Source organism: Mugil cephalus, chromosome 15 (genome assembly GCF_022458985.1).
Source record: "Mugil cephalus isolate CIBA_MC_2020 chromosome 15, CIBA_Mcephalus_1.1, whole genome shotgun sequence".
In the NCBI taxonomy this organism is placed as follows: Eukaryota; Metazoa; Chordata; class Actinopteri; order Mugiliformes; family Mugilidae; genus Mugil; species Mugil cephalus.
Window position 1 is genome coordinate 1,893,844 of NC_061784.1, and position 123,933 is coordinate 2,017,776.

General features: G+C 40.0%; 6 protein-coding genes across 9 annotated transcripts; 3 read left to right on the plus strand and 3 right to left on the minus strand.

Moving 5' to 3' along the window:
• Positions 1-1,334: 1,334 nt before the first annotated feature.
• Positions 1,335-32,252, plus strand: LOC125020984 (serine/threonine-protein kinase PAK 3). 2 transcript variants are annotated; one of them, XM_047606699.1, is made up of 16 exons: positions 1,335-1,521; positions 18,666-18,859; positions 18,982-19,082; positions 20,393-20,546; positions 21,495-21,532; positions 24,423-24,485; positions 25,742-25,897; positions 25,979-26,153; positions 26,717-26,780; positions 27,732-27,780; positions 27,877-27,989; positions 28,795-28,912; positions 29,057-29,156; positions 29,340-29,536; positions 29,661-29,798; positions 30,108-32,252. In XM_047606699.1, exons 2-16 carry the CDS (start codon positions 18,688-18,690, stop codon positions 30,195-30,197), a joined length of 1,728 nt encoding a protein of 575 aa, XP_047462655.1. In that variant the 5' UTR covers positions 1,335-1,521; positions 18,666-18,687; the 3' UTR covers positions 30,198-32,252. The 2 variants fall into 2 exon arrangements, with proteins under 2 accessions (XP_047462655.1, XP_047462656.1); XM_047606700.1 differs by lacking the exon at positions 24,423-24,485.
• Positions 32,253-32,990: 738 nt separating this feature from the next.
• On the minus strand, positions 32,991-42,507 carry LOC125020983 (calpain-5-like). The gene is made up of 12 exons (XM_047606698.1): positions 42,260-42,507; positions 40,496-40,684; positions 40,183-40,314; positions 39,159-39,367; positions 38,662-38,854; positions 38,379-38,569; positions 37,660-37,933; positions 37,456-37,578; positions 35,080-35,282; positions 34,502-34,623; positions 34,270-34,406; positions 32,991-33,748 (listed from the first exon to the last, which is right to left on the minus strand). The coding sequence occupies exons 2-12, from the start codon at positions 40,658-40,660 to the stop codon at positions 33,566-33,568; spliced, it is 1,932 nt and encodes a 643-aa protein (XP_047462654.1). The 5' UTR covers positions 40,661-40,684; positions 42,260-42,507; the 3' UTR covers positions 32,991-33,565.
• Positions 42,508-46,935: 4,428 nt separating this feature from the next.
• Positions 46,936-55,239, plus strand: LOC125021757 (apoptosis regulator BAX-like). The gene is made up of 6 exons (XM_047607926.1): positions 46,936-47,213; positions 47,380-47,410; positions 49,714-49,878; positions 49,998-50,136; positions 51,657-51,761; positions 52,385-55,239. Exons 1-6 carry the CDS (start codon positions 47,186-47,188, stop codon positions 52,526-52,528), a joined length of 612 nt encoding a protein of 203 aa, XP_047463882.1. The 5' UTR covers positions 46,936-47,185; the 3' UTR covers positions 52,529-55,239.
• A 4,919-nt stretch (positions 55,240-60,158) lies between these two features.
• On the minus strand, positions 60,159-84,716 carry LOC125021124 (neuronal migration protein doublecortin-like). Its single transcript, XM_047607019.1, has 7 exons — positions 84,566-84,716; positions 80,664-81,092; positions 77,488-77,828; positions 69,029-69,131; positions 66,034-66,123; positions 63,232-63,329; positions 60,159-63,122 (listed from the first exon to the last, which is right to left on the minus strand). Exons 2-7 carry the CDS (start codon positions 81,025-81,027, stop codon positions 63,066-63,068), a joined length of 1,053 nt encoding a protein of 350 aa, XP_047462975.1. The 5' UTR covers positions 81,028-81,092; positions 84,566-84,716; the 3' UTR covers positions 60,159-63,065.
• A 7,841-nt stretch (positions 84,717-92,557) lies between these two features.
• LOC125021684 (transmembrane protein 47-like) lies at positions 92,558-100,521 on the plus strand. The gene is made up of 3 exons (XM_047607820.1): positions 92,558-92,901; positions 95,536-95,676; positions 99,649-100,521. The coding sequence occupies exons 1-3, from the start codon at positions 92,685-92,687 to the stop codon at positions 99,828-99,830; spliced, it is 540 nt and encodes a 179-aa protein (XP_047463776.1). The 5' UTR covers positions 92,558-92,684; the 3' UTR covers positions 99,831-100,521.
• Positions 100,522-107,437: 6,916 nt separating this feature from the next.
• On the minus strand, positions 107,438-116,022 carry il13ra2 (interleukin 13 receptor, alpha 2). Of its 3 annotated transcripts, none has more exons than XM_047606093.1 (10): positions 115,859-116,022; positions 115,573-115,676; positions 115,088-115,239; positions 113,982-114,138; positions 113,726-113,846; positions 113,074-113,258; positions 112,770-112,921; positions 112,353-112,494; positions 109,509-109,617; positions 107,438-109,288 (listed from the first exon to the last, which is right to left on the minus strand). In XM_047606093.1, the coding sequence occupies exons 2-10, from the start codon at positions 115,655-115,657 to the stop codon at positions 109,201-109,203; spliced, it is 1,191 nt and encodes a 396-aa protein (XP_047462049.1). In that variant the 5' UTR covers positions 115,658-115,676; positions 115,859-116,022; the 3' UTR covers positions 107,438-109,200. The 3 variants fall into 3 exon arrangements, with proteins under 3 accessions (XP_047462049.1, XP_047462048.1, XP_047462051.1); XM_047606092.1 differs by having other exon boundaries at positions 115,851-116,021; XM_047606095.1 differs by lacking the exons at positions 107,438-109,288; positions 109,509-109,617 and adding exons at positions 109,993-111,751; positions 112,045-112,121 and having other exon boundaries at positions 115,851-116,021.
• Between the last annotated feature and the right edge of the window lie 7,911 nt (positions 116,023-123,933).

The following is a 123,933-nucleotide window of genomic DNA, read 5'->3' on the forward strand; positions in this document are numbered from 1 at the left end:
AAAAAAAAACATACTTCCACAGTAACATCCACATGAATGCCAAGTCCAAAGGTTTCCCAGCAGAACATTTGTCACAAGATGGTCAATGTTATTTACTTTGCCTGTCACTGGTTTTAATTATGTTGCTGATCAGTGCATATACCTCATATGATTTAAGGATAACAGTCTTATATGACTGTTATGACAAACTTTGCATGTGTAACATTAATCATACTCTGTAGTCTAAGCCAAATGATTCATTTCAACAATATTTCCATATAATACTATTGTAGATATCTAGAATAGTTCTATAGTTTCTTAGAAAATGTTATTTCAATTTATTTTGAAAATTCACAAAACCCACTATCTGAAGTGAATGAAAAGGACACTGTGTTCCTGTGATCATCAGGTTCTCCATTTGGGAGAACAGTGTCACAGAACAGCCATATTACTCTCCAACAAGGAATCGACATTACAGGGGTTGTCAGGACAACCAGCCATGATTCACAGAGCCTCAGATAGGACTCCACCTTGGGCTACGAGCACTAGCCATGAGCCTGAGCAGATGCTGTGTCTGTCAGCCAATCACAGGTGCGATAGAGGAAAAAGATGACATCATAGGCAAATTAGGGCAAATGCAGTGAGCATTTTGGTTGCTATGTCCGCCTGCTTATAAAGTCAGTCACTCAGGGAAAAAAGGAGAAAGAAACCTGTGACTGTTGTGCAGATTAATGTTGATATTTCTGGAACATATTTATTTTGTGATTTACAAACGGAAAAAAATAATAAACAGAAAAACACACGTGTCAATGAAACATTTTATCACAAATGTAAACAGCACCGTCTATAATATTTGAATTCAAGGCCTTGAATGTTTGTATTTATTTTAGTAATCATTTAACTGGATTGACCATTTAAATTCTTTATGAGGAACATGCACATGTATATTTTGAGAATGCAATTAATTATGCTTTTTGTGTAGCAAATTATATGCTATTACTATCTATCTGTACTTTGGTCTACATGTTCTTTGTGATCCATATGCGAACTGCCAAATAGTAGAGGTTTTGTCAGTTCAGCCTTTTTGACCCTGCAGCAGCCATACTTGTAGTCTTAAGAGGTTAGAAACAGAAACCACTGCCTCGCACGTTTGCTCAAGATAAACCCCTGAGCTGGACATTGAGTATAACGCCGTCCTCTCGCGTTTCTCACTCGGCAGGTTTGGTCTGTTAAACTGAAAACCAACCGTCTCTGCCCGTTGGTTGTCTCCTCCCCTAGACCTGCTGCCCGCATGAATATTCAGCCTCTCGGCCAATCAGCGGAGCTGGGTGGATGACATCATGGGCTAGGGAACAGTGAGCAGCCAGTGAAGCATCCAGCCTGCCGAACAAGCTTGCTTTTGGGGTCAGGAACTGGTCTGACAAGAGAATGGCAACCCTGCCTTTAAACTGTCATTAGGACTGTACGGTTGACGATGAATCTACCAGCACTCCAGGCCCAAAGGCGAAACATTGAGCAAGAGAATGTGAAGACATATTTCAGGTAATTCCCTCGGTGTGTGTGTGTGTGTGTGCAGTAAGGGATGTGGAAGGGGGAGGCTGAGGAGGGAGGAGAGGAGAGGAGAGGAGAGGAGGAGGAGGCTGTGTATGTAGGGGTGCTTTGTAGCCTTTTTTTCCCCTCCTTCCTCCACTCTGCATTCTGCCCTGCTAAGGAGGCAGCTGTTTCATCAGTAGTCTTTACGCAGGATGGAAATGGATGCCTGCATCAGATGGGCTGGACATGTTTTATATCATCACAAACCATCCTCTGCATCACATCGCCTCTGTATACACTCCCTTGTTCCTCACAAGTAGCATCTGTATTGATGGGGAAGCGTTGGTGTCGGTGGTGGCATTAGTGCAGGCCTCATCTGTGTGTGTCTGTGTGTGTCAGTCCTGGAGAAATGCAGCAGCTGCAGTGGCAACACTGGAACAAAAAAGAAGCAATGCTATTTTGAGATCTGTAAACCCGAGGATGGATCCGAGCTGTATGCTGTGGATGGGGAGGGGTGGGGTGGGGGGGTGGGGGGGTTGATGGATGGTTAATATGCTGATGGATGCTCTTTTGTTATCTCTGCACCGCCTCACGTATGGCCTTCCTTGGAGTGGGCTTCGAGAAGACATAGCTTCTTGTTCCATCTCTGCTTTCTTTCATTGGCCACTAACACTCACACAGCAGAGACATGCCCCTGAGTCCCGGCTTTAACATGGATGTGTGCAGCAGCTTCATGGCGGCTGTAGTGACAGGGAGAGATATACAACATCTAGTCACCTGACTTCATTGGGGATCGGAGTGGGGGTTGGGGCCGGTCCTCTGAAAGCTGAGCTATTCTACCTCGGATTCTTCCACAGCCATCAGTGGTAGGGGAGGATGGAAGAATTACAGTGTGAGCTGATCCCGTGCCTCCCCCCGTCACCTCTGCTTGTTTCAGTTGTGGCAGAAGGGCTGAGAGGTTTCCGCTCCCGGGAAGCGCAGTCATCCTGCGAGGAGCAGGCCTGATGGGAGACCTGTTGTCTGGCTGTTGTGTGGACTGGGATGTCAGGGAGTTGTGTCATTGATTGAGTGAGGGTGAGATGACTGTAGAGAGAAATTGGGGGATGGGTTACTAAAGGTGTGTCTCCCTGTGTGGACGGATCTCTCGCATAGATATAGATGTGATAAATGCCCTTCCATTTACCTTGACTCTATCTGTCCAAACAGAACAGCCTCCTTACATTATTTTTCACTGTGTTCATCATGTTTGTATTATAGTGATGCCTACTGCTGCAATTTGCATGGACATACTGAAACGTAAACTGCACCTTAGCACCTGCATCAACATGGTAACACATGCATTTGTCCCTTTTAAATAAGTAGCTCCTGTACCTCACATTAGCCAGCACGGTGGTTGGTAGAAAAGAGCCCAGAACAACTCAATGCAGCATTACAGTCAGAAGGCAGGGGTACTGTGTTACACCATCAGAGTAGAAGGGTTTGGTATATAAACGTCCTGCTGTTCCACTGATTTGACAAACTGTCTCTAATCAGTCGACATTTCTCTCTTGCTTCACATGCCACATAGATAGATAGATAGATAGATAGATAGATAGATAGATAGATAGATAGATAGATAGATAGAGAAAACATACAACACACAGAACCAGATATATGAAAAATATTTGTTGTATATACAGTTTGCATCATATATTCATCATGGTGTTGTATATACACACATCTTTCACAGGTGAATAGACAATTAATAGTGCTGCATTTTGTGTCCATTTTGCATGGATCTGTGTAAGTCCACCAAAAAATATGTGCATCTGTCTGTGTGTAGGCTGCAGGCACCTCTTATATTTGCATGCAGAGGGGGTTGCCAGTCAAACTAACTGGTCTTACACTCTCAGTGTACTGTACGTTCTGTATTACCAAAATAAAAGAAAACTGCGCCCTCCGGCATACTGTTTGTCATGTAAGCACGAATTGTGTGGGCAAAATCGAAGCTTATTTTCACAACCTGACAACCAAACGCACCTTTTACCTTTGCTACTTATGTAGTTTCACCTGAACAACACCCAAATTTGATCAAATTATCTCAGAGTGAAACACTGAGAGACAACAATTCATTAAGTCATCACAGAATGGAAACGTCCACATTTCAAATCCATCCTTTAGATTATTATTGGCAGTATTTTTAAGTTGCTGTATGCAGTGTAATAAACAAGGGTAATGATTGTCCTGGTTCATCAGATATGTGTGAAATTTTGCTTAAATAATGAAGTATTTTATTCTAGCTGGATTTGTCAGGCAGGTACTGTTGTGTGCAACCTTTTGCACAAATACCTGTTTGAGATGTTTGAAGTTTGGGGAGTCTACCTTGTCGTTCGAAACTAATAATAAAAACTGCACTTCATTTGTCTCACATTTTTCCATATGCGTGTTTGTCTCCATGTATATTACTGCGCTGTTCTGGGGTTCCCCGTGTTTTTTTCCATTGGCCCGTGTAACCCAACACACACGGCTTCTCTTACCCCACCACAGCTAACAAAAGCAGTAGACACAGAGCCTCGTCTTGGCCTGTAGCCTGGCTAACCGGGCTGCCTGAAATATGATAGTTGAACACACAATACATACAAGTAGGCCTCCATCTGTTGAGGACTTTGTCTGAGTGAGTTATGCTGCTATTGTTAAGTCACTGCTGGGGGGTGGCCTCATGTTGACAGTTTATGCGGAATGGCCTCATGTGTGGGGTGGTTGTGCACGCGTGTGTGTAAGGGCATAGATGGTCTAGAGTGGAGCAGTAGTCTTGTGGTAGGTGTGTCAGGGCTACAGTCTGTGTGTTGTGGATTAGCATGTAGGATTGGAAGCCATCTGGCCGTTTTGTCTCAGAAAGGGGAGGGGGAGTAAGTTAGAGAGATGGGTGGAGGGAGACATAGGAAACACACTGACACATTGACACAGCTCCCTGTGTAATCTCCCTACTTGATGTCTGTTGCTGCTTAGAATAGGGTCGCTTTTATGTGTGTCTGTGTTTGTCTGTTGTGTGTCTGTGTACAGCTCAAATATAGAAACTCCTCATGACTTAATTTGCTCCAAACTGCAAAATTTGGGGCTTTGGGACAGTCAGAGAAAGAACTTGAGAGGATTCCAGAAAGTAAGAGGCGCTAAAGCCTTGACAGTAAGATGGATATTCCAGATGGATGGAGAGTGTGACAAGTAAAGGGTTGAAATGTTGCAGACATGGAAGACGGTTCAAGGGGGTTAAGAGATTAAGAAGTTTCACTAGGTCAAGAGTTGGCAGAGAGTTGCAGGGGGTAGTTTTATCTTGAATTAGTGTGAAGATGAACAAGCTGGAGATTGGAAAATGTTGCTGGCCGGATGGGAAGAGTTTTTACAGAATGGAAAGATGGCAAATCACCTGCAGATGTTGGACATGCAAGATTTTGTATTCAGTTTGGTTCAATTCAGTTTTATTTATATGCCACCAACAACAATCCAAATTGTCTAAAGACGGTTTACACAACCCAGAGCCTGAATCCCCCAGAGTGATCACTAAGGCGACGGTGGCAAGGAAAAAAATCCCTTTTAACAGGGAAAACCCTGCTCATATGGGGTGACCCATCTGCTTAAGGCTGGCCGGCTAGAGAGACAAGCCATCCAGCTAGATGACTATAAATTCACATTTCTCTCTTTTTGTGATGGATTTCAAATCTGTTTTGTATTTCCTGAGGTGAGATCTTCACATCTGCTATATCCAACCCAAATACTTTCATTTTAGCTGGCGTTCAGAGGCAGTATGCCTGGTGTTTGGTTAGGATTTCTCAGTAAAATAATACAATTAATATATCCGAGATCCTTCCGAGAGTGTGTTTGCCAAAAAAATGAGTTTTTGATCAAAACCCCAGGCACAACTTTGTTGCAGAACAGCTGTAGTTGCGTGCACTTGATCCGAGTTTGGTAACTTCAGCTAGAAAGGATTTACTCATCTGTCATGAATAAATAATACATCCAAACTGAAGATCATCCACAGCAGTGCGGACGCACTGTAGTTTGCCTCCAAATAAACTAGCCATGTTTTTTCTCAACTGCATGGAGATGCAGCTGTCTTGTGTGGCGACATGATGTCTGGGTCGATTCACTTGTAAACATGAATAGGCTACTGTTTGTCCATGCAAAAGTAGCTTCATTTATTTGGTAGGAAGAAATGCTCTCAAAGACTGATGCACAGCCACCTGATGATGAGTCAAAATGTTATGTGCAGAATTTGTGGATCAGGGGTGTCAAACTCATTTTAGTTCGTAGGCCACATACAGCCCCATTTGGTGTCAAGCTGGCCAGATGAGTAGCATATAAGAATATATAAAATAAATAGCCACAACTACAGATTTTTTTTTAATTAGTTTTAGCACAAAGAAGAACAGATAAATTAGAAGAATGTTTGCATTTAATAAACTATCCATCAAAAAAATAAAATAAACAGTGCAAATTGGGCACATTGCTGTATGTTTGACATCTGGGTTCTAGATGTAGAGATTATTTTTCTTATCCTTCCATTATGTACATTACACTTTCATATTTTAGTGACATCTTGGTGATCTAGTATTAGTATTATTTCTGCAAATATTGTTGTTGTTGGTAACATTATGTTTCTTCAAGCTGTTTTCACTCTTCCCATTGTACATTACAATGGGTGCGTTTTAACTCTTTCAACTTGACTCAGAGCAGGTGCACCAGCTGGCATGGCGGGAGGGGGTTCCACTCCTCGCTCTCTGCCTCCAGCTGGCACTCATACATGCACACCAATGCAACACTAACACACACTTTGGTACCTTTAAGCCGGCAAGACAAAATGAGTGGTACTCACCCATGATTGAATATCCCCAAGGTGAGGAAAAAAAACAGAGTTGCAGAAAGCATTCCCAATTGACCTTTCGCAAAAGCTCCGCCCCCTAGTTACTGTTGCTAGCCTGTCACGCACCTAGTGTCCGACTTACATATGACATGGGCACACAGCTTCACCATTTTGCTTGGCAGAGGTCAGCAGCTTGACAGACCTTGTTTACATAGTAATGGTTACTAGGATGAACGACTGGACAATGAGTGTTTGGGGGCGGAGTTTTGCGAAAGGTCAGTTCAGTACTGTGTGGTTAAAAATGAAAATAAAATTTGAATTGCTGTAAGTTTAGCTTAATTTTTGGTACTATGAAACGGAACCTCATTCTGTAGGTTTATCTAATTGCTGAGTCCTCATTGTGTGAGTTTAAGAGATTCTCACTGTAAGGGCCATCTGAGAATGTGTCAGTCTGAAGGACAATCGAATCAATGCTTAACTGTGTCTCCTGTTCACCTTGAGGAGTGATATACCTTATGGCTCTTTGCTGTGTGATTATCTTTCCGTTTTCTGCACGCCTCCACACACACTGCTCTCAGCAATCATATACTAAATACTGTACGCCTGTATCCATCTCATGTCCTAATGTGAGACCCCAAATCAATTCATAGTTACATGTCAAGAAACATTCAATACAAGTTCAAAAGTAGAACAGTATAAAATGTCATCAGTCTGTACCTGCTTCCTCATATGAAAGATGCAGAATATATGAATCTACACATATCTGACGTGCCTTTTACCAGTTAATTCATTCATTTATTTCCCTTCTGGATCATTAAAGTCTGTCTAAGTCTAAGTACTGGGGTGAATTTGTTTTATATTTCATGTCTTGATTTAAAGTGTGCACAAATAAATTGTGTACCCACTTTAAGTGACAGGTGCTGTGCCTCGAGGGTGTTAGCTGTCTGCTTATGCATGACCTGCCTGCCTCTGCTCCACTCAGTCTCGACCTCTTTGATCATATTTGAATCAGCCAGAGGAGTTAAGAGGATCCAGACAATGCCAAGATAGCAACAGCTGGGGACACTTTTGAGGAAACCTTGATGCTTTTTGGGGTTCAGTCAAAGGCTTAAGTGAAATCCTGATCACATATTAATTCATTTTTAAAATATGTTTTTAAAATATATATAGTATATATACATTTTAAAGAAAACTTTCCAGTTTCACCAGATCTTCTAGTGTCAGAAGATAGATGCTTAACTAATACTGCGCTCTGCTGTGCCTCCACCACCTACAAAGAAATGTTGGATTGTACACTGCACGTATTTGTCTTTCCAATTCTCGCGGTCTGCGGGACGGCTTCACAGAGCAGTTTACATGGCAACTTGTAGTCATCATGATGTAACTACGACAACTACTAATAACTAACTTACATGAAACTTACAGAAAATGGACACTTGAGTTTTCATCAGAATTATATTAACTACCCAAAATGTCAGAAACCGTCCTTGAAAGTTAATTGTTGTTGTAGTGTTTTAGTTTGGCCAAACCGCTAACATGGAGCGGGTGGAGTTTATGACTTATACTGCAGCCAGACACTAGGGGGAGCTTTACTTCCTTTGTCTTCACATTTTAGGAGCTGTTCCGTCGTCCATCTTTATACTATATTTTGTACGGTGACGCAGTTATGCTGGGGTAGGGCCTTTAAGCACCTAGACTGGACCTCTGCGCAGATCTGTCTGTCAATCCAGCCGTTTGGGCTGGCTTTATGCACTCATTGACAGAAGTCATACACCTTATCGGAGAGCCAATCAGTTGACTTTATTTACAACAAAATGGCTGCTGTTAGAGAAGGGAGATATTAAGATTGCAACGTTGCGTCTGCTGTAAAAGATATTGACAGTGCAATACAAGGAACAGCACTTAACACTCTCTTTAGTGAGACTCAAATACCTTGTTACCAGACTTACTTTCTGATAAGAATCGAGTTTGGCTACAACAGGCTTTGTTCAAATGTTCTTGAAAATGAGAAATGAGGAAGCTCGTTCTACAGATAACTGATAAATGGTCTCTGTCAGGAAGGAAATGCACTACAAGCCAACAGAATGTGAATTCAATCAAACCAGATCTGTTAGGAAGGAATAATCTCACACAGAAGCACACTTTGAAATAAATCAGCTAATGTTGTTGTTTGTCACTTTTTAGCTCATTTAGTCCGATTTCGTTGAAATAAACCTCATGACATAATAAACAGCATCAACTAAAAAGCACTGGTTGCTTTTCCAGTGAGAGCAGCTGAACAGAACTTTTATCAGCGCTCACATTTCACGTTTAACTTAATGTTAACTGTTCACACAGCTAATAAAATTACAACAAAAACACTTAATGTGTGTGTATAATAATCTGATGAAAATGACACAACCAACACAACAGGTTTAAGAACTAGGGTATGTGAGCGAGTCTGGATACATGTGCATGAAAGAGCAGCACTAGAGCAGGTTTACCAGAACTAAATATTAAATGAGAGAGCCAGCTCTCCAGCCTCCCCACTGAGGGAGTTTGGGGAAGGATGATGCCTGGTAAAACAAGAGTCATGGCGGAGCGTAGGCTGTGGGGATTAAATGGGCCTTGAGTGTGGACTGATGTGTTTTTATTCTGCTCCGTTTTTGAATATGAGGAACAATATGCCATGGCCTGAGAGTAGAGGCTTGTTTAATAGAAACTAAGTCAACTAGGGGGATATTGTGTGGTAAAACCACGTAATCCTTTGAATGTAGAGGGTAATTAGCTACTGAAGAGAAAATGAAAGCATCATTCCAATCTCATTAGTGTTGGGCTAATTAGCATTGGATGAGATCAATGTAGAACCGTAACATCCAAACAAAAGGTGCATTGCAGTGATCTACTGCAGATTAAATGACTGAGAATAATGGGTAATCTTGATTTACAGTCTATTACTGGAAATACAACATCTCAATTACATAACCTGAGATATTCAAAGTTTTGATTTTGACCTAAAGAGTTTTCATGTTAAGAAGATTTTTCCATTTTTGAACAATAAAAGTAGAACCTTATAATGTAATATGTACAGTTTCGAGACATTTGCAATGATAAAAATTTTCATTTTACTCCACTTTACTACTTTTGAGAAAGAAATGACTGGTCTATCTGTTCTATTACACTTAGCCTTCTTTTTTTCTCTCATCTCGTGACAAAACTAAATTCTTGACAGTTTCAATATGTCAGTCCTCAACATTGTCGGTATCAAAGTCAACTAATAACAGAGAATGTGTTCAAAACTAAACAAAAAATAAATAAACCATCATCAAATTAATATTTAGTACTCCTGCCATTATCACATCATCAAATTAATATTTAGTACTCCTGCCATTAGCATGCAGTAGAGCTCTAACCCTGGCTGGCATGTTCCCTACAAGCCTTTCCCACTGCTGAGTAATCTTGTCCCATTCTTCTTTATTTACCATTACTACTTTTAATTCTACTAAATTCTTTGGTTTGCGCTTTGAAACAGATCCACCACAGATTTTCAGTGGGACTCAGGGATTGAGCTGGCCACTCTAAGACCTGGATACTGTGCTCCTGCAACATTATCTTTTTGAAACATCCAGGACCTCAGCGGAACAGTGCATGTGCAGAAGGGAGCATGTGGGTTTGGAGAATGCCACAATATTTGGCAGAGTTCAATGTGCCATCACAGACGGTGAGATGACCAACACCAGCAGCATTCCTTCATCCCCAAACCATGATACTGAAGTACTTTCAGATTTACTCACCTGATATGGACATGAAGCACAGCAACAGAAACATGTGTCTTTTAATAAAAGACACGCCCTTCATCAGTGGATCTCTGGAACCAAAATGACCTAATACTCAAAATTTCTTATGTATTTTTATGGAACCAATCAATTTTAAGATTTTAATGGCAGTTATAGAATTTCTTTAGTATTTTGTCTGTGACTGTACCAAAAGAAATTGCACTGGAATTCCTAAGAGTGATTCTTAATGCAATATTTCACAAATGGGGTAGGTGTAGTAGAGTATTTTAGCAATGCAGTACTGGTACTTTTACTTAAGTAAAGGATTGGAATTTTTCTTCTAACAGACATGTAGGATAAATAAAGTCTAAGTATGTGTACTCTGGTTTGTTTAAGATAAGCTGTATGACAGTCTGAAAAACAAAAGCCATGATGAAGTGAACATAAGATCAGAGAGAGACATCTGAGAGCTGGCTAACGCATCACTGACTGTTTATTGGAAATGTTCAGTTAACTGTTTCTGTGTGTAAAATAAATACTACAATGGACTGAAAAGTCTTTGTCAGGATCTGTCTTGAAACATAATCTCGATGGGAAATTGCATGTGAATCAGCATTTTTTCTGATCTCCAGTGAATGGAATGGTTCAGTGGAAGTGGATATGTAAAAAGCAGCCATCTCATTCATTTAGGTTTGCCTTTGATATTGGGTAATCATGCCCCAGTTGGCATATTGTGAACGGGTATTATAAGCCTTTTGTACCAGCGTGATTAAAAGACGTTCACAGCTTTCCCCCAAGGCGTGTGTATTCTCTTAAAATAGATGCTGGAACAAAACATTTGAGTTTTAAATTTGGTTTGTTTGATGAAAGGGAAATGTGGGATTTTACTGCTGTGGTGCAGTAAACAAGAAATTATCTCACACTTTACGGATGGTGACAACTGAATCAATATTTACTACTAAGTAATGAAGCTGTTATGTCAGAAGCCCTCTTTCTGACATCATTAATACGATATTAAGTTTATATTAGCTCTTATATATTTGTTTAAAGAAGTTGCATTCCTCCATGGGGGAAAAAATTGGCACCTGTGGAGTAGGGGGCATCAAACCAAAGATCAGTTATAGTAGATTCATGATTCTAGTCATCAGTTATTTTCAACAGTATCTCACCTTTGATATGCTCACATCTCAAAATCCCATTTTTTTCCATTATATTACAGAGAAGATAACATTGCAGAGCTCAGTGGAGATAACACACTAAAATATGGCAATTTGTTAGCTTCAGAGGTGTTGAAGCTGTATGCAAATTATGGTTCCTTTGGTCTGAGCCAAGCTAGCTGTTTCCCCTGTCTTTCAATGCTTTTGCTGAGCTAAGCTACGTGCTGACAGTCGCTTCATATTTCAACTTACTGCATGTCTCCTGCAATGTCACATTGTCAGACAGTGCTAATATTGTTGACAGTTCTGCAAAAACTTTGCTTTATTTTTAACATGAAGTGCCAATGAAAGAAGTAATGCATTGTTAGGGAAATGCTTCAACATATTAGCCTGGCGTAGCCATGCTCACTTCTTAATAAGCCCGTAAAAAAGTCTGGTAAATCATAATTTGGAAATGTTGTATTATCCACTGTACCTACTCTCACTGTCCCATGAGGCCGCTTCACGGAGTGGTTGGCATGGAAACTGGTAGTCATCATGATGTCACATTGACAAACAACAAACGACTAACTAAAACGCAACTTGTAAGAAATTAAAAATCGACACTTGAACATGCATCAGAATTATATTAACTATGTCAAATGACAGAATACATCCTTGAGAAAACAAATAATTCGATGTGTGTTTTAATTTTAGTTTAGCACTTTTAAGTTTGTGTAGCATAATGTCAGTAACACTTCAATAATATTGTGTGAGGCTATTGGACTATTGGGGTTTATTTAATAGAGAACCACAAGCGACACAAGTCCCTGACTGTGACAGCGTGTTGCTGTGTTAGCCTCTGCTAGCAACCGAGGTTAACTTAGCCTAGCTTGGTCTTAGCTAGCTGGTAGCAGCGAGTTTGGTGGGTTCTATAACTGCTTGTCCTCTGGGGGGGCTGGAGCCTACCCACACAGGGTACATCCTGGACAGGTCTCCAGTCTATCATAAGGCTAACACAGAGAGACACACAACTATTCACACTCACACACTCTCATTTAGAATCACCAGTGAACCTAACTAGCATGTCTTTGGACTATGGGAAGAAGCCGGAGTACCCAGAGAGAACCCACAGGGAGAACATGCAGAAAGGCCCCAGTTGGCTTGGATTTGAACCCCTAACCTTCTGTGAGCTGTGAGGCATCAGAGCCAATCACCACACTGCTGTGCCAGCCCCAGACTGAAATTGCCACAAAGAAATTTTGTGGGTAAAATTTCAGAAGTGAAAAATACCCCTTTATTTTGCTTTGTGTAATGACTAAATGTTTGACCACAAATATTCTTTGCATTTCTCTCGAAAATGGAGTCCTCTTTAACAGAAGTGAACACCTCCTCCCCCAGCCCCCATTCCAAGGCATCTGCACTGGGACTGGTTTATTCTGACCTTGAGAGGCCAGTCATATCAGAGTGTTTGTGTAGTACCATTTTGACATCAGTGCCTGCATCTGTAATTCAGGTTTTCTTTGTGTTGCGTGTGGTCAGTGTGGTCAACAGCAGTGGTCAGTGAGAGAAATGTAAGGACATCACCAAGATGAAGAGGGTAACAATGGTAAACCGTGGGTTTGAAGTATCCCTCCTTATCCTTTCAATGTCCTCTAGCCGCCCATCCCATCCAAGTAATCAGCATCCTTCAAAGAAGCGCAGCCAACGCTAAAGCCAAGTCAGACAGAGAGTGCGTCCTAATCAGGGGCATGGAGAGCCGAGCTTATGGAGCCCTCCCCCACTGCAAGGCCATTACTGGGCTGCCATGGGCTCAAGATTAGAGCCTCTCCGTGTGTTAGCCATTCAAATTCAGCATTAATGTTTGAAAGAGCAGAGAAAATGCTCTTCATGCATAGATTAATATTTTATGGGAGAGAAATGTGAAAACATATCCAGTAATATCTGAGTTGAACTAGCATGTCTGTGGTGGTATTCAGACACGTGCTCATTTCTATATCGCTGTCAGAGTGTCATATTGTACCGAAGCAAGCCAAACAGAAAGAAGCTGGGGGTGTCATTTCTAAAAAAGATTTGCATACTGTGGATCAGTGTTACAGCTACAGTTTAGCTGTTATACATTTTTACAGTCGCTCATGACTCTGTCTGAAATCATTTTTGTGTGTGGAATAGTTCAGCCTCATAGGAAAAGGCGAAAGGAAGGCTTACAGTTGATTTATGATGTCAAGGGACTAGCCTATGTGTGTTTCTGAAATAGTATCTTCTTGTTTCAGGGACAGCATGCTCACTGACTGCCTGCCTGTCCGTCAGTCAGTCTGCACAGTAAATAGGTCAGTGTTTTTATGTGAGTGAAGAATCAGCGATGTCTGAGCCTTGGTGAATCTGCCCTCTTTGGCTGTCTGACTGCTCAGTAGAGCTGCTCCAGTGGCCAGCAGGCAGCTGATTAGCCAAACCCAGTTAGAGATTTGTATTATAAAATCATTCAGGTCTTGGTTGTATTCTTCAGCGAGTGACATAGATTCTAACTGCTGCCCGATATAGAAATGATCCCAGTCAGACATTCTCCAACTACACTGCTCTCCAAAGGCAGTTTATTTCTGAAATGATTGTATACACGAGCGTGCTTCTTGCTCACCTTTGATGCCTTTTATGCAAGTGTTTTCTGTGTTGCATGCTGCCACAGGGAGGCCATGAGAATCAGTGAAGCAGTACAGTATGACTCACCAGACAAACCTCAAAAGATTTTATGTTTAAAGGTCAGTTTTCACCAAGTTTACATAAGTCTTACATGTCCTCAGAATGTCTCTTTCAAGTTTCACCTAAATAGATTGTTCATGCCTATTCCTGTGTCTTTGCTCTTTTCCAAATGGGCTGTTTCAGTGTCTATTACTTTAAATGCTACCAATACTGAAACGATTCCTTCATGAATGAGCTGCTGCTGCCTGTGCCCATACCAGGCGTGGGTTGTGTTTTGTGTGTTTTGCTGAAGACATCGATACGACATGGTAATCAAAGTAAGAGATCCAATATGACTTGTAATGAAAACACAAAAGTGAGGTGAACAGTGAAGCCAAGGCATAAGTGCCAGATACCGCAAGTTCTTTAAATGGCCACTTGAGGCTGACTCCAGAACTGAATCACATTTCAATAGACCTCCATGTAAAATCTCTTTACAGCACAAATTTCATTTTTATTGATCTTCGTGACCTGCAAGATTTACTTTTTATATAACTCACCTGTTCAAATTATATAAATGCTTAAAATTATGTAAAAAAAAAAAAAAAAAAAAATGGGTGTAGCCCCTTGAGTGGATGGTGTCACGGGTTGCTAGCAGTCTATAGAGAGACTCCGCCTCTTTTGAGGCACGCTAAACTAAGCTGGAGTCAGGCAGTGCCACCATGCTGAAGCTCGGTAATAACACACCAAAACAAAACTGCACTTCATGTAACTTGATGTTCATCTTTATGTACAGTCAGTGTTTTGAACCAGCTGGGGGAGTTGCTTAGCTCTTTGTGACGCAAGGACATGAAAACCTGAGCAACCTGTCCTGATGTGCTATCTTTGATAGGAGGAGTAAGGAAAGGAATTAGGGGGAGGTGTTTTCTTATACTTTATAGGCCTGCAGACACAACCATGTGTTCAAAACAATAAAAAAAGTGTCTTGTGCTTCATATGTCCCCTCTAAATTATTCAAACCCTCCTATCACCTCATTATTATTTGATGTTCAGCCCGTGATATTTTCCACTGTATCTGCTGACCAGATAGTGACGTGACAGATTAGATCCCCCTGCTTGTGTTATGTGTGCATGTTGCTGAATCCCCTTCTGAGCATGACTGTAAAAGCTGTATGGTATACTATAGCTAGCAAGGCAGTCCACAAGATTATGTTAATGGATTAACAGAGGCATCAGTCACAGCTGCATTAGTCTCAGTGGGACAGCAGCACTCGTGCGTGTCTTTGTAATGAAAGCTAAACGAAGTGGATATACAGTATGTAAGGGATTATGCACCACAGTGTGTACTTTCTAAATGCTATTTTATGATGCCGAATCCCCGAACACCATCTTTTTCTATATGAATTCACAAAGGATTGTGTTTTGTGTCTATATACTGTGAGTTATTTTAATGGCAAAGCTAATAAACCGTTTATTATGGGTGGTTTATTAATAATCCACAACTGGCATGTTAATTAAAACAATTTGAAGTAATTGTCAGCATGGAGAAATCTGAATGCTCTAATATTGCTTAGATGCTCACAGTGTTTTCTCACTTAGGCGTGGCAGTAGAAAAATAAGCCATATTTCTGAATAATCCCTGTGATCCTTTAACTACATTCGGGCTTGTGTCATGTCAGGTGGTATGCAAAGCTTCTACGAAAATCCCCCCGCGACTTCCTTGTTGCCTCGATGGCCACATTGTCCTCTGCTGCTTCAGTGTGTCAACACTGTGACATTCCTTTGGAAACAGCAGAGTTTTGCTGGGTTTTGTTAGTGACACGCCTAAGCTCCGACCTAAGCAAACCAGTTTTCTGTTGTTGTCTGGACTCTCACCTGGAAGTCACCTAGAAAGTACCAGTACAATGCACCCCAACCCCACCAGTTAGTGTCATAAAACACTGGAACAAAGCTGAACAGTAATAGTAAAGATGTACTGGTGCTTTAAAATAGTGTTCCTCTGTAGCTACCGGATTATTTAAAAATAGTGGCCCCTCCAGCTAAGCAGTGTCACTTTAGTTAACCCAGCTGTCAGGCGTGACTCACTGTTTTCATGAATCTGTCTTGGTAAAAGCTTATTCAGTTTCACATAGGTGATGTAACTGCTATGTGGAATGTCTGCTATGACTTTATTTTTATCATGTTATACACTTGTTGTTGCCGCTTAAGCTTTTTCAGTGTGTTTCATGTGTCCTCTTTTTGCTGCACCTCAGCTCAGATCAGAATATCTGTCCGCAGTGTCTGCGTTGTAAGCCAGCAGTGTATGGGCTGATATCTACCAAATAATTTCCTGTAGTCACTGCTGAATAGTTTTATTGAGCTGAAAGCATCACAATGCCATTTTTGCAAAGCAATTCCTGATCCTATCAATAGCAGAAGAATTAGAAAACATCAAGATTATTCTGGTAATTCAATGGCTGTAAATGAATAAAGCATCACCTGATTGCATATTGCTAATGGTAACATTCAAAACTGCTGCATTAATTGAGGAACTGTTCCTCCACTTTAGAGATATAATTGAATGTACTTATAGACTAATAATTTCTCCCGCATCAGTAAATAATTGTATGGTTTTGTGACTGATTACCTTTTTATCAGTGCAGTGCAGAGTTACAAATACAATGAATGTACACTGTGAGATACATGTTTCTGTTTTCCTGCCTCAACATGTTTATAAGGAAATGGCACATTACTGACAAAAATGTTTCACAAGAAAACACTTGTGCTGCAGTAGGGGATTCACAGAGGTCTTGTGCAATAATGCGGTCAGTGTTGACATGTGTGATTAAATCATGGCTTCTTCTTATCATGTTAGAGCCTTCCGCTCACCTAATTCAAAACCGGTTCTTTTGGAAAGTTAACAAAGACTACAGTTAGACCTGTCAGATTTTGTGGAGGTGGTTATGTAAAGGCCACTGTGAAGCCACATGTGTAATTTGTCAGAGACAGTTGCACACTGTGCAAGGCCCGAGGAGTGCGTCTTTGTTGGCTAATATAGGTCTCCACTAAGGGGGCAGCCTGGATGGCCCGCTTTCTGGGACGGCTGTGCTACACATCACATGATGGGCTTGGCCTCAGGGCGAGGCAGTGAATGGTAGTGGGATGGGTAGATGGAAGATGACGAGAGGATGAGGGATTGAAGCATTTACTCTTGCCAGATTCTCTTAGAGTCAACTCCTGGTTACAGTTTTCACAGCTGAATGGACTCACTGGACTCAAATAGGATAATAGATTTTAATATTGTGTAATTTCTTCTCTGAGTGAATTGTGAAAAGTATCACGTGTTTGCATGAAATTTGTCATTTATGATTTTGTAAGAATTGTTCAGATTTGTCGCAATAACTTGTTTCCTCATGTTTTGTAGCCAAAAATAAATAAATAAAAATGTTTTCATTTGAAGAAACATGTCCATAGATAATAACTGTCAAGAATTAAGGCATTGTTCTGAAACTGGGAGCATATGTCATGTGCTCGTGTGTTAGAGCATGTCAGAACTTTGTCTAAATTGTTTTGTCTCTATTACAACATGTTTTATCATGTAACTATCTGAATCGGAATGAAATATGGGTGTCGGATTTACACACAGAACTTTGAAACTGTAACAAGATGCCTTCTGTAAGTTATTAGTTCAGATCTGGCATGAACGTGAGTCTCTGAACAACTCTTCTTTAATGGAGACTGTAGTTGAGCAGTGCTGTTTTATTGTGTGTCTGTAAAGTTACTATTTATTGATCTCAACCCAGACATCAGCTGGACCTGCACAAGACTCAGATAATAACTCTGGAAGTTTTTATACACAGCGTAATCTGATAATAAAGATAAATAAAGACAATTATGACACTAACATGACAGCATCAATAATTAACACAGAATCACACTCATCTACTCATATTACATTTTGTAAATTCTTACTTTTGTAGTTAGTTAACAGCAACCAGGACAGAACTTTAAAAGGTTTTCATTAGTAATGAACAGACATCACTTATGGTGCTTCTTCCTGTTAAAGTGATCATTTATAACAACATTTTTTTCTGAATGAATGAGGCGAAACTGTCATTCCGACACGTGGACACATGTGGCCTAGACAACCTCCAAAGATGGAGCATCTCTCAGATGTGATCTCAGTGCATCCTAGCGTTCACACCTGTCTTTTATGTGATTGGATCGTTATGCACAGTCTGAACAGGCCCATAGAGTAATAAAAAAAAGGGGACTGCAGCCTAAAATAATCAGTTGATAAGTCCATCACTTTTAATGTACAAGTAATTGTAGAAATCATTGTTTAGGCAATGTATCCACTATGTTCAATAAATATGAACATCTGCGGTTGTTCTTTTACCCCTTTTGAGTGGCATCACCTTGTGTCACATTATCTTCTGACATTTTATAGATATTTTATTATTCACCAAATGAAACTATAATGTATTTTTTTCTGCTGTCAAGCAGCTTGCAAATACTACCTCACCGAGATTGACCTCCGTTGCTTACAGCCGAGCTCAATATTGGCAAAATCATTTTGCAAAAATTGACAAAGCACTCTTGTATTTCTGAGTCTAGTCTCTTGATATTATTGTATTTTGTACACTCACTCCGGCTAAGAACTCATCATAATGATTAAGATTTGTGCTTCCAGAGTCATTTTGTAACGTTTTTCACATGACCCCTCAATGCAAACACTTTTTTGACACCTCATCTCTTTCTCTTTCACAGGACATTGTGAGTGCTACTAAAGATGTCTGATAGTGTTGATATTGAAGAGAAACCACCAGCCCCTCCCTTGAGAATGAACAGTAGTTCCCGAGACTCTTCATCAGTGAATCACGCATCTAAACCGCTTCCAATGGCTCCTGAAGAGAAAAACAAGAAAGTCCGCCTGCGCTCCATCTTCCCCGGGGGAGACAAGAGTGAGTATCCTTCATGTCACCTTCACGCTCTGCCCCTCATTGATTCATGTGGTTTACTTGTTTCTGGTTTATAAAGCATTAGAAATCAGCCTGTAATCAGCATTTGTATTCTTCGCCTGTAGCAAACAAGAAGAAGGAGAAGGAACGTCCTGAGATTTCCCTACCTTCAGACTTTGAACACACCATTCATGTGGGCTTTGATGCTGTAACAGGAGAATTCACAGTGAGTATCTTTCACCTGACGATCAGGCTTCAAAATGGGGACTGATGTGCTTCTAAAAATTTACCTCCCCTCTGAAAATGCCAGACAGGCAACTGTAAAATCACAATTCCCTGAAGAAAAAGAGTCACCTAATACATTCATTTTCCTCCACATATAGTCAGAATTTGACAACTGACATTCCCTTTTTCTTCCCATATCCAGTGAAAAATGGGCTGGGCTTCCTTTGGCGTTTCTTGGTGATTTACATTTTAGCTACAGTTTCAGTAAATGTTCTTACACAAACCTCAATATATGAAACCATGAAACAGAATTTTCTTCTTCTTTTATTCACGTTGTTTAACATGCAAATGTCAGTTGTTTCTAAGCTTATGTAGTGCTAGAAATGCAATGATCCAACACCATGGACTCTTCAGTTTGACGTGATCTAGCCCCCAAACAAAGTGTATAAACCCTTTTTCCTCATATATTCATCTCTATTTGATTATAGAGGTATCCATGCATGTACAAGAATATGCAGGGGACAGTAAACCTATTTTTTCCTATGTATTTGAATAGCTTTTTTTGCAGATGATTTCCATAGTGGACACATTTTCATTCTATTGTTCTGCACACTGTTTAAGGTTATTGGTTATTCTTGATGCAAATAAACACATAGATGTTCTGTATGGATTTAGTTAAGTCATGAAACTGAATATTAATAAGGAGTATGAACATAAACCCTAAAATGGTGACAATAAATATCTTTATTTATTTCTAATAAAATATTTCAGCAAGATTTCAAGTCTTATCTTCTCTGAGGAACATGTGCTTTCTGGTCTATTTGACATTCAAATGTACAGTGCTGTGTCCTGTCCAGTCCACGGTGACAAAAAGTTCCTTGTTCATCTGAAAAGATACATGCCTGTAGCACATAGAGCCCCAATTAAAACAGTTTTAAACCAAGCATTTTGCTTTGGGCCGTATCATAGTTTTGTGGGTGAAAAGACATTACTGTTGATTTGACCTTTGACACTGGCTCGAGTGTCATTTTATCTTCTCCTGTAAAACACTAGACTATTTATCAGGAGCATGGAGATTTGCCTAAAGATGTAGTTCTTTTAACTCAAAGACAGCATTTGCAGCCAAAAACACATTTATTTTTGTCTACCTAAACACTGTAGATTCAGGGTTATTAGCGGGTGTCTTGCAACAAAAGCACAAAATGTGATTTAAACACAATAAACAACCTCACACTCTTTCCTCAAGACAAAAGGTGATTTCATCTTAAAAGTCGATTTTCTTCAAAATGTGACTTCTGTGTGATTGTGCAGGGTATACCAGAGCAGTGGGCGCGGCTCCTACAGACCTCGAACATCACAAAGCTAGAGCAGAAGAAGAACCCACAGGCCGTGTTGGACGTCTTAAAGTTCTACGACTCCAAAGAGACCGTCAACAACCAGAAATACATGAGCTTCACCTCGGGAGGTAGGTACTAACAGAATAAAATAGGGTCTCGTATTAGTTTTTAAGTGTCTTAACGGCCTTGGGCCTTCTTATCTATCTCACCTGCTTTTATCTTATCAGCCTGAGGTCCCCCGGTCTTTTAACTGTTCCCAATGTTAGAACCAAAACCTATGGTGACGCCTCATTTTATTATTACGTCCCAATGCCAGAGGGCCTCAGGGCTTCTGAGACTGTTGATGTTTTTAAGGGCAGGCTCAAGATGAACCTTTTTAACTTAGCTTTCAGCTTAGTTTCCCTTTAGTATTTTTAGTAACACATTATATATCTACTTATTTATGGATGCTGATTTTACTGTTTTACTGCTTTTAATTTTGTGTTTACTCTTTTTATTATGTTTTTTTTTTCGTCTTTTTTATTAATTCCTTTTAGTATTGTTCATATGTAGGTGTTTCCAGTGTTTTCCTTATAGGGGCCCTCCACACCAGGAGATGTGTCTCTGTCCAGGGGGCTGGCCTGGTCTGGATGGTTGGGGGTCCTGCTCCAGGGCTTTATGGCCACGGTGTGGGACCCTGTCTGTCTGGGTCAGAGTGGTCTCTGTGGCAGCGGCCTCTGTTGCCGTGGGCTGTGACACCTCTAGATGTGGATGGCTCCTAAAACAATGGTGTTTCCTCACTTGGTCCCTCAGTGTCCAGTCATATTCTATATGTTATATTAGGGCAGGTTAGGGTGACACGGGGTGTATGCTTGAGGACTATGTATGTGTGTCATGTGTGTATGTGTGTGCATGAATGAGGGTCTGGGGCCTCGGGGGTTTGGGGCGTTTGTTTTTAATGTAAAGTGCTGTATAAATAAAGTTCTTTTGACTGATTGATTGATTGATAAAAGCCCAATGTTTTCATACTTCATCTCTTCTTATGTCTAATACAAGAGATTTTCAGCCTCTATAAGGATGTTGTCTTTCTGTTTCAGACAAGTCAGCACATGGGTACATAGCAGCAAACACTCTGGTGAGTACTTTCATATCTATATTTTTTTGGTTAGTATAACACAGCTGATAGAAAGCACTATAAAATCATAATATATGTCAGTTGGAGGCTCCTCTGGAATCTGGTTACTATTTTCACATGCTTGGACTACTTTACAAATCAACCTAACCTCTGGTCCTTAGCCACAGCTGCTGTCTCTGTAGTATTATATTGCTTTAGACAATCTCTTAGTAATATATAGAGGCAAATATATTTCTTCACGGTTTTTATGAGAGTGAAATAACTTAACAGGTAAGTTGCAATAATATGTGGCTTTATTTCTTGGTATTTAACCTCAGAGAAATCATGCCTCTCAGTAAATCTTTCTCACTTTACTGCCTCTTTCTTGAAATTTCTGGACCATGACTGGATTGTTACTTTCAGCTACATTCTTTACGCACAGAGTTCTTCCCCAGTGAGCGATGTGCGTGTTCGCCTTGTAGAGGCCCATATTGCGCTCATAACCGTGCATTATTCTCTGGATTTTTCGTACATGCCAAACAGTCGTGCATCTCCTGCAGAGAAACGGTGACTGCTGTGAGAGCTACTGCTGCTCATTGTTTGTTTTTCCAATCTACTTAACCAGATTTTGAAACACCCATAGACAGGCTTCATTGGAGGCTTGACTACATGTAGAAGGACTCCCGCTGTGCTGACCTCATTCCTGGCTTTGACCAGAGTAATCTATGCTTTGAATGCCTTGGCCTGTACACACTGGGTGGAGAAATGGAATCCAAGTCTGCCCTGGGCAAACTACACTGGGATGTCTTAATGCAGAACTATTGCTTGAAGGAGCTCTTTGCCGTTGAAAGACGAGAGAGTGGGTCAGGCAGTTTGCGTGAGCCCAGTGAGGGTGTTTAGGAGTATCTAAGTGGAGCGTTGCATTGTGTAGCATGCAAAGGTGACTCGGTTACTGGCTACAGTGCCAAAGATTTTACCTAAAGTTAGGACAGCGTTGGCCTGGGCCGACTGCTCAACAGGAAATGTGCCAATAACAGGTCTCATGTCAGGGAGTCATCATGTCAGAGGACTTTGAATGGCAGCTCTACTGACCTGCATTGCAGGTAAACATTCAAAAGCTGATGTGTGGCTAACTGTAAGCAACTCACATCACATCCACATTCTCACCTGCTACAGTCCATGTCTGCCCCACAGTAATCTTATCTTCTCAAGGATTCATTTGAGACAGAACCATGTGAATCATTTTTCTGTCGCTTTGCTTAAATAGAAAATATATTTGAAATTGTGAGAAATGTCAGATTTTCATTTGACCTCTTTGACCAATAATTTGAGTCGTCTGAGGTTCATATTTAAGATAAAATGCCTCACCTTGGTATAAGGTCACATATTGGCATTCTACTGACAGTCCACCAGAACTACAGCTGACAAACACTAAGGTTTATATCAAACTGAAATGAGTGAAAAAGTCAAAATAATAAGGTAACACTGGCATTGCTTATGACTGGCTTAGTGGCTTCTTTGTTTGTGCTAAGTATTGATAACTTGTTTTCATTTTTTTTTCTGTCCTGTCATGAGAGGATTGTCTCAGTTTATATTGGCTTCCATGTGGCAGTCAGACCACACATCTGTCAGCCAATACAGACATCTTTCCATAAAACTATATTCACTGCATTAACAGTATAAGACTGTGTGATTTACTATACACCTGTATGTTGATGGTATTACTGTTCAACTCCACACGATCGGTGCATGGATCTGTTATAGTATTGATCATTTCTGGAAATGGATTTTAAGAGAAATATTTCAGCCTGGTTCGTTTTGCTCCAAGAATACATGGCATCTTATGTCTCTCATGAACACAAGAACTAAAAATCAGAGGAGCAGCTAAATAATTATTAATAATAATAATACTTAATAATGTCACTATTGATATCCCTGTGTTCCAGGACAGTAGGATTTGCCAGATCAAATCACATGTCAGGCGTAAAAGGCAGGCGGCTCAGACATTATTAGTCCCACTATTTAGCCTGTCAGCAGTTTTCATTTTTGTAAGACAAAATGGTGCAATTCAATACCCACATTAATAATTCGAAAGAAATGAAGAGGTACCAACAACTTCAAGGACAGAGGTAAAGTCTAGAAAAGTTCACATTGCTATAATTTTTATTCACAACATGGCTGCGAGTAGGATTTTATAATATGACAGAATAGAGTATGAAGCAATAGCTGTTGGAGCAGCCATTTAATTAAGAAAGGAGTTTTTATCCATCGTCAGTGAACCTTCCTCAGTAACGGTTATTCTCAGCTATTCATCGACTGCACTTCATCGAATGCTGCAGTGATAAATAGCACAGTATTTGAGCTCAGTGTAAATACTGCAACTTAGGTTTAAATAACAATGCCCTCCTGCCAGCTAATGCAAGGTATTAGTGAAACATAGTGATCTCAGTTTTCTAGCTAAAAGTGATTTGTATTTGTCTATGACAGATGTTTGTTTAGCTCGTTCCTCCTGCTATTCTGTTCTCTCTCTTTTTAAAAAAGGAATGTGATTTCTTTTTATTAGTTTCATTACCTTTTCATCAGGAAATTATAAATAAAAAACAAATAAAATCGATTATCCGTGTTGTAGATTCCAAATAACAGGTGAAACAACGTTTTTTATAAGGAATCCAAAGAGAAGTGGAGGGAGAATGTTGTTCTAGGCTCGTGCCGAGGACAATCCTCAGGTGGCGTGATTTGACTCTCATATCGAGTCCCGTTGCTGTGTGTTCAGGGATCATCTATGGACTTAATGTCCATCCCTCAGTAGCATACCCCTGCCCTCCCCCCTCTCACCTGAAGTGCACTTAGTCTTACACACTGTGTGGGTTTGTTTTGAGTAAATCCTCCCATTTTCAACCTTCACATTCAGAACCGACTGCTGTCATCTGGGCCTCCTGTCAGCCTTAGAACCTGCAGCGCATTATTTGACAAGGTAACTCCTCCACATTACTTTCCATATGATGTATCTCTGCATTGGCCTTGAAGCCAAGATCCACCATTGGCTCTCCTACTATTTATTATGCCATCTGGCTGATGCTAAATGCATAGAACCACTTGACTTTAGAGGCATCATCACTCTCTGTATTGAAATTCCATGGGGGGATTATTGGATCTGTTGTTTTTTGATGTTGTAGATGTATTTATTATCTACCACACGAGCACCCTTTGATCTTTTTTTTTGTCTGTTTCCTATGAGCCATGTCTTATATGGCAGGGCAGTGGCACATGCCACAGAGGGTTGTGATGACTGTTAAACCACTGCATGTATGAGCTCATGTTCCTAACAATTTGATCCACATTGCCAAAATGCGCCTGTAACTTCATCATCATCGTAGACATTACCGCATGGCTCTGTGAAAAACACATGCTGGCTAACTGCTCACAGTTAGTCAGACCCACATTTCTGTCTGCAGTCTTGGCCGAGCCCTCCTCAGAGCAGGTCAGAGGCCCACTATGTCTGAATGAGGGGCTGGGATTTTTCCTCAGCCAGACACTTTCCCTTTAATCACTGGAACTAAGCTGCACTGCTTCATTTATGCATGACGAGACTGGAAATGGATGTTTCCATTCCATAAGAGGAAGATGATCCAAGGCAAGTAGTGTTTTTGGATGGGGTAAAGAAAAAAAAAGGCTGAGCATATGGCCTATTAACTATGCCTGTGGTTTATTAATCATGTGTTAAAAGGATCTTCCATATCATCAGAATGTCTGCTGTTCATCACCATATTGCATGCTGCAGTGTTGCAGTATGATATCTCCTACAGCACAGTTAAATGCAGAACAGATCATTCTCATCACTGGTTCTTGGCACACCGTCACAGACCCCGCAGCACAGATCCCTTCAGATAAACGGCCTTGAATGCTACCTCACGCACCTTAGCTTCCACTTGACTCATAAGTCTTTCCTTTGCTATTAACAGCTTTTTTTCCCTGACAGATAACACTATTTTGTTGTTGTTTTTTCGGACAAGAGTTTTATTTATATGTAAATGACAAGCTGTATTTTTACTTTCAGTCAGAAACCTTGTGAACCTCAACTTGCCAAAACTCAAACTGGCTGGTTTGGGGTTTGCAGTCTGTTTACAACCGATGATAACTACTCAAAACAGATAAAATGTGTTTTATTAGTGGAAGAATCAGAGGAACATGTCACATATACATCGACTCACTTACATCTCTACCCTCCAGGGTGCCAAAACGTCAACAACAGAACCCCCAATTGCTCCACCTGTGTCAGAGGAGGAGGATGAAGAGGAAGAGGAGGAAGAAGAGGAAGAGGAAGAGGAGGAGGACGACGATGAAGTGCCCCCTGTCATTGCACCCCGACCTGAACACACCAAATCTGTGAGTCTGCGGGCCACAGTTTGTCCAGTCAGTGGAATGGAAAGCCCTTTGCATCCCTTTGACACATTTCTCCTTTTGCAGATCTACACACGCTCTGTCATGGATCCACCAAAGCCTCCCACCCCCGTGAAAGAGGTGCTGACTCCACCAGAGTCTCAGGTTCAGCCGGAGAACACATCCAACACAATGTATCGTCACACTGACCGGCAGAGGAAGAAGTCCAAAATGACAGATGAGGAGATCTTGGAGAGACTCAGTATGTGTATTAAGAGTTTCACGTCTTTTCACACTTAAGCTGGTGATGTAATGAACTCCTCTTCCTCACTTCCACAAACAATTTGGTGGAGAATCCCTTAGTTTTGTGAACTTTCTGTTTAGCTAAAACTACTCAAGTTAAAGAGACTGTGAGTCTGAAAATAATCATCGTGCAAACGAAATAATAGGCCGTGGATAATTAAAACAACACTGAGCACATGATCTCTGTCTCCTCAGCTCGTGTTCTGATGAATAAGTTAATTAGAGATTGTGTGTGTGGCCCACATTATTCAGCGTAGGGTTTCAGTTTGGTTTAGAGTCATTGTTTAGAGCAGTTATGCAGTTGTGCGAGCACAGCGAGAAATAAATTTGGACAAAGAAATATCTTTTTTCATTGATGTGGCCTTCTCTCTCTGCAGTCTATCCCCACCTCAGTTTACAAAACTGCACATGAAGAAGAGAGACACATACTCAGACCAGCTATCTAGAATAGAAAGACTGTAATGTGTTCTGTCTGTGTGCCTGTGTGATCGTGTCATACTGTCTGTGTTCTCTCTGACTCAGGGAGCATTGTGAGTGTGGGGGATCCCAAAAAGAAGTACACACGCTTCGAGAAAATAGGACAAGGGTAAGTCTCAGTTATTGAAATGAAGCAATTTCAGGAGCGGTTAGGCTCTACTGGAGATATGGAGCTGTAGTGACCACTTTGGGGAGGCAGAGTTAGAGGGAGGTTGAATGACTGGGAGGAAAATAAGTCTACAGGAAATGAGAAGCGTGTCCTGAAAAGGCCAAGAGGCAGATTAGCTCAGCTCTCATCTCTCTCTCTCTCCCTCTCTCTTTCTTTTTTTTCTAAGGCCGTAGCTTTTCGGCCTGTCCCTCTTTGCACAACACATCTGAATAGATAAAAACAGTATGGTCGTTCTGTCCTCCGACACGCTCACAATTTCCATATTTGATCAGGAAGCTGAACAGTAGATAACTGTGTGTTTGCTCCCTGCTCTGTTATCTTTAACTTATTAGTACCAGGAACTGGGCTGCATTATTCATAGCGTCTGACAGCACACAGGTGTAGCTGACAGAAAGAGAGAGAGGAAAAGCTGAAAAAAAAGAAACTGTTCTTTTTGTGTCGTGACTTATACTTCCAGACCAGCTGCATACCATTCCTTTGGTTACTGTGAGACCATTCCTCAGATATTTGTGTTCATCACAGAGCAGGCCTGGTAATAACTGGTAGCAGTTTCATGAAATTCATTTTAGTGAGTGATGTTTGTTAAATCAAATGATCTCCTCTTATCCCAGAAGCTTTCATTTCTCCTTTTAATTTATTATCAGTCATATGGTTGTTGTCTGAATCTAAATGGATCGTACTGTGTTTGAAAACTGTTCTTTAAACAGTCAACTGTCCCTGTTATTGTTGCTGCAGAACAAGATTAACCTAATTTTCTTCAAGTATATTCCATAACTTTAAACATTTCCAAAAAAAAAAACAAAAAAACTGGGACATATGTTGAGGGTTGTCAGTTTTTATGAGTTCTTTTAAAACTTCTGTATTACTGACGTGATTTGTGTTTTTTACCAGAGCGTCTGGCACTGTGTACACCGCTATCGACATAGCAACTGGCCAAGAGGTAAGTACCTCTGCTTTTGCAACATTCAACATTTCCTCACCAAGCCAACCAGGGAAAGCGTATTCTAAGCTATATCTATCTTGTCTGTTTTCCCAGGTGGCCATTAAACAGATGAACCTGCAACAGCAGCCCAAGAAAGAGCTGATCATCAATGAGATTTTGGTGATGAGGGAAAACAAAAACTCCAACATAGTGAACTACCTGGACAGGTCAGTTGGATAGTTTATAGTTGTATAAATATTTATTTTTTCTGAAGAAGATAGTAGGATCCTTCAAAATAGGAGTTGAAGAATTTTATATTTTTGCATAGCCTGCGTGATATCTACATTTTATAATCCAATGAGAAATAAATTCAAAAGACATTCAGTTTGCTGTTATGTAAAAGAGAAAAAAATGGCAACCCTCACATTTCTGTGACAAGCAAACATGCAGAATTTATGCATCTGCACTAAACATATTTACCTGACATAGGAAACTGTTATAACAAGGAACATTAGCATGTGCATGGTGCACTTACTGCAGTTTATGTTAAATTATAGTTTTTTTTGTTTGTTTGTTTGTTTTTTTGATGGTCCACACATAAACTGACGCAGCAGTCTGAATGTATCGCAGCAAGGTCAATGCATCCTGTCCTGTTGACAGTAGGATGCTGAACTGTGAAACTATTTGGGATTAGTATGGTTGTTAATGTGATGACATTGAGGGATCGTCTCAACCCCCTTTTCCGATCTTTCTTCTTCTGCCACGGCCTTCTTCTTCTTCATTTTGCCTTTTAATGGTAGTCTACTTTCATCTAAAGGCGCATTACTGCCACCTACTGTTAAAAAAATTTAAACAAAAAAGATTTTAACAGCATTCACTTTAAATCCTGTTGATCTGATTTCACATTTTCTGTACATGTGTCAGCTAATATCCTGAGACTATTCATTTTTCAAAGCAACACCTAAACCCCAGTTAAATTACATGTAAATTTCTCACTATACTTACATTTCTTTCTCTCCCTTGCTTTATCAGTTACTTGGTAGGAGATGAGCTCTGGGTGGTGATGGAGTACTTGGCCGGAGGGTCGTTGACAGATGTAGTGACTGAAACCTGCATGGACGAGGGCCAGATCGCTGCAGTCTGCAGAGAGGTGAGAAGCCAAGTTTAGACATTAGCAATGTCAGCCTCTACATCAGTAGATGTACCAACTCAATGATGAGTTGGTTCTTATATTTATTTTAAACACATTTAAACCTTTTACATAGTACTTTTTTTCCTCTCTCTCTCTTTGTAGTGTCTTCAAGCTTTGGACTTCCTGCACTCTAACCAAGTGATCCATAGAGATATAAAAAGTGACAACATTCTCTTGGGCATGGACGGATCTGTAAAACTCAGTAAGTTTTTCCTAGTAAAATGTGCCTTTCGCTTTGGTTTGGTAGTATTGAAAGCTAAAACAAAAGTGGTTTAGCTTTGGGTTAAGAGACAAGGTTTTGTATAAAACGACACAGTGCTTGAGTGAAATATAGATAAATCCAGTAAAACAAAATAAAAACTACCATATCACTCTCTCCCTGCAGCCGACTTCGGCTTCTGTGCCCAGATCACTCCAGAGCAGAACAAGCGCAGCACAATGGTTGGAACCCCCTACTGGATGGCACCAGAGGTGGTGACCCGGAAGGCTTATGGCCCAAAAGTGGACATTTGGTCTCTGGGAATCATGGCGATAGAGATGGTAGAGGGAGAACCACCTTACCTGAACGAGAATCCACTCAGGGTGAGACACACAATGCAGCAACAACATACGTCACAGTGCATTAGCTTTTTAGTGGGAATTAAGTGTACGCGGGGATAAATTATTCAGATTTTATTTTTATCTCTCTATGCTTATCTATATCCAGGCGCTGTACCTGATAGCAACCAACGGGACTCCTGAGCTGCAGAACCCAGAGAGGCTGTCATCTGTGTTCAGAGACTTCCTCAACCGCTGTCTGGAGATGGATGTGGACCGCAGAGGCTCTGCCAAGGAGCTGCTTCAGGTAAACTAGAGGCTCAACCTTAATACATTTGTATGATTGTACTGGGCCATATTTAATGGCAACATTTAATGTAAGATACTGATAAGATAAGATAAGATAAGATAAGATAAGATAAGATAAGATAAGATAAGATAAGATAAGATAAGATAAGATAAGATAAGATAAAGCAAGACAAGACAAGCAATAGCACAAGGTAGACAGGAGAAAAACTATATATAAAAAAGTAAATATATTGCACCAAAAAAATATTTACATACTGCATCTGGTTTCAGACCCTATCACCCCTGTTTTTATCATTTCTCTCCACAGCATTCCTTCCTCAAGCTGGCGAAGCCTCTTTCCAGTCTGACACCCCTGATTGTAGCTGCGAAGGAAGCCATAAAGAATAGCAGTCGCTAGGGTGTGCTCTCTGTCCACACCCAAGGCTGGAACCCTGTCTGTGACGTGTTGCGCTCATGGCGGCAGGGGCTTGGGTGTATGGGTGGTGGGTGACATGACAGCGACAGCACAAGGAGGGGTTTGTGTGACTTATCATGTCCGCACAAGGACAAAAGACCCCCGGGCCTCATATGTAGGACGGACGGACACCTGGCCTTGCAGCCTCTTGGCCCATGCTGCTGAAAAGACCTTGTCTCCTCGTTTACTTCTCCAGCACTCTGTACATGTAGAGCAGTCCATCACTATTATGTGAGTGTGTGTGAGTGTGTGTGTGTGTGTGTGTGTGTGTGTGTGTGTGTGTGTGTGTGTGTGTGCGTGCGTGTGTGTGTGTGCACATGTCCTTGTGTCATGTGTCTTGGTTGGGAGGCCGTCGCCGCCCAATCCCCCCCAAACCGAAAAAAAAAAAAAATAATAATGATAATTGAAAGGAAAGTGTGCTCATTTTCAAGCAGAACAAGAAGAATCTATAGAGGAGGGGACAAAACACAAAACTGAAGAGCCTGTGATTCCTTCCTCTAGTCATTTCACGGGTCAGGTCACACCTGCGCCTGCAGTGGCCGGGCTGATGTGCGAGAGTGACTCTGGACCCAACCTTTGCCTGCATGACTATGGCTGTGTGGAGCAACATTGCAACTCCTTTGCAGATTGTCAGATTTTGTGTACGTGCTCGTGTGAATGTGAGTAGGGGGGTGCAGCTACAGGGAAACAAGTCAGGAGGAATTTCAAATAACCCATGCCAGCTTTGAACATCCTTCAACAATCCACTTCATACCTGTGAACAGTGTCTCCTATTTAAACTGAACACATGCCGGTTTGCTGCAGTTAATGCATGGGTTTCCTCTGTGAAATGGAACATCATAACACAGCTTCTGGTTTTTCTGTTTCCTGTTTAGTCACTGTCTGTTTGTACATGGTGCAACACATATTTAAATCAATCTCTGAATACATCCGTGGCAGAAGTGATTAGAATGACTAAAAGCTTTTTCTTTTTAATCTACAGTAAGTTGGAAGTCCAGTGCCCAAAACATCTGTGTGTTTGCAGCCTTAAGTATCATACAAAAAGACAACAACATGCTTCTCTTTAATAGAAAAATAATAATGAAAAGTTAAAATGCTTTGTAAGTGAGTCTGTTAAATACCAGTCATTAAAATGCAGAAACTGCACAACATGGAGGAGGAATGCATGATATGCCTTTCACTATACGTGTGGATTGAATGGAAGGCCGTCAAAGATCTGGTCTGCCTGTTCAGTTCAGTACTACAACGGTATCACAGGACATGCCGCTCCCCTCTTCCCCCTTTAAACTGCTGCTCATTCAAGCTTTCTTCTGAACTGTGTCTTATTTCTTTTTTGTCTTTTATTTATTTATTTTTTCCAAACTGGCCCTTTACATTTTGTAGTTAGCTTTTGGACGATTGAAGAGAAGGAATGTTATCCAGTGAGTGAAGTAGAGAGCGCCACTTTATGATTGTACCTTGCCCTGTGTGAGCGCTGAAAGCAGAGGCACGTTGTTCTCTAACATTCCTTCCGTACCTGGTCAGAGTTTGAAGTGTACACAAGTTGTCTTTTAGTTTCAGTGTCTTGTAGCTCAGTCAGGCCTTTCCCGTGTAGCGTTCCCCTGTGTGTGAGTGAGTGTGATCGGTGTTGTGTGTGTGTGTGTGGGGGGGAGGGCTACCTCAGTCTGCACTAGAAGACGCCTCACTCGTGTTGTCCACCTTGACTCCGAGGTGCTGGGTAGCTGCTTAGTCATATCGTACCTCCATTGTACAGCAAATGTACAGAAGATGAAGGAGTGGTGTTAGACAGGAGGATGCAACAGAACTCATGCATGTAAAACAAACTATACACTGTATCTCATCTTCAAATAGGTTAAGATTGTTAGGATATGTATGTATGTATGTAAATATGATGGGAAACCCCTCTTTTTTCAGAACTGTGTAACTTAAAATGACAATATTCAGGTTGCTCTATGGTATGTATCAATAAATGTTTTGCACCCTGGAAACGAAAAAAGAGAAAAACAAACACACGCTGTCTCCACGCTCCTGGATCCACCTCTCCTGTTCGGGCTTTATCGGACACTCCTCCATCTGGACAGAGAGCCCATGAATGCAGCACTCTGTGTGCAGGCCCACACAGTCTGTCCTGAGTACCACTGCTGGGTGTTAGTATGTGTGTGTGCGGTATAGGTGTGGGTGGCCTGTCAGGAAACTGTGCCGGCCCTGAGACATTTGGCCACCGACCCCCATGTACAGGTCTGAACTATATGAGCACAAAGGTGAATTTCGGGATGAGAGACACCGCTGACGTGCCCCCTTTTCTGTGGTTGCTCCTGTACATTCCTATCTTCTGAATGTGTAAACCTGTACACGTGGTGTGAAAATTCCTCTATTAATGTGTATCAAGAGAATGGAACAAAGACAAAAAATGTTACTTTTTAAATTATTATTATTATTATCTTTATTATTATTATTACACTTATTATTGTCTAGCTTTGTAAAAACTGCTGATCCATCGGGCATACCTCAGCAGGCCTTTCCCCATCTTTGAAAAATGACAAATGAGCGACGGGGACATGAGGTTTTGGATAAACTATTTTTAATTGTGGTTGAAGCAATAGACTTTTTGAACTTTGAATTGTGCATGGCTGTGTCTTGAGTGTAAAAAAAAAAAGAAACAAAAAAACAACAAAATATTGCAGTTTGGGAACTGGACTGAAATAAAAAAGAAGAAAACCAGAGTTGTTGCTTGAGTGCTTGGTTGTAGGATGAATTTATTTTTTAAGATTTACTCCATTTATAGTTTTGCATTTTGTTAATCATGAGATTGAAGCATGATCATGACTGAGTGGAAGAAAAGCACAGAAGGTACAGGTGTTATATATACTCATATATAGTTGTACATACTGCAAGTTTCTTTGCAAAACCATCATTTAAGCCATTATTTTGGTAAATGCTCCCATATAACTTACGGTATGTCTAGTGTGTCAGTTTGTCATATTACTCACAGTATGATGTAAGGAATGGATACATCTATAAAAATGTATAAAAATATTTTTAAGTTATGAAAAAATATTTAATAACGACTTAAGACTAAACATTTGAATGATATGCCTATAGAAAGTGATATTCAGTCCGTCCAGCCGTGCCGTGCTGCCCTGTAAACCGCTCACATAATTCACCACTGCGCAAATAATAGCATGATTAGTATGAAAACAAAGGTTGTATTGAGCATTTTTGGTCATGGCACATGTCGAATAAGTTACACATGATGTTGGCATAGTTGAGAGCTGAAAACAGCTCAGCCCTCTCTCAGGTCTCTCAACAGATCATATGGCAGTGAGCTGAGTCGAAGTAAAGACCCTCAGGCTGATGCTGCCGGGCATCTCATCAGCCATCTGCCGACCTCTCTTCCGCAGCTGAAGCCTCTGAGGGTCGGTGGTGTCCTTCACCGTCCCAGATAACACTACTTGGCCCATAAATTCGTCCTTCACGGCGTTGCTGTTCCACACCTGAGGAAGATCAGCGAGGTTTAAAGTCTCCACTCACTCAAACACGTGTGGTATTTAGGTCAGTGTTGTTTGGGCTGTTTCACCTTCACTGTGCACAATGATTTATCTACAGAGTTTTTCAGAATCTGAAGCTGGAAGTGAGTGATAATCAGGTAAACATTATGTACTGTGTCCTCAATTACATTCAGCTGACATTTCATCTGACATTACTTTTCCTGTATTCACTTTTATTAAAGATTTAAATAAATATATATTTATAACAAGCTTAAATTTTGTGTTCATTTTTGTAAAGAGTTGCCCTTTTATTTAACTAAATTGCCTTCATTAATTCTTCAGCCTCTCTTTCTTTCACATCGTCTTAAATTGAAACATCACATTGCCTTGGAGCTCAAAATAGCTGAATAGATGACATTTTGGCAGGCAAATACTGATCAATACTGATCAGCAATCCTTATGCACCTTCTGTCTCTGAGATGAATTAAAGTCAGCGGGAGAGATGAAGGAGAAAGATTCCTCTTTACCTCAACAGTTATGGGCTTTCTGGTTTTCTTCCTGTAGAAAATGCCGCTGGTCGCAAACTCTGGCTGCAAAGTATCCTTCTTGATGACAGATCTTACTGAACGGCCCTCGCAGGATATGATCACATAGGGGTCGGCACCTGTATGAAAACATAAGATGCATGCATTGACATTGGTGCTTTAAAGGTATACGCAAATGAATGAACTGCAGACTTGTGGTGTAAAGTCCCCTAACCTCCCGTATTGTCCTGGTTCTGAAGGCCCTCCGCTTCATGGACATACACATGCGTCACAACCTGTGGGTATCCAAGGAATGAACTCCAGCATTTTACCTTTGGCTTGTCCTCTGTCAGCTCCCTGTGACAACAGACGAGAGTAAAAAGATCAGCATAGAAGATGATTTTTTTTTCTTTTGTTTCTGACATTGTGACTGGCCAGTTAAAGTTGGGACTTCATATAAGCAAGCGCAACTTGGATCTCTATATCTCCAAAAAGGAATATCAGAAACAAACCTAAATCTTGCAAAACAACATCTCTGGCCAAGAAAAGCAGAAGCAGAGTGGTGTGACCTTTTAAGAGACTTAATGTGAATTCTCCAAAGCTCTAGTGTGAGTGCTTTTCTTGGACATTATCCATCCATCACAGTCTCAAATGAGCCCCAAAAGAACTGTTGTGTTCTCAGGTTCCCTTAAGATCTGATAATTGGAAGATATGTGAATGTTACATTTCTGTCTGCAAATATTAATACTGATGTAGATCTATACAGCCACAGGTTCTCACTGGTTGGACATCACACCTAAATCAATGTCCTACCGGCAGCCTGAGTCCACGTCAGTGAAAACTCGGATCATGTAATCCCCCAGTACGTGAGGCTTGAAGGTGGTGGGGATGATGACATATCTGCCCTGAGACAGCACACATCTCATGAACACAGTCCGGGCATTGATGTAGGTGGAGGTGGCCACACACGGTTGAGTCAGAATGTCATGCAGCCGATACTTCCTGTTCAGCTCCACCTGGAAATAAGTTTGGAGGTTTAGTAACTCAGCATGTTTACTCATCTGTGACTGTGCATCATAACATTTGAGGTAGTGTCTAGCTAATTTATATTTTACTCCACCACATCTTTCATTATTTGTTTTTTACTTTTTACTCCATTCCAGTCATTACTAATCATTCTGCAGGGTATTCTTTTTTTATCTCCAAAGGGGCAATTGTCTATGCAGCCAGTGGTTAAACAAAACAGTCGCCCATACAGAGAATAAACACACAGGATGCCAATACAAAGAGAGCAGTATGACAGTATCATAAACAAATAGTGATTAACTGCAATCGACAAAAGAGTTGTTAAGATGACTAGGTTCTACACCTAGGTAGAGAATATCTGTGACCTGAAGGAAGCAATAAGAACTCTTTGAACAAGGGGGGCGGTAGTGTCTGCCAAGATTTTTCCTGGCCTTTCTGATTAAGACTTTAAACAAATTACATAGATTAAATTTAAAATTCCAAATTCCAAATAGATCACCAAATAGAACACTAATGCAAAACTAATGGTTTGAAACTCAACATATTCCAAAAGATTAAATGAAGTTTGAAATATGAATAGAAATCCGTGAACAATACTTCTCAGATCTATTTCAGGCTTTTAAAGGGACCCTGCCCTCTCTGTAGTGAACCACTGGCTCACCAGCTCTACCTCAGCCAGTTGCAACAGTACAAAGCTAATTTTTTTTTTTTTTTTAATTTTAGGTATGCAAAATAATAATAATAAAGTAAAAAAGTACTACTTGAGCAGTTAGCTAATGGTGTTTAGATTTATTCTAACAATAAAGGTCTAATTTAACTATTAATTATTAACTTTTAAAAGTAAAATTCACACTGTGTGTCCATCTTGTTCAACATACATTAAAAATTTGAATGGATTTTCTGCCTCCTGGTGGCAGAAGAGTTTTAATATTGTTACAATGACATTATGAGTACGTCATAATGTGACATTGTGCACTGCTGTAATGATGAGTATGTTTGGTAAAATGGAAAAAAAAAAAAAAAAAAAATAGACATGATATTAGAAGTTAACAGCCAGAAAGAGAATTTCAAAATAGTTATAATGCTCAGACGTCAGTCCTTCACTAATTTAAAGACATATACTGTGTTTTTTTAAATGTTTTTTTATTGTATTTGAAAGGATCAAAACGCAATTTCAAAACCAGCTGCTGTATGACAAAATGTAATTCTTTTAGTGCAAACATGCCAAAACAAGCTGTAGTGGACAGAGAGATAATGAGCACGGGGTCTGGAGTCTGTCATATAAAGGAGGAGGATACATCACAAACAGCACAAACACCGCAAATGACAAGGGTTAAATGGAGGTTAACATTTCTGTGTCACAGTACTTTAAGAGGCTGTGTGCACACGGCTGTAGTTGTTCTTTCTTAATCGCTCTGTATGGCACCAGCGTCTATTGCTGTCCAGAACTTACCCCTTTGGCAGCACTTCTGTCCACATGATAAGAGTGTATAGTGTGTGTGAACTTAGCCAGATGTCTGACAAGTAAATCTCAGTACAGGAAATGTGATGTCAGTTTTGCTGAATATAGACTCATTTGAATGTGACAATCTAATCACAGCATGGCGGATACAATCTAGCTCCATGGCTTTTTTTAAAGAGACCTGCTCTGACTTTGCATTATACTGCATTATACATTATACCGTATATCTGAGATGTTGCGGTTTCACATTTGAACACTGTACTTCAGTGTCAAAGCACAGCTCTTCTACAGGGACAACTGAAGTTTTGGCACCTTCAGAAAGAATTGGCACTAAATGCGTGTGGCTCCACGGTGCTTTCCAGCTCGAAACAATCAACAAAGTATGCTCATTCTTTGTGTGTAATTATGTGTGACTTTGCCTCTTGTTGAAATGGTCTGTTTTGGTTCTGATAAAGCTATCAAGTAATGTCTGCTTCTCATTAATAAACAACCAACTGCTCAACGAGAAAACCAAATAAAAATCCAAAATATGGTGTTCCTTGTCTTGGCCCAAAACAACTAACCTTTGATTAATGTCTTCAGCCCAGACGAAGCATTTCCGCATCTCTAGTGAGGCTCACGTTTTTTATTGCTTTTTGGTACATGAAACGTGCCCTTAGAGGCCACTTACTAACCATTCATTTGATCAGTAAAGCATGTACCTTGAATACAGCGAAGCCAATGGTTAGGTTTTCCCCTTGACCAAATCTTCTGTGGATCTTCATGTCTCTCTGTTGCAAGGAGATCAGGACCTCATCAGCCTCCTTCGTAACATCAAACAGGTACTGAAAAAGACGTTGAAAAGGATTCAGTATTTCCTGTAGAGTATACAAATACCTGGCTGTAGGTAATGTGTTGAATAATACCTGTGGGTTCTGCAGGAATGTCTGTTTGTGGTTAGCACAGCCACCACAGCGGTTTAACAGCGGCTCCGCGTGTTTACTCCAGCTCCCAAAGTGCACAGCCTCATTCCATGTCTTGTGGATGCTGATCAGTGAAGTGTTGATGAGGCGGCAAACGTCCGCGTCTGTGAAGGACTTGCACCAGTCGGTGAAGGACATCCAGAACTCTCCATCATCCTCCACCGTGATGCCAAGGTTTCCTCTCTCTGTGTCGCCAACTTTTGACCACTCCTCAGAGCTGACAACAAGAAGATCAAAAAGCGAGTTCACCTATCAATTGCTTGACCTTCAATACACGCTACACCCAATTTTGAGCCGTGAAACGTGGCTACAAAATTGTGTGTCTCTTTCACAGAATGGTATAACTTATCACTATTTGCACATGGTTTCATCTTGACTGTTATGGTTGACACTGATAAACCTATTAAAACTGTTGCATTCTGTTTCCTGTTCAGCACAGAGGTGGTGGATAATACCTCAGCTCACTAGCTCACTGATTTGCCTTGAAAACCTGAAATCCAGAAGGGATTGTAGCCACAGCCTGTTTCCATACAAGACCAAACTTTAACTTTAGAAACTTTGTAATGCTGTAAGTATTGTGTTTGAAAAATATTTTGAAAACTTCCAATGGAGTGTCACATGTAAAAACAACAGAGGAAATTAACTCTATCGTTCCTCCTCACCTGTCACTCCAGGCTCCTTTCCATTCAGTCTTGCCCCAGGGGTTTCTCATGCGGATCAGGGGGATGGTTTCATTTCTGAAGTAAGCTATTAGCCCATGACCCAAACGCACCCTCTTCACTGCAGTAACTGAGTATGCGTGACCTTTCACCAACCCGTTCACCATCTTCAGCTCAATTTCATGAGGCTCTGCCTGTGAAATTAAAAATAAATAAATAAATAAATTACTATGGGTAGCATTTCTAGAATACAGAGTCCGAGGAAACATTTCGACACAGCACAGACCTTAATGGAGCAGCTTATGATTCCTCCACGGTCGTACACCTTTAGTAGGTCCTCAAACAGTTTGTCTTGCTTTGCTTGGTCATTATGGTAAGCCTCTTGTTCCAGGTTGATGGCTTCAGCCACAGCTCCACTGAAATCCACCACAGCATCTCCAGTGTTTCCGCCCTCCAGGGACTCATAGCAGCCTGAGAGCCTGGGTGCAGAGGGCGCACATAAATCACACGTTTTTTTTTCTTTTTTTTTTTTTTTCTTTTTTAGAAACGTTGGAAATGCGGCAGTAATATGAAATATAGCTTCTGAATAGAATGAACATGAAAAAATTGTTGTGCAAAACATTTTATAATATAATTTCTAGCTGTAGTATAGTTTTGTAGCATAATTTTCTTATTGTATTTCAACATATTTATCATCACTAGTAATATACAATTGTATCTTTACCATCTACAATACAGTAAAAAAAAATCTTTTCTAAACAAGGTCTAATAGAATCTACTGACTTGGCGTAGGCCTTCTCCAGCAGAGCACTCCAAAACTCATTGTTGTTTTTAGAGTGACAGTAGATGAGTTCACCGTTGATCGTGGGCAGCCGGTCATCCACCACCACGTCTACCCACTCACCGAAGATCCAGAACTGAAAGTGAAAGATCCCAGCATAGTCCTCTGGGTGTTTGGGATCCCATTCCTGCTCCTTCCAGTCAGGAATCACCTGCAAATGTTGATGTGAAATTAAATGAATTTCAAAAAAAAAAAAAAAAATGTGACAAATGCAACAGGCACAGCAATTGCAGATTTATACAGTACACAAGCTGGGCACCAAACTATTCCGTGTATTATACATTCAGACCAAATCTGCTTTATTTTGTTTTATTAATGAAACATTGCACATGCTGTCATCCCAAACATCAGTTCAATGCGTTTTTTTGTGTGTGTAACAACTTGATACAGAATGTTCTTGTACTTGAGGCAGCTCATACCATTGTAATCAATCATTGCACTATGTACTTCCTCAAATTTTACTCAGGAGGAATGAATGGGAGCAAAAGGTGACAGTTATATTTTAGCTGCCAGTTATCTGGACAGGCTAGAAATGATACTCATCAAGTTCTTCAGTTCCTCTTCTTTTCATAACAATTATTATTATTGTTAACATCATGTTACCCTCTTTTGGTAGTTCTTTTTTTGTCTTAACTGTTGATTTTGTACTTAATAAATGGCTCATGGTGTGAAACTTCATTTTGAAACCTAAATCTAAAGCAGACATTTTGATAAATGTTGTATTTATTGATCTCAGTGCTTTGCCTTAGACTATTCATGTACAGATAAAAGCAAATATAATGTGATGTGATTAGAAATGTTTTGACCAGTGAATGTGGCTTTCTTAACGATGAGTCAAATGTATTCCCAGCTAGTCCAGTTCTAAACATTAACCTATAACCCGTCTTATTACGGTTTATTTACTAGTGCTAATTAGAACACCCCAGTGGCTTGTGCATTCAAAATAAAGGCCCTGAGTTCACTAACCTTTTTCCAGAGGTGTGGCTTTAAAGCCAGACAGGAGCAGGCGGCAACAAACCAGCAGTTTCCCACAACTCCCTGGTTCAAGTCATGAGAGCTGATGCCTTCCACAAAAAGATGAGGATCTTCACTTATTTCCTACAACAGAAAAGTTTTTCACACTATATTAAATATTTGTCAGTTACTGTAGACACAGAAAATCTAAATATACAAACCTACACAACTGTTTACAAAATGTTCATACCTCAAACTCTTCGTACAGTAAAACATAGCTGTCACGCATTTGCAGCATTAATGACATTCCAGATGCACCACTCACCCCTGGTCGTTTCCACTGCACAGCACCAGGAGGAGGTTTCCTAAAATACAGCGATGAATTGGTGGCTGGGAACTCTGGATCCTCAAACAGTGTTTTATCCCTGATGCAGTCCTTCCTCAGGTCAGCATAGTGCTGGTTTTTGTACGGCGTGGCAGAGGAGAACATGATCCAGACAGTGAAGTCTCACAGCTGTAGATTGATGACAGACACCAGGCGTTTTCAGGCTTTATGCATAGGAAGGACCTCTGTCTAAACTCTGATCGTTTTTGAGCAAAGAACGCTTAAGGCCATCCTTTAAGTCTCTGTGCTACTTCCTTTCCAGATCACAGCAGATTGCCCTGTGACCCAGAGTCCCTCTGGACACTAGTTCTACTGATGAGCACACAATGTTCATTATTGTGGACGTTCTAAAATGATATGCTGCATACTGTTTAGCATTTTAAGAACCCACAGATGAATAAATAAAGTTACCTCACCAATTTCACAGGACTTCACAAGCCCTTAATGGACTTTTTAACCATAACTAGGGACAGAAGTAAAGCATAATCACCCAGTCATTAACAAGAGGCAACAATGGTTTCCAGAAAGAATAACACGAATCATATTATAAGGGTGCATTTTTTCCTCAAAGAGAAGAAGTGTAGCTATGACAGAGAATTTGATGAAGAACACAGCTGTCCTCTGGGGGATGACTCTTTTTGTCCACTCTGCACTCTGTTTGGATAACATGAGCCAACATAATTATCAGAGTAATAAAACTTGGTATTTTAGATTTTCCAAGAATAACACATCAGACTCCAAATGTTATTTACTGAGAGACACGAACTATGAGAGATTTGTACACAACTCTCTTTCCTGAGATATTAAATGGTTGTTTATTGTCACAAACTGAAGAAGAAGAGAAGAGAAATGAGTGAAAATCTGTAGTTACCTATAGAGGAAAACACTGAAACCAACCCTTTCTCTCAAATAGCAGCGGGACATCTTATTTTTCCTATACTGCACGCAATAAGGAAGTCTCTACATACCTGTCAGGATTGTTCAGAGCCACACCCCAGGTGTGTTTGCTCTTATAAGGTGCATTTTATTAGCACAGTTTTACTGATTTACCTTCTTACGCCATAGCTACTAGAAATTAACAATTGTTCGTTTGGTGACTGGGGAAAAGGAGGTAAACAGCGCCGTGAGTGGGTTTGTGCTTGTGCATGTGTTATCTGTGTGAGTTCCTGGCCACTGTACTCAGACAGGTTATTTTTGGTTGGTTGTTTCATTTACTCTTCTTATGTGAATTGTGTGTAGTTTAAATGTGTCAAATGGTTGACACGGTGTAGAACACTTTTTTGTTACATTCTCTATTTAAGTTTGTGTAATGTAAGTAAAGCTGACAGCAGTTAACATTCTTCACATTTCCGGAACATGCCGGTGAGGTTAGACACAGCGTTTAAAATGTTTCACTCTTTTCACTGTTGTCGTTGAATTTTGTTGTTGAGTTTGTCCTGATGTGTACTTTAGTAATCCTGTTTTAGCAGCACTAAACCGCCACAGGGATGTGCAAACACAGGTCAGAAATTGCCACATGGTAAAAAAGAAGGGTTTGAAACAAAAATGTTGCCTATCAAACAGAAGATGAAACTCATCTACTGAGGTCAAACAAAGAAACCACAGGAAAAGGTATGAAGCCAACTCTTTGAAACCACAGTGAAACAAAACAGGACTTTTAAAAGTGAGTTAAAACTTGAAGTAGGTCACATCTTAAACACTCACCTGCTGAGATGTCTTCTCCTTTTAGAGCAAACACATTCAAAGTCCCGTCAAGCTCCTGTGAGATGTGTTAAAAAATATTCCAAAAATGTCAGCAGCATAAAACAGTGGTCGGCTACACCTTTCTCTGAATCAAAAGTTGTTTCTTGAGCTTTAAATTCTGGCTAAGAGGGCTTCCCATAAAAGGAACAGACAAACAGCCTGAGAACTGGTCTGACAAGCACCTCTCTACAGAAGGAGGTGTTATGCAAAGGCTGATATTGTGATTACAAATGGGAGGCAAGAGGAGACTGAAACTAAATACCTTCAGTCCTGCCATCCACTAGCCTCTAGGTGAAACAAGTGAAAACCTGCCCCTCATTGCTGCAACAATGAAAAAGAGGTTAAAAGGCTGACTAAAGACAGACTGACTAAACACATACAATCTTATTATGATACAGTACATACATGTAACCCTTAGCTACAAGATGTTTGGGGTTTCCCTGCATGTGTAGTAGTGCCTGATTCAAATTGTGGTCTGTGCCCATATTTTCCAGTGGCAAGCAGCGGTTTTGCTTTACTGGTCCTCTTGGAGAGCAAAGGCTTTTTCCTGGCATGCCCTGCATGTAGGTCAAGTTTAGTACGAACATATGATTTGAGGAAATGTAACATATATTCAGTGAGACTTCAAATAATCTGCTCCAAGGCAGAATTTACTCGAATGGCCAGTCCGGTCACAGACGAAAATCTACATCCCTTGCAGATTATTTTTCCACTAGATGAATGATTCATTTCAAATAATATCTTTGTAAATCCCTGTCCATTCATAGTATGCCTTGGACCTTGGCATGACACAACAAAAAGAGCATCAGGTCACTGATGGCCGCTATTTAAAGAAGGCAGGTTACACCTATCATTCTTTATTTCTAGACTATGCACAATTTGTAATGATGCGCGTAGGCTGTCTCCACCAAAAGCACCCCAGAACTTGTTATTCTTGGTTGCTGATTATAGGCAATCAGTCGGTATAAATGTGGATGTACTGAACCTCATCTAATTTTTTGCCACCAAAGATGTGGTGTGATAGCTTTGTACAGGTGTTTTCCTTTGGTTAAAAGCTCATACTATTGTCATGGAGTAACATGGATTTACTGTAACTGTCTTGCACAATACTGTTTAGTCAACCTTTATTGAAAAGGAATGGATGTGACAAAAACAGATGACAGCAGTTTCCAAAGACACACCATTATCACCAGTCATTATTAGTTTCAGTTATCTGAACATGAGTTTCCATCAAAATTTCCATCAAAAGCTTGTTGCTGACACATGATTGTTCTTTGTTCATTTTGTCTTCCAAATGTTATTATTATCATTATTATTGTTGTTGTTGTCATTTTATTTATTTATTTTATCTTCTATTCTTGACTTATAGTGCTCCTGAAAAATGTAGAATTTTATGAGCATGGTTTTAAACTTTATTTTCAATATTCCATTTGTTACCAGGAAATATTGGGGTTATGGAGTCTTACATTTGTAAGCAACTCTTTAGTCTCCAGGCTCATGGCCTCCACAACTTTTTGTGTGAAGTAAACGTATAAAAGTTTTTGTTGTTTTGTTGTTGTTTTAACTTTAAGTACATCCGTTTAATGTGTGCTTGATTTGGTACAGAAAGATCACATCACTTTTTCCGTGGAGATTATAGCTGTACATCATGAAACCTGCTTCTGTAACAATTGTCAGGATTGCAACATTCATAAATGTTGCACCCAAAACATGTTTGCTTTGTTGAGATGAAATTAGTCATAAACTCTGCAAGGACATATTTCACAATAGCATGTTTGTGCAAAGTACCATGTACATGTGCGTTGACTATTTTACATTTTTTAGTTTTATAAAATACAGTAGCCTAATAAAAGTGTTGACCTGCTGCCTGATTTCTTTCTTTTTGTTGTTTTTTTGCGTGTTTGTCACACCTAAATGTTGTCAGACCTGCTGCCAGTAACAGTATGAACAGGTTGTTGCTGAGGTAATAAGGCAGAAGTATCCATATAAGAGTGGAGATGTATAGTAGTATACAATTGTTTGAAAAAGTATTGGCTCCCTACTGATTTCTTATTTTTCATCAAACTTAAATGTTTCAGATCATCAAACAAAGTTAAGTGTGAGACATAGATAACACAAGTAAGCAAAAAAAAAAAAAAAAAAAGTTTTTAAATGAAGGTTAGCAATATTAAGAGAAAACTGAATCCAAACCTACATGATCCTGTGTGAAAAAGTGACTGCTCCATAAATCTAATAACTGGTTGGAACACCATTGGCCACAACAACTGCAATTAAGAGTTTGAGATAAGTTATAATGAGTCTTTTACAGCGCTGTGGAGGAATTTTGGCCCACTCATCATTGCAGAATTGTTGTAATTCCACTTTGGAGAGTTTACAAGCATGAACCACCTCTTTAAGGTCATGCCACAGCATCTCAATAGGATTCAGGTCATGACTTTGTAGCGGAGGCTGCCTCTCCAAACACGCAAAATATGAACGTTGGGCGCCAGACAGGATTCACACTCTCAGAAAAATCATTTCTAGTTTTATATTTATGAAGATAATTTGAGAAGCAAGAAAAGACCCAGCTATTGCCTCCCTACAAAATTAGCACCACAAGGGAAAAAAATTCAGTTCAGGGATTAACGTTTCTTTTAAGTATAACAAAGGTTGATCACAGCTTCAATCCTCAGATATTCAAATCAAATATATATCAATAAGCAATTCAACTCAAGTGAAACCAAATTAAGACTGCCATGAATGTAAAAGTTAATTCTCAAGCAAAAATTATCACGAGCAAAACAGCTCAATAAGTCCTTGGTAATCAATGAGTGTGTGGGTGTGTGTGCGTGTTTAGGTTTAGAGGTCAATCCAGTTCTCAAGGATGTATGTGAGTGTGTGCATAGAATCCAGTTCAGTTTGTAAGGTTGTGTGTGTGTGTGTGGGGGGGGGGGGGGGGGGGGGGGGGGTTCAGCTTGAGGTCACAAACAGCTGGCTGGACATTCTCTTTCAAGACGTTTTGATGGACAGCAGAATTCATGGTTCCATTTATCACAGCAAGTCTTCCAGGTCCTGAAGCAGCAAAACAGACAGATCTAGACAACCACATTTTACTGTTGGCATGGTGTTTTTTTTGTTTTTTGTTTTTGTTTTTTTCTGAAATGTGGTGCTACTTTTACACCAGATGTAACGACACACACCTTCCAAAAACTTTTTTGTCTTGCCAGTCCACAGAGTATTTTCCCAAAAGGGATCAAGATGTTTTCTGACAAAACTGAGACAAGCCTTTATGTTCATTTTGCTCAGCAGTGGTTTTGGTCTTGACTTCTGCCATGAGGCCATTTTAGCTCAGTCTTTTTCTTATGGTGGAGTCATGAACACTGACCTTAACTGAGGCAAGTGAGGTTAATTTGTTGGATATTGTTTTTGGGGTCTTTTGTGACCTTTTGGATGAGTCATCTCTGTGCTCTTGGAGTAATTTTGGTCTACCATCCATTTCTGGAAAGGTTCACCACTGTTCCATGTTTTCACCATTTGTAGACAATGACTCTGACGGTGGTTCACCGGAGTCCCAAAGCTTTAGAAAAGATTTTACAGCCTTTTGCAGACTGACAGATCTCAGTTACTTTCTTTCTCATTTGTTTTGGAATTTCTTTGGATCTCGGTATGATGTCTAGTTTTCTCGACTGAGAACATGTGTGGTAATAATCAGACCTTAAAAATAATAACCTTCCTTTGAAAATTGCATTTTGTGTTTACTTGTGTAAGCTTTGTCTTATATCTAAATTTGTTTGATGATCTGAAACATTTAGGTATTTAGGTGTGACAAACATGCAAATAAATAAATAAGAAATCAGGAAGGGGGCCAAATGCCTTTTCACACCACTGTGTACTGCTATACATCTCCATTGTTATATGGATTCTTGTGCCTGATCTACTTGTCACCTTTTGCTAACTGTCACCTTTGTACTGTGTACCCTGTACCATTTACTTCATATCATATGTGATATGTGTTCATAGTAACTGTTCTGATAGTATATATCATATTTATACAATATTCTGTCTGTTTGCACTATCCATTTACACTTACATATTCTTATACTCACCATATAGTATCTATTGTATGTATGTCTTGTATAGTCAAGTACTTATATGCATATATTACACCTATACTATATATCATATTATATCATATCTGTGTATTTTGTGTGTGTGTGTGTGTGTATACACACATTTATTTATACATGTGTACATATTATACTGTATATTGTACACATGTACGTATGTTGCTCATTGCTCACCTTGCACATATGACACATTTCTATGTGTATATTATGATGATGATGATTATTATTATTATTGTTATTGTTATATACTGCCATATACTGTTTTTATTATATACTATTATTATTTGCTAGTATTCTGTATTTTATATTATATATTCTATATTTAATATACTACTATTATATCTATCTATCTATCTATCTATCTATCTATCTATCTATCTATCTATCTATCTATCTATCTATCTATCTATCTATCTATCTATCTATCTATCTATCTATGAAATCATTAAAGAATTGTTTCAGTTGTTGGGAAATAGGACCTGAACTTAACATGACTCGTGTTTCTGCACGGACGTATTTGAGTGACGGACAGCGGCATCTCCTCCCTTTAAAGAACAGGGACTGTATGTACTGTACAAGACTCCAAACAATTCACCTGTGTCTCGGAGTTACGGCTTTTATCACTCCGAATAAGCACCCCACTCACTTGGATTTATGTCGTTTTTTTACAAGGTGCTGTTTTTTATTTTTGAAAAACGTTTCGGTGTGACACGGAAGGAAGGAGGCAGATTTCGCGAGACAAGTTCCCTTTGAGCTATTAAGGAAACTTTTTCTTCAAACCATGGCGTGTGAAGGTAACGGGATGTCAGGTAAGCTTGATAACGTTCAGCTTATGTCAAATTAAATGAACGTATCTGGACATTGGGAGGTTTATTTATGTATTTTACTTCGCATGAAATCACCGAAAGTGAAGTCCGTTATAATAAAACCTCTTAATTAATTAATGAATTACTAACCACTTGAATTTCTCCTCAGATGAGAGAATAGGAGAAGCCCTGATCAAAGAGTGAGTTACTTTTTATTTACTTTTTAGTTATTTTTCAAGAGACACTGTATTTATTGATTGGGGGAAAAAACGAAATAACGAAGCCCGCCTTCGCATATTAACATGGTCATTGTTATTTTTTTTTTTTTAATGAACATTATGTTACATGACACTCAAAGAAACGCGTGTTACCATTATTGATTGGTTTAATCAATGAATATCTTGAAAATTAGTCAAGTATAAGTTTACAATGATTGAGGAAAAACAACAACAAACAACCAGGAAATTCTCCCATTGACTGTAGGCACAATATGCACCCTACGATGTGTAAAATAGTGTATTTTATATTAATTTGATCAATACTTCAGATCAGCATCTATCAGAATTGTTCACTGACCTAATCAATTATTATTTAATCAATGTTTCTCCCATAATTTGACTTTGACATAAATGTTGTTTATGTAGGTAAATAGGTCACACAAAACAATATGTTCTAATCTGTCATTTACACTCTTACAAATGAGACCCAGCGACTAATTGAAAAAATGAAGTTGAGCAGCAATAAAAATAATTAGCTGGAGTCCAGGTGTCAATCAGGCCATAGAAGCTGCAAAAGACTCAAAGTTTCAGTTTCGTTTCAGTAAGCGCTGATTCATACGGTAAATGGCTCTGCTCACTTACAGTAAGTGGCGCAAACATCATTATTATCACCGTTTACAATACTGATTACTACCGGGTGTAAAGGGTAACTCGTGGCAGATCAACATGTATTCAATGCCTTGTGAACATTATTTCAGAGATCACTTTACATCCCTTTCATGTGGCCTGCTAGCACTGAAATGACTAATTCAAAGCAGGTTTTAAATCTGCAGTGTGTTCATAGTCAAAGAAGTGTTTTATTTGAATGTGCTGCTTCCTAGACACGTTGTCGCTCTTTACAAAAGATGAGAAGCGGAGGTGCTCAGTTTTCATTGTCTTGGAAAACATAGCTTTCTTATCTCTGGCGAAGCTTAGTCTGCCATGTTCAGTCTACTAGATCACCCAGATAATGGCCCAATATAAATGACCTCTGTGCAACAGTTAATGGATTTTATCTTGTGCAGTCATGCGTAGGCTTGTCAGCTGATCTGCTTCATCTTCGGCAACAAGAAAAGACTACCTGTCTGATTTTGTCTCTCTTACCTTGTATGACAACATCAAAGAGGTGCCGGTAACAACAACGTATATTGAATGGTCATCAGCACAGAATGTGTAAGTTTGGCTAAAGACCAGACATCCCTTACTGTCATTTTTGTGCAACCCACACACAGGTTCACAGTCATTTTGTAGTCTTTTTCTAAAGTGTTCTAAAAGTAAACAGTCTGTATCATACAGGTGTTTCACACAGTTGTTCGTCATCATCATTCTTGTTTCCAGGCGGTGGCACGCACATTACAAAAAGGGGCAATTGGGTGGAGACAGGTTTTGACATTTCACAACAAGAATTTATGGCTCGATCATCATGTTCTCTGTGAACCTGTCAAGAGGAAGAAATGACAGTACTTGTATGTGTAATAGGTCAAATATAATTTGATGTTTGGAAACAGATAAATAAATATCGTTGTCAGGCTGAAACTGAAACCAGCATTAAGGTGCAGTGACTGTGTCAGTTTACAACACACACATTACCATAAATGCTTATCACTTCAGCGTGTATGCTGGCATCATCATGGATAGTATTCTATGGTGCTCTCAACAGATACTTTTGGTTTCATGCTGAAACAGAAAGTCAGATGACCTTAAATGTAGGTGAAGTAAAGGCTGTGATCATAAACAGAGTGAGTCACCAGTTGGCAGAGAGTCAACAAAACAAAACAAAAGACAAGACAAACATTTTTCCATGACAACCCCGTGACTTGTCTCTGTAGTATATTATAAGTTGTGAATTATCATGTATTACCTCTTTTTGTTTCTCGAATTGTATTGGTTAAAAGTAATTTAGAACTAATTTAGCTACAAATTACTAGCTGAATGTTTTGTATTCTGAAATTGTAGACATAGTCGGAGTTTCTTAAGACACAGATATCTTCTTTAAATAAATCTTATTAAAGTGTCTCTGGACAAAGTAAAGGTGGCGTCTACATTCAGTGTCTCCATGTGATGACCAGGAGACTGAGCCGCACAGTGTCTGCAGAGATGTCAGGGATTCTGGCTGCACCGAGGCGTATTAAAACATGTAGTGATGTTTTTATGTGTGAAAAACTGGTGAAATTTGGCTTCATTGTTATTTCATTATAAACATCAATATATTTTAGATGACAATTTAACTGACTGTTCCCTTCCAGGGTCATTGAGGAGGAGCTGAGGGACATACCCTCAGAGGATGTCCCACCCCTCACTCCACTGGCAGGGGGTGTAAATACTGAGCAGGAGAAGAAGATGGTAACCCAGTTGGGAAAAATGATTCGCATCATTGGCGACAGAGTGCGGGATGACAAGGAGTTCCAAGAGTAAGCTGTTGTTGTGTTTTTTTTTTGTTTTGTTTTTTATTCTCAAGGCTTTAATATTGAATATTAAAAAAAAAAATTTTGACACTGGGTTTGTAATTGCTCTAACGTGTTTTCAACAGTGCAATAGATGGGGTTGCTTGTGGTTCTGGCTCCAAGTGGGACAGATTTAAGGAAGTGGCATCCAAAGTCTTTGAACACGGGATCACGTGGGAGAGGATCGCTGTGCTCTTCTACGTTGCTGGAAAGCTGGCTGTCAGGGTGGGTTCTCTTTGCTGCGTGTCAGTATCACTCAAGAAAAATACTAAATCAGCGCTCCTCATTTTTATAACGTCTTGATTGTCACATGTTCATGACAGTGTTGAAATTCTGAGAAATCTCCTAACCACCAAATAATGGGGTCAGTGTGTGACTTGCGTTACCATCAGGAAGTACTTATATCAGACATTCTGAGACACATTGTCAGAAAGGGAAGCTGTAGTCAGGTGTTGAGAAGTGATAAATAAAACACAAGTAAGCACAAAGGACTGGATGTGTACTCACATGTTCCTGTTATTAACAAGTTTCAACATGAAACTTGAGCTTGGTGTAAATACTCTATATTAAATACATCAATATTTAAATTTTAAAATTTAAAGACTTGACACCTATTAGTCACTGTTGATGGCCCTAATAAAAAATACACTTAAAAGTAAAGCTTTGCAACAATAAGTTCTTGACCTAATTACAGACAACAGACAGCTGTGAGCTGCAGATATGTATAGCCTGTATAAAACAGGCTGCAACTCAAAATCATCAATAGCATTTAATACTCCACAGCATGTCTTCTCTGTGCACTGCATCTAAACGTCTAGTATCTTTGACAAGTTGTTAGTCGACTGTCGTTCAGAGGATTTGGACCGTTCCTCTGCTAACATTAGTCTTTTCAGATAAATGTCCATTGCAGTAGGACTGATGGACATAATTTGCATGTCACAGTAGAATGGGTATCATATTTAGGGAAGTATTCCAACACCTAATGAACCGCTGCTAGTTGGCTGCAATGAGTCACTGAACTCCTCACCTGTTTTCTCTGAGGCGCCTGTTTTTGTTGTTGTCACATTATCAGTGACTAGACAACTTGATGCTTAACACGTTATGGTGCAACAGAGAAGTCAGCAAACCGGCTAGTCGGCTACTCTATACAACTTATGTATTAAGTTATGTAACAATATTTTCCTTTTTGTGTCCCAAAAATGATCAAGTAATTGCAACAAATCCACTACCAAGTTAACTTTGAGCACAACTGTGCAGTAAGGAGAATGTCTCCTCTGAAGTTAAACACAGGGTATGAGGAGCATTTCAGTGAACAACTGAATGAAGCATCTTTCAGAGGAATTCCTCCTGGTGGCTGTTCCACAGAACCGTTGGGGTCAAACTGCCAGAGTTCAGAATTAATAATGTTAATTTAATTTACTGAGGGGAATCCATCTGTTGTGCTGAGCCCTCCCTGCCAACACCAACAGATGACAATAACACCTGTCACCATGTTGTCCACGCCCCAAGATAGAGTGAACTGTAGCATTGAAGTGTTCAGAAGATATAACAATTGCAAATCTAATAAAATTAGCATTAGGAACCAAAATTAAGTTTTGTAGTTTTAACCCTTATTTTTCAGTGTTGTCACATTCTGGGAAAAAAGCTTCAGGACTGCTTCACAGAGTAATTGTGTTCTTTAAAAAGTGACAGAACTACTGTCTCACTATTGCACTGTTTTTACTTCATGCCTGTGTTTCCCACAGATGGTGGAAGCTCATCTGCCTCAGTCAGTGAGGGAGATCCTGATGTGGACTGTAGACTTCTTCAAAAACAATCTCCTGGGCTGGATTCGGGATCATGGAGGATGGGTAAGTTTTATTTATATCACTTTCTGTCTTTCCGGACACATGCTGTGAATGGCCATTGTTCTGGACGTCAACTCATATCTGACTTGTAGCCTTTTATTATGCAAGGATCTCTATAAGAAATAAAAGCCAATTCAGGATTTACAGTTGTCCAGCTTTGTGCTCTGTCACTCTGACCTATTTGGCATCTTCACCTCTGCCATGATGTCAGTACAGAGAATACAAAGTCAGCTTTCTTTATAGGAAGCTGAAGGCACATACTTGGTGATGCATGATTTAGTACCACAAAGTGTACCACATTTCTGTGAAGATTATTGTTTCACTACAAGTCGGCTTTTATGACTAAGTGTACCAACAAAAATATATTGAGCTGATATTTTAAGAGGAAACTGTTGCATAAAATCACCAGCCCAATTAAGCTTGCGAAAAAGAGGAGGGATCTAGATACCTTCTAAGACAAGATTAATCTAGGTCGGTATTCATCTGTAAAACCTGTCAGTGGTCATATCTGTTTAATCTACATTGTCCTTCAGATGTAGCCGTTGTGTTCCTCATTCTACTCTCTGTGGTTTCATGGTTTCTGGAAGTATTGAGTTAAAACCTTTTGTGTATGTGTGTGTTCCCAGATCAACAGTTTCTCTGAGCTGGCGGCGGTGTCCATGCAGCGTGTGTCATCAATAAGCTTTCACAGCTACAGCCTTATGGTCATGTTCATCACTGGCATGGCTCTAGGAAGCTTCATCACCTGGAGGCTGGCCAGGCAATCCTGAAGCTGACACACACAGATCCACTCCAGACCTGGGATTGAACCTTTTGCCAAGTAGCCGTCTACGAAGTTCTTCTTATTCAGTGTTATCATGTGACAGTAATGTGACCATCACATTATGATCACAACGAGATGCCATGAGATGGCTTCAGATATGGTTATAGAATACTCCTGACCCACTCTGCCACTCTGATACTCTGCCTTCTAGAATTTAAACTATGCAAACAACAAGTGTTAACTGTGATATATATATATAATGTAGATTTTCTTCAATACAAGAAGGAAAAAACAGAGGTTATATAAAGGCCTCTGGTTTAAAAGCCAGCAATACTGTGGTGGTTGTGATACTAAAACACTCGGCTTAGTACATAACCTCAGGCAATATACCGATTCCTTTTTCTGATTGTTTTTCACTTCTCAGTCCTGGCATAGCGACATCAGGCGGCGAATTCTGTCATGTTACTGGTCTGAGGAGTGAGGAGAGATCCACGAGTTTTTATAGTGAAAAATTAGATTTATACATTTAAATTTGGTTAGACTTATCCAACAAAATATATATATGAAAAAATTTATCTTTTGCATTTTAATTTGTGTGTACAGACTGCATCTGTTGTTAAGTACAGTTACAACGGTCTGACATGAGGTGAACAGACACATTTTCTGACGATGAAGAATAATGTCAGAAATGTGGGTCCGTCATCCTGCACTGGTTACATAATTCGCAGCCAGTGCAGTCTGTGCAATAGTGACCTTGGACATGGGCTATTGAGGTCCTGCCTTCTCCTCAGCCACTTCATACTAAAACAAGTGCATAATTAATCTATTCGGAGGAAGTTGCTGAAATGCAGCAACCTCGCACATTTTATCGTTCATTGGTTATTTTAAGTAAAGCTGTCAAATGTCACACCATCAAAATGTAATTAGCCAAACTCCAAAATTCTATTCCAGTGCAGTCGATGAGTTAGTGTGAATTCTTCCACCAACCCTCACCTTTCACAGACATGTTCAGCGACAACGATGCAACTGAGCGGGCTGCTTTGAACCTGCAACCACCACAGTCTGTCGCAGGTATACACCGGTACAAACAACGTAACCAACTCAGGTTTCTTAGAACATGTTTACATTATTACTCATTTCCTACATACAGTAGTTCACCATGGTTAGATAATAGTTTTCTTCATCTGTCATTTTAACTGTTAACCTGTATCATGGGTGAGAATAGAATGAGGGTTAGGGTTTATTTACCAGCACAGTTTATTCAGCAGATATTTTCTACAACTAATCAAGCATTTTAATCTTAACCCAGATTCTTAAAAAATGTAAATCTCACTGATTATTGGCAAATTCAAACACATACTATCTTGAATTTAGGGGCAGAATATACTTGTTTTCTTATTGTTCATTAATGGTTTGCCAAATATTATTGTATATATTGTATTTAAAACCCTGTTTTATTTAGGCATTGGAAATGTGTCTTTAAATTGGAGTTTAAATACTGAGTTGTTTTACTGTTAAAGGGGTTTTTACAGTTTATTTGCACAAGTAATATGTATATTTACCGTTTTAAATTAATTTTAAGCATAAGTTCCTAAAATCTGGGGAGTTTCTGAAAAACTTAAAGATAACATATAAAACACCCTGTTGCATCCTTAAAAGGGAGAAGCACAAATGTTACACCTGCTCTTAAAGACACACCTACCTTACTGAGTTGAAGAAAACAGATCATGCATACACCAGGTCTGAATTCTGTGGCCCCTCATTACGAGCCACTCAGGTCTGATTGGTTTCCTGTCCGTTCTGGAGCCTGATTGTAGTGGAAGTAGATACCAAAAGAAAAGAGATGTCCAGTCACATGAATAACATATTTAGTTCACCTGATAATTAGTGTTAGCTTAGCATCATGAAAATATTCCAAGACAATGTACTGCTAATGTAATTACAACTGGATCATTGATCATTGTGCACTCCTGCTTGACAGGTACAGTTATAGTTTAGTTTAGATGTATCACACATATAGCGTCTTTGATGCAGTTGTTTATGTATTTTATTTGCTTAGCTCGATTTAATATAAAAAACGCAACCTATAATGCTTCTCAGGAAAATAAGAAAACATTTCTTTGTAGGATCATTCTGCTTTCAGCTGTTTTTGCTTAAGTTGTTATTTGGGCACAAATGAAATCACTGCAGTGCCTGTAACTACATGTAATATTATGATGTCACAGCTCCTTTCAAGAAGAAAACCAGAAAACTATGAAGTAAAACATATTTTTGTCTTTTTAATGTGAAGATAATTAGGATCCTGGGGTTATGTAAAGCAGTTTTTTCTATGCATTGTATTTTGCATTTCATGTAGACGGTGTCTGAGCGGTGCCAGTAGCATTCAGTATGACAGTTAAAGCCACAGAGTTTTAGCCAGGTGTACATTTAGATGATTTAAAACAACATCCAATAAGAAAACCAAGCTCAAAACTTATAACTTAACTAAGCATAACAAAACTGTGTGCTGTTTTATCTGGATTAAAAGCAATTCTGCCAAATTGTTTTCTCATTCCGAAGATGGTTGGCAAAGAGGCAAGAGTTGCTACACAGAATACAGACCCTTTTGCTCTCACACACAATGTTGCACATTTCCATATTTCCCATAAATTGACGCACCATGTGAAATTGCGAAACTGTTTTTTGCAAATTTGTTGTATATTAAAAATGAAAAACTCATTTATAAGAGTATTCAGTCCCTTTCTATGTCTATTCTTTTTCTATATGCCTTTTAACAGCAAGAGTGACAACAAGCTGTTAACATGCTTCACAATATTAGCAGACAACTGCATGAGTAGACAAGAAATTATAGGATAGGAGCTCTTGTGGTGAGACACAGATCGAGGTATAACTTTTCTTAAGGCTTGAGTATTCTCAGTGTAAAACAGGAGCTGGGAAAACCTGCTTGAACATCAGGCCCTGTTCATCACTGACTAATACCATGCTCCACCATGTTTCACTAAAACAATGAAACCTGGTGGAGGCAGCATCACATTATTGGGTTACTTCTCAGCCGTGGGGACAGGGAGATTCGTCAGAACTGAGGGAAAGACAAATTTAGTCAAATTCAAAGAGAGCCATTTCCAGAGTTCAGAAACCCAATACTAACACTAACACTGGAGCGGCCTGAGGTCTACTATGCCAGTGTTTGTGCTTGATGTTTACTGACATTTATCTCTATCCCTACAATGTCAGTAAACAGTGATAATAAGACTCAGCAGTCTGGGCGTAGCTGCCTTAGAACACAAGAAGCACTTTGAATGACCCTTAGACTGACAAAAATCCTGTCTGGCTAATCCCAGCTGATCAAATGATTTTGAGCTGAAGAATGTTTCAGGGAGCCAACATCAATAAGGTGGTAAATCCATGAACAAGTTAAGTAGACAGGCCAAAGAAGAAACTGAAGAAATTTTTCACAATGAAAAATAAATCATTCAGATTAGTTGAGACATGACAGATGCAGGATTGTGGATAGGAGCAAAAGTTCATGAGAAAGGAGTCGAGAGAGTATGACAGGATCCTATTTAAGCCAGCACTTCCTGTGATGGAGCACAGAAAGGCCTAATGAGCTGTTATCACTTCAACATCCAACACTTCACTGCTGGACGTTAGCCAAAGTGATGTGTTCAGCACTGTGGAAGATTTATTCTTTGACTAAATATCCAACAACACAACAACCCACTTAGATGTTTTACCACCAAAAAACTCTGTGAATGTGAAGTTATCACAATTTGTACATTTGTATTATAATTATGAAAGGTCTAATAATTATGCATCTGATGTATGCAATAGTGATGTTTTTGAACAATATAAATTTTTATATATGTAATATCATATATCTCACTGCCATTATTTATGTGGCTATTCATTTTCAAAAAGTTATACACCAACATTATGAGGCATAACATTATGACCACCTTCCTAATATTGTCTAGGTCTCCCCTGAGCCTCTAAAACAGTTGTGTGTCGTCAGACAATGGACATGGGCTTTCTGAGGGTGTCCTGTGGTGTCTGGCAACACGTTGAACCTTTTGGTCCCGTGTGTTGAGGGGAGGGGCCTTTGTGGATCATTCCACAGACACTTGATCAGTTTGGGATCTAGTGGATTTAGAGGCCAGGGCCTCACCTGGTTCTTCATGTTTTTTGGAGTTGTTCCTAAACTGTTTTTGTGTGTGCGTGTGTGTCTGTGTCAGACTGCATCCTGCATCCTGCATCCTGCATCATTGCTGAGTGTCATTGCTATGCGGGGTGGGGGTGTCTGGTCTGGTCTAGGTGGGCGATACATGTCTCAGTATCATCCAGGTGAATAGCAGGTCAAAAAGTTTCCCCACAAAACAGTGAATTGTCACCAGATGGTCAATACTATTAACTTCTCCTTTCAGTGGTTTTAATGTTGTGGCTGATCGGTGTATGTTTACTTAATATTTCACACTTTGGGGCCACATGAACATTTATACATTTAATGAAGATATAGTAAAGAGTCAGAGGCCAGGAGGGGAGGGTGGTCTTCCTGTCATTGGTTTCAAAATCCCCTCATAACTCCAGAGACACAACCTCCAGCCCAGGTCATGTCTAACGTTTACTGTGTTTGAACCTGATTAGAACAGGACACGCCAAAGGAAAATATTTATACAGTCAATATGCAATATCGCCATGTTTTGAGAATGTTAACAGAGATCAGTGTATTGTTCAAAAAATCTCAGGAATTATTATTTATTTCTTGTGCACACCCTGTTTATTTAACTGCTCATACAGTTTTTTCCCCCTCACCAAATGGCCACATCTCATAAATGAGGTCTAGTATTTTATTCTACATAAAATATATCAATGTCTGAAAGGTTAACTGTAAACTAAACAACATAGATTTCCTTCAATATTACACCCTATGTAAGTGTAAGAGACCTTGATACAGTGGTGAGGTGTTAAGCACCGTTGCATCACACTGAGTACTGGGTTTAATATTTGAAATTTCAAAAACTAGGTTAGGCTAGGTCTTTACATGACCCTGAATATTTGGCAGCTAAGACAAACACTGAACAGCCAGCCTTCATTTATGCTATTTTTACAGTATATTTACAATGTGTGACAGCGACTGATGATAAGTTCCTCGTTATCTTTATTTCAGGCAGGACTCCAGTCCACAGAATTGACTTCTGTAGAGCTCAGGTGTTGACTCTAGCGGCACATCACTGCAACTTTAATCCACAGCAGGTACACATCACAGCCAGCAGATGGCACACAGCTACAAATGATACACTATGATTGTCTATGCCTGAGCTCAGATACAGAGACGTGTCCTATTCAAACTACAGCCTATCAGAGCCACTGTCCCTTTTTTCTCGGCACAGCAAAACAACAATGGAAATGTGTAGTTATGATCCAGATGTCCAGGAGCTATTAATCAACATGAGAATATTTCATATTTAATGCATTTTTATACAGTTCTATGAATATAAAATTATTACAGGATGTCATATTAACAAAAAGGACAAACTTGACAAAGTGCTGGACATTATGGACAATACCAGCCACCCTCTGCACACCGTCATCAGCAACCAGAGGAGTCTGTTCAGAGAGAGACTATTAGTCCTTCCCAAGTGCAGGACTAATAGACTCAGGAACTCCTTTGTCCCTGATGCCATCAGGCTCTACAACTCCTCACTCAGGGTGAGGAGGAAGTAGGCCACAGAGGACAGAAGGGAAGGAGTAGCGGTAGTCACCCACGCACTGTTCAATATTTGTTATTTGTAATTTCATCTGTTAAGATTTTATCGTACATTGTTTTTTTCTACCATTTTGTATATAGCTGATGGAAATACAATTTCTCTGAGGGACTCATCCCAAAGGGATCAATAAAGTTGAGTCTAAGTCTATCATCTATCAAAGGAGTTTTTTCTTACCATTGAAAGCACCACATTTGCTGAGCTCACCAGTATCATTTTTTCTGTCTCCAAATTTACCAAATTGTTGGTATGTTCACTCCTAATGTTCCCGCCATCTCTCTGATAGATGCAGTATTTTGCAGCTTCTTGTTCCTTTGAATTGAGGGTGCAGGTTCAGAGCAACAGATTCGAAATGCAAACGCCATACACTTGCAGTCTCCAGAAACTTTAACTGCTTAACTAATGAAGAAATAATGATGCTGCTGAGAGAAAAGCCAATAGATGTGGGAGTGGACTCACACCTCACTTCCTGGATAGCGGACTATCCCACTAGGAGACCTCAGTACATCAGGTTGGGGAACTGCACATCCAGAACTGTTGTCAGCAGCACGGGAGCACCACAGGGGGCTGTGCTCTCCCCTGTCCTATTCACTCTGTACACCTCAGACTACAACTACAACACGAGTCATGTCGTATGCAGAAGTTCTCAGATGACACTGCAATTGTGGGATGTATCAGGCATGGACAGGAGCAAGAGGACAAGAATCTGGTGGACAACTTTGTCTCACGTTGCGAATCATCTTCTGATCTACAGTATACAGCTAAAACTAAAGAGATGGTAGTGGAGCGTGTAGACGTGGTTCAGACCTATAAGTACCTGGGTCTACACCTGCATCACAAACTGGATTGGCCAGATAACATAGAGGTCAGAGCTGTCTCTATCTATCAACAGTTTTAAGTTCAAGTGTCCACTCACCTTTGAATCCCTTAAAATAAGTGACTCATAACTTTGTAACTTATGTTGATAAATATGTGTCAGAATTACTGGGTGGCTGCAGGAATAATGACCCACAAAATATCCTCATGTTGACCATCATTACAGGTCAAAATTTAGCTGCATTTTGAAAAATGCTATTTATCTTAATGTATCAACGGTTGACATACCTAGAACCCGTACGACTTTATGTCCAGTATTTCTCTATTATTATTAAAACACACACTCCCTCAGAGATATCATAGTTGGCTCGCATTTTTTTTTTTTTTTTTTTTTAAAAACAACACATAATCTGTTAAACAAAAGAGCATGACGCAGTCACATAATACAGCCACATTTGACAGGTTTGGCTACAGTTGATATTGTGAGACATTTCTTGTTCCCATGGTGATGAAGAGAGATCTCCACAATGAGCACACATACTATTTTTAATTCAAATGTTGTATCCATTTATACAACCCTCAATAGTGAATTTTACAGAGTTACAGACAAGCGCACTAGTTCGTTACAGATTCACCAAAAATAACGGATTCACCAACAAATAGGAAGCAGTATTGTGTTGTTTCACTTCGAGACGAGGAATGAGCTTGACCGTGTAGAGCAGGGGTCTTCAGCGTTTTTCAGGCCAAGGATCCCAAACTGATAGAGACATTAAATAGGAACCCCCTACCCACTATATTAAACTCAGCCTAGTGCCATTTATAAATATACATTATTATTAGTATCATTTTACATTCAATAATAGGCTATCCCTTTACTAAAATATTGGATTCATGTTGGTGTGTATTTAACGACATTTGAATTTGTGGGGGAAAATATATATATATATATATATATATATATATATATATGTAAAGTTGAAGACCTATGGTGAAGAGGGATTATTGTGGATATATGTTAAAAAAAAAATAAATAAATAAAAAGCACTCAAGATCAGAGCGTCGAAATACAATTGTTTTAATTGCAAAAGGATACCAGTTAATACATTGAATGAAGCACTGAAACAAGCCACTGTGACATTGCAAAATACCACTAAAAAGGACACTGTAAATTTCAGAAAAAAAAAAAGAGAAAAAATGTCATTCATTCGATCAAAAAAGGCATACATATGAAAGAGCACAGGAAGGGAGCGTATTTACACCACGATAAAGTGTCCTGTATCTCTACAAAGAAAAGCGTACTGGGAGGCCTCCTCATTCAAGACTTTTAAAAATGTTTTACAAATAACTCTCAACAAAGAACAAGCCTTCAATGTCCCATTTCATGTTTTTTTTTTGTTATCAAAAGACAGTAGTTTTAAAAAAAAAAACAAAGAAAGAAAAAGAGGCACCACTGAAGGTTAAGGAATCACCATCCATCTTACATGGTGGCATCTGGATAACACAAGACAACCATTTTCTGTAAATGTTTTGTATGCTGTAATAATAAGATGTAGAAAAAAATCAAGGTAACAAGAGTATTATTAGCATGTAGAGTTGTACAGAAGTGACTGCTTTAGAAAAATGACAACAAATGGGGGATTTGTACAAAATGGTGGGTGAAGCGAGGCGTCCCTGCTGTTGGATTAACGATGTTAAAAGCTGCTGAGCTGGTGAAACAGTGCCCCCTGCAGGAGAAAGGTGGAGCTCACAACACCAGATAGTAAAGTGATGGTCCGGCTTTGATGGAAACAGCTACTCAAAGCTTATCCAAAGGGTGAGCACCTGATCACTCCTAAGACATAACAACTGTCACATCACTGCAATGGAAATAACTGAATGGAAATTTAATTTTAGTTAATTTGTTATTACACAATTGGGTATAAAAATGCCATTTTTACAGAAAAGAAAGATTATTTAACTATTCTTCAATCCAAATGCATAGATTAGAATTTAAAGGATGGCACATGTGTAGCATGTCACCAGAATTTTATCGTGGCTATGCACTGTAACGCTGGCAAGTACACAGTAAAGTGTCTGTTGCTGTGATGATTAAGTAACTCCCTGCTTTGTGCTTCAGTGTTGTCCAATTTAGAGATTTCCCAGCCTTGATTCCCTGCAAAAAGTCTGAGAAAGCTCTTGTCAGTAGATTCTTTTTGACCCACCCGCGCGGCGAGTCGCGATGATAGAAAAAGGAACATCGAGATACAAAGCTGCACACAGAAGCTTGCGCGTAAAAAAAGTGTTTCAAGCTCATGTGAGCGAGTAAATCTAGAAAAAGAAATCCTACGCGAGTTGATATAAATTAATAGACTTTATAAAAAATTTAAACCCACACATTTAGACAACAGTTACATTTTCATCACCCCCGTTACTTGAAGAACTATGGTCAGCCATGCAAAATAGGAGAAACCCCACTACTGTTTAGCGCCCTGGTAAAACTAATTGCCTCGAGTGAGCATGGTTTAATCTCAGCGTTAATTTTTGATGCGTTAAAGTAACATGCATAAAACTCCATGTGTGCTTCCTCCAGAATAATTTTATTAAACTATTAAAATTACATATCCCCCTCCCCCCTTTTCCTAGAATTCTTAGTCAAAAAGAAAACATACTTTGGCTTGGAGACCTTTATTTAGTTATTTATTTATTTATTTTCAAACTATAAAATGTCACCACTAGCTGCGGTGAAGTCACTTCATTTAGGTTGAAGGGAAGTCGTGATAAACTGGCCTAAAAGGGAATTATTTAGACTGCATTCCTTGCCTTGCGTGTTGGCTTTTTATTTTCTCTAGGAAAAGAGCCTATTCGTTTTTCCTTTGGTTGTTTTTATGCACCTTTAGGTCCTTCAGTTTCACTTTTTACATGCCCAGAGTTGCTTTATGACTCATCATCATGCACTGCACTTTGTGAAAATCTAAAACACATATACCGTGTGTATGTGTGGAGGGACAAAATAGAGGAAACACCAATATAAAGAGCGGTGGGATGCTTTTGCTTTACACATCTCTGAATACACAAGGTGACCGTGAATGAAGGCCTCCGCGGTTAGGGTGGTTTAAACTTCTAACTTCTTCTTTATACGTATAATCTCATGAACATGAATTCTCAGTGAGGAGGCTTTTGACCAACAGCCCTCTTCAGTCAGGAGCTGCATCCCACACATCCTCACAGTTCTTCATTTTGGTTCTTCCTTTACTTTAACTGTACCCTGTATTATGTTGAGTAAATGTTAAGAGAGATGTTGTCATGACATTATGGAAGCACAGCAATGGACAATTGGGCGAGATGTTATGTCATAGCTATACACAGTATTTACAGCGGGTTAGAAAGACTTGTTTTAACAGACTTCCTCTGACAATTAACATGACCTTTCACACCTTTAACTACAGGGCAGAAGGACAGGAGGACATGGAGGAACACCACAAATACGGTAAGTGATACAAAAGCGGAGTCGATTTTGACTAACATCCCTAAAAATATCCATTTGCTGCTTGGAATTTTGTGACTGAAATATAAAAGTCAGAGTGTATCCTTTACCAAAAATGTTTGAGACCAAAGTGGAGTGGGCTTTTTTTTTTTTTTTTTTTTTTTTTTTTCACACCATGAAAATCTGTGAAGGCAGTGAACTGTGCTCCCTTTCCAGAAGTAGAGGCCAGGAACTGGTGTGAATATTGGTGAACTTTAACTTTTTCAGGAGGTCGTCAACAGTGATTTTTCTTTCAACAACAACAACAACAACAAAAAAAAAATGTTTGTGGTTTATTCTCAAGCAGCAAATGGTGTCATAGCCCTGGTGGCTAAGGCCTTAAAAAGAGACAGAGAGAGGTTCTCCTAAAACAGCTGGCACTGCGAGTGAAGGTGGAAAGCAGCAGAGGTATAGAACTTCTGTGTTTCAGGCCAAATAAAGGAGGCTGGCTGCAGGAAGAGAGTCTACATCGATTCACCCAGAGAATCATCATCATCCAGAGATAAGGGCAGGTAGAGATCCTGCAAACACAGAGGAGGACAGCATGTGAACTTAATGCTGAGAGATCAGCAATCAAGGAAAAAAGGACAATGAGATAAGAGGCCAGAAGAGCTAGAGAGGTGAGGGTACCTTCTGCTTGTTGTTGAGGCCTGGACTGGTAGGGGTGGAGGTGGGGGAATGCTTGGAAATCGGGGTGGAGAGCTGGCTGCTGGAGCCTGTCCCATTGGCTGACAGAGCCAACAGAGCAGAAAAGAGGGGAAAAGGAGGGATAAGGGAGGAGGGAAATAGAAGTAAACAGTAGTGTGGATTAGTGCGTCTGATTCGCTTTCCACTCAGTCCTGAACTGTGGCGTCACTTGGCTACACTGTAGAGGAACGCTGTTGGTCCAGGTCTAAGAGGCTGACAGCTTTTCTGTCTGACATTTTATTCACTGGCTTTGCGTCCCACCACGTTGCTAGGATCCTCTGTGTGTATATCATTGTGTTTATATCTAAGAGCAGTGTGATGTGATGTAGCTGTGTGTGTTAAGCGCTTTAAAAGAGTTTTTTTTTGTCTGCAAGAGATGAAAAGAATTGTGAACACTACGAGCCAGATGGCCGCTGTAAGTTAAGGCCAGAGAGTGTTTAAAACACAAAGTGGATAAAGCCTCATTGTTGAGCCACTGGCTTCACTTAACCACTCAAGCAGATAAACACAAATACGAGCCGTTTCAACACTTTAAAAGGAAAAGGCCATGGAAATGCAGAGAAATAAGAAGTCTTATTATCTTGGAATCTTAAGATCGACCTAAACATGAGCAGCTCTCCCACACAGGCCGAATAGGGAGTGCAGCTGTTTCATTTAGAGACCAAAGAAAGCTTGCTCTATATATCAGTAAAACTCGCTCTCGGTGCCTGGGTTTTGTCTTCAGGGCCATACAATCGGAAGATTCTTTTAACCTGGACTACGGTTATTTTTAACACAAAATCACAGTGTCTCCTTGATGCTGTGACAAACTCCCTCTAATTAAAGCAGTTTAAGGTTTTCAGTCTTACTAGGGTCAGAAACCATAGAGATTTTCTGGTAAATCCTTGAATCTGTCAATAGATCTCCCAATTTAAACAGCAAATACTCATCAGAAAAACTTATTAAGCGGTAATTGAAGATAACAAAGGCAAGTCACACACATTTCCTCTGCCACAACCTCATTAACTCCCTGCTGACCTCTCGGACACTACAGAGGTGTTTAATGCTCAAGCAGGTTAGTGCCTCCACACAAGGTTCCCCAGCCTTCTGCTGTCTTAAATGATAGACATCCCCCATCATTAGTCAAAACCTGTTCAAGTTGTCCAAAGACTACAGAGCGGCAGACCACCCCACCTCTTGTGTAACCTACTGTAGTATCATTACAAGAAACTACCTGCTCCTGCACTGACCACTCTTGACAGCATCATCCCTCTGCACTTACCCCTACAGGATTTAACAGCCGCTCCATCTTTTCACTGCTGGAGAGACACAGAGGTAACACTGCCACATGTAGGGCCTTTTCTTTTAGTGTTTTTGTCTACGCTGCACTGATCAGTTACTATACAACAGACCTCCAACATACCTTTTCCACAGCAGACATTTTGACTTAAGGCTCATGTAGGACATAGACGACATAACCTACACATGTAGGCTACGCTGGTATGAGTCATTTAGACTTGTGCGCACATAAGTCTGGCTCGCTCTGTAAAAACGCCACCCAAACGCTACATCTGTGTAAATTTTTGTTTACTTCTATTACTTCTTGTTTCACTTTCAACAATGGCAAAAATCACCAAATCACCAACTTGCATACAAATCTCAAAATCTATTCAGTTAACCTTTCATCAGTGTGTTCAATCTCTATTCAATTCTATTCAAAACTGAGGAGATGGAGAAACAGTCGGAAATAATAAAGCTGAAATACACCACTACCAAGCGAACCAAGTGGTCTACGTCACCGTTAAATGTCTGGGGAGGTGCCTGTTAGGCTACGGCATTAGGGTCTGTGTAGGGTCTATAGCATCAAATTGACTCAAAGGCATAAACTACACAATGGTCACATAAGCTCAAGCTGTATTCCACTTAGGGGAATGCAGCCATCATGGCTCACTGGGGCATTTGATGTAGCTAAGCCATCATTAATAAAAATGCTGCTTGCACTACTCTTGTCTGTGGAAATGTCTGCTGTGAAAAAGGTAAGGTACAGTATATGTTAACTCAGATTGTGTTAAAAGCCATTTTAAAGATGACAGATATAAGCAGCTAACTCTCTCTGTTCCATTCCCTCTTTGATATTATAAAATGTTAAAATGCCTGATTGTCAAACAAATAGCTGAAAGCTGTTTACAGTCTTTGTTTACAGTTCATATTTTATTCATGTTCTGTAAAAAGAAAGAAAGAAAAAGGATTCCGTGAGCAATGTTAAGCTGAATACTTGAGTATTACAGCCTTTACTGGCTTTTTAAGAAGTGTTGCACTGAGACCAAGGAGCTGGTGTCATTTGGATCGTTCAGTGATAATTCTGTAAACATGACCAGCCAACACAAGGAGAACCTCACTCTTAGCTTTTCATCAAATTCCTGACAACAACATGCAGACAACAGTCAAACATAACAAATATGTGTTAAAAAACAAAATCTTTTAATATCATCTCTGAAAAATGTTTGTAGCATCTTCTATTATCCACTATCAACCCTCCATTAGAAATCTATCAATATGCTCACCATTCATCTCTCAGTAAGGTCAAAGGTCACTATTGGCTACATCACTCTGCTGTCACATCTAACGATGTATTTTAGTTCATTCACAGCAGCAGAAATGGCCTAGAGTGATTTTCCACCAGCTTTGATTGTGATAACGGGGTGCAGCAGTGTTTAAATGGGAAGAGCTACAGTTACAGTGCAGGTGAGATAATAATGGGCTCACTCGATTCGGCAGGAGACTTGATGCGCCTGATCGGGCCAGGGCTCTTTGCTGAACCACGTGGAGTTTTGGGTCCCTTCATCACCCTGCATTCTGTGAAGAGACGCAAACACAGTTAGAAAGAATAACACATGTCTCTCACCTGAATGATGAGCTGCATGTGTCAGCATGTGTGAACAAAACTGGGCAAAGCTCTACCGAGGCATAGCATGTATAGATAATTCTGCATAATTTGGAGTAATGTGTGTAATATACACTCATTAGCCATAACGTTATGACCAACTTGCTATGACTACAAGACTATTAAGACAGACCCTCTCCATAGGTGCAGCTCTTGTGGTCTGTTCCCATTCTACAGTGGTCAGTACCTACTGAAAGTGGTCTAAGGAAGTAAGAGCAGTGACCTGAGAGTAGGTCAGGGTCATGGATACCCAAAACTCATGATGAACATGGGGAGTGAAGGCTGTCCCATGAGGTCTAATTCAACAGACAGGGCTATTAGAGTTGAAACCGCTGAAAAATGATAGCAAGGTATCACACAGTGCATCAGCCTGTTAGCATGAGGCCGTTGTCATTGCCATGGCGGTGTGCTTTCTCTGCACCAATGTTCAGCTGCTCAGTGGTAGAGAACATCCACATAGGACCCAGGTTTCACAGAAGAATGCTACAGCATAATGAGATCATTGATTTTATTCACATCACTGTCAGTGGTTTCATTTTTTCATGTTTTTGTGTTTTTTATATTTCAAGTATTTTTTTGCTGCTTTTCACACGTGGCAAACATGTCTCTCATATAGGAACAGATGGTATACAACTGAGTAACTCTGGCGACAGACTCAATATATTTGTCTCATGAACATGAAAAGGTTAAGGCAGCAGATATGCATGTACATGAATCAGTAGTGGTTGATCAGAGAATACATTTTCTTATTTTATTTTATTTTCACAAACTAGTCATTTTAATGCACATTAACCCATCATCTGAGATTACGTTTGGCTTTGACTCATTTATGATTTCACTCAGCTCTTATTCCTTTGTTGCTCATCTCACTATTTGAAATCAAGCTTCATTTGCTTTGTTGGTAATTATATTGTATTTATATAGTTTCCTCTTTATAAGTTGGGTCCAAATAACAGACACTGTACCACATGGAGACGTTTGTGGCCTGATAAAGGATCTAAATAAAACGTATTTTATTTTATTCTGATTTGTGTATTAGAATAAATGCTGTATGTTGTAGGTTTTTTCTTAATCAGCGTAGACAGACTCTAGACATCGCCGCTCCTCCCTTGGCATCTCCCCCCCTCAGTTTGTACTGTCAGACTCTCTCCTTCCTCCCCCTCCTTCCTCTCTTCCACTTTTGATGCTAATTATACTATCTGTCCTCCCTCCATCTCCTGGGATCGCCCATGTCTGTCTTCTCTCCCTTAACCTTCACACTCTACCGGATACAGACGTACAATGCATGTGCTATTGTTTGCAAGGTGTGGCAGGCTGCCTTTGACAATGCTTCAGACTGGCAGCTTGTCTAGTCAACTCAGTGGTCTCGCAATAGCCTCAAGTCTATCAGATTCCTTCTCATCTCCAACCGATGTTGTTGCTACATAAACAGAGCTGTCTCTCTTTCTGCAAGTCCATCTGCATATTTTTATGTTTAGGAGTGTGAAAAGTAACCACGGGGGATTTGAATCTATTTTGGTATCCCTGCCACACCAAACTTAAAAGCAGTTATTGTGTGACTGGAATAAATAAATATTCAAGTTTTTTTTTCCTCAAGCTTAGATAAAAGAAGAAATATTTCAAAGCATTAGTGTTTTTTTCCTATATAGAATCCTAGCTCCTTAGAAACACATCAAGAGTAAATATCTTCATTCATCTTTTAGGGAGAAAACATCATACTTTAACCGTACATCATCCGTAGATACTGTTATCATGATGTAATGTCTCGTAGATAGGCTCTCTCCTCTCCCACTCACTGAGGCCAGATCAGTGATGTCTGGATGCACGAGACGCTCAGCCATTTGATTTAGCATTGGGCCCAACGCAATTATAGACTGAATGAAACAATTTAACTTGAAGAAACGCAGAAAGGAAAGGACCCAGATCATTAAAAAAAAAAAAAAAAAAAAAAAAAAAAAAAAAAATGGCATCTCCATCCTGCCAAGATCTAACAGAAAACTGAAGCGTAGGAAGAGATGATGAGACTATAATGACAAATCTACCCTGCATCAGTTCTACTTTAACATTAAAAAGACATGTATAAAAGGTACAGAGTGTTTCAAGTAGAGGACATTAGCTAAAAGTAGGTTGTTAAAAATAGGATTATCGAGTCTGCAGGGAGCAGAGAGTCTCAGTTAGAGGATTGGTTATACATTTTCTGTCCTCAACTTCTCAGCAGTATCAGCACCAACAGATCAGCTGGCCTAAACCTGTCACCGGACAGATTAATGTTCCTCTGCCTTTTCCCATTCCTGCTGGCGGCTGCAGATAACACACCTCTCTCCATCTCTCAGTCTCTCAGTCTCTTTGTCAGCCCCTCTCACACCCAGTTTTTTTTTCACTACATGAACATGCTTGCAGCTTTGTACAGCAACATAATCTCTTTCCAGTGTCATATACTTCTCCATTTGCCAGGGATATTTCATTCAACATGATGATAGATACACTTGTCATCTACAAGAAGCTTGTCATCTAAAAGAAAAGGTTTCTTGCTTTTATTAGCTTAAATCAAGAGTTTAAATCAAAATGTAGATATAAGTATCTAAATCTTTGGACAAATATATGGGTGTAATTTTCTGTTTTTTTATGCATTTCTACATTTGGGTTGATATTAATGCCTGTTCAATATAAAGCTCATATTGTATGATGACTTTACAGTGACATTGCACAAAGCTGAATAATTCTTCACCATCATACTTAATAAATATAAATGTATAGATAGCCTTGTGTATAACTATGGCCCGACTGTGTTGCCTGCTATGATCATGTCATGCTCACCATTTTCATCCAGAGAGAAGTCGTCCTGTGCATAGCGGAATTTCTCTGGTCCACATGCAATGAATACATCATCCTCACCAAAGAAATCTTGAAGACAGGTAACCTGTGAAGGCAGAACATGGCTTGAGAACTTGGCATCAGCAAAGAAACATCCAAAAATCAACCCAAAAATAAAGCTAGTCTGAAGAGGCCATTAGAGTTCCTCTAATGGCCTCTTCAGACTAGCTACAAAAATGTGTCAATCACCACAGACTCCCATGTTAAAAGGCTTAGTACAAAAACATGTTTAGCTAATTTCCTCATTCAGGTCAACCGTACTCTTTCCATTACATCAAGGCCTAAAGTTGTGTATAATGGAGAGGTGCAATGTGTGACATGTGGGTGCGTAGACAGTATAAAGATTCACAATGGAACAGCCACTCAAAAGTGAAGGTAAAGCAAGTAGAGCTCCCCCTGGTGGTTGACTGGGGTATAGGTCATAAGCTCCACCCCCTCTTAATATAATAGTTAATATAATACTGATAGAAAGACAGAAAGAGGATGTGACATTATGATGACTACAAGTTGCCTTGCCAACTGCTTCGCAAAGCAGTCCTGTAGGACCATGAGCTCGCCGAGTTTCAAAGCTGCTCTTTGGAAATGCTATGGGTTACATCAATGATGGTTGGGTCAAGTTTGCATAGAGTCAATGGCAACAACACATCATCAAGACCAAGGCTGAGGAAGAGCCATGGCTCTAGAAGGTTGGAGGTAAGCAATGCTTTGAGCTAAAAACTAACATCATTACAACATTTGCTTGTGCATGCTATCATTTGCAGCTGCTTAGCAATAATATGCAGAAGAAGATGTCATGTCACGTCACCAGAGGATCACTTACGTCAATGTTATCGGTCGTCAAGGCACCATTAATTATATTCATTTATTGCTTTATTTAACAGGTACTCTGGCCATTAATAATGAGAGGCTAGTAATCCCTGAACACATGTTACAGATTGTGATTTCAAATCTTTACACCTGTTACAAACTTAATGTTATTGAGATCATTTGTAAGACTGCACAATATAACAATACAGCAATATAAAATGTCATGCGTACAGGCATTGCAACATGAGGCTTTGTAAAAAGCCGTCAGGAAGAAGGACTTGAATGGATTATATTTTATTCCCTGTATAAACATCCAGCCTTATGTGGATGACTTTACCTTCAAACTAAAGCTTCGGGTTGTTGGCTTTGTGTTTTACTTGTCATGTTAACACACCTTAAGCTACATGAGATTCAAGTAAAAAGGACACGCACAAAAAGGTCCAAACAGAGATGATAATGTTACACCTTTGCTGTAATGTTTAAATGATTCTACTTCCTTCCCTAGGGTCTTTTTTACTCTATAGCAGCTGTTGACACAATATGGCCTACTTAGTGGACAGATGTCTTTGGGCCACACCTTCTTCTCTGCTATCCATTATACAGGCCCTGTTACCAGCTCAGACACGCCTATTAAAGCCATTCAAGCTAAAAGCTGCCTTTTTTTCTTTTTTGGTGCAAATGAGATTTGTTAAAAAGCATTACAATCCAATTTCCAGTTTGTCTTTCAACAACTGTAGAAACGAGTTCCCTCTCAGTTCAAATTGTAAGATTAAGTCATTATCATTATCATTATCATTACTACTGTACTGATGAGATGATTTATTCACAGAAATAATTTATTGGCATTCAATTCATTTGACTCCCCACTGGTCTCTCTGAGAGCGCCACAGAACGAAAGATAACCAAGTGTTGGGAAATATGGCAGGACAGTCAAGATGCATCATGGTTTTCTTTGTGATACACATCTAAACTATGAGTTGCAGATAATTTGGGAACACCCCACCCCTGCAGCTGCCATGTTGGTTCTCTGCCCTGCTAGACAAGCTTTAAGTGTGTGGTGGTGACTCGCTGGCGTGGCATCCAACAGCTGTAACCTCTCTGTGTCCCGCAAGCTTCCCTGGATACAGGCCTGACGGATCCCTACTAAGGTACAGACATAGGGGCTCTGGCTCCTGGGATCAAAATCGAATTTCGGATCATAATCTAGAGATTAGATACATGTTACTTTTATAAGGTTGAACTGTGGCAACAATTGCCTCTCGCAGTTAACATAATATAGAAGCATCAGGAGTGCCGTTTACCCCAAAGACCAGCAGGCAGAGGAGGGGGAATGAACTGAAATGGGGCGGAGAGTAGACACTAGTCCATGTTTAATAGCTTTAAGAACAAAGCTGATTAAAGGGATAAAGTGTTTATCCAACTGACTGCTACTGTAATCTTAGTTAACAGGATCTCCATTTAAAATTAAGATTGCCTAGCATGTGGGACCAATGTATCTTATAATGGTACAACATCCCCAATTTCTGACCTACAACAGGATTAAATAGGAAAACCTCAAAACAAAGATGATGCTTAGTTTTGAAAACTGACAAGTACTTAACATCTGGATTGTTACAAAGAAACTTCTATCTGCTTTCTTTATACAACAAGGTCTCGTTTATAACCTAAAAATAACATGCCACAGAATAACCCCAAGTTTTAGAAATGATCCATCTTACTTAAGAGTCAAAAACCCTGAATCCTTCTAAGCTTTCCTACTAATCCTATTCCAGACTGGGGTTACTTACGATCCAGCATAACAGACATATCTTACCATTCCTCTCTGTCTCATTAAGGCACCAAATCAGTCATATACAGTCTGATCAACTTCCAACAATCACTACGTTATCCTCAGACACTGTTTTATTTATCCCCTCAAACAGGATGCCCTTTGTGGATTGTACCCCACTTAAATCCTCAATCTAGGTTTTGTGGGAATGCTTGGTTGTTGTGGAAAATTGTTCTGCTTTGCATACAATCAAATCAAATATAAAATGTTCCTTGGCAGGAGTGAGGAAAGGGCAGAGCATTTGGATATAGGTCAAGCAGCATCCTCCCTCACTCTGAAAAGGTCAACCTCACCCACCTGGTCACAGTATACAAGAAGGGCAGCATCAAACATCCTGATGCCATTTAACTTAAGATTTATCAAAAGCACCATCAAGTTGCATATTTATGTGTCACTGAATCCATTTGTGAGCTTATTTGAGGCCAGTGGGTGGAGATTTCTGAAAATCTGGCTCTTTCCAGACTCCAGGTGCCCTTCACCCACTGTCCCACCAAGCCCAGCGCTAATCTGTGCCTCGCCAGCTGTCAGGACCACATGACCCCCTAAAAAACCACCAATACCACCAGCAGCTATACGTGGGTCCACCAACTACAACTGAATTATTCAGAGTTACTTTAGCCCGAGTCAGGCCATTAGGTAATGATGGTCACACAAAACATGGATTTGAGCGCTCAGTAACTTGACTTGACAAGTGGGTTGATTACAAGCTGGTGCAATTTGTGCTCAAACTTCTTATTTTTTACTCATTTATTTATAAAACACAAAGTGGATAAAGGTTCATAGAAATTAAAACAGAAAAAGCACATATATGACCTCAAGGAAAGTTAACAGATGAACAGCAAAAAAATAAAATCTTTTCTCCAGCATCATAAAACATGAATGTGTGTTATTAATAAGGCAGCAAGTGGGAAATATGCAAGTACCACAGGCAGAAGTTAAGAAAATTGCCACAATGTGGCTGCCTGAGCACTGCATGGTTTGTGATCTAAAGGCAGGTGGCTTGTATTGACTTCAGCTCATCCTTTCAGCTACACAAGAGCGCAAATGAATGAGTAATTGTTGATTCATGAGGGCAGGCATCTGTCTCACTCCAACTCCACAGGTCATATTAATTGATCTCTGTGCAGATGTAAACCTATTCAACTCTCCACTGTAACATCTCGACATGACCGGAGAGCCTCATCTGATGACCCGCGAAGGCTTAACAAGAGCTGGAGTGAGTCAGCAGCAACTGGTTCATCAGCAGAATTAAAGTGAACTTATGACGGTTTCCTGTTACTTACCGTGTACGATACAAATTAAATCCAGGTGGTCGTTCAGTTCAACACTGCTGCGTTTTTCATTTCATTGTGCCTCCTTTATGTGAGAAAAGGATATTACTCTGGGGAAGGTGTAAGGTTGCACACAGAGCATTTAAATAAAACCTGAGGTGGAGGGGAACGGCAAAAAATGAATTGTTATACTGTGTAGTCTCGGCATTACTGAGTGAAAATAGAAGGCTGAAAAAGAACCAGTGAGGCCTTGCTTCGTAACCCAATGGGGAAACACCCACACCATTTCCTTTACTGCAGGCATACAGACGCAATCAATATCCACTCCTCTGCACCAAGTGGAATATGCCTCCAAAATACACTCAGTGTCTCCATTTTGTCCGTTTCGACTGAGAGACTAAAAATACTACATGGGACATTATCTGCCACAAGTTGAATGACAGAATTTCAGAACAAAAGCGAAATCTAGTAGATCAAAATAAAGGACACAAGCCGCGTCTGGAGTATCAGCAAATGCTGGAAATTATCATTCCACTATAATAATGATTTGTAATGACCAGTTGCCTTGTGACCTTTCCGTGACCTTTGCGCGCCAGCGTCTGTGTTACTGTAGGCGCTCCGGATGCATTTGGAGCACAGATGAGGCAGCTAGGCAGCAATATCTGCACAGTCATGGGGACCAGCTGGTGCCTGGTGTTGTTTCAACCCTACCCCTCCCCAACTCCAAGGAAGCAGGCTTTCCATTTGGCTGACTGATGTGGCCTTAGCTTTATTAAATTGAGACCCCCCTCCCCCCAGGTTATGTTCACTTGTTGATGTGGTGTACATGCAGGAAAGTGGGGCTGTGAGGGGATTCAGGCAATGAGGATGCATGCAGGCTTCCATGCCCGCCAGTGATGCTCCATTATAGGGACCGCACCCCTCTGTCAGCCTGATTGTCTGCTTCCGTTTCACAGTGTCTATGCATACGTGTGAGGCCGCGTGCGAGGGTGAAATGCGGATGAGCTGTTGACGGATGAGGAACCGAGGGCAGGGCAGGTAAGACTCAACGTAAAGAGCACACTCAGCGTATTAAAGCCATTGTCACAAACTGAATCCATCACAGCGGAGCTTATTGCCATGACAACTGCTTCTGCAGCATGGCAGAGAGCAGGCAGACTGCAAGAGCCCTGATAACCGGAGAAAAGCAGGCTTTTCTTGCTTATTAGCAGATGTATTTGAGTCGTTAAGAAGGCCTGATGCATGCATTTATCTTTTATTCAGTGAATTTTGGTTTCAGCGCAGTTATTAACTTTTACAGTGAACTGGAATCTTTTGTTCTCCGACAATAACAGTGCGACCTTGTGCTTCGAACATGCCTGAAGCATCCACTTATTCTCCCCTCTTCATTTCTAAACCTGGGTCACAATAATAGCTGATCCAATACCTCTGCAGTGCTGCAGACGTGTCCCAATAATCAAAGCAAAATCACAGAAAGACTACCCTGAACATTTTTTCACAAGTTATATTTAGATTTGGCATCCGTTTAACTGAAACCTTCTCTAAGTGCAATTCAGATGAATAAAATGTGGATATTACATGCAAATTAGAACTATTCTCCTCTACAGACACCTCTACCATGCAGAAGAGAATACAAAATGGCTGCCAGCAATGAAATAAATTCTCTGTTTTAATGCAGCTTTTGCAAGCACCAAGGGCAAATCAACTAATGCACCTTTTTGTCTGGGAATAATTACCCCCCATCAGTGAAAATAAAATGAAACTAATTTGCTTGTAAGAATAGAAATCCTCAATCCACTGGCCCCACCCTTCCTGAGCGAAACGAAAAGCACCAGCATTTGAAGGAAAATGGGAGTGATTTTGTTCACAACACTGGTAAAGAGAGGAGGGCAGGATGTCTTTAGAGTCTACACAGCACTAAGGAAAGGAGGAACATGAAGCAGTCATTTTAAAAAACGCTTTGAAGCCCAACCTGATGTGTCTCAAACTGACAGAAGCCGGAGTCTATCATGCTTCCAATTCACACGCAATGATGGGAGGTATACAGGATTAAAAGAAAAAAAAACAAAAAAAACATGACATGTGATTTTATTTTTCTTTAAGCCAAAGGCTTGCATTGATAGTAAACTCTCACACCCACAACAGGATGTGGTATCTGACAGACCAGTCCACACCAGCTGGGCTCTCTTTGTGCCTGGGATGTGGTCTCCTAGCAACCAGTCCCAGCAGCTATCGGAACGGAATAGGAAGAAGAGGATCGGCACATAGTCTGGGAGGGGCGGGCACTGCATCAATATTGCTTCTACCATATCACCTCCACCACAGAGCAGCTGCAGTGTGCCTCTGCACACAAAGGCACCACAATAACGTGTGCGGCATTTCTCACATTTCTGTGCATGGCAATGAAAGTGGGACGCCCTGGCGTGAGAAAACTGGACAATAATTCTGAAATAGTCTGGAGTGATGACAAGGAAATCAATATGCTCTGATCGGAACAGCTGCAATTTGGTGGCTATTAAATTCATCCTGTGGAAATACATCACCATTAAAAATGCATGGCAAAAGGAATTAGCGCAACGCAAGATGAATACAATCACCAAGCACGGGTATCTGCAGAAAACCCTGGTTAAGACTTGGGGCAGCCAGACTGCACCCCTGGGAGAGAACATTAAAATCAAATTTCCCCATCTATCATTTCACAGAGCCGCCCCTCCTCCAAGACATATGCGATTCTGGCCCTATTAATTCAAGAGAAAAGTAGTACAACACCTCAAGGATACCCTAATCCCCTGTACAACGGTTGCAAATAACCCAGGGAAAAAGTCCCTATAGGAGAGTAATTGAACATTTCACCATATCAAAGAGAGGACAGAGGAACAGATGTCCACATCCACACATGCTTTCACACTTCACACCCTCTGTTCATTTTCAGTGATTCAGAACAGTGTGGGAAGAACAGGTATATAATCTATGTAGATTAATGGTTAACGGGGGTGTGTGTGGGTGCTCAAAAAAACAACAACAAAAAAACAAAAACAACAACAGATCAAAAGGTACTAAGGTAAAAACAAAAGATCAATTGCTCTATCACAAACAGCAGGGAAACAGGTCACTGCTATTTAGGACAACATTTCATTCCATACTCACAAACACCTTATTTAGTACAGAGTGACACATCTCGATATTAATGATCTTCTATAGTAAGGGCATCCTCACATAGACCTTTCTTTAACTTTCCAGCTGGGGGACCCTGCATTTATAGTTCTTCAAGGCTACTTCAATACAATGTGAACATGAACAAAACAGCATGTCCTTTTAGCTGGTGTGTTGAGAAAACAACTCTCCACAGGGAATGACTTTTAGGCAAAGTTAAAGTGTGTTTTGTGTGTGTGCCTCATATGGGTGATTTAATGCATGTACCTTTCAATCATGCTAAATGCATTATGTTAAAAGCAGACGCTGTTATTTCAGTTGTTTTATTGCCATCACTACTCTGTGCAGTACACGATATAGATGTAGGCTACTTGATATGTTTTCTTTTCAAGTTGGTAGTAGCTGCAGCTCCGTTTCTTATGTTGAGATTGTGAGGACTGAGAGAGCAGATTAAGCTTCAGTGCCCTAGTTGACATTATTCAGTTCACATATTGGTGCAGAGGTTTGTCTGAAGCTATATTCTCCCAGTTCTACTACAATACCTGCATGCACAGCCTCAAGCAGAGTACAATGGAGACAAAATGATCAAACAACAACACAAGGTTTGGCCCTTTGTACTTTAACATAGAGGGCGGAAGGCACAACTTCCCAGAACATTAAAGCTTTTCAGTGCTGTGGAGTTAGATGTACCAATGTCCTAAAAAGAAGGACATCGGTACATCCAACTCCACAACAAAAAGATAGCATATTAACATCCTAAACCACTGGATAGGAGAATATGCTGCCTTAGACTTAAAGTCTGAATAAATACTGCTGACAATGAAGGTCATTGTGTACAAAGGCTTTTCTCATAGATGCTTGGGATTCTCATGAACCTCACATGTCGCGAGTTCACCGAGGTAAGGCCTGAACAATAACATTTTGTCCTATATCCTCTGTTCCCATTTTGAAAGTCAAACTTAAAAGAAACCACTGCAGATGCAATGTCATGCTTTGGCTTTTTTTGAAATTCCAGATAAATAATTTTGTTTCCTGCTTACTCTTTCATCCTGATGATAGCAGACTATGAACGACAAACTATCCTCATTCCTGACCACAAATTTTCCTACTGTGTGACATACTCCTATTTGTTTACATATTGTACTGAACCACCTTTATGCTACCAGTAGACCATATCCAAAATTAAACAAATGCAGACAGAAAGTCCTATTAGTAACTGGGAACATTTGAATTTTAGAAGGGTCATGTTTTTCATATGCATATCATGACTCAATAAATTCAGATTTGCGGCAGCAGCACATGAAATTCTTTTACCTGACACCCAAAGCGAACACTGAACGTACCTGCTTGCCATCGAGTGTGTAGATCCTCTTGACCACACCACTTTCAAGTTTAATGGCCTCTGTGATGTCCGTGAGCACCTGTTCAAAGGAGTGCGCCGTTTTCTTGTTGAGCAGGACGCGGACGGCTTTGCGTGGCTTCACACCACTGCGCATCACCGTGACAAGCTTGGGTCGAACAAAGTCCTTGCTCTCTCTGGGCTCGCTGGCAGCCTTGGCAGCCAAGGATTGCATGTTCTTCTGGCTTGCTGAGGCCTTTACATTCACAGACCAGTTGGGGTTGACGTTCTTTGTGTAGTCTACTTTCTTGTAGATGTTCTCTGATGCACAAACATAGCTTTCCCCTGTGGAGGCAAAGGACAGCAGGTTAGTGTGTTGCAAGACTAAGCTATTCAATTTCCGGCACCGGAAAGTCCCAAACAACCCACTCAGAGTCGTCCAGGGACATTTGATACCAGTGGGAGAATTGACAACAAGATTTTCCTGTAATTCATTGATTAATTAGATGAATTACATCATTTTATTTTGTTATTTTTGTCAAGAAAGTAGAATGATAGAGGATGGTGATTTATTTATTTATTTTAAATAACAACATGTTCTTACATGTTGGATTTAATATTTAGATGTTTGCCAACCAGAGTAGTAGTGCTTGCGTATTGTACTAAGGAGTGTTGCGTTGTTTGACTAGAATGATCAAGATTTTGAAGGTTATAATGTGATTATATGAAGGTGGATGTTGGCTGTGATCAATCTTGACTTAATTTGTCCATTGACATTGCTAGTTTTGCAATACATTTTATATGGTTTGAGGTAAAAACTGCCAAAACTTCAATCTTAATTTTGACCAATTGTGGTTCAGATTAAACAACTTAGTGAAAACTAACTGATGCACTCAACAACCACTATATTAAAATCATCTCCCTTTTGAGTCCCACAAAGTTCACGTGCATCGTCATATGCACAAAGCCCTTCTGAGGACATTGCATCATGTCTGGCACCAGGGCCCTGATAGTGGAGCCCTTCAGACCAGCTTTCTCAGGAGAACATTCCACTGCAGCAAAATTATTAATGTTATTCCCCCAAACTGTCATAATGTAGTGGATGATTGGTGTACAGCCTTAGTTTAGTTTAAATCTGATTGGTGCCTTTCTACGTTCATTCGTAGTTTGATTTATATACCTTGATTTTCATGACGTTTTCTGGTATTGACAAAAAAAAAAAAAAAAAAAAGACCAGTCCAACAATACCCAATTGACAGCATTAATGACACTAGAAGCAACACAGTGAGGCATCATCTCACGGATTAACTTGAGTGTAAAACATGGATCTCTTGGCTTAACTAGAACAACCATCATGCAAAATGGCACACTGTTTTGTCAGACTGAACATTAAAAGGAAGACTCCAGTCACTCAGACAGGCTCTGAAAACAGTTTCACCATCTATTGGAACAAACTAAAATCTATTGGGGAGGTTAACATATTTTATAGTCACCCTGGAAATCAACTTTTCCTATGAGCATATTATAGTGCTCTAATTTTCCACACTCATCCTCATTTATCTACTACCCAGTGTGTACTGCAGATTGTGCCGTTCTGACAGGTGCCCTGTTAAAACAAAAGGCAGCAGCGGGGGATAGAGACAGAGATATTTTGGCAAAAGGGGACTCCAGAAGGCAACAATTAGGCCAAATGTGGAGAAATTACAGCAAAGACAAAGACACAAAACAGGATTACACTGTGCAGAGGAGATGGAGCAATTAATTGTATCTCACAAGAGGAAGCACACCCCCTCGTCCCCAACAGTGCTTACTCTACTGCCCCTACTTACCACACACACACAGCCCATAAATGCAGACACCCACATTCCTATCTTTCCTAAGCAGATAAAGCAGCAGAGATGATCACTTCATTTTAGACAAATTAAGCTGCAGTTTATCTTCTGGATTTAGCCCAAACTCACCCTGTCCACCTCATTCCTCTTCTTTAAAATTAATCTTATAAAGGAAGGTCTCGCCAAAATTTCCAGGAGAAAATTTAATGTTTAAAAATAATTGAGAACTGTGGGTTAAGCAGTATTCAACAAATATTGTGATCCTTGGAAGACTTCTCCCTTAAGCTCAAACTTATCCCTGTCAGCCTTCAAAAAATGTAATCATGCTTCATATTGGTAATAGTTTCACCGAAATAGGACTACCCCCCAAACAGGTCAATGCGTGGCTCATTGTGTCTGAAGCCAGACACAGCCTCATTCAATTACTGAGAGGAATTCCAAATAATTTCTGGCAACTATCACAAAGTGAATTTGGTGGCAAATAAGCCCATACTTGTTCCAAACAGCCTCCTGATTCCAAATATAGAGCATAAGGGACATGATGACAGCTGCTCATGAGGCTTACCATTTGTACAACTGCATCTTCAGACAGAAATATCAGCCTCAGCTTCCCAGGAAGTTAAAGGTATGCAACCTGTCATCGCATAGCGTGGCTCAACTGCTGCTTCACGCAAATATTATCTTTAGATTTGAACTCAAAATACAAAAGGTGTACATCCAGTCGTGATTACCATCCACACTTACTATGAGTACTGATAGAAACATCTGGAAATTAAGAAATCATTAAGAACCTTAAACAATGTGACCACATGGTTCTTTACGGAATTAGATGCTAATGAGTTCTGTTAATGAATCTCACATTGAGATGTGGAGAGCTGACTTCACAGTTCATTTTACAGCCCTCCGAGAGTCTATGCTTCACATCCTAAGACCACTGAACCGCACCCAGATCTGCTCTCAGCTATACAACCAAGAACAGGAGACACAAGATACTAAAATACATTTTAATATGAGTCACTGTGAACAGAATGTGGAATTGAGTGTTGCGCAAATTTAAAACAGATTGTTTTGTTTGTAGTTTTGTTGAAAGAAATGTCACTCAAAGCAAAGAACACTGCATCATATAAAATATTAAAGGGAGTCTAGACTGAACAGACAAGACTTCTAATCTCAGAAAATTATTATTGTTCTGTTTCTAAATATTACAACACAGAAACTAGATGATTTTAAACATGGCAAGACTCTTGATGCCTCGCTTTGTTCCCACTCAGGAGCAAAGTCTGTATATCTAAACAATGCAGCATCTCATGAGATGAATTCTTGGTGGGCCCTCCTAAAAAGTACCTACCCTCCTCGAGCTCGTCCAGCGTTGAGATCTTGCGAGAGCCATCGATGGTGAAGATGAAGCGGACACCCTGCGGCAAATTGATGTGGTCGGAGAGGGAGCGTGTGAGGTCAGCCAGCAGAGCGTCAAAGGTGCGAAATCGGTCGTTGGCCACAGCGTACACGATGCCCTTGAAGTAGCGGTCTCCGTTGCGGTAGAAGCGCACCTTTTTGGCCTTCTTCTCATTGGTCAGCGCCTGCAGAGTGCGTGTGCGGTAGAAGCTGCAGTGGGCGCTGTGGGTAGGGCTGGGGAGTCCATTCAAGCGCCCGCTCCGGGGGGTACGGGATGACTTGTCTCGCTCATCAAAATGTCCAAAGTCTAGCTCCATGATGACTGAAAGTTATGAAAGTGGTTGTGACAGATGTGTGGTGGCGGTGACCAGCTCAAGAGAGTCTAGGAGGAGAAGGAGATAAAAAAAAAAAATCAAGTCAAATACTGTCACAAACAGGGATTTAATATATTGGCTTGTTTCAAAAACACGAGGGAGACAGCTTATTTCACTTCACATGTGTAAAGAGAATGATTAGTTTGCTAAACATGCACAAATCTTGCAGGGCAGCATGATTTCATCAGCACACAGGTGGATAATGAATCACTTTTATGACTAAAGGGCTGGTTTAAGACACCGGCCTTTAGACTCAGGCCAAATGGGTCTTTAATGAAAGCTGTGATGGATAGTCTTGCTTCAAACAGTGACACAACCCAACCACTTCAAAGAACATTGTGTGTGCTTGAATGGGTCCATGACTTTGCTTGGGAAACCTCTTCCACTATCAAAATCCATCATTAGAGAAAGGCCTGATTGGAACAACGTTAAGTCACTGTAGGTTCATCTTTGAGTGTCCTTTGCGCCTCCCAAAAATGTGACCACCTTTGCCCAATTCTGATGAAGATACTCATATGTCATGTCATATGATGTAAAATGCTCCATCTTTAAATAATTAATAAGCTAAAAAATGTGACTAAGACATGGATTCTTATGAAAAGCAGGGTTACAGACATGATGATAGTTAACTGACTAAATGACAGACGTTGATTGTGCTATTTAAATAGAATACATTAAAACAGTGTAAGCCTATAACTGATGGTTAACAGTTAATGGTTCATTAATATGCAGCCATACAACTGTCTGTTCTGGCCAAGCTGCTTTTATGTGACACTTGATCACTTGGCTCCTCTTCTACGATCTGCCTACACACTGCACCTGTGAACAGCTGTCTCACTTGCCCAGATGAATCAGTATCTGGCAAGAGGCCAAGCACTAAAGTTGAAGGGCAGCGATTTGAAAATGAAAAACCTTTGATAGAACTTTTTTTTTTTTTTTTTACTTGTCGAATGCAGTTTCGGACATCTAAGAGCCATTAAAGTCAAGGAAACAATTGGTGGCCACAAAAAGTGCTACTATTGCGTCCCACTGACTCAAAGCAAGGAATCTCAGTGATAACAAACTTCTATGTTTATTCTCTCCATGTAAGGACGCCTGCAAGTAGCACAACTTAAAAATACAATTTACTCAGCTCATATCTACATGTTAGAACGTATCCAGGAAACACAAGCATTACCATTCTGCTCGAGTAGAAATAATGGATGGATTCTCAGGGGAGGTTTTAATATTTAAGTGGACAAAGAGGTACAGGTAGTGCGTTTTATGTTTTACACTACAAATGGATGAATGAAACTTTGCAGAAGCTTCCCTCAATTGAACTAAATGACGGACATTGATAAGTTCTTCCTGAGTTTGAGAAATTATGGAAATGATGAACCTGTTCAGCAAATAAAACAATAGTCCACGTATGCTGCGAGTTAGACTGGCCAAAGTCTGCAGGTATTCTAAACAAGAGTGGTTTCTTCACATTATGCTCCCACCTTATAACCAGAAGTCCTAAAAAAAACACAAAAACTCACTGAACCTTATCTCTCAAATATACGCTGATAAACACCCATCAGACATCCACACCCATCAACATATGATAAGAAGCTGCTTGGTTAAATCCCTGCTCCACTTACATGATGACCTTACACACTAAATATTCTTTAAAACAGCTTTGACAAGAGTGAAATCTGCAAATAATGCACTTGTTTCTCCCATGGGTCATGATATCCTGACAGTAATTGACAAAATTGATTGAAAGGTCACTGATCTTTGAACACACCCTCCAAAACTGTGCTGTATGTCATTTACAATCTTTAAATCCCCTTTTACCCCTTGATGATGTTGAAGACCCAAAACTACCATTTCAGAGTTAGATCTATTCATATTTTTCTATGGTGACTACTCTGTGAATATAAACTAAAATTAACAAACTGGGTTATTGTTTTGGAAAACGCAGAAACCAAGACTGAGCTTTTTCAGTTCCTGTTTTTACCTGATGCGTGCACAACTGAACACAGTTCACTGCTTTGAATGCAGCTGATAAGGTATCTGAAAAATCTATTTGTTTTTTTAAAAAAGGGAACATTAATATTCATCCTATCAAAGAAAAAAAAGCTTTGGTTTCAGCTTCTCCAATGTGAGAATGTATAGCTCCTCATTCTGTTGTATCAGAAACGTCTTTTGAATTTTGGCCAGTTGTTCAAACAAAGACATCACTTTGGACACTTTTCACAAAAATAATTGTCAAAATAAGCAATAAGGACAATAACGGTAGGTCTGAGGCCCTGACTTTGAACATTACATATTGTGATATTAATTTCAAACCTATCATCCAGTCCTTCTTCCAACATGAACCTGCATGTGAACCAGCAAAAAGCACAATGACTAATGTCTGTAAATTTCCACAATCCCCCCTTGTTTAATGCTCTGTATGATGCATGGAAACATCCAACACGGTATAGACGACCACACTGACAAACAGAAGGGGGGAAATGCTGCCACCACCCAGCCATGTGGCGGGGCCCTCCAATCGTGCTAGCCCCTGGCCGAGCTGCTGACTGGTGTTTTATGACAGATAGGGGTGGGACTTCTGTGGACCGAGTGCTCCTCAGCTGACAAAGGCCAGGTTTTTAAGCCCATCTGCTGCACTAATGGGCTGAGCTAACAGTGACCCTTCCCCAGTGGAGCATCAACTGGGACAGTCCATTGTCTCAAACAGGGTCCCTGCCTTCAGAGTGACATCACCATCTCGACTGCTCCTGCTGCAGCCGGCTCATTCAGCTTAGGTGCAGAAAGTACATGTTCTCAGTGGAAGATTTTTCTCAGAGGTGTAATACTATTAGAGCTTCTAATGACTAAATTACATGACAAAATCACATAGGATTATCCATCTGTCTGGTTCACTGACAGGTCAACACTAGAGATATTAATCAACAGTTAAATAAAAATCACCTCCACGGTAAAATCACCCAAATTAAATCCAGACGTGGGCATTAAGCAGCATTGCAGCAACAGTGTGTGTCATTAATATTGTTGGCCCCCTCTGTGTTCCTGACTGAGCCACCCACACAACACAGTGATGACTACACACTCCTGACTAACCAGCAGCACATTATGACTCTCCAGTCATCTTCAGCAAAACTGATCCACACGCAGCCTCTTTCCTTTCTTTAAATCCCAGTCACAAAGCGAAAGTTTCATGGAACTACACTTCTCATTTATGATGGATGTGCCTGGCCACATGGCAGAGCAGCATGTTAAAATACAAGTTTTTTCCTTTAGGAAGAAAAGGGGGTTGGGTGTGCGCACACCTTCTCACAGTCCACCTGCGAATACGCGCACACAGAAAAAAAACACCTAAAATCCTCTCCTCCAAACACAAATAACTGGAAGGACATGTCATCTTGCACGGTCCGACACAAAAAAATATAACAATTGAATCTATTTCAATGAACAAAGTGTGTGGCTGATCCCACCCCATTAGCGGACTCACCTGCGTCGCTGCTTGCGGAGTGAAGGGAGTGTGTGTGGGGGAGTGGATGAGAGTGTGCGAGTCGATGCTGCAGGATAGCTGCACGCCGTCTCTCCCCTAGCCTTTGTCTGCTTCAGTCTGAGAGCCGAGTCGCTGCCTGCCGCACTGGAGTAGCTACTGGGTCCTAAAGAGTAGTGGACCCGCCCACCGCGGTAATGCTGTAGGTGCCAGTCACAGTGGACAGGGGTGGAGCTGGCACCAAAGGTTGGCTGCAAGAACAGTGAGGATTTGCATGAATTAAAAGGAAATAACCAGGTTTGGATGAAACTGAAACCGCTTTTTAGAGATATCATGATAGCGAGCAAGACTTGTTATTTCAAGAGTAAAGGTTATTCTCTTGAATTTCTGATTTTATTTAATTTTTTAATCCCTACAAAATTGTGGCTTGCTCTGTGGGTGACTGTTTGATCAGCTGAGGTAAAATCATCAAGGAGAGCATCCCTTTCAGACAAACCACAGCCCGATGCTTCGGTTTGCTGGACCTCTTTGTCGGGAGCAGATGAAAGTCTACCTCAGGGCTTGTGTTTGACTTTTCTTTCCGGTCGCTTAATTCCATTGTCAGGGAACTGTACAGTTAGTGTCTTATCTGTGAAAGCCTACATGAAGATTGTTCATGATCAAATAAGTGAGATATTCTCAGCCTATTTTACTGTGACTGTGTAAAACAATATTCCCATGGCTTCAAAGGTAATGTCACCTTGTTTGCACTCAGATTTAACAGGAATAATACAATACCACAAACTGAGGAGGCAGTTAAATGCATCAAAGTTATGACAAATTGCCGAGTATTACACAAACTGAAACTCCACTCAATCATAAAGTTCACTGCAGTCTCTTTCACCATGATATCATATCAAATGTCAAATTTTTAACATAAACTTTTTTCAACCTCAAGGCTGTGAACCTGTTATAATAGAAAAAAGTTGTTTGCAGTTATACTGTAGCGCAGTATCGATATCACCAAAACCTCCATTAGGCTTGGGGCTCCGTGAGATGCAGAGCTTCAGAGGTGTCACATGATATTCCCAGCAGGCTAAAAGGTGTCAAGAACAAAAGTAACACCAGACCAAGCATCACAGAACAAACGAACTCCATTGTTGTGAAATTCCTTGACCAGAAATTACTTCTGGGCCTCAGAACTAGGCCACAGTCCAAATATCTAAGGTTCCAGGTTTGCTGTAAAGCTTGAAAAAAAGATGAATTTGGAGCAAACAGAAGACTGGGTGTGTGTTGTTTTCTTCATCCCATATTCTCTACATATCTCGATTAACTCTGATATAAAAATACACGCATGTGTAATTTTTTTCTGCTTCTCAAAATAAAACTCAAAAAAGTGTCATCTCAAAGAAACTATGTGCAGGGCAAACCCTGCTGCATTATGAGATGTCATAGAATAAAAATGTAATCAAGATGATTGATTTTTAATTGAACTGCCAATGGAAATTGGATCTAGAAATAAAAAAAAGGCTCAAAATCTGTTTTATACAGATGTAATCAGAGTATATTAAGTCATTTATGTTTAATCTGACTTGATTCCATCATACTTTAAAAAAAATATGTAATATGTTAGTTTTATTCATTATCTCTATGGTTGCACATGGGATTTCAGCTGCTGAAGGTGTGAATATATTAATAAGGCCTGGGATTACAGAAGACAAAGATGATTTCTACTGTGTTATTCCTGTTCATTAAATAAATGTTCCACTTTGACACCATCACTGAGTAGCCTCTGGCTTAAAAAAAAATACATGACCAATGTATTACCAGTCTCTTTTTAAAGAGCCAACAAAAGAAGTTGACTCTTCTCACAGCAGGCTGCAGTCTCTTTGTCATCTATTCCTCTCCCCTCAGGCGGAAAAGCTTTGCTTTAAAACTCAGCTGTTGTCACATTCTGGAGCCTCTCCTTTGCATGTCACGCATAACTCTAATTCACTCTGATCACTGGCTGCTCCACACCTCCCTCTGTGAGCTCCTCAAGGGACGCTGCCCACTGGCTGCTGCCTGACATGGGGGATACAGAAGAAAGTGAGACTGCAGGAGGAGGGAGCTTATAAAAAAGGAGCAGATTTGGTTTTTTGGGTTCTCAGCTGGGTGCTGTGTCACACAGTGCCTCATGCCAAAAGTGAACATGTACTCTGCGACTTTACAAATCAGGGCATATAATTCCTTGCCTGGCTGAAAATACAGTATTGACTGTAACTAATAAACTAGCTGCTGACTCACAAAGCTGCCCCGTCCTCTTAATCTTGGGCCTATTTTAAGATTCTGACACTCTATACCACTCCTCATTCACATGTTAAGCTCATTTAGAACACTCCAGTTCTGCTTTAAATTATATGATAAACTGGTTAAACAGATTTCCTTCCTATAAACCATTTGATCAGTGTGTTAGTTAACAACTCCTCAGCCTTATTTTTCTTGGTGTTCCACAAGGTTCAATAGTAGGTCCATTACACTTTCAAATAATCCAGAAAGATCATCATTTCCCTATGCAGATAATACTTGAATCCACTTCCCAAAAGAACCTAACAATGATTTTGACACACCCAGTCACTTCAGATGATGTGTGAGAGAGAAAGATTGCTGAATGTTTCTTGGCAGCTTGTGCAATGATGCCATATTAAGCATGTGAGTATATCACATTGAATTCATCTGACCAATCAAAAGATACCTAACAGACTGACATATTTTCAAGATGTACAGTATACACATCCATACTTAATTCCTCTTTTGGGCATCTTATAATGAGGCATAATCTAAATAAAGCAATATGTTGCTTCAGGCATTTTAAATAGATATTTCTACAAAAAAAAAAAAAAAAGTCAGAAGAAGATGTGCAAATCAGCATGACTTCAACATGCCTTATATGTTATTAGTGTCAAAAAAAATCATCCATGATAACAAGTCAGAAACTTCCTCTTAGTTAAAACATCCAGGTGGAACATCTTAGTGCTTCCTGTCAGTAATGACTAGATGCTAATGTATATCATTCAGATTGAATGCATTGAAATAAACAACATAAAATATAGACTAGCCCTCAGATGTGAAATACATAATGTATGTCTTCAATATTACAAGTAAGTTCAATCCTGTGTCTTGTAGTCTGGGAGTCATTCATTTTGACAAGTTGTATAGTAAACAAATAGAATGAAAACTAAAAAAGGATACCAAGTTTCACTGGTCATACTGACTCTAGATATCATATCTCTGAGTCTAAAAAAACATACATACAGCAAAATACAGTGACCATTTTTGAAACGCCTCTGTGCTGGCTGTCGTTATGATGAGGCTGAATGAGGTGCAGGCTAAGCATAAGTGGTTCACAGCTGGTGTCTAGGGGAAACACGAGAGACGGGCGGAGAAGGCCGGCCGGCAAGGGGACGGGAGTGGTGGCGGTAGTGGGGGGTTTGCAGCCATGGCGACTGATGGAGGAGGACGTAAACAGATGTCCACAAGCTGGCAGGCAGGCCCAAAGTGGTCGAGCCACTAAGAGACAGGTGGGCATCCAGGAACACAGTGGGACTGCAGAGGGATTGTGAAGCCAAAGAGGGCTTTCCATTTAGGACATGAACACTGGGAGCTCTCATAAATTTGTCATTGTCTAATTTAGTAATCGTAACAGAAATGCAGGCCATATTTAATTGTTGTGAGTTTTGTATTTAGCCACTGCGACACCAATTAAGTTTAAATGTTTTTTTGTTTTTTGTTTTTTTCATTGTACTGACACTGACAATGTGACACCATCTGGTGTTGCCCTCTATATCAAAGAAACTACTGAAACAGTCGTTTGAGGCATCATGAACCTGTCACAAATTTAAATAGTGAAATGATGTAACAATGATGATGGCACAGAGAAAGCCTTCACCTCAGCAGTTCTTTGCAATCTCTCGCTGTCCTCTTTGTAACCTACATTAATTCCAGCATTTTGTCACTGTAGCAAGAGTAAAAGTCTTGAGAACAAACTTGAAACTGGAAAGCCATCGCTTTAAATCCCCTGATAAGCTCCTAAATCTGAGTGCAGGAAGTGAAGGAGACACGCTGTCGCCTCCTTTAGCATTAACTGTCAACATAACCTTGAGCAAGGCACTTCAAACTCAGCTGCTCTGAGATGCACTTGTACGCTGGGTCTGAATGGGAGGGCAGGAAGAAATGCTGAGGAAACAATGAACTGTCGTGACAACAGGAAGACAGGTAAAGGGTTCAAGGTGACTTTCAGCCAGTTCTTGTGCTCTGATGACAGTATTGTTCATTGATAAATCTGCTGCCACATGTCAACAGTAATGACTTCTGTGGTTTGAAAAGGAGGGAAAGTGATGAGCCAAAAAAAATGCACTGTCAACAAAAGATGCAAGAGTTAGTCTGTATATTGAACCAGTAGTGAAACATGTGGATTCATCCAAATGAACAATGGACAATCTGTCAATGAAGACAAATCTAAACTATGAAATGAGCTGATACAAACAACAGTAGAAGTCCACAGTTCAGGGTGGTTGAATCCTAATTACTCTGGTTGGCCCTGGATTTTTTTTTTTTTTTTTTTTTTTAACCACAAGGACATTTTGGTGGACCAAGGATATTTAGTGGATTATCAAAATTTCATATTGCACACACATCCATGTCCCTCATGAGTAAATGTACTAATTTTACAGAAAGGCCTATTTGAAAGTGATGTCCGGCTACCTACCAAATTTTAGCATATTAGCACATAAATCAAGCCTGAAGAGATTATATATTAAAGACTTCATATATATATATATATATATATATATATTGGAGGAGGCTTGTTTTTTAAATAATATAAGCTGATATTTGTACCTTTTACACTCTTTACACTTTGGAGAAGTAACTGAAGTAATGTAGAGAATAAAATTCCACAGTACAGGGAAAGAACAAACAAATGAATGAATCAGAGTGTTTGAGTTAAGCTGCCTTAAATGGGAGTATTTAAACATGAAACATAAACCAGACACGACTGCTCACAGTTGACTGCAGCATGAGTCTTCATGTTGAGGTGGTGGTGTTACAGTAAATGTAAAGAAGAGGAGGACAGACCTCCGTAGTAATGGCCGTATCATTAAACAAGGGCCCACCAGTTACCACAGAAGCTTATTCACTGCCAGAAAAACCTTGAGAGGCTTATTCTGAGCCTCATCAGCGGCAGCCACTCCAGGAAGACCATGATGAGCAACACAGGATGACATCATGTGACCGGCAGTTTGTGAAGAATCTTTTTCTTCCTCAGAGACACAATGAAGTCCTTTCTTCATTAATCTCATGCTTCATTCTCCTTACACCCTTGTTACTTTACCTTATTTACAATGTTATCTATATCACATATAGCATGTATGAAACAACCATGTGATAGTGGATGTTGGCATAAAGGAATCTGAATAATATTACTGGAATATGAAAAGCAAGGTTTAACCTAAAAAGGGCTTTTGCGGAGTTGCTCAGTGGACAAGTCACAATTAAGCAGAGAAGAGCCCAGAAAGTAATACATGACCTGGATTCCCTTTATGCTTATTTAAATCACCATGTGGGGAGTCACTATTGTGCCGTCTGAAGTAGCTTTGTCTGCTCGACAGATTTTCTAATGAGGGGCTTTTGGAGGACGATGACAGAGCACTCTGCCTGTTCTGTCGGTGAGGAGGGGCGTTTAAAGGAAACGAGCAACGCTCTGTCCATGGATACGCCTAATACTAGACTAACCCCCCACCCCACCCAAACACACACACACAGTCAGATGCCCTGCTGGCAGGTTGGCAGCACAATTAGGACTGAGAAGGGTGGCATTAGTCTGAAACTCTCATTATGTCAGATACACTGAAAACCTCTAATCCAGGCGCCAAATGATAGGGGTAGAATTAAAACAAGCTGGGCAAGAAAGCAGAGGTGTTATTCAAAGTATTCAAATCAGTTTTGTTTGTACTTTATTTATAGAGAAAATGCTCAGAGTATTTACTTGTGCTAAACTGGTTAAAGTAACAATTCTGGTTTCCTATAAATTTGCCTGTTTTCTGAGTCTCCTCAAATAGTCCGATAACCTCCTCAAATAATTTAGAAACTCAAATGGGGGACAGACCACACTCAGAATCAGATAGACAAAACCATAAATTAGATTGCAGTAAATGATTATCTCTTTCTTATGATTGTAAAGATGCTCATTGGAGTTTTTTTTTTTTTTTTTTTTTTTTTTTTTTTTGCCTTTTAAACATGCTAATGGATGCACCAGGTTGGGATTCTCTTTGCATTTTGTCTTGTGACAATCAGTGGAAGCCATGAACACCCATTTCTCTGGAACCTTAATGATAATGTGGAAATCCTTGGATTGAAGTACAGTTGTAGAAATGACAATTAAACATACTTGAGGGATATTCATAAATATTTTATTGATTGTCTTGCTTCTCATCTGAGTGAACACATTTGATGCATTTTACTTGTGATGAATAATATCAGTAACCAGGCTCTACCAGAAAGTTTTAGCTGAATGTTAAAATTTTTAAAAAGCTCCAAATAGTATACACAATTTTTAATATAGTGAATCAAATCTTCTATTGAAAAACTTCCTTCATAACCTGACACACTGACTGAAGAGAGAAACGCCCACACTGTAGTCAAATTTGCTCTACTTTTATACTACACTATATATGCTATATACTACTCAAGAGATGTGTTGTTGTGAATCTGCAGCTGTTCATGGGTGATATTAAACGCTTATGTTTAGGAAAGGATCAAACACTTATTTTGCAAAAGAGGTAAAAATATCAGTAAGCTCAGCCTACACACTTAATGCTTGAAGAAACCAGAACCGGATTAATAGAACAGACCTAGGATCCAACAGACCATTCTTCTGCTTTTAAATGTCACACTGATTATCAATAAGCAATAGATTTCTGTGGTCAGTGTGTCCATAAAATGTTTCTGCTAGTCCTGATCCGGAGTAGAAAGTGTAATGAAATAAGCACATTAATACAGCGTTATGGAAGTAATAGGTAGAAGTGGAAGAGCTGGTGTTTTAATAGAGCTAAAATGTCACATGCCTGTCATCTGCTGGATCATTGCAGTATTACAACATTTGAGACCACACTGAGGGCACAATGTACTCACTTAAAAGGCTTGAGTTAACGTCCACATACAGTTTCACATATAAATACAAATTTAATAGGTCATGATATGAACTGAATTTTCGAACCTTTTAATCCTACATCGGAATGACTTTTGTTTACAGCACTTATTTTCGGATGTATTAGCATCACCATGAGTTTGAGGGTACACAAACACACAGTAATTTTATTTTACCATGGAAATATAGCTTTGAGTTTGACACAAGATTCGGACTACTCCCCCGTGATTGAGCTTGTGAAAACATGAGGCCATGTCCAAAACAAGTTGAGTTTGGTGCACCCTTCAAAGTAAAAGAATCGTAACTCGCGCTTTACTGCTGCTGTAGTACTGGAAAATAAGATAGATAGATAGATAGATAGATAGATAGATAGATAGATAGATAGATAGATAGATAGATAGATAGATAGATAGATAGATAGATAGATAGATAGATAGATAGATAGATAGATAGATAGATAGATAGATAGATAGATAGATAGATAGATATAATATAATATAATACACCCACCTCCAAAGACATGCTTGCTCCAGCAACCCCACTCTAGTGAAGATAAGATAAAATAAGATAAGATAAGATAAGATAAGATAAGATAAGATAAGATAAGATAAGATAAGATAAGATAAGATAAGAAGGCAGTGTTCAACTAAGAAAGTAGGTATGCCTATAAAAAAATAAATATATGCATATGTTCACACAGACAGACAAAACGGCAGACATATAAAAGAAATATAGGTATATGTGCATGTAGTTAGGATTGAAAGATATATAGAACAGATCAAGAGCCATTATTTTGAAAATCCGATCGAACCGGATGCCCCCCGTTAAACTTTCCCGGCAGCTGCACGCGGACAAAGCCGTGGGGGCTGTGGAGGGGAAGAACGCCCACGGACCTCCAGCCAGCTGGTCAGACCGTGCCTGAGCTCTGAGCGCTGCCGTGTAGCGTGTGATGAGAAGATGTCCGTGGAGGAGGTGTACGTGTTCCGGCCCTTCAAGCTGATCGCTCTGCTCTGCGTCTTTCTGGCGCTGTGTCTGGACGTGGTGGCTCTGCTGAGTCCCGCCTGGGTCACAGCGGAGCACTTCTCCCTGTCTCTCTGGGAGTCCTGCTCCCAGTCCGCAACTCGCCACCCGACAGAGGAGGCTCAATGGAGCTGCTTCTCCACCCTCACATCTGGTAAGAGCCGCTGCCTTGCGTTTGTTTTCGCACCTTTTGGTTTATTTCTCGGAGCCTCATTGTCTTCTTTCCCTGTCCTTTGTGGGAGATGTTGTTTTTGTTGAAGAGAAACAGTGTTGAAGAATGAACCACATGGTTCAGAAAGCTGCGATGTGAAGTATGTTTTTTTAATGGAAAAAAATAAACCGATTTTCCAGTCACGTGTAGTGATTAGCACAGATTAAGCCTTTTTGCATAAGGATGTGATCAGTTGCTTGTTTTCAGGATCTGTTATGCTCCACATCCGAGGTTTAAAATAAACAAAGAGGATTTGTTGAACTGTACAAACCACACTGGCCATCATCACCCCCCTCCTCTCCACACACACACACACACACACACACACACCATGAGTCTGTTATTGTTGGCTTGTTGGCTGAGGCATGCAGTGTTTCTGAGGCTGGTGATAAATTTCCTCTGAATACCAGAGAAGTGAGCTGGTGTCACGGTGATGCTCGGCACAGGCCGGACGGATTTGTCAGACAGGAACTTAGTTACTTAACTTTAGCGTTGAGTGTGTTAACATGGTGGGTTTTATTTCTAGTTTTTCTAAACTTGATCTTGATTCACTGGACACTTCCACTTTCTGTGTTTAGGAGATAATTGTAAATACATTCCTTTGGTTGTTTGCTCAAGTTAGTCAGTGACACTTTGAGTTTTCTGTAGAGATGTTCCTAAATAGTTTATGGTCTTAAATAAACCAAGCGGAGAGAAAACAAAAATCATGAGAAAATCTGATTTGTGCATTTGTGTTGGTATATTTTACTCCGGATTCGGGTATAAAGACTGGTTAAAATTTGTACTCTTGTATCTTGTATTTGTACTCGTATTTGTGGTGCACAATTTAGAATGCCCCACCCACCGTTTCTGTTTTGTATCTGTGCACATTCACAAAAGCACTCATTTTAATTTTACAAATACAGGTCTGCAGCCTGTACTATGGCGCACAAAGAGTTAACCCTCTCCAACAACCACAAGGCTTTGAGGAGACACATTCAGCCTCTTCCCCTCATCAACCACATCACCAAGCCTGGACCCACCAGGTTGTCTTTTGTGAAGCAGCGGGGCCATGACAGGAGTGTTTATACCCCTGAGCCCCCTCCTTTCCCCACCAGGGAGGCAAATCCGCATTAAATGTACCAGATTTGGGGACATTGTGCTGCTGCTACAGTTAGGTTGGCTTCATAGCCGAAGCTTTGCCTCTGTTAAACCCAGTTAAAATAATAATAGAAGGCTAAAAGAAACCATACCCACTGGAATATAAAGCTAATGTAGCTAATGTTTTGTTACCAAAAACAATATTTTCATTATTAGTGTTGGTGTGACTGACCGCTCTCTGATATTGTGGAATGTGTTGGGGTGAATAGGAGGCGGCTTTTCTGCTTTGAGCGTCTGCAGAGCTCATTAAAACAACAGTGGAGGGGCGCGTCAAGGTTAAAGGTCCAGTTCGCCTTTAAAGGGCAGAGCAGACTGATTGTGCAGTATTATCCCCAAGATTGTTTTCATCGTTTAATGCACGCAGTCCAATACAGATTAAATCACAGGTGACTAAAGTAATAAATATGATTATGACTTGTGATGTGAGACGTCCTTTTCATGTGTGTCAAGACCTAAAATACAACCACATAATGGACTAAAGATGGTAGAAAAGAAATATTTCCCAAGGGCTGGATCAAATTGAGCTCAGATGTCAGTGGGGATATTTTTTTTGCCATTCTGAAGACAAATGAATCAGGAGTTCAAAGGACAAGACAGACACACCCAGTGAAAATTGTTCGCTCGGCTTGTTAAGTTCGCCAAATGCGGATTCTCCTCTGGGTCCGGTCTTTTGTGGTCCTGCTTTCTTCTGACACTGACAAGTGGGACGTCTAAGACAGACTACACAATGAAGGCATGGATGGAGGAATGAAACATTTTGTGCTGAATACATTTTTGGTTTTAGACTCTGTATAAACACTTTCATTGGTTCCCAAAGAAAACAAAGTTTATAAAAATGTGCGGTTTCGCTAGTCTTGGAGGGAAAAGTCCTCTGGAAGTGAGAGGTTTTACTTTTCCACCAGAAGCAACTGCATTTAGTTTGAAATACATACAGCAACTGTGACATATAAAGCCACCATGCTTGAAACAGGATGGGAAAGGCTGGCAGTCACAAGTAGAAACCTCCAAGGAGACAGACCCGTGATATCTGAGGCGCCATGATTAGCGTAGCACCAAAACTTTCTATATATATACAATGTATAACATACGTTAGAACTATAATAAAAGATTCACGATGTTCAGCAAAAAACAGATCACATTCAAGAAGAATATTTGGGAAAAATATCCAGTCTCTATTTTAATTTGTAGTAAATCTCAGTAATGCACAGATTTGTGTAATAACATGTAATTCAAGCACATTTTTCACATTCAGTCTAATTACTGTGCGAGCTTCTTGTTTCTTGCATTCCAGATGGAGCTGGACTCTTGAGGAGGCCTGAGTCAGTCCTGCTTCATTCCCTTTGTTAACACAGCTCTTCTATTGAACAGCGCTTCAAGCTTTTTATCCTTGAGCTATATGCTCCTCTCTAACCTGCGCGTGTGCCTCCTGTCCTACAGACTGGCAGATTGCCACCTTGGTGCTGCTGGGCGTCGGCGCGGTCGCCACTCTGGTGGCCTTTCTGGTGGCCCTCATCTCCCTCTGCAGGGGCACGCAGAGACAACACTACCGAACCGTGGCCGTGTTCCTCTTCACTGCAGGTACGTCCCCTTTCCCACACGGCTTCATCCGCCCCTTCCTACTCTGTGTTAATACCTATATGTCCTTGTTGTGCACATTTGCAAACAGTAAAACATATGCACTCGCCACAACCACAGCAGTTTCCATATAGGCGTGTTTTTTTGTTCCAGCACTCATATTAACTAGATGAATGCTGAAGGAAAGCCACAGCTGCATGAGACTTGCTGGTTGAGCTCATTCTTTCTGTGGTGTGCAGTCTGGAAAGCTGCCGGCTCCTAGGCCAAGAAAAAGCAGCCGCAGAATTTGCAGACTTACCAACAAAGTGGAGTCACTGTGGGGAAAAAAAGCCACTAGATACTCCTCGCCCAGCACTGCCTCATAGTTGGACTGCTACTCCTGCACGCTTTGTGAGAGCATCCTCAGGGTGAAACCCGATTTTGACACTGATGAGGGACGATCAATCTATGAAACATGTCATTAAAATGGAAGATCAAAACACATTGTTCCATATACTATAAAGGCCTTTTAATAACTGACTCATAAGCTTATGTTTCTTTGACAGCAACGATGAAACACTAACCACTCACCACTACTTAGCTCATGACCAGCTCTGGAGTTGCCAGTTCCCAAAATAAAATTTGATTATATAAGAAACAGCCATCCAGTCATGCACCACAAATACACTTCTCTGTTTTATTACATTGTGCCTGTGGACTACACTTAAATGAATAGTTTTACATTTGGAGACCTTCACGCCATACGTGAGACTTAATTCAACACTTCACGTCAAAAAGTTGGGTGCTGAGTAGCTGCTTGCACCAACAATGTATAATAATAATGCATTGGTTTTATATTGCGCTTTTTCCAGATGCTCAAAGTGCTTACAATTAAATGCATTATTCATCCGCTCACACAGTCACACCCTGGTGGTGGTAAACTACCTCAGTAGTCACAGCTGCCCTGGAGCAGGCTGACGAAAACGTGGCTGCCAGTTTGCGCCTACAGCCTCCGACCACCACCAACATCACTCACTCGCAATCATACACCAGGGAGCACACAGCTGGAGGCAAGGTTATTGGACGACCGCTCTACCTCCTGAGCTACTGCCGCCACATCAAACAATGCTTAGCGTTTGTGTGTGGACTAAGCTCGGATGGAATTATTGATGAGAAGGCAAGAAGAGCTGACAAGAACTGAGGTGTATTGGAAGTTGTGTTGCTCATATGCCAACGAGTCACTTGTTGCTTCACCCTACAGACTTACGTTATATAGGGCCGCTAAGACAAGCTATTTCATTTAATATTATAGCATAATTCCAAAAGCACAGAAACCTAACAGCCCCAGCATGTATTGTAAGAGCAGTGATTGTGAACTTGCGTGGCTCATCTGCTTTGCACAATCGAAGTGCGTATACAACAGTATAGAAATTCACAGCCTTGATGCTGGCTGACTGAACTTTTCTATGTATCTTGTGTGTTCTACAGTGGTCAGAGTGGGCGTACAGTATCTACTCAACACAATGTCTTTAGGTTTCTTTTGCTGTCAGTTTGATTTTGTGCTCATGTTTTATATTAACGTCTATGATGAGTGTCATATGTTTTCTTCTAAAATGGGGCGGGGATGTGTTGCTAGCCAGATTTCCTGAATGTTCCAGTCTGATGTATGGTTCGTGGTATGAAGACATGAAGCAGAAGGGAAGCCTGGCTTCAAATGACATAAAGCCCAGCTCAAGCACTTGTCCAGGTTAAACAAAAAGATGTTTTCTCTTGCGGTCTTTAGATGAGCTGGGAGGTCCATTTTATTTCCTTAAGACAGAGACAGCTTTGCTGTTTAGCATAATGTCACGCAGGCGAATACGGGAGTAACATCAATTTTTGCATCAACTCAGCTCCAGATTCTTTCAAACCATTGGTGTGTAGAAAGACATTAACAGTCAAAACTCATCCTTCATCCAAAGGTTTCTGTTGTTAGTAAAAGAAAAAAATAATATATTACGTAGAAAATCTGTTTAAAATAACAAAGAACCATTGAAGAACATTTCATAAATTTCTGTTTTGTTCTGTGTTTGTAAGTCACAAAGGACCACTGTGGTGGACCAAACGGCATTGACTGTGACTGTTAGCCATTTACTGAAATGCGTGGGAATGGCTGTGTTATCGCTTCCTGTGTGTAATTGCTTTAAGAGCCTTGCGAGCATAAGGTCTCCATACAGGCGCACAGTCCTCTGCAGAGCAGCAGCAGAAGGCTTGGACTGTTAAATGCCCCTTGGCAGGGCCGTGACTGTGTGGTATTTATTTTCTGTCCAGAAATATGACCTCAGCAGACTACGAGCTCAGTCTGGGCTCCATCAACACTGCCACAGTCTCAGGCTACCATCGCCCCCCCTGCACACCCACTGCTCCGTCCTGTAGGAAGGAAAGGCGGAGCTCCGGTTACACAAAATCCTTTCCTCAAGAGTCACCTAGCATGCACGGGAAGGAACCAAAGTCATTGCTGCGAGAGTAAACTGCAGTACGCCCTTTGTGGCTGGGACTTAATGGTCCTGAATGATTTAAAGAAAAAATAAATCACAGCCACGTGACCATCAAAGTAATTTTCCTTGTGTGTTGCTGAGATTAAAAATATAACGATGATCATTTGAAATTGTTCCACCCAATATGAAGGAGATACGCATGGTTAGTCACTATCAAAAGACTGATTTCCACTACAGGAAGGCAAAGATTGTTTTCCTAGAAAAGCATTTCGGTCTTTTTATGGAGATGTCAGACTAGAAGAAAAATTAAGCTATACTAACATGTCTTTTGTCTTGTTAAAGCTCTTGTAGGGCTTGCTTGAATGGTGAGATAAAAATAAACACTGTTATGCTAAGGAGCCATGCTCGTCAAAGGGAGAAGATTAGAATTGGATCAACAAGATTAGGCATATTTCTGTTTTCAATCTACAGGCATCTGTAAACATTCACCCATTATCTATTACTGATTATTCTCCAGAGGCTCATGGTGGGCTGAAGTTCATCCCATCTGAAATAATGGTATGGTCATGGTAATTATGTGGTGGCTCGCTGTGGTTAGATCATCTGAAGAAAGCAGAAACACTGACTTGAGGAGGATAATCACTTTCTATAACCGTTCGCTGATTGCCTCCATTGACTGTGTCTCTCTGCTGACACTATAACAACAAACCTTCCTCACTTTAATCCCTCGGCTTCTTTTCATAACCAGCCACCCTCAACCAAGGCCGTTAACATCACGTTTCTGACTACACAGCTTGCACTGAATGAGAGCGCAACCATTGCCTTGTTAAGTGAGGGGAATAACAAAAAATACCAAGAACGCGTAATCTGGAAAAGCATGATTTAATTGTTGAGTTGAGTTGGATAAAAGAAATAAAGATGTGGAAAGAGAGGAATAAAACCAGATAAAATATATTTATAGTATTCTGTAGCTTTTTTGAAGTGAAGGGAATAAAAAAATCAGGTAAAGGCTGAAGTTGTAATATGCCTAGATGTTTGCCTAATTGTAATTTGATTAACCTTTTGGAAGCTCTTGAAGTGTTAGTTTGTGTTAGTTTGACTTTGGGTAGCTGATTAAAGTTTTAAAATGAAAAAATAGGGTGTCTCCTATAATTTATATCAATATCATGTAACTAGTGTGAATGGTCACATCACTAGGCCTCTTTACTTATGGCCTGCACCTTTTTTTGCAGGGGATTGGGTTCAGTTGTGTAGTTATATAAATAGTACTTAGTACAACTACTTAAATAGTAAGTAGTGTGGTGGTGGTTTTTTGATGGTGGTAATAGCCTGCAGATTATTTTCCCACTCACAGCCCATCACAAGTTACTAAACCCTAAAATAATGTCTTCAAATTTCTTATTTGTCTCACTACCACTTCCAACCCCACATAGGTAAGTTAAAAGTTGAAATGCAGACCTCTGCCTGTATGCTCAGTTTTCTAGGATGCACTGTCTCATGATCGACTCTCTGTTTTTAGTGGTTCTGCAGGCCTGCGCTCTGGTCCTCTACCCGATCAAGTTCATCGATGGAACGGTCCTGCAGACCTATCACGAGTTCAACTGGGGCTACGGGCTCGGCTGGGGAGCCACCATCTTCATGTTGGGCGGAGGGATCCTGTTCTGCCTGCGGACGGACATATACGAAGACGCCATGTACTAAATTCTTTGACAGTCGCTGCTGCTGGAAGTACACACGTAAACACACAGAGACTTTTCTTCACTCTGCACACAGCCTATCTGAGCACAGACCCTATCTCTCAGTTTCTCCTGCTCGCCCCGTTATTTTTAGGCAGGTTGTAAAGGCCTAATTTAGGCCAGAGCTGTATGAATAGAATGCCCCCTTCCACACTCCACCCCTACCCTACTGCCGTGCAGCCAACGGGACCCTCAGCTCTGCCGGTATTGAGGGCGAGGCGGCAAAGCTAAAGCACAGAGAGTTTTCTGGACATGCGCCGATGCTGGACGTTTCCACTGCACGTTGACCTGGATCTCTATTGTTAGAGAGAAACAGGTCCTCAGCACAGACCTGTATGTGCAGTGGCTGAATATTTAGCAAGACTGGCTTATCACCACATTTAATTTTTTTTTATCATTTTTGTAGCTTTTCATGGGGATAAGCTTGTTGTTAATGTATTTATGGTATCGTTTTACACTCTATTAATATTGAAAACCTGAACTTCTCCCTCCATTTTAGCTGAAACACACAGTGTAAAATTGTCAGCTCTGATAGATCCTATGGAGTGTTTGTAGTTTGTATGTTTGAATCACACTAGTTGGTTTCAGAATTGTAAATGTGTACAAAGTATTTCTACATGAAGGAGAATTCAGAATAAATAACTGTAGTTTTGGGAGCATTGGGAGTGTTGTGTTCAATACCAGGACGTAGCATTCTGACACCTGTGCTTCACAAACTGACCTTTGACAGAGTTTTCAGGAGGGGGACCATTGGGGGTGTAACCTTTTTAGACTGAACAGCAATGTGGGAAAAGTGCAAACCTCTTTCATTATCCAGCGCACGCATTCCTCAGAGGAAAGCATACGGGCCTATTTAAAGAGGTACCACCAGGATGGTACCTCGCCACAGGCTGACGTTAGATTTTACAAAGCGGATGAAATATGAGCATCTGCAATGAAGGCTTTAACTGAATACCACAAGACGCCTGCAGTTGAAATTTGCTGATTACATGTATCCAGCAGTTCATTTTAATAACAGAAGGTGCTTCCACACTTAAACTGCCTGGTGATGCCTCCCTTTTACACACGTTCTCTACCCTGCAGAGTTCAAACTGCAGCAGCTGGTTAAAGACTCGACAAAAAGGGACAAACATTTATCAGCAGTTGCAGCAGTGTGAAAACTCACCAGCTGTGAGCAGTGCTCACACCGGAATCAACAGCTCCAAAGGGAAGAGCACCCGAATCATTGCAACATGAAAACCCGATACCTGCCTCCTGTGAATTGTGGTGTACTGAGCATGTAAGGAGGAAGATCAGCCGGCTGCCTTATAATAGCTCTGTGGAATCCTGGAAATGTGACATACAAGTTAAAGGTGAGTTGGTCTCATGACACAGAGGCCACATATAATACCATATCCAAACCCGAGTTAGATGTAATCTTCTTACTTTAATGTTCCACATACATGTAGAGGAGGTCGTGTTTGGTTACATATTATTCAAGAACACGAAGTTAAAAAGGTTTATGACAGTGAAGACAGTAAAGGGACTTGACACTTTGACAACTGGAAATATTGTTTTTTTTCCCCATTATTGTCATTTTTATTTATCTATAAAACAAATTGTGTTTCACGCCATACGTACATATACACACACACACACACACACACACACACACATATATATATGAACAAGAATTGACACACAACAAAAGTGTTTCAGTTGAACCGTGTAGAAAGGAAATTTAGTTACTTTAGTTTCTTGGAGTGCAGTCAAAGTTCCAATGAGTCACCGCGCTCAGCACTCCACCCATACTGTTACGTTTTACACTGCATGCTTGCGCATTGTAAAGAGATATTCACGTCATCAAACACATTGTTCATGTACTTTTTGACCAGCTGCTAAAATTCCCTCTGATTATTTCCTCCAACTTCTTGAGCTCAGTGTGTAACCACACCTATGATACTAACTCTCTTCCCCAACTTAGTGCCAAGACAGATAATATCTGGTGCCATGAGGTTGTGTCTGATGTCTAATCAGCATTTGAGGCTTTTTTTCTATATGCTCTTTTGAAATAACGATGTAACCCTAATGTAAAACTTTTTTAAGAGACAACAATTCACAAGACAAACATCAGACTGGCCCAAACCCACAACAAAAAAATGGTTCTAATGATTTATAATGAAGCTGCTGTATGAATTATTAATAAACATTACTGCGGCTAGATCAGCAGATGGTGGAAAAAAACAAGCTGAGAAAGCAAATCCTTTACTCAAACCACGAGGACAGGCAGCAACTTTTGATTTCATTTGTCCGTGTAAATTGCATTGAAGACAGTCTGGCCTGTGGAGAGTAGCCTGGCCCCTAGGTGCAGTAACCAGCCAGGCCCTGCACACTTTCACTCTGCAGGGACAGATTCCAGTTACTGAGCCTGGGGGACAGAGACAGTCAGGCTCTGATGCTGTGCTACCTGAGGAATAAAATCGTTTTAGTGATAAAATAATGTCAGATATGCTGAAAATACAAGAGAATGGAAACAAATTCAAGAAAGTTATAAATGCAAACCTGAAGTTGTCTGACACCTGTAATCGTCCGTGGAAAGTTTTCTGGATATTGGAGGTTCTCTGCAGACCAGGGTCAGTGCAATAGCCAGACAGATAAGTGCACTGAAAGGTAACACCTGGGCTATACATTACCCTCCTGCCAGTCCTCTATCAAGCTTGGCTCCACCAAAATTACATATTAACCTGAAAAAGTTACTCACTTCTCAGCCCCTGCAGACCCACACACTGCAGTACTGATCACAGTGAATGGGAAAACATGGTGTGAAAACAGCAGTCAGTCCAAACTACACATGCATTCAACTATAACGCAAAATTGACTGTGTGTGTTGTGCAAGCTTTGTTATATTTTATCAATTCTTTTTATAACTAATGTAGCACTGGCCTGATTAAGTGACTACACAACTAACCATTGACACATGACTTTTTGTAGGAAAAGGCAACGTGGTGTGGGAAGCAGTCAGCTGCCCAGCTGACCTTGTGGGTGTTGATGAATGTTGGATCAAACACTAAAAGCAGTGGTCAGCCTGGAGCCAGGTGGTTATTTTCCCATCACCAGTGCAGAAAAACTGTCTATATTTAATATTTAGCTTTTTGTGCTACACATTGCTTAGATCGGTGAGATTTACATGAACACTTAATGTCAATAGAGTAGGTTTAATGCGGGTGTTAAGGGGACACACAGTCTTAGGCATTATTGGCTATGTTCAGTTTCTTTGAAAATGGATTGCATGAGCTACTTATCACAGTTAATGTATTACCTACAGACGATGGCGCCCAGCACATAACCATGTTGGAGAAGCACAGAGGACTATCAGCACAGAAGGTGAACAATAAACTGCTGTGCAAGGGGTCAGCAACAGAATTTATTTTTGGCAACTAAAACACATCCCACCAAAAAACAATTCATTTAGTTTGAGAGCAGGCTGTATCATCTAGAACATTATCACCACTTTGATATGCAAGGAGCCTTTTCCAAAGATGAAATTAAACCATTACATAGATCAGCACTCTCTTCATTGTATTCATTCTTCACCCATACATGTAGTAAATGAGAGATTCTGGATAACAAAACACACTCTTATATCCACTTCATCATAACAATCCAAAGCAATATGTGAGCCATTCACAAGACTGAACAAAAAAATATCAAAAAGCCATTTTATACTTGAATAAAAAATAAAATGCATGCGTAATTTGGTCACTAGAGGGCAACAGGAGCTATCACAAAGATGAAGTGGCCTCTCCTTAACTAACAGTACATTGAAAAGTGAGTTTTCTGCATGCATGATTATCTCATGTGCATATTGTTTACAGTACGCCATATACAGTGCTGCTCAGCACATTTCTGCATATAAATTACTCAAAACATCAGCAGATTCTGACACAAGTCTTGAAAGTAGACAAAGCAAACTCAGTCAAACAAATGAAACAGAAATATTATACTTGTGTATTTGTTAACTCAGGAAAATTAATCATTTGTCCATACACTGCCTGGCCAAAAAAAAAAAAAAAAAAAAAAAACAGGTACAGGTCTCCTATTGGATAATTACTGCATGGGTGATTATCTTTCAGCTGGCAACAAGTTATTTAACCCAAACTGATGCAATGAGTGGCTTCTCGTTTCTGAAACAACCATGTGGAAAGAAAAGATGTTTGTTTCTTTGAAAAGGATCAAACGATTGACATGCATCAAGCATCCAAATAGACTGAAGCAGAAACTACTGGAACTGGGTTAAGAACAACACATTATTAAAAACTGGAAGGATAGTGGAAGGATAGTGGGTAACCATTGTCTTCAAGGAGGAAATATGATCAGTGATCATTTAAACATTTGGTGAAACCAAATCAAAGAAACACTACAGTAGAACTCCGGGATATGTTTAAAGGTTAAAGTAAGAGCATTTCCACACATACAATGTAAAGGAAACTCAAGGGACTGGTACTGAACAGCTGTGGAGACCTTAACCCAGCCCTTAACCCCATTGAGAATCTTTGGGATGTGCTGGAGAAGGCCTTTGCAGTTGTGATACTCTCCCATCACAAGCACAAGATCTCACAGGTTCGCCTCCCACTGTGGCTGTGGTTCCCTGAGCAAGAACCTAACCCCCCAATATGCTCCCCAGTCGCACCCACCAGAGGGGCTGCAGCCCACTGCTCCAACTGTACACATGGATGGGTCAAACAGCAGAACAGAATTTCCCCTTGGCGATCAATATAGTATATCAATAAATAAATAAATAAATAAATTAGAGTATGCGTTGTTTTTTTTTAATTTTCAATATTTGTTTTGGTCAGGTGGTGTATGTGTAACGTGCAAAAGTAAATGAAACCTTGTTTTCAATCTGGTGTGATCCCATTTGTACAGTAATAACAGCAACTACAGCAGCTTGGAGGGATTTTAGCCCATCCCTCAGTACAGAAACACTTCTGTTCTGAGATGTTGTTGGGTTTCCTCAAAGAAACTGACTGCTTTAGGTCATCTTAAATCTCCTCCATTTGTTCATAATCTGTCTGACTGTGGATTTGTTAAATCCAAATTCTTTAGAGATGTTTTTGTAACCTCTTCCAGGCTGATGATCAACAGGAAGTCTTTTCCTGAGTTTCCCAGAAAGCTCCTTTACACGTGCCATCATACACATCATTTCACGACACTGACAAATCCCAGATTTATTTATTTTTCTAAACAGGTCACTGAGTCCCAACAACACCTAAGTCATATTGATTGGAAACACTTCTGAACAGATGGACTTTAATTTGGTCTTGAAATGAATTTATAAACTTAGATGTGCACTTACTTTTGCACCTCACAGATATGCAACATTGGGTCATTGTACTGAATAAAAAAAATACAAAAGAATAATATATCTAGGTTTAAATTGCAGAAATACTTTTAAGAGGCACTGTATATAAAGCGCAGTTAAAAAATAAAAATAAAAATAAAAACTGAAGTACAAATCATGTAAAGAGGTTAGGTTTTATGACAAATGTGAGGGAGAAGACTTTTGAAGCTTTTGAAGTCAATGACATGTATAATAATAATAATAATAATAATAATAATAATAAAAAACTAAAAAATGCCATGAGGTGTGAGTAATAAATCAGATCTGTGATATTCTGCTCTGGACAAATGGCAAAACAACCAAAACAAGGGTTATCTGTCTTTGTTTTGTTTAGTGCATGGCTGCCCAATTTGGAGCCCGCAGGCTAAGTTTGGCGCCTTGCCCACTGTATAATTTTTTCCCACCATCAGCGCTCGGAATCTGCACTTGCTCGCTGTGGTTGCTCTCATTAAATATTATTTATTGGTGTACGTCCACTGCTGATACATTGATGGCTGCTGAGCTTCTTCCAGCTCAAATCCTGTGATGAGAAGACCAGCAGCCAGTGAGAGGATGCGAGTGGGCCGTTATCTATTTTACTGTGGACAGAGCTCTGCACCAACGTGCACACAAACAAACAGTGAATGCACACACCTAGAGCCAGAATGTCAGAATAATAAAACTGGGGCTAGCGGGGCTAACGTGGTGGGGTCGCTGTGGTTAGAGTGGAGATAACCACGCGGCTAAGAAACCTGAGGCCATGTTAAACATGCTACTGTTAGTTGACTGACAGACTCTTTCAGTGTGTGTGTATTTTGTTTAGCTGTAGTGGTGTTGTCGTTTATGTTTTAGTTTAGTTTTCTGTTTGCCGTGTGTGCTACCCTGGAACAGTAGGCTAACCGATTAGCCTGTTGTCTGCTAACTAGTACAGCGTTACTACATCTTTGTGTAACAATCCCCATCAACATATTGTAGTATTTAGTGCTCTAATGCTCGTGGTTTGAGCTTTTGTCAGGTAACCACGTGGACTGATGCAAGCATCTATGGATATGTATGTATCTATGACAGAAGTGTGTTTATCTGTTTCTCCTGCTCTTCTTTTCTCTCTATCTTCTCTGTTTCTAACCGGCTGGCCTTCGGCAGATGGGTCCCTCCATATGAGCTGGGTTTGCTCAAGGTTTCTTCCCGTTAAAAGGAGTTTTTCCTTGACACTGCTGTCTTCAGGCTTGCTCTGGATGTAGCAGAACATTGAATTGTTTCAATGCTGTCAGTGGTTTTAATATTGTGGCTGATGGGTATACGTTTCTCTGGGAGATTTCCAATTAACAGACTTTTGCACCTCACAGATATGTAACATTAAGTCATTTTCCTGAATAAACAAATACAAAAGTATAACATATTTATGTAAATAGTATTACACACACACACACACACACACACACACACACACACACACACATATATATAAAGAATGCCATGAGGTGTGGGTAATAAAGATCTGCGATACTCTGCTATGTGAGTGCATGAATGAATGGGAAAAAATGGCAAAACAGTCAAAACAAGTCTTTGTTTTGGTTGTTTTGCCATTTGTCCATATGCGGGAGCTGACTGGTTCATAAGAGAGAAGGAGGACATAGAATGGGCCAGGGTAGGCAGAGAGAGGGTCATTACACATCAGCAGGTGACTATGTGTTCTGTTTTGTGTCTTATTTCTTCCAATAGTTTTTGCTGTCTGAACTGGTGAGTGAAGCATAGGCTGTACCCCCCAAAATGTGTTTGAATAACACAAGGCACTGTCCTCCTTCTCTTCCTCTTTACTTTCTAATAAGGTATCAATTACAGTTGAAAATACTAATATATGCAGAAGAACAATATTTTAAACTAATAATATTATTTTTTTCAACTGAAAGGCAAAAGAGCCTCCTTACTATTTAAAATGACAAAACACTGTGCACACATCAGTAGTATGACAGCCTTAATGTAGCACAACTTGATCGTTATCTGAGGTATTGAGTTGACTTATCTGCACAAACATAGTGTATGATTCACTGAAACATTTCCATTTCAAGGAATTAACTCCTTTCAGAGTTCTTGAGAGAGCGCTTTCAGCTCGACAGGTCCAACTTGCTATTATCAGGTAATTACATTCAACTTGCTGAGATGGACACTAAATATTTCTCACAAAGCATATTTATGAAATTTGCAATAATGTGTCAATTTTTGTGATATGCTTTATTTAAAATAAAAGAAACAGCAAAATGTTGTCATACACATCGCAATAATGTTTGCTAATGAGTAGAATTACAATTTGCATTTGGCATTACATGGCAAGAATAAGTGCATAATGTATAAAATATGTATTGATATACAAGCTTTTTCCCCACAACCTTCACTTTTGCTTTAAAAAAGAGGTATCATTTTTTTCTTTTTAGTAATGTTTTCTTCAACTTTACTGTAATACAACTACTCAATGCAACAACTAGAATTATAGTACCTGATTTATACAAAATGCCAAATTTAAACACAAATTCCAGAATAAGTGCTTAATTACACATTCTAATCTGTGTTTGTTCCACATTTCTTTCCTGTACAGCAGCGTGTAAACTGAAGGAGAGGTTTTAAACAGTAAACTGCCTGTGGACACTTAAAAGTCCAATATCAGCCATGATATATTGACGTGAAACTGTACACCCCAAAAGGCTGTAAGAGCTCTCACTCTATAGCTTCATAAAAGCACATGTTAAAGCAGGTGACTACTAATAATCTCTGAATCATTACTGAGGAATAACTGAAAAAGGATGATAAATATATATTATGTTGAGTTGCTGTCAAGACCCCCAAGCGCATATAACAAAATGAAATAAAATAAAACAAAATAGTGATGGGATACATTCATGTATGAGCATACATTCATAAAAGTATTAGAAATGACCAGATAGAAATAAAGGCAATCCCAAAAAGCATGTTTGCTGTTGTCTACTACTTGCTTAAAACAGACTAAATATAGTAAAATGCGAAAAAGCGGAGGATGGGTGAAGTACATTTGATGTAACATTTCCTGCAACTAAAGCATTTTGGCACATGGTATAGTAAGTTATAGTAATATCTGATGAGTTATATCTCAAACTCACCACAAAACAACAAAAGGCAAAAACTGGCAAAGACTTGTGGCATTAAAACAAATAACACACTACTATTCATTCAGTTGTATTAGAAATTCTGTGGTTGAAGACTTCACTGGCTTGAAAAGACTTTAGCTAGTCTGAGCTAACTGGCAAGAGTTGAGGCACAAAGTAAACAATTAATGACAAACACAGATTTTTAACAAAAAAAAAATAAATTCTCCACATCATGAAATGTAACCTGTGTTAAGTGCTGCAACCGGCAAGAAATCTGGCAAACATTACAACCTCAAAAACGAGTTCCAAAATAATACACAATTGCAAATCGGTCAACTAAATAATCAACTTGCAAGTGTCACCACAAAAACTAAACAACCAACATTAGAGTTGAGTGATACGCCAATCAGGCATAACATTATGACCACCTCCCCAAAATTGTGTTGGTCCTATGGGTTGAGGGGAGGGGTCCCACGGATGCTAGATCAATTTGAGATCTAGTGAATTTGGAGGCCAGGTCAACTCCTTGTGCTGTTCTTCATGTTTTTTGAGTTGTTCCTAAAGTGTTTTTGTGTGTGTCTGTGGCTGCCTCCTGCTGGGGTTGACTGCTGTGTCATTGCTATGAGGAGAGGGGGTACCTGATCTAATTTAGATGGGTGCAACATTTCCAGTTAACAGACAAAGTTGTTAATATAAATTCAAGCATTTGCATAGAAACGTAAATACAGAAAGTGACTTGCATATCCTCTGTAACATGTTAGCAGGTTTCTTCTTTCTCCCATTCTCTGTCAGTCTCACTGACTGTAAGCAACTTTTGACAAATGCAATGACAGAACAAGATCAGAGGTGTTAACTTTTTAGGCCTCCATGGCTACAACAGCTGAATTTTTGAGAAACAGTTTGGTGAGCAGAGAGTCCAGCTTCTTCTCATGTCTTGGTTTCCTCCTACAATGACAGGAGAGTTTGGAGTGAGATCACCATATCGTTTAATTGTATATTTGTGTGTATGTGTGTGCGCTTTGGCAAATGCAAGGAAATGGGGACATGTTGTGTATATTTAAATACACAGTCTATGCTTTGGACAGTGATAGCCCCCTCAAGAAACAGGTCGTCTTTATGTACACAGATGCAGACCCTAACCTGAGTCCATTGTGCATATACTCACATTCTGAGAATGGCCCCCACACACAAAGTCAGAAACAGCATGGCAATAATGGCAACAGCAACAGAAATGAAGACAGGTGACACATCAGGAGCAGCTTCTTCTTCCTTTTCTAAAACAAACAGAGGGAATTGTGTTAATTTACAGCTGTAACTTCACCAAAATGATAGATAGATAGATAGATAGATAGATAGATAGATAGATAGATAGATAGATAGATAGATAGATAGATAGATAGATAGATAGATAGATAGATAGATAGATAGATAGATAGATAGATAGATAGATTAACATTGGAAAAGGAACTCAGGAGGTTATGAAAAACATTCTGTAACTTGGAGAGCACCTGGTTTGTACCAGTCTATAGCTTACAAGATGGTATTGTCAACATGAAATGGACTTTTCTGTGGTCAGTTAGAAAATTGATATTATTTCACGGTCTAAAAGCTTCTTCGGACTGTTTTTTGAAAGAATCTCATACACAGTCTGATGACAACACGTTTTATTCAATATAAATGTTATGATATTTCAAAGCAAAATTACAGTTGGTTTTCATTCATCTGCTTGAAGCTACAGATTTTTTTCTATGTGAAAAACAAAAAATGTTCTGATTGAAAATACTTAATGATAAGTCAGTGGACATGCAAGTGTTCTGGAAAGTAGCTACCCCCACACTGTGTACAAGTGCTGTGCATCAAAGTTGTCTTTAAGTATCCATAAAGTACAGTAGAGTGCAGACAGAATATAACAGCTGGCAGCTTTATTAAAGAAATCACTCATGCATTCTCAGTAAATACCATAGTCATGTCAACATGGAATACATTCGCCATGTCAGACTCAATTCTCGCCAGGTTTGGTCGTAATTGTTTTTCATTAGGTTTAAGTTGGTGTTAACAGACCAGGTTCTCGTAACACCAAGCCAGACACCCAGTCCCGCTTGTTTGACTATGAGCCTAATGCCAAGGAGCCTAAACCCATCCTGCTGCCAAACCATGTGTCACTAGCAGTTTTCTGGTAAATAGAATCAGAGGTGCAGTGTGCTAATGGTGAGAGCCCTACACCTAGTGAATGTCCTGAGAATCGCTTGTTTCTCCCAGTTGCCTTATGTCCACAAGTGATTCACTGGGACCATGCATGCATTCCATCGCCAAAGCTTCTAGTGACCAGCCATGGAATGAGAGTTGTGGGAATATCTGGAGGCATGCTCTGTCTGCACTTGAAATAAGACATACTCCAGGGCGCAGATGGAATTGGTGCAGCTTCTTGTTCCCATTCATCTATGGGCTTACATCTCCCTGGATTTCGTCAAGGAGCTCCTGGTCTCAGATGGTAACGCCACGGTTCTCACAGTGGCAGACAGATTCTCTAAAATGACTCATTTTATTTATCTTCCTATGTTGCTGTCGGCTAAGGAGATGCCAGAGATTCTTATGACTCATGTGTTTCACATTCATGGATTTCCTGAGGATGTTGTTTCAGACACCCAATTCATATCCAGGTTCTGGAAAGAGTCTGCGGACTCATCTGTGCCACAGTCAGACTCAGCTCTGGCTATCACCTCAACGCTAATGGCCAGACCAAGCGCCTTAACCCAGGGCTGCAGGGCTGTGTCTCAAAACCCGACTCCATAGTGTGAGAACCTGGTGTGGGTGGAGTATCAACCTCCTGTTATCTCGTTCCATCTGGAGCTGCCACCCTGAAGGCCCTGCTCCGCAGTGCCGACTGCATGAGAAGAGCTGCTGACTGGAGGTACAGACCAGCTTCAGCACACCAGTCGGGTCACAAGGTCTGGTCATACTGAGAAAGTAAAGCTGGTCATGTTTTGCATTCTTGTTTTTCTGTTTCCACTTTTGTTTTGACCGTTTCCTTTTGTGTTGTAGTTGGCGTGTCCTTCCTGTGTGTTCCTGCCATTGTCATTGTCTTCCTCGCCCTGATTGTTTTCACCTGTGCGTAACAAGTGTGTATTTGTTCGTATCTCCCTTAGTCCTGCCAGTACATCTTGTCCCGTGCCATCCCAATCTTGTCCTGATAAGTCATTGTTTCCCTTGAGCTTTTGTTATTTTCCTTGTTTTTTAATACCTATGTTACCTTTGATTATGTTTCTTAATCAAGAATGACTCTGTCCCATCCATGCATATGTATTTATTGTTGTCTTCATTACTTCAGCTTAACGCCGATACCCTGTGAGCCCTAAACAGAAGATGATCCCTTGGCCTTTCCTCCAGAGGACACAACCTCGCTACCATCTGTGGGTGTCAGAAGAACAGCACAATATGTTAAATAATTAGCACAAAGTGTGAATTTAGTTTACATGTTTCTTGTTCTGTAACTGCCATTTTAAACAAATTTTATTAGTATTTATTATTATTATTCAATCTGTATAATGGTCACATGGTGACAGTAAATTAAAGTAATAATTTACAGAGTAAAATATAACAATAATATACAATATGTACACTTACACATTTTATGATCTGCATTATACCTTAGAAATATGTGTAATAATACATATGAAATGAATAAAACGATTCAAACTTACTATTTGTGATGACATCAGGGTCTTCCAGCTGGACTCTCCAAAAAGTTACTTTAACTCATGAGGAGATGTTGGTTTAACTTTGAACAAAAAAATATGCTTTACAGCCTAAGATCCAGAATCCAGGTTCAGGTATTTGAGCATATAAAAAAAAATCTTTCATGAATTTAGACCCACTACTTTATAAATACACTAAGACGGGGTTTTCTGTCTGTGGCACAAAAAACACATAAAACCAGTAGTTATAAACTGGTTGAATAACTGGTTTTATGTAGTTTTTGTGTGTTTCTAGTGAAGTGGAACATCATTACCTGGAAGACATGTCTGGGGACTCCAATCACTCCAGAAGCTCTTCTCTGCACAGTATTTATGCAGTTTCGACCGAACCCTGAAGCAGTTTCTCGCGCTGTCATCACTGAACGACAGAGTCAGGTTTGTCTCTAAGGTGCTAATCTGAAATAAAGCACACAAATGTTTTGACTATAACAGCAACAGCTTAATTGCTTGATTCTCAAAACCGATTTCAATCAATGCTTTTGCTCTGTTTTTAGTGTTTTGTTTTCTCCTCTATGGAGATGGTTGTTCGAAACGTGGGAGGGCATCAAGACACGCCAAGATTAAAATGTCAGCAGCATTGACTCGTGCTGGGAATGATGGTGCTGACGTGTCATGCAACTAATGCAACTAATGCAGCTAATAACTACACTAAAATATCAGATTAATCTTACCCGTGATGGTTTGGCATCAGTTCCCATAAGGTGTTCCACCTCCCACTCTAGGCAGTGTCCAGGAATCCTCCCAGCAGGACACTCCCAGTTTAGTTGGAGCTGCTTGTCTGGACGTGTTTGCAGATGCAGCTTCTCTGTAGCAGCAGACTTCACTACACAAACATTTAAAGAAGGAACATCAAATAACAGATCATGACAGGATGCACAAAGAAAACAGAACAGGCGGACATCTGTGATCATTCACAATAGGAGGGAGGAAATTGTTTTATTGTCACTGAGCAGCCTGTGTGCACCATGTACTTACCATGGTCTTGTATTTGCAGGGACATGAATGCTGGTTTCAGGGGCCCTTCAGAGGAGGATCCATTTATACAGAAGTTGATAGTTGTGAATTGAGGGACAGGATTTCCAGTGAAGTTGCAGCCACTCCTGTGTTTGTGTGATTCAATGTATTTGGGGCACTCCACTGCCTGTTCTAGTTCTTGATGCCTACAGAAGAAACAAACCAGATAAGACACCCTTGCTACTGATTCATCCTAGATCAAAATTGTTCACTGTATGTTTAATCCACCCTTAATTCATATGTAAACACATGTGCTGTTCATTAATGGCATGTAGATCTTTTAACTGCATGCTGTATGTTTAAGTGTTCTCTGTGGACTGAGTGTGTTATCACGAATGAGTCACAATAACCACCTTTCCCACAGTGTGCCAGTGGAGCAGAAACAAGTCAAAGAATATGTAAAAGAACCACTGATGCAGTCTAGGGATATGCCCGCATTCCTTTATTTCACAGTCATTTTCCAGTGAACTCCATGACGTGTCCTTTAACAGTGTCACGCTAAAATGATTTCCCAGTGATTCCCCAATAACAACACAAACTGTGAGGAAAACAAACCGTGAGCAGAACCCAGGTTGTCTGGTTAAAAACTGTCCCGTTTGGTCATGTGACATACCAGAAAAACAGTTGTTGCTGAGAGTTTGCTGGCATCTTTGGACTTCTTTTCCACTTGCACTCCAGGTACTCCAGGTTTTGGTAAATGCAGATAAAATCCTGGACTTCGGTACCTCTAACACCTAAATTTAGATTCATAAATCCAGTAAATATATCAACAAATAAATACAATTTGTATACCAGCTAAGCATTGTGAATATTTCAGCTCCTTTAGTATGATTTATAATCATACAGCCTATAAACCCTTGAGGACTGACCTGTGCTGGGAGGTGTCTGAATGAGCTCAGTGTAGTTTGTACTCATCACCATCGCATTGTTGGTGCATGGTCCTTGCAGCATAGTGTACACTCTCACTCTAACATCTTTCATCAGATCAAACTGGGCACTGTAGGTGCTCCATGCAGTCCTGACGGCCTCCAAATCCAGAAACACAAACATGTCAGTACATCTTAGCGTTTCCATATAAAGATTTTAACTCCAACCACCACCATAGGTGCCAAGATACAGAAAACCATTTACTTTCCTAAAAGAAATTGAGATGTCTCGCTATGAGCACTGACTCTGTGTTTTTCTGTATTCTATGCTCCAAAGCTGAAAATTGCTGTCATTCAGTCCTGAAACAAATTCCAATACCTCAGCTGATAACACAAGAAAGTCATATCCTGAAACATACAAGTACAAAGACAAACCTTTCATAATGTCTTTATAGTAATTGGATTTTTTTTTTTCAAACATCAAAGTGAGTCAGGGCTGCTTTCATCATCTTCATTAGGCACTGGCTGTACTGGAAGACTGTCAACATTTTTACATAGTTCCGACGTGCGGTAATCATCATAGTTGAACCACAAGTGTATTTTGTTTTAATCTTGCCTAATTCATTTTGTGGGGACCGGAATAGGAGGGACCTAAGGATGTCACGATTAGTTCACTTGTTTGAGAACTTTCTTTAGGAGATTTTAGTAGATTTTCCATTCCAAATTCAATTCATTTAGTTTTTAGTTGCTCTATGAGTCCTGCTCATTAGTTTTTTTTTATAAATTATCTTTTTTCACTTATTGTTTGTCAGAATCAACAAATCACTATAATATCAATAAAATATTCCTAACACTGATATACAACTTCAGGGACTCTTTTGTCCACTTGAACAGACAAAATGACTTAATTTGTTTGTTGAGGATGTGTCTTGCATCAAGTATTACTGTAACATTTCACAGCCATCAACCAACCATTTTTACACATAATATCATGTTTAATGAGGGCATAACAGTGTTAGCTTGCATACCTTAACTGATAATGATATAAAAAAATACTCTGGCAAGAGGTTAGGCGTGTGTGGGAGTTGAATAAAACCCAAATAACTCACAGACCAACTGTTCTTGTAGGTGTCGAAGTACTCCAGGTGATAGGATACTGAGCACTCTGTCATGTTGATCAACCTGCCTGGGGGGCTCCAGGAAATCTTCAGACGTCCAAGATGACCTGGGTCGAATACCGCAAGGTCCTCAGGGGGGTCCACTTTAAATAAAAAAGGATATTTATATAATCAAATAATGGAAATTAATGCTGAGACGCATCTGTCATCAAGTCACTATCACCATGAGAGATAAAAAGAAAATCCAGTTTCACAGCTTCCCAGGTAAATGGCTTTAAAGCTGTTTGACTCGAAGCCAAATACAAATAAACTAATTATTACAGCACTATGGTGGAAGTCCGATGGTTATCGATATTTGTGCGAGGTATATTTTTTCGTTTCCGGACTCCTGGCGCAAAAAAGCCACGCAGACGCTGGAGAAAAATTGTATGGGAAATACATGAATGCATGCATGCTCTAACCTGTAAGCCACTAACCTGTAAGCCCGCTGCACCGCATAGCCCACATTATCAGGAGCAATAGCAGCGCAGCTGAAAGAGGCAGCCAGGAGTTACTCGCCATCAGTAGTTCCAACTCGAGACTGAAATAATCATAATCATAATAATAATAAATGAAAACATATATGGGAAAATGGCAAAACGGAAATAAAAACAAGCAAGCAAACAATATATACAACAGTATATATATTGTTACGTAATGCGGTATAAATTGTAAATAATGGGTTCGAAAATACTTAAAAATAACAAATACTCACAGACTTACGTGAATATAAGAGACGCGTTTTCTTTCCCCACCAGGTTTCGACAGCGTTTGCCACACAGTGGCACGGCGGTGGTAAATCTGCCCTACCCACTCCTGTGAAAATGTGGTCCCGGACCAGGAGAGGTAGCTATTGTTTTAGTCGGGATATGATATTACTATGGTCGTGGAAACTGTGGATGAGGAAGATAAAGGCAGTAAAGAGAGACTGGGAGGAGTCTGCTGATTGCTTAGAAAATGAATAGCCCATAGCCTACTTTCTTTTTTTTTCTGGCTCTTGTAAATTCCTGTTGACTGTTGTCCCACCTCTGCAGACGATTATAAATTCCACTGAACTACCTGGTCTCATTAAACATGTTTCTTTTTCATTTCCATTTAACATCTAAGAAATTAAGGGGGGCTTCCTGTTATTTTGTAGGTTTAGTCTCTGTCTTTTCATGTAATCCCAGACTGCGTTGTTGAGGATAGTTTTTTATGACTTTTGGTTTGTGGTCATTCCTTCAAATTTATCTGGGAGAAATCAGACAGGAAATTGTATGAAAATAACATCAACCGGTAGCCAAAACATTAACATGACAAGGTGTTGTGCAAATGACAAGAAGTGTCTGAACACATTTGGTTCCCCTTCATTAAATTATGTCATACTGGGGGATGAGATTTTGAGCTGGGACATGCTTTCAGCTCCATCTGACAAATGACACATCCAAAAATTGTTTGGCAGTGAGCCATTATTCAACTTCTTTGGATTGAACTCTCATTTAGGTTTGTTTTTTTATGTTGACTTAATAATCATGCCAGAAAAATAAAAATCAGAAGAATGAGGCCTAACATTTTAAAGTTGGCTGAAAATTAAAAGCATTCACCACAAAGGAGTCTATCCCAGTTGTGGGAGAGGCGGGGAAAACCCTTGACAGGTCACCATCCTATCACAGTGTCAACACATAGACAAACAACAACACACACTCACACTCACACTCACCCCTACATTCAATTTAGAACCACCAATTAGCCTAACGAGCATGTCTTTGGAGGTGGGAGGAAACTGGAGTACCTGGAGAAAACCCACACAGATACAAGGAGAACATGCAAACTCCACCCAGAAAGACCTGAGCTGGACTCGAAATCAGATCCCAGAAATATACTTAACAAACCAAATGATTCATGACCAATGAGCAGAAGAAAGACAGTTAATGTGTACCATGAACTACAGTACAAGTTCCTGAAGACATAATCACCAGTTGGATCTTCATGACCTGATCAAAGTGTCAGTTTAAATAAACTTGTAGTTTTAAGTCAATTCATCTTGATAACAAGAGCAAACACAGTAAACCAACTGTGAAAATCCTTGTGGTTGTGCTCTGTACTTTCAATGTGCATACTACTTTTGTTTACTGTGCCATGCAGCTTGGATTTTGATGATAATGTCATGGTATGCTTCATTAACAGAATACGGTAAGAACTGCACATGGTAGTAGTAATATTTGAGGATAATAGAAGGGTTAAGCTAGTTGTCATTTTTCAACACAACTGAAAGTCTGGCACAAAACAAAAACTGGCCTACGCCAGGGAGGGCCAGTCCCCAGCCAGGCCCTTCTCCACCTGTTCAACCTGATGAATCACAAGAGAATCTCAAACCACAAGTCTGCCGAGGAAACAATGGCCTTATCACCAGCAAGAAAAACCAGTCTACAGGAAGTCATTGTCTGGTGCAACAAAATCTCTTCAGTCACTTAGTACGTTTACATGCACGTAAAAATAACAATGATTGCCTTAATCCGACTGTGACTAGGCAACTTAAGTCCATTTAAGTTTGTTTCTCCGGCTAATATCGGAGTTCTCCTTATCCGAAAAAGACACTCACATAATGCAAATGGAAATCGATTTTTACGGTATGTATATGCCTTAATACGAGTTAAACTACACAACGTGTGCATGCATGCTTCACAACCGGTGTGCTGATGTATCACCTCTTGAACAAAAACATCCAAGAAAGTCATCGCAGAAGAAGGTTAACAGAGCCGGTAGAAGAACCACCTGAGGGATAGTGCACATCTTATTTAGTTATTCGATTTTCTCCATTGCATGTAAACTGGAACTAGAACTGCATCCCGAAAGTTGAATTTTGCACATAGCTGTGCATGTAAACCTGCTGATTTTTAACTGAAGTGCACACTCTACGAGCATCGATGGCAATAACCTGGAGTCAGCCAGGAGCACTATATTTCTCGGGTATAAAAATCCACTACAACTTATCTATTAGTCAAAAGTTAGTTGTTGCAGCTGGCCAGAGCTCAGTTTAATGAGAGTCCAGCCTCCAGCCAGCTGGCGACTGTCAACAACCAACAGCCTGTTCACAGTGAAACTTCATGTAATAAAGGCCAAAGCTCTCAGTGTCTCTGAAAAGAAAGAGAAGAAATGATGAGAAGGCAAAACAGGAAAAACACAGAAGTAATTAGGTGTTAAAAATCAATACTTAACATTTTGTTGCTAGCTACCTTAATTGGAGCAGAAAATGGAGAGCATAATATTATATTATATATATTATATGCAGAAAGCAGACTACTAGCTAAAGCTAGTTTACTTTGAAGGATAACAGACTAAGCTTCTCCAATTAAATAAATAATAGAAGCAGGAGTTAGCATCAGTGACTCCCACCTTAGGGGAAGTTGGAAAGTATTCAGGTGTAGAATTGCTTCCACTTTTTCTGTTATGCCCTGCTGCATAGACCACCACCCCATCTGACAAGGAAACAAGATATAATATTACGTTTCTAGTAGACATCCAACATAAGACCAGAACTACTTGTGATGAAAATGCTTACATTTTAAAATGAAAATGCAATTTTTAGTTTCGCTCAGTCTACCCTTGCTGTTTGTGTTTACAATAATAATGGGCAAGCTTAATGTGGCTTATGATCAGCTATTTAATCAATACTATATAGAATATTAAATTATATATATACACGTATCATTTATTCATCTCTTTTCAGATGCACTTCTGCAAAACCCACCTCTACCTCAGACTTCAGTGATGTTATAACAACTAGTCCTGTCTACATCCATCATAAGTATATTCATGTAGTCTCACAACTAGGGATAGTCATCGATAAGATTTTATTGATATCAATGTCATTATTGATTCTGATCATTGATCTGATTCTTTATTGATTCCCTTATCAATTCCTCCTGTGAATTTTAGTTCTACAAAAAGTAGGTGTTCGTGGTTTTGAGTTTCTAAACAAGAAATAAAAGCTTGTGTAAGTAAACAAATAGGAAATTGGTCACTGTTGGTGGTGTTGCCATCCTTGCTTGAAATTATGGTGTTGCATAATTTGCACCTTGTGCTGTTACAGTCCCCTCTAAAGAAGTGAAGCCACATTTTCAACCATTTTAGTTCTTTAAAAGAACCGGTTATCGATGCCTTTCTCTACTCACAAGAGTTGTCTTATGATGATGTTAGAGACGACTTTGATGCAAAGAAGGCAAGACGAGTTGGGCTGCAGACTTGAGGTGGCATGTCAACTTGAAGTCTGAAGACCGCTCCAAATGTAGACAATGTCCAGAGTTACTCATTTGCCTCAAATTACATTCATTAACATAATTCTGATTTTGTATACAGGGCCTAGTGTTTATTGTAGGACATTGTTACATTATGCACATTATTGCACATAGGTTTTTGAGCAATACTCTTAATTTCCTATATTCATGTTTTGTTATGGCTGCACTGGGTTCTGTTGTGCAATAAGTATGTTAAATTGTGATGTGAGTTTTTCCTTGCCACCGTCGCCCTCAGGCTTGCTCTGGAGGTTGCAGGCTGGTTTTTGTGAAGCATCTTGAGACAATTTGTGTTGTTATTGGCGCTTTATAAATAAAATTGAATTGAATTGAATTGAATTGTACATTTTGCATGATTTTTATTGTTGTATTTAGTATTTTATACTTTTTCATTGTTTGATATCTAAATGTGAAATAAAGTGAAGTTGGATTGAAATTGAATTGTACCACTTGTTTTTATTTCTTGGTATTTTGTTGCATGTGACATGCGGATGGGTTTGTATTTGCCCATGTGTACTTTAGAACAATGCTACATGATGTATAATGTACTGAGGTTTCACGAATATAGGTAGTTTTTATGCACTTTATCCAATTCAATTCAATTCTGCACTGATATCATCAATGTATTTTTTTGTGAAAAAGCTTATTGATAAGGGTGGGGGCGCCACACTGTAATTTCGCCCAAGGCACCAAAACCATTCCCATGAAAGGGTCACTCTATCCCTGAATGAAATGCTCATCTACCAGAATCGAAAAATTTTTTCACTTGCCTCTCAGACTTCTGAAACTGCTGAAATCTCCCTGGTGATTAATATGGGAGAGTGTAAAGACTGGACTGGTCAGAGTGGGTAGGGTCCAGCACTGACTCTATTAAAAAAGACATTTAGCTCATTACCTATATATGGGCCACTTTCCTGCTGCTTGGCTTTGGTATTGAAGCCGGTGATCAGTTTCATGCCTCTCCCACGTCCCTAGTGTTGTTCTGCTGGAGCTTGGCCTCCAGCTTCCTCCTGTATGTGTCCTTATACTTCCTCCGTTTGAATTTGAGTTGTCACTTTATCCTCTTCAACTCATCCCAACCTCCAAATCTGAAGGCCTTCTTCTTTCTGTTCAGCAGACCCTTCAGCTGGCTGTTGATCCAAGGCTTGTTGGGATAACAGCGGACAATCCTAGTAGAATTACTGTATCCTCACAGAAATGTATATATTTAGTGATCCCGTCATGTTATCTATGTCATGTCTATGTATTCCCATGGGGCTAGCAGACCACATCCCAGTTGGTGGTCTCAAAGCAGTCCTGCAGAACTGCACTACTCTCCTGTCTCTACCTCCTAAATATCATTTTGGAGACAGGCAGTCTCTTTACTGCATGAACATATTTAGGTGTTAACAGAACCAGGTTGTGATCAGATCATCCCAGCACAGGCAGGGCAGTGGAACTGTATGCATCCTTGGAATTAACATACAATGGATCCAGAGCTCTATTTTCCTGGGTCTTACAATGAACAAACCGATGAAAAGTTGGCAAACCAGTGTTCAGGGTGCTATGATTTAAAACCCCAGAAATGTCCAGTGTACAGACACGGTCCTTCACAGTTGTATAACTGTGCGAGCGGGATTGCACCATCTTTCATTCACACAAACAGCAATCCTGCCACTCTTCTTCTTAAAACTCAGGATAGTGTCTCTATCCACCCTTAGAGTCTTAAAGTCGGGTATAGACTTGCACTGTGGTCCAGGAAATTCGCATGCGACCAGGTCTGCATAAAACACAAAATACTGTTCACTGCATATTCCCTCTGGGTCCTGACAAGCGTACATAGTTTGTCCATCTTATTCACCAGAGACCTCACATTCTCCACGAGGACAGATGGCCAGTTTGAATTTCCTTCGGTGTTTCACTTTCACGCCAACACGGCATCCCCAGCACTTCTTCTGGACTTCAACAAGAATCTCAGACCTCACTCTGCTGAATACACCAACGGACGGACGTTCTGCGGTGCACTACAGCTAAACATAAAAAGTCCAGAAAAATGAAAGAAGCAGCTTAAAAACACACAAATAAATGGATTAATTGTTTTTGAAAAATAAACGCCAAGAATAACATAATAATCTACACAACACAGAGCTACTGCAGGCTTACTGGCACTACTGTGTGTTTGCAGAGGAAAAAAAGGAGGGAGTCAAATATAGATAGAGGACACCCACTATATATTGTATAAACTTGTGTTGCAAATTAAACTTTTTCATAGATGGCCATACAGACTTGTTTGACAGCACAGTGTTGTGTCAGTTAATGTTTTGGCTGTTGATGGTTTGTTTAACCCAGGGCTGGGAAATTATTTTCTACACGGGGCCATGTGAAAAATCTGAGCTGTGTTGGAAGGCCGAACCAAACAGTAAATTGAACTTAATTCTGCTCAATATTAATTTTCTCCCATTGTAAAAAGCAGTAAATTATATATGTTGGTAAGCTTAAATTTATGAATTTCGGTGTGGAAGAGGAAAATAAAACACAACGGATCTGTACTTTTGGATATAAAGCATTGGAATGTTGGAAACTTTGTCCTCTTTGGAAAGCTTCGGTGCACCAAGGTGTAGCTACATGAATCATTTTCTGTATCTCAGTAAATCTCAATAAATGTTTAATAGAGCGCATGAAGCTGTTTCAATCATCCTTTTCGAAGAATTAACGAATGCGGATTATAACAGTGCCATGACATAAATAATACATCATGGCTTTTTAAAATAAAAGCAACACAATCGTATTGCATGCACAGCATAGTACTTGTTCATTTGCTTATGACTGACGTACTGCAGGTCAGACAGGGATGCCCCAAGGGCCGTATGTGGCCCGCAGGCCATAAAATGCCCAGGTCTGGTTTAACCACTTAAACCCTCAATACTTTGTATCAAAAGGTTTAGGTCATAGTTTTAATATGACACTGTTTTGTTCTTTTACAGGGTCATGTTAAGGAGCAACCAGTGCTGTGGACAGGGTCACTTTTAGGAATAACCAGTGCTGTGGACAGTTAGTTTCTCTATTTTTCATATATAAGTATATATATAAGTATTGTTGTTGTTGAGTGTAGAGCAGTTGTTCAATGACATCACCATTTTTTATTTTTATTTATTTAGAAATGATGGAGACTTAAACAGGTCAAGATTGACTGAAAAATTCTATGAGATGGTCATGCAAAAGATGCGGTTTTAGGACATCATCACGTTTACAGCTCTTAAAGCATTATAGACTGAAACATATGCATACTCAGTCACTTCCCTGTTTGTACTCTGATTGTCCTCGTTCCTTTAAAGGTTGGGGTATTTCAGAAACTTTTCCATGAACTGGATGGGATCAAGCTCTCCCCAAAAGTGCCCACTTTGAAGGTTAAGTTGCTGTCTTAAATAGTGCTAATACATACACATGACCACCCATTCATCTGTTCCCTTTTTTTCTTCTCTTTTTGACACAAGTTGATTGGAAGATGGTCTTGAAAAGAAAATGTATTGTTGAATCAATGCATTATGGTTTCACTCCAAAGTGATTGTTTAAGTGTTGCAGTGTTACTTGTTGTAATGTTGTCTTTCTGAAATGTTTTAAGACTCTTGTTTGCATTTGCTTCTGAAGTTAAGATTTTATGGAAAAAATGCATCATTGGTGACAATGTTGTGATTGCACAGTTAGAATGCATCAGTGTTTTAGCCCCAGACTAAGCATATAAGTGAACTTTGTGTCAAATTATTTCAAAGGTGAAGACTAACCAAAAACCCAAAAAAGAAAAATCATTAAATGCAGGTAAGATTTACTTAGTATTAGGATGAGAGTAACTTGATTGCTGTAAGTAAATAGAACTAAACTCAAATATGTAATGGAGAAGGAGTTGTTACTCTAATGTAATAAGGGTTACTTAATATCATAAAATCTATATTTTATGTATGTATGTATATTTTACACATCAACATCTGTGTTGATTGTCGTCCCCCTGGGCTTGTTGTCTCGACGCCCAGAGATGGCTGAACAACCTCCACCTGGATGCCAGGCGACACAGGCATCGGAAGATCAGGGTCTCACAACGGTGTCTCCTTGCCTAGCTCCATGGAGGGGGAGGTCCTATTTGTCCAGGGGCGTTCCCATGGGCTCTGTTCCCTCTCAACAAAAGATTGTTGCCTGCCCCTCAGGTGCAGTGTGGAAGGGCAGAATGGCCCAAAGCCAATGGTCCAAGCAAGACCAGGCCAGGCAAATCAATGTGCTTGAGCTACAAGGTGTACATCTGACTTTGAAGCACTTTCTGCCTTACCTGAGGGGATGGCACGTGCTGATACAGTCGGACAACAGACACATGGACTAGCCATTCTATTGCCATTCTATTGCTTTGCCTCAGAGGCAACGACTCTGATGCCCTTTTGACCAGGATGTGCTGACTCACCCTTGGCCAGGAACCCTACTGTACGCATTTCCCTCCGCTCCCTCTGATTTGGCCAACCCTTCAGAGGGTTATTCAGGACGGTCACAGGGTACTGCCTG

Coding starts and splice junctions, on each gene's coding strand:
- LOC125020984 (XM_047606699.1), top strand. CDS start 18,688: ATGTCTGATAGTGTTGATATTGAAGAGAAACCACCAGCCCCTCCCTTG. Junction 19,083..20,392: donor CTGTAACAGGAGAATTCACA/GTGAGTATCTTT, acceptor GTGATTGTGCAG/GGTATACCAGAGCAGTGGGC. Junction 29,799..30,107: donor CTGCCAAGGAGCTGCTTCAG/GTAAACTAGAGG, acceptor TTCTCTCCACAG/CATTCCTTCCTCAAGCTGGC.
- LOC125020983 (XM_047606698.1), bottom strand. CDS start 40,660: ATGTTCTCCTCTGCCACGCCGTACAAAAACCAGCACTATGCTGACCTG. Junction 37,579..37,659: donor CATTCCTGCAGAACCCACAG/GTATTATTCAAC, acceptor CGTCTTTTTCAG/TACCTGTTTGATGTTACGAA. Junction 34,407..34,501: donor GAACCAGGACAATACGGGAG/GTTAGGGGACTT, acceptor GTTTTCATACAG/GTGCCGACCCCTATGTGATC.
- LOC125021757 (XM_047607926.1), top strand. CDS start 47,186: ATGGCGTGTGAAGGTAACGGGATGTCAG. Junction 47,411..49,713: donor GGAGAAGCCCTGATCAAAGA/GTGAGTTACTTT, acceptor GTTCCCTTCCAG/GGTCATTGAGGAGGAGCTGA. Junction 51,762..52,384: donor TTCGGGATCATGGAGGATGG/GTAAGTTTTATT, acceptor GTGTGTTCCCAG/ATCAACAGTTTCTCTGAGCT.
- LOC125021124 (XM_047607019.1), bottom strand. CDS start 81,027: ATGGAGCTAGACTTTGGACATTTTGATGAGCGAGACAAGTCATCCCGT. Junction 77,829..80,663: donor GCTGGACGAGCTCGAGGAGG/GTAGGTACTTTT, acceptor TTGCCTCCACAG/GGGAAAGCTATGTTTGTGCA. Junction 63,123..63,231: donor GCCTCAACAACAAGCAGAAG/GTACCCTCACCT, acceptor CTGTGTTTGCAG/GATCTCTACCTGCCCTTATC.
- LOC125021684 (XM_047607820.1), top strand. CDS start 92,685: ATGTCCGTGGAGGAGGTGTACGTGTTCCGGCCCTTCAAGCTGATCGCT. Junction 92,902..95,535: donor CTTCTCCACCCTCACATCTG/GTAAGAGCCGCT, acceptor CCTGTCCTACAG/ACTGGCAGATTGCCACCTTG. Junction 95,677..99,648: donor CGTGTTCCTCTTCACTGCAG/GTACGTCCCCTT, acceptor CTCTGTTTTTAG/TGGTTCTGCAGGCCTGCGCT.
- il13ra2 (XM_047606093.1), bottom strand. CDS start 115,657: ATGGCGAGTAACTCCTGGCTGCCTCTTTCAGCTGCGCTGCTATTGCTC. Junction 114,139..115,087: donor CCTACAAGAACAGTTGGTCT/GTGAGTTATTTG, acceptor CTGGATTTGGAG/GCCGTCAGGACTGCATGGAG. Junction 112,922..113,073: donor CCTGCAAATACAAGACCATG/GTAAGTACATGG, acceptor ATGTTTGTGTAG/TGAAGTCTGCTGCTACAGAG.